The sequence below is a fragment of the Hakea prostrata genome, chromosome 3 (assembly GCF_041222555.1).
Source record: "Hakea prostrata isolate BN-2017 chromosome 3, UWA_Hpros_2, whole genome shotgun sequence".
NCBI classification, from domain to species: domain Eukaryota; kingdom Viridiplantae; phylum Streptophyta; class Magnoliopsida; order Proteales; family Proteaceae; genus Hakea; species Hakea prostrata.
In genome coordinates this window covers 15,729,666-15,859,918 of record NC_142602.1, presented here as the reverse complement: position 1 = coordinate 15,859,918, position 130,253 = coordinate 15,729,666, and the positions used below count along the sequence as shown (strand labels likewise).

The 130,253-nt window shown below is 38.5% G+C and overlaps 7 protein-coding genes and 1 pseudogene across 22 annotated transcripts; 5 read left to right on the top strand and 3 right to left on the bottom strand.

The window, feature by feature from the left end:
* Nucleotides 1-4,585: 4,585 nt before the first annotated feature.
* LOC149021166 (Leucine-rich repeat protein kinase family protein) lies at nt 4,586-23,398 on the top strand. 3 transcript variants are annotated; one of them, XM_089149422.1, is made up of 11 exons: nt 4,586-4,667; nt 6,075-6,251; nt 10,125-10,257; nt 10,441-10,512; nt 11,977-12,120; nt 12,538-12,603; nt 17,843-17,913; nt 17,996-18,139; nt 19,319-19,660; nt 21,798-22,192; nt 22,719-23,398. In XM_089149422.1, exons 1-11 carry the CDS (start codon nt 4,655-4,657, stop codon nt 23,028-23,030), a joined length of 1,869 nt encoding a protein of 622 aa, XP_089005548.1. In that variant the 5' UTR covers nt 4,586-4,654; the 3' UTR covers nt 23,031-23,398. The 3 variants fall into 3 exon arrangements, with proteins under 3 accessions (XP_089005548.1, XP_089005547.1, XP_089005550.1); XM_089149421.1 differs by lacking the exon at nt 4,586-4,667 and adding an exon at nt 4,957-5,081; XM_089149424.1 differs by lacking the exons at nt 4,586-4,667; nt 11,977-12,120 and adding an exon at nt 4,957-5,081.
* LOC149021165 (uncharacterized) lies at nt 4,666-36,910 on the bottom strand. Of its 12 annotated transcripts, none has more exons than XR_016172288.1 (9): nt 36,282-36,910; nt 35,452-35,577; nt 34,429-34,580; nt 34,044-34,200; nt 20,692-20,783; nt 17,393-17,486; nt 5,249-5,360; nt 5,079-5,140; nt 4,666-4,997 (listed from the first exon to the last, which is right to left on the bottom strand). XR_016172288.1 is itself a non-coding variant. In XM_089149426.1 (6 exons), exons 1-5 carry the CDS (start codon nt 36,780-36,782, stop codon nt 20,688-20,690), a joined length of 1,032 nt encoding a protein of 343 aa, XP_089005552.1. In that variant the 5' UTR covers nt 36,783-36,910; the 3' UTR covers nt 17,059-17,486; nt 20,687. The 12 variants fall into 12 exon arrangements, 3 of the variants coding, with proteins under 3 accessions (XP_089005552.1, XP_089005551.1, XP_089005553.1); XR_016172289.1 differs by having other exon boundaries at nt 5,079-5,130; XR_016172286.1 differs by having other exon boundaries at nt 5,079-5,360.
* Nucleotides 36,911-38,060: 1,150 nt separating this feature from the next.
* On the top strand, nt 38,061-42,318 carry LOC149021164 (transmembrane 9 superfamily member 3-like). Its single transcript, XM_089149420.1, is given in 8 exon segments — nt 38,061-38,322; nt 39,417-39,457; nt 39,802-40,387; nt 40,485-40,616; nt 40,972-41,128; nt 41,215-41,411; nt 41,413-41,700; nt 41,856-42,318. Coding segments are annotated over 8 exon segments (1,773 nt in total). The 5' UTR covers nt 38,061-38,167; the 3' UTR covers nt 42,073-42,318.
* Nucleotides 42,319-43,759: 1,441 nt separating this feature from the next.
* LOC149021163 (3-isopropylmalate dehydratase small subunit 1 pseudogene) lies at nt 43,760-46,657 on the top strand (annotated as a pseudogene). Its single transcript, XR_016172281.1, has 2 exons — nt 43,760-44,627; nt 45,926-46,657. The product of XR_016172281.1 is annotated as a 3-isopropylmalate dehydratase small subunit 1 pseudogene (transcript).
* Nucleotides 46,658-47,127: 470 nt separating this feature from the next.
* Nucleotides 47,128-93,040, bottom strand: TIC40 (hydroxyproline-rich glycoprotein family protein). 2 transcript variants are annotated; one of them, XM_089149418.1, is made up of 14 exons: nt 92,677-93,040; nt 89,005-89,119; nt 88,829-88,886; nt 88,668-88,685; nt 87,113-87,371; nt 82,560-82,666; nt 82,405-82,471; nt 81,575-81,653; nt 70,124-70,164; nt 69,844-69,889; nt 50,727-50,821; nt 48,045-48,148; nt 47,907-47,954; nt 47,128-47,604 (listed from the first exon to the last, which is right to left on the bottom strand). In XM_089149418.1, exons 1-14 carry the CDS (start codon nt 92,879-92,881, stop codon nt 47,545-47,547), a joined length of 1,302 nt encoding a protein of 433 aa, XP_089005544.1. In that variant the 5' UTR covers nt 92,882-93,040; the 3' UTR covers nt 47,128-47,544. The 2 variants fall into 2 exon arrangements, with proteins under 2 accessions (XP_089005544.1, XP_089005545.1); XM_089149419.1 differs by having other exon boundaries at nt 81,575-81,650.
* Nucleotides 93,041-99,210: 6,170 nt separating this feature from the next.
* BIGYIN (Tetratricopeptide repeat (TPR)-like superfamily protein) lies at nt 99,211-106,075 on the top strand. Its single transcript, XM_089149417.1, has 5 exons — nt 99,211-99,454; nt 103,694-103,829; nt 103,982-104,103; nt 105,619-105,682; nt 105,770-106,075. Exons 1-5 carry the CDS (start codon nt 99,362-99,364, stop codon nt 105,853-105,855), a joined length of 501 nt encoding a protein of 166 aa, XP_089005543.1. The 5' UTR covers nt 99,211-99,361; the 3' UTR covers nt 105,856-106,075.
* Nucleotides 106,076-109,503: 3,428 nt separating this feature from the next.
* LOC149021160 (annexin D3-like) lies at nt 109,504-112,880 on the bottom strand. Its single transcript, XM_089147061.1, has 6 exons — nt 112,518-112,880; nt 112,275-112,420; nt 110,722-110,949; nt 110,308-110,520; nt 110,138-110,227; nt 109,504-110,019 (listed from the first exon to the last, which is right to left on the bottom strand). Exons 1-6 carry the CDS (start codon nt 112,591-112,593, stop codon nt 109,816-109,818), a joined length of 957 nt encoding a protein of 318 aa, XP_089003187.1. The 5' UTR covers nt 112,594-112,880; the 3' UTR covers nt 109,504-109,815.
* A 9,602-nt stretch (nt 112,881-122,482) lies between these two features.
* PIP5K2 (phosphatidylinositol-4-phosphate 5-kinase 2) lies at nt 122,483-128,340 on the top strand. Its single transcript, XM_089149416.1, has 8 exons — nt 122,483-123,848; nt 123,938-124,102; nt 124,256-124,421; nt 124,615-124,725; nt 124,818-125,011; nt 125,164-125,294; nt 125,423-125,516; nt 126,315-128,340. The coding sequence occupies exons 1-8, from the start codon at nt 122,680-122,682 to the stop codon at nt 126,628-126,630; spliced, it is 2,346 nt and encodes a 781-aa protein (XP_089005542.1). The 5' UTR covers nt 122,483-122,679; the 3' UTR covers nt 126,631-128,340.
* Nucleotides 128,341-130,253: the final 1,913 nt, after the last annotated feature.

Here is a 130,253-nt window from a genome sequence, read left to right as displayed (position 1 = left end):
GGATCACCTTCTGGTCCATCTATGGTTCCAAGTCCAGGTTCTAGTTCTGGTGGTGGTTCAATGTCTGGTTCTGGTTCTACTGGCGGTTCAATGTCAGGAGGTTCTGGTTCTACAGGCGGTTCAATGTCAGGTTCGGTTCTACTGGCGGTTCAATGTCAGGTTCAGGTTCTGGTTCTCGTGGTGGTTCAATGTCAGGTTCTGCTGGTTCTAGTTGGGGTTCAGGGTCTGGTTCTGGTGGTTCAATGTCAGGTTCGGTTAATTTTGGTGGCAATGCCAACTTCTCAGGGATGTATGCATTTGGAGATTCATTTACAGATACAGGAAATGCTGGAATCATGGGAGGTCTCACGGCATTTGCACAAGCACTGGCACCACAGTCACCTTATGGTTCAACCTTCAAACCGCCCTCATTTCGATTCTCCGATGGTCGTGTTCTAATCGACTTTATCTCTGAAGCTCTCAACTTGCCTTACTTGCCACCAGTCAAGAACACCTCTGCTGATTTCTCCAAAGGTTGCAACTTTGCAGTTGGTGGTTCTTCTACTTTTCCTGGAAAGTTCTTCGAAGATCACAACGTTGGTCGCACTTTAATGTGGAAGCAAATTCCTAATTTCTACAAAAACCAACAAGATTGGTTCCAACAGTTCCTTAACAACATCCAATGCAAGGGTTTGGAATCTGCTCAATGCACTGCCAAAATTTCCAAATCAATCTTCTGGGTCGGCGAGTCAGCTTTCAATGACTACCTTCGTAATTTTGGAGCTTCCACAACAATCCAATCTCTCATGGAGAAGCTTGTCGATGTCAAGGTCAGCCTAATAAAGGTAAATGAACAATTGAACTCCTTGTCTTATAGTTTTTCAAATATATATTACAAGTGACTTGCCATTCCATTATGTCATTAACAAAGATTTTCTATTTCTATTTCAGTCAATAGTCGACAAAGGTGGAAAGTTCCTCATAGTACAAGGACTACCACCATTGGGTTGCTTCCCATTGCACATGTCCATGGCTGCTTCGGGAGATAAAGATGAGAATGGTTGTGTGAAGAGTGCAAACTCTATTATCAAGGCACATAACGAACTTCTGAAGAAGAAGATAGGGGAACTAAAGGTCCAGTTTCCAAATTGTTTCATAGCATATGCTGACTTTTTTAACGCATTTCTCAATATATTTAAGAGTGCAAATCAATTAGGGTTTGCGGAGCCACTGAAAGCATGCTGTGGATCTGGAAGTGGATTGTTTCACTTCAACTTACATGGCCTATGTGGTGCTGCTGGTTCAGCTAAATGCCCAAATCCAGCAGCCCACATCAGTTGGGATGGAATACACCTTACAGAAGCCATGCATAAGAAGATAGCTGATTGCTTCATCAATCAAGGTTTCCTTCAGCCTCCATTCAAACAAATGGTCGCTGCAGTATCACAGGCACACTAAGTAATTAGTGGTATCAGATTGGCACATTTCGTCACTGTCGCCGTCGATAAATTCACGAGGCCACCGGAATTGCTGTAATACCCGGTAGAGCTGTATTGAATCACGAGGCCACCGGAGTTGATGTAATACCCGGTAGAGCTGTATTTCTATCCTAATAAAGTTTTTTTTCTTTTCATTTTTCATATATGTAAATTTCTATTCAATTTTGGGAGATAAAAAATAGCTATTAGTAATTATTCTTATGGGTTTGAGTTCCCCCCAACAAATAAAACGGTTCTTGAGGCCACATGAAATGACTTCATTGTTCTTCAGTGTTACAATCCTCTTCAGAAAATCATGTACCATGGCCATAGTTTTGATAAGATTTTCACCATTACTTTTAACTGATATTTAGAGCAAATGCATTGACTACATAGTTCCCTTTTGAATCAAAACATGGCTTTGCTTGTGCTGTTCCCAGCAACAAAATCATCCAAGATCAAATGGCACCCCACATCTCCTTTTGCCTTTTGTGAAAGCTAACTTAGTTAGGCAGGATAGTGCAGTGGTTTGACCCAAAAGCCAGAGTTAAATGGTGAGTACATATGGATTTTTAAAGATATCTTTTACAGATAAAAGGTTAAAATCAATAAATCAACAGATCTCAATTGGGAGATTTGCCTTTGCCAAAGATAAGCAAAGGTGTTTTAAGGTTAAACTTTAATTTTTGCCCGCATAGAAAGGTGAGTAATCAATCAACTATAGGCGTTCAATCTCAAAGCAAGATTCTTTTTTTTTTTTTTTTAAATGGTGATTAATAATATTAAATTCAATTTTAAATAAATTACAATTGTTAGTTGAGGTCAAATGTACCAAAATAGCTTTTCAATAAAAATGACTAGGAAGAATATACAATAAAATTATTTGCTGAACTTTTGACACTGGATTACCTCTTTATGGAATGAGGTTTTTGCTTGAATTCTAAACCCAAAGCCTCAACACTGTAAGGCATGATGGAGTTGTAGTGAAGAAAAATGCCAAAAATTCTTAGGCATGTACCTGGGAGAAAACCAAAAGCTTCACTTCATGATTCTTTGAAGTAAGTCATGGAAACATGATGTGAAGGACATACTAGATCATCCACAAGAGCTTTCAATTTAATTTGTGGTGGACCAAATCACTACGCGGGAAATGCATATTGTATTGGGTAAACCATTGATTATCGGTTCGTATTGAGTCAACCAGAGGTCCAAGTATAACACAAGATTGAGCCATTAGTTACACGGGAATCTAATCATAACCATCGATCTAAAGGTGGGCATCCGACGATGCAAATTAGATCTAATCAGTAAGAAAAATCTATAAATAGGGAGTAAGCATAAGAAAAAGGTAGGACACTTCATTTTCACTAGACTTACAAACCTAGGGTTCTCTCGAACTCTAGTTTGATCTCATCCAATTCTCTACTGACTTGATCATCAGAGACTGATCGCCGATCAAGCTGATCAGCTCTATTTCTAACAGTATCTTTTAGTGAATTTGCATGTGTATGTATATCTGACCAGTTCAAACCAGAACTAATTCGTTTGGTGTGATCTATGATCTACAACCTTGGTAGATTGACACCAACACATATAAAAGTATTTGAGGAGATCAGGGGCTTTATACCAAACCCACTCATGTGTTTGCTCTTTCTAAGGAAGCTTTTTACTTTGACCATAAAAATAATAATAATAATAAAAATAAATAAAAAGGATACTTTTTACCTGAATCGATTAGATATATGTTTTGAAGGAGACTTCTTCAAGTCTACTTGGTTATCTCCGACAAACAGCAGAGAAACAAAATGTTACGAATTTTATTTTAAAAGAAAACCCCAAAACCAAAGAACCCAAGGTTATGAAGAACACTCATTGGTAAGCAAGCTATAAGAAGAGAGGGTAAAAGCACACTTTCCCTACTTTCCTTTTCCTGTTTCTATCATTTTAACAATTTTTCTGCCCAAACTTTCCATTCTATTTTTTTTAATCACCAACCATTTTCATTTTGACCAAAATGTTCTTGTACTTTTTTTTTAATAGGCATATAGAGAATGAGATTGTCCGGCCTTAGTTGTTAAAGTTGGAAGGGTGATTTTGAAATACACTTGAATATTTCTAATAAAAAAAAAGTATTGCATTTGTCGATAATATTAACTGTCTCATTTTGTTCTTTGAGGCTAATGCCTTCAATTTGATTTCTATAATCACAGTTTTGTTTTAATCTTCGATCAAATATGAATTTAGATCCTCATACAAAGCAAAATCAGGAGCTAGCTTTAGCCTGAAGGTCAAGTAAAGCTATGTAGCAAAATTGTCGCCCTAAAATCTACTTGTCTGAACTCTTTTCGCATGGTGTTTGCCCATCATATAGAGGGTCATTGTCGAGTCATGATCACGTATTATGTTGGCTTATTTTATTTGACAAATTAAGAACACAATAAAATATGAGTTAAATTTGATTCTTGCTTAGCTACTATTTTCTTTTTAAAAAAATTTGGAAAGATTGCTTAGAGTACTCCATATGAATATATATATCCATGAAAATAGTAAATATAATATTTAATGAAAAAAATGTCCATTTGGTTCTTCCCACTTCCCCTAGCCCAAAGATAATAAGACACTAAAGTGAAACCCACTTAGATGGTGGCGATTAGTGGTGGAAATACTCTGAAGATGATGTTTCTATTGCAGATTTGGTTGAACTGTGCTTCTCAGAATCTCAATTACAAAGAAAATATTCTCTTCTTCCAAATTCAATTCCCACCATAAAAGCAGTAAAGAGAGTGATAATGGTGAATTACTGGTCCCATGGAATAATTATAATCATGGCTAGAGCCTTTATGAGATAGGATTTGACTGGAGAAGCTTCTTTTGAGTCAGAATTTTAAGATGATTTCAATTATACCTCTTTGCCATTAAAGTTAAAGTAATAGTAATATAATCAACTCAACAAGCCAGGTGGAAGGATGGATAAATTCTCATTCTCTCAACCAAGTAGCAAAAAGCACATTGGCCATTCTGATATTTATTTTTGTTTCTTTTATGTGTGGAGTAGCTTCTGGGCCCAAAGACAATACTTAGAAGAGGTCACAATCGATAGTGACCTAAAGGATTATGAAACCCTTCTGCTCCCTTCTTCTCCCTCTTTCTCTCTTCTTATTGATATCAAATCATACCTTACTGGGTTTGCAACAGCCATGGGTGCTCGGGGTAAGTTTCTTGGAACTCAGATGATTTTTTTTTGGGTTTTGTTTGATTGGAGAAGTTGAAGCTACTTTACTAATCATGACAAATAAATAGTGCTCTTGCTCTTTGCCTTTTATAGCTTTGATTTTCCTTTAGATGGTTTTTTCACAAGAATTATATAAGCTTGCCTGAGTTGATCTTCATGGTGGTTTCTTACTTTAATGGAAGAACTGACTCTCTTTGTCCAGTGAGACAAACTGAAGGATTGTTTAATACAAAATTCCCTGCTCTGCTCTTCTACTTTCTTGTATTCTATCTTATGTTTCCATAATTCATCGGCCCCTGCATACATGTCTATGGGAAATGGTAGATATTTCTTTGGAATTCTTGCTCAGTTTTCAAATCAGGAATTTAAGAGAAGCTCAGAGTTGCTACCTGGTTTTTCTCTTTTCTCTCTTTTTTTCTTCTTTTTCAATGTCTCTGTTTTCTGCAAGCATCTGAGGAATTATTTAATTTACTGATGCTAATCAGGCACTGTTACTTGAGACATGGCAAAGGAAATGTGTCACGTAATGTGAAAACTCCAAACTGTCTAACTTCACTACCTTCAAGAGACAAAGCATCCGTGACTGATATATAGTTTGATCATCAGAATCTCCCTTCTTCCCTCTTTTTCCATAGTTAATTGCTAAGCTAGACCCTCCTGTCATTGAACAGCTTAAACAAGAAAGAACATAGCATAAAGATTAGTTACTCATTAATACCTGTGGATCAAAATTAAGAGCAACAAAGGATAAAGCCTCTTTTTACCTTCATGCCTAAAATTACATTTAACAAGACTTGAATGAATTAGTGCATTCAGTACATTGCTGTTGGTGAAGAGTAACTCAATAAACACAATCTTTGAAGCCAGTGCCATACGCGGGGATGATCATAAACTAAAGGGCAATATTTCCCTTTAATGGTGAAAATATTCCTGGGCCGATGGCCTCTAGATCGAAAGAAGGGAGACAGAAGCTTGGTTCATACATTTGGGTGAGGCGGAGGATGTTTCATCATGTCCCTTTGTTTCTCTTCACCCTTCTACTGTGAATAAGGAGAAACATTTTTCTCAACTAATTTTGGCAAACTTTCCTGTCTTTTTTGTCTTAAACAGTACAATATTTTTTTCAGGGTTAAAATTCTAGGCATAAAATGTCAGCACCATTGGAACTTCTGAATATTTCAGCCAAAAAAATTAAGACTACAATAGGTGCAATGAAAATCTTGCACTTAAGTTGTCAATATCTAGAGACTGGTTAAACAGTAGCTTTTATACTCCAAAATACTGATGGTCTTTTCCTATTGAAAAGAACCCCTAATTTACTAAACCAAAATATCAGTTCTTTTTATCTTAAAAATTTCATTGAAAGAACTCATGCTTTCCTGCAGAGTTATCAAAGAGAGGAGAAAGAAGTACAACTCTGCCAGGAGAATTCTTGGAAGGAAACAGTTTCACATTCCACATCTTTTGCCACTGGCAGATCTTTTTAAAGTTGATCACAGTTTGGATTATACTTCTTCAGTTCTCATCTTTTGGTCATACATATGTGAAACCTGACATTGAAGGTATCAAGATACTGAGACTTGCAGTAATTATTTGGAGCTAGCCTGCTGGAACAGTTGTTTTATTCTATTAGATAGTATGGACCATGCAAAAAAATAGTAATAATAAATAAATAAATATTTGCATATCTAGGTCTGACTTTATTATTCTGGATAACAAATTGTCCTAAAATCATTTAGCTGCATCTTCAATTATCAAGTGGTCTGACTAGTATTAGAGTCTTAGTCATCCTAACTGGAGATGTTTTCTGCCATATCACTGCAGGCTGTGATGTTGGCAGCAGAAGAAAATATTATTGTGGCATGACAAATCCAAAACTTCCATCTTTTAGACGATCAATTGTTGTTGTGTTGGAATACTAGTCTGTTATAAGGTATTGGTAACTTATGGGGCATAGAGAATACATCTGTAATTAAGGGCATCTGAGGACTTTACTTTTAATTACTGGATCAAAAGTGAATCTATATCTATTTTCTATTATTTTCCTCTGAACATTCTTTCTGTTTTCTTCCGTTTCCTTCTTGTACCTTGGAGTTTCATATCAACCAGAACCAGCTGAAATTTGAAAATTTCTAACAGAGAACAGCTGGTTGAGAGTTGATCAAGGGCAGTTTCCCTCTCCTTTTAAACCTCTGAACCCTAGAGTTACTGTGGGGGTATAGAGGAATAACATGACAAAAATTCTCATTTGGGTTCAAAGACTTCACCAGGGACACTAAAGATGGACTAAAGAGCTTGAAAGACGAACTGGAGGATTTGGAATGAGATTGTCAGTGGTTTTGATAGAAAACCCATCTTCCTACAGCTCTGAAGTAGATACACATCCATAAAGTTTTTGTCTTCAAATTGGGACTTTATTTCCAAGGTTTTACCCAGATGGCCTTCCCCTAGTGTTTCACTAGATCCACAACTGCATCTCAATAGCCTGATTCTCAATTTTGGTCAATGGCAGTCCTGAAGGCTATATTGCTTCCGTGATGGGAATTCAGGAAAGATGCTTATCCCAACTCATCTTCGCCCTTGCCATTGAAATTCTCTCTAGGAGCATCAAGTTTTGCATGCATCAGTACATCATTACTTCGATTCTGTAAGTGTAAGGTTCTTAAGTTATCTCACCTGATTTGTTGATGATCTCATGATTTTCCCCCAAAAATCTGTTACCTCTCGTGAGGACCATTATGTCTTTACTTACAACCACAAAAGAATTTTCAGACCTTCAAATCAACCTTGAGAAATCACTTTTCTTTGATGTTGATAGAGTTAGCATGATTGAGAAGACCAAGTTCTCCAAAGGTCACCTGCCAGTCAACTACTTGGGTTTGCCTTTGTTTCCAGTTATGATGTCTACTCACCATTGCACACCTATGTCTAATTGCATCAGGAAGAACCTCCAGCCCTAATAAGACAGGCTTCTCTTGTATGCCTGCCATTTGGTGTTGATTAGATTAGTACTTCAGTCTTACATCTATTGTTCTGATATTTTTGGGTTGCTATTAGATTAGTACTTCAGTCATCTTACACTATTGTTCTGATCATTTTGGGTGCCTCAAGTGGCAGCCTTCCCTAGGAAAGGATCAGGTACCTCCAGGTTTCTTCACCCTATGCTACTACGCCACTGTTTGCCTCCTAAGGATGCAGGTCTTAAAATAAGAAGAATCAAAGAAGTCAACTCTGCTGGTATGATCAACTTTGTCGAGAAGCTTTTGACCAGGAAAAGTAATTGGGTTGATTGGGTTTACTTGGGTCCTCCGTTCTGATTTCACTTGGACTACTCCTTCCATGTCTGATGCTTCTTGGATCCAGTGTAAGACTTGAAGCTTCGTTTGTCCATGGGCCAATACGTCTCATACCACACAAATTGATGATTTTCCCCCCTCCTTCCTTTCAGCTTGATCATTGGCATCCTTTGGGTGCTCTTCTTCATTCTCTTAGCACCACGCCCATACACAGTTCAGGCCTGTACAAGCAGTCTAGAGTGACAACCATCATCTCCCCTATCAGCAGCAGGTGTCAAGGTAGGGGTGATAATGCCGCACCGTATTTGGCCTTTTTGGCTTAAAGTAGCTTGTCTGATCCAGGGGTCCCTCGTCTCTTTTCGTACACTCTTGATTAGTTCAGACTTCAAACACCATATCCCAGGTATAGTTTTACTGTTTGGCAGAACACCATATCCCAGGTATAGTTTTACTGTTTGGCAGACTTTCTCCAACTACTTCAGCATGCTAGTTTTCTTGATTCACTGGTAGATCTCTATCCCCCAACCCCTTCTTGTTGACTATGCTGGAATGTGGGGGAACATATTGATCATCTCTTCTTTGCTTGTCCCTTCTTCCATCTAGAAAAGGGATTAGTTTGGGCTGTGATCCCCTTGAATCCTTCTTGTTCAGTGAGCAGGAATTGGTTTGGGTGGACGTGATTTCTTCATACGTGACTAGGTGCGCAAACTGCCTTTGGTACAGCAATCAACTAAATTTGGATCGAGGGTAATATCAGGATATGGTCCACGAATTTTATATCCTGCCATTAGACATGTGACTCCATTTCATTTGACATTAGAAGCAAATTTAGTCTCTACTAGTTGTACTGATACCCAAGAAACACTTGTATTGTTGTGTCGAAGCAGTTTGGCTCACTTAACTTCGCTGTTGCTTCCACCCTCTCCCCCCCCCCCCCACCTTCTCTTTTGGGGCCATTTGTTAGTTTGTTTCCCTATGCTAAGAATTCTTTATTCACCCAAAAAAACAAAATCACCTCATTAGAAGATGATTTTTATCTGAAACAAAACTGGAGGAGTCAAAGCACAAGCTTTGATGAAGGATTTAGAGGTAAGTATAGCATTGTAACAGAATATCGAAGCTCAATGGACGGGGGGAGTAAATCTTTCTGAAATTGTCTAGGAATTTTGAATCTTCAAACTTTCTCTTCTTTAATATTACTGTTGACTTTATTGTAATCCAAATATTGAAACAAATACTAATACAACCTGAATGATGAATATACCCTTCAAAAGCAATTTATATATCTGCCAATGGTTTGTTAGTTCTGCAATCTATTTAAACCATAACGATATGAAGGTTAATATTACTGAAATTTTCTAGGAATGTTTAGATCTTTCAAACTTTCTGTTCTCTAACTTACACAATGTGTGAGATGAATACATTCTTTAAGAGCAATTTATATCTGTCCATGGTTTGTTAGTCCTGCAATCTATTTGAACCATAAGGGTTTACTTACTACCACAAAAAAAAACAAACAAACCATAAGGGTTTACTTGTATCATTTTTTAAATTCTAGTACAAATGACTTTGAGATCCATTGGTCTGATTTGGAAACAATAACACCATTAGGGGAAAACAAAACCTAATATTATTCTCGGTCAAATTTCTATGATCTTGAATTTTAAGCTTATTTCCAGAATCTACTTAATAACTATTTATGGATTTTAAAGGGCAGCTTCAGTCTCCAAAGATTGGCTCTAGCTTCAAAAATCATCCCTCTGGTTTATGTGAAAATTGACTATAATAAAGATGAAACAATTTGCATCTTACTTTTAAAGTATCAGGCTTCAACATTAGTCCTAAATTGCTACATCTGCTATTCTTTTTACTATAGTCGAGCTATGATGATATGTGAATTCATGATAATATGTCCACTTGAGTTGATGTATTTCATCTTGCTTTTTATGATTCACGAGCAAAAGATCAAATTATCATACTGATAGGTTTATTTTTCAAATATACCTTGTAACTGATTAACTTTACTTTCCGTAATCATCTTTTCTAGAAGATTTAAAGATTCAGCCTGGTCATCATAAAGCTCTATTGTTAAAGGATGCAATCACTGACCTGACACGTAGGTTTATGTTCACATTTTAGGGGAAGCTTTAGTTGAGTTTCTCAAGGCTCTAAATGACACCAATAAAAGAATTACAGATTGGAGTTGGTATTTTGTGTCACCATGCTATAGCTGGTCTCATGTTACATGCAGAAATGGACATGTCGTAACCTTGTAAGTGTTTCTTTTGCTTCTTCACTGATTTATTATTCCTTCTCTGTTCCAGAGGTGAACTGGTGAGCTTTCCAATGTTATCTGTTGTCTTTGTTTGTTTTGATGTTTAATTTGCATTTCTTTCAGGGTTTTCAATTGCTAAATCTTTGACAGTATATTTAGCACGTGAATCTTCTTATGCAGGAGTCTAGCATCAAATGGATTTTCAGGATCCCTTTCACCTTCGATTACCAAACTGAAGTTTCTGGTTAGCTTGTGAGTTCCAATATAATCTCACTTCCTGCATCAGTACTTGTCATCACCAAATCCTTTTTACCATTTAAAGTGATTTTCTGCTTTTCAGTTTCACATGTGGTATGTCTTAAGAGAGAATACTAGTTGTCAAGGAGTCACCTAGGTGTCCAGGCAGATTTTTTGGGTGCAGGCAGCTACCGTCATTCTGGTCTTGAATGCCTTGCCCTTATATGCCAAATATCATTCAGTTAAGATATTTGGAGCATAGTGGTCATGGCGCCAAGGCGACTAAGGTGTTTGAAAGCCTTCCAAAGTGCTTGCACAATTAGGCAGCCACAAGGCATTGCCTGGACAGTCAAGGTGTAACATTTCCAATCTAACTACTATATGTGGTCCAAATATAATATTTAAAGTCATATAATTTATTCTTAGCATGTAAGAATGAAACATGTTGCAGTCTTCATAAAATAAATAAATAAATAAAATCAATAATTAAGTTCATCCTATCAAAATATTCATGACATGAACTGATGAACACAATTATTAACATCAAACATTTGAGCCACATCAAAGTCAAAAACTGCCTTTTAAATTCAGAGTTTTAGTTTAAAAACCATAATATCAAATTTCCCTACTCCTCCATATTAGCATTCAGTACATCAGCCAATAATAACAATTAGGCCACGCCTTACCATCTAAGGCACCTGCCTCTTGAGTAATTAGTTAAGCGATGACCACCCAGCATCATGGAAAACCGCCTGGACACCTAGCATCATGGGCGCTAGGCAATGCCTTGATAACCATGATGTTGGCACCTTGTTGGCTACCAAGACATTTGCCTGGATACCAGTAACCATAGGCATGTGACATATGAGTTGGGTAAGAATGAGAGGAAAATAAAGAATTGTCTACTGAGAGCACAACCATGTTCTATTTATAATAAGATGAGTTTCAGAATTTACAAGTAGGCCCCTATAAGTAAACTAAATAACAAATATACCAAGATTTCCTCCAAAAAAGAAGCAATAACCAGATGTGGACCTGCAGTCATCTGGAGAGCTTACCCAACTCATATGTCACATGCCTATGGTTACTGGTATCCAGGCAAATGTCTTGGTAGCCAACAAGGTGCCAACCCCATGCCTATGGTCGCCTAGTTGCCTTAACAACAGAACTTTATTCCTTGTGAATATAGTCAGTGAGTCCTTCTGAACTCAAAATACTCCACATACGCATATAGAGTACCTTGGTTTTGATTTCCTCTAAAGATATCTTCCATCACATAACCTTTTCAAGGCTTTGTGCTGATGAGAAAACAATTCTGGTGCTTGCATCTATCACTGTATGGTAAGCATGGAAGGTTTCTATGTTCAAAAAAATATAGATTATCTGATACTGTTACTGTCTCAATTCCCTGAGGAAAGAAGCTAGCATGGCAAATAGGGAACATTTAGAGCATAACAACTAACACCTACTTTTGTACAGGGAATTACAAAATAATCATCTATCAGGTGTGTTGCCTGATTACCTTGGCAGAATGGAACAGCTACAGTACCTAAATCTAGGCAATAATAGTTTCACTGGGTCAATACCTGCTACATGGAGTCAGCTTTCCGATCTTAAACATCTGTAAGATTACTTCTCACACAATTCATCTTCTGATGCTTCTCAGATAGTCTTTATCATAGCTACATACTGTACTTGCATGCACTCCAACTTAACCAGATATGGCCATGGTTATTCTGATAATTATGGAAGTCTCCTTTTCTAAGGGAAACAACATTTGACTCAAATGAAAAGATAATCATTAATGTGCTGTTTCAGCCTTCTTACGATCTAAAATGTTCACCACTTTGGAGCAGGATATTAAGTGGAAATAAATTGAGTACACCTGACAGTGCCTCAATCATCAATGTAACAGGATTATTGGAACTGCAAGCACCGAAAATCCTATGATGTTGCCACCTCTTATTGCAACTTTCAGTCTCTCCCCATTATACTTGTAAATAAGGAATTATTTCTAATTATGAATTTTACTGTGTACAGTGATCTTTCATCCAATGGCCTTAGTGGGAGAATTCCACCAGAACTGTTTAAAGTTCCAGAATATAAGTAAGTCACCTACTCAGTCTTCTGATATTGCTTCATTTTCACTAGCCTATGATGTTGTAGACTTGTAGTTTTTTGTTTTTATAATTTTTCTAGTTACGAAGAGTAATAGTTGTATCATCAAGCTAACATTGACTGATTTCTACTTCTTACCTTTACCTGTGCTTTTTAAGCCCATAACTGGGATTGGGTGCATGAGTCCCCATGGGACCCCTAAAATTAAGTGGTCCTTTTCGACTTTTGCTATGTTGTACTTAGTTCCTCATTTGCAATAGAATTCCTCTCTATGACAGTCTTACCAAACCTTTTTATTTTAAGCGACTTCAACTTGGTAAAAAAGTAAATTCTGATTCTTGAGCATTATGCCTAGAAGGAAGCCAAAGCAAAGTAAACCCAAATTTCTTCTAAAGAGAATTTTGTCTCAAGTCAATTGGGCATGGTTGTCAAGGCGGCAAGGCAACCAAAGTGGTTGGGGCTCCGCCTAGGCGATTAGGCGACAAAGTGGCGCTTAGGTGGTAATAAGGCGACCAAAGCGGTTGGGTCAAAAATTTTCGATACAATTACTTTCTATAATAAGCTAAACAAACATTCAATAATCACATTCATCCATTAAAAAGAAAAGCCCTCAAGAACCTTCTTTTTTACCCAACACGGTAAATCAATAGATCTCATTATTCTAATTTCCAAGTCATTGTCCATTTAATGATTCATTGAGTCTCGATGTTGATTATGGCTCATGCTTCACATTCTTTTTCCTGTAGAGGTCCTACAGTCACTTTGGGCCTCGGAGTTCCTTTGCAGTTTGGGCCTCAATTCCAAAATGACTAACTATTAAATTTGAATGACTTTGTAGAATCAATTTTTATTTAAAAATAAAATTAAGAAAAAAATATTATGTACAAAATGCAAAAAAAAATTAGCTGTTTTAGCTTCTAGGCGATAATAAGACTCACAAGGCAACAAAGCGGTAGAGCCTAGGAGAAAAAACGGCAAAAAAACTTCAAGTCAATTAAGCAATTCAAAACCAGCTGGTTAAAAAACCGCCTTTCCACCTAGGCAGACGCTTTGACAACTATGCAATTGGGTCACTCTTCCCTCCTCAAGCAAGACTCCATATGGGCCATCACCCTCTATCCCAAACCCACCTGCAATTGGAGAGCCATTCACTCCCTTCTACCAGCTTGCCATCTCAGCCATCTCCTTCTCGATAGTTGATGGCTCCAAGATCTCCTTTTGGCTACACCTTTAGCATCCACTCAATATTCTCTTTAATGCCGTCAGATCTAGTGCGGTCTACTCTTCTGGTATTTTGAGAGATACCCTTTTCTCCTCCTTTATCACTAACGAAGCCTAAGCTCTCTCCCCTCCCCCCTCCCCCCGGCCCAAGTGATCTTTGACCAGATCTGGTCCCCTCCTTTCCTCTCTCCGAACAGACCCCCCCCTGAGTGACAACCTCCTTTCCAGAAAGGGCTCCATCTCCTCGCCTCTACTTGGAATCCCATCGGCACACCCTCCTCAAATGTCTTTTGGAAAGGCCATATCTCCCACCAAGCCTTCACTACCTAGAGAGCCATGTCCCGCCTCTCCACCGAATCCCTCCTCATCAATTAATCAATCCCCACTTCTTGCATCTTTAGCCCTGAAAGGAGAGACTTCCGTCCTCTTCTTACCTACCTCTTCTCCAAATCCATTTGGAACCATGCTCTTGCCTCCAACTAGGCTAGGTGCAAACATCCCCAACCCTTTGAGACTGAATGTCGCTGACTCACTTCTTCCTCTCAAGGTTCCTCTATCACTAACATTAGGGGAAGTTGTCATTTGGCGTGAGCATTACTCATATTTATGCAGATGGACTACCAAAATACATCTCCTGACAAGATTTGGAAGGCCATCTCTAGTGTATATGTCTGCTCAAACTTTCTTTTCTTGTGCTAAAGCCATTATTAAGACTCCCTAAGGAACATAACTTGTTGTTACCTAGGGCCTTGATTCTTCCTTTTTTCTTTTCTCGGAAGAATGCTTGATTCTTCTTTGTTAACTCTTCCTAGGCACATCTAGCCTAGCTTGGACCACCGCCCAAAAGAAAAAAAAGAAAAAAACTCTACCCCATATACTCTCCCTTTTGGGCTTTTTATTCACCCAGATAAAATGTAAACCCAAATAACATCTATTAAAAACACTTCTCTCTGTGATGAGGTAGAGTCGCCTCAAACAAATGGCAACCTTCAAAGAACCATAGAGGAAATCTTGAGGCTAAATTCATCTGTGATCCACAATGTCTAACAAGGTTCAAGAACTAAGTGCTGAAAACTAGATTCAACTAGACAAAAAATGAGATTTCCAAAGTTTCAATCATATCCTGGTCAAGAGCAAGTGCTTAATCCAGGGACATTCAAAATGTTGCTTTTGAGGCCCAAAAAGTTGTTTGTGGGGCCTTGATTCTTGTTGTCCTACTTATTTTTTGAAACTGCCCCATATGGATAACTCTAAAAAGGATGCAATACTGACTAAAGTGATGATTTAATGATTTTGAACAACTTTCTAGGATGAGATATTCTATATAACCCCAAGTTTTATGCTATGTTACAAGATTTGAGGTTTTGGTGCCATTATCTCATTCATAAGGATTTTTTTTTTTTTCCTTTTACTTTCACGAGGCTTACAAATTCATTAACACTCAAAAGCAGCTGCGCACTAAGTGGATTCCTTACATTCAAGAGTATGACATTGATGTCTCAAATTCAAAAGTGAATTGATAATGGAGAATTTGATGAAGAAGACATATCCAAAGGGCACATACAACAAGCATGAAAATAGGAAGATAGGTCTATACTGCATTCTCAAGAAGTTGGGCCCTAACACTCATAGAGACAGACCTTATGGAATTGATCAAACTTGAATCATACCCTTTTCTAGTGTGGCCAATCTCTATCCTTACGATCATTGAAAAATATTCGAGGGAAACTCAAGTTTCGAACTTGTAAAAATGGGAAATTTATGGAAACCTAGGAAATTCCGTGAAAACTTAGGACTTTTTCCTACCAGTTTCGACATCAAGTTTCAACAAGTTTTAGGGGGTATTTTGGCGTGGGACTCTACATATAAGCTAATTAGAGTTTAGATAACACATTGGCACTTTCATTTTGTTGAAAACGTCTATGTAGACGTGTCATTCAAAACACATAACATCAATGTAGAGTTTTCCAACAAATACACTGTAACTTAAGTACATAACATTCAATAGATGACTTTTAAGTTCAAAACATCAAATACAAAGTAACTGGCAATAAAAGGAAAGTACAAATCAGTGCCAAGAGGAGTGCCTCAGTGGATCCATCCCATAAACCGAGTGGTACTATGCATGTAACATCCTCTCCTCTCCTCTCCTCTAACCAACAAACATAGACATCCCATAAAATGTTATACCTATGGTTGTCAAGGTAATTGATAACTGTAACTCTGTAAGTCTGGTCATCAACAAGGTTGAAACTTGAGCTTCCCTTGACTTTTTTCTCATGAACCAGCTGGTCCAGTAAGGTTGAACCAAGTTTCGATCCAATTGGGGGGAATTTCCTAGTTTCACATGATTTCATCAAAACTTCACATTCGTTCCCTCATGGTTTCATTTTGAGCTCTTGGAAATTGGAGCGCAATTTCAAGGGTTTCGATCGAATTTTGTTCCATGCTTACAATGGAAATTCCAAACAATGAGGGTTTGAACCTTCTACCAACCAAATTTCCTAAAATTTGGATGCTCTTGATTCAATGTCCATTAATATCACATGCAAGCAATATCCTAGTCATTCAAAGAAAAAACTAAATTCAGAAGATACCAAAACTAGCAAGCAAGAGTAAAGAAGCTTGACCATGACACATGAACGATGATAGCCACTTCAAAGTTCAAACTCACGGACAAGTTCTTTTAATGTGGGAATGAATGTTTTTTGTTGAAGACAAATTTTGCTAGTCAAAATGTTTGCAGCTTATTTCAAGGCCTACACATGCCTGGATCACTGAAAAAGAAAAACAGCATTCACCACTGCCAAGTATCCTAATCAGAATTTCAAGCTTTTCGAAATGACTAAATGTGGGCACCAAACTGTTTAGAGGTGTTTCCAGTCATTTTTTGAGCATTTTGGGGCAGGGCATTTTGTCTTTTTCTTGGGCTAGAGGTTTTCACCAGTTTTGTTATGAATACATCTCTCTTGTTTTGAGATGGGAGTAGGAAAATGTCAAGGCTGTATTCATGTTTCTTCATCACCTTCATGGTGAAACCATCATAGAGGAAGAATAGGACTTGACAAGCATTTAATGCCTATCCTTTCATCCAACATGTTCCTAGCCTCTAACGTCTCTCCTCACCTCCTCAACATCTCTGTTTTTTCTTTCACAATATCCACCGCCTCCCTCCTTGAATTACAAACATCATCCCCCCCCCCCCCCCAAAAAAAAAAAAAAAAAAAAGAAGAAGAACCTCTTTGACACTTGAGTTGTGTAGTTTTCTCTAATACTTGCTAAGTTGCTCTTGCACTTGGATATTCATTAGCAATAGAGTTCTTCTCCTCTTTGAATTTCAATGTGCCTTCTCATTTTGAGTGGCATCATCTATATGGCTCAAAGTGCCTATCAAGGCATAAATTTATAGGAAATAATACAGTGAAGATGGTGATAGCATGTACACAGATATGCAATGAGAAAACCAAATTAAATCATAAGAGAAGGAAGCATTGCAATGAAGATCCATCATTAGTCAAGGATGAGGACAGTTTATTCGTAATTTAGACTGCATTACCTTAAAGGAATAAGATGACTGCAGGGTAAAGTAAATAAGTATCCAATCCCTGTATGTGCTGAACCATTCAAATTTCTAATTCCAAAACTGTATTCTGCATGCAAGAAAAAGAAGCACATGACTAAGTTTGGCAGATAATTCAAAAACCATCATATGATTAAATTGTCAAAAGTATCAATGGGTTGTACAGTAAGAGCAGAGATACCAACTAGATTGCAATTTTTTTATTTTGCTGAATATTGCTGAATTGATATTTCTTATTGAAACCCTATGGCATGAGTTATTTCAACTCACTTGTTCAATGCTGCTCAAGGAATTATTTAAATCTAGGATGATTTATCATTCCAAATTCTTATAACCGATATAACATAGAAAAAGACCCAAAATGTTACTTGTTTATCCAATAGTATTTTACATTAGATGGTGTGACTGCAGGAAAGTTGTTCTCAGTTTTGCAGGAACTCGTCTTGAGTGTGGATCTCATTGGAAGCAGCCTTGTGTTTCACAATCTTCTGTTCCTGGTACCCTTTTACCACATTATATCCTTCTTTGTCCCTCATTAGCCAAATGTTTTGCTCCGCTAATGCAATGATATATTGGCAGCTTCAACTAGAAGGTCAAGAGCTGGAGTTTTAGTCATAGCTACAGTTTTTGGGGCAATTTTGCTTTTATCTATTGGAGCAATATTTGCATATCGATACTATCAAATTCGGAAACCTAAAAATGACACGTTTGTTGATGTTTCAGGTAATTTGCATTTGAGTATTGTTCATTGCTTAGCTGGTTATTTGACCTTTTCTACTTGCAATATTTGCATTTTAGTGTTGTCCATCACCATAATCATTTGATATTTTGATCACACTCCAAGTCTCCAACTGAAAATTATGAATGTAACTATGTAAGCGTTCACTGATTCCATCCTGTAAGAATGAAAGTGATCTTGAAGCTCCAATGCCAAAGGAGTGTTTTTCCCAGGAAGCTTGTGCTTAGACCAAGGAACATTGATGAATCATGTTCATTCTCTATTCTAAAGAAAGGACAAACTCATCAGTAGGCATATAGAAGCATCACACAATCTAGGTTCACAGGATTACCACAAGTCGCTATATTACAGATAATTTCTTTATCTTATTTATTGTGATTATGTTATTAGGAACTGAACTCTTAGTCCATTGGTTAGTTTCTGCATTCTTTGAGCGTCCAACAGTTCACTGACTCAGTGAGTGATAACTGACAAACTCTCCAACCTCTGTATTAGTCTAGTTTATATTCTCATCTCTACGATTAAAAATACCAATTTATCTCGTATACTTCTATAAAGACAGTATGAGACAGTTTAAGCCATACCTGGATATTTCACAATATTATTTTGACTACCGACATATTTCATGGTTGTTTACCAGGAAAACTGTTTTTGGGGTACATCTAGTTGTCATTATGCCTAGTGAAGTATAATGCTTCACTATTCGCCACTTGCAAGTAAAAAGGTTTGTCTGTGTAGTTGAGGACCCCATAAACATCACAGTAGGTAAATTCTCGTTCAAAATAAGCAATGACAGTTTCTCAAACTCTGATTTAGAGCATTTGTAACATTACTAAAATGCCATCAAATGGAGATGAATGTAAAATATAACATGTCATTTTCTGTAATTTTGGCCACTTCGTCTATTTATTTTAAGCTGAAATTGTAACAATAAGATGCTGCTTATCTGGTACCTCTATACATGGACTAATGCAAATACTGCAATGTGGAAGAAGTGTTATACTTCCCTAGGCATGCTGACACATAAGAAACCTCCTACTACTGCAGATGATCATTCTAAATTTGAAAAGGCAAAAGCTGAATCCGAATCCCCTTTGTTTTTCTTTACCAATAAATATCCTGGAGTCCTCTTGGGCTGAAGATCTTGCATTTATTTAATTTAGGTGAAGATGAGTGCAAATTTTCCTTTGGACAATTGAGAAGATTTTCATGGCGTGAACTCCAACTTGCAACTGACAATTTCAGTGAAGGCAACATCATTGGACAGGGGGGCTTTGGAAAAGTTTATAAAGGTGTTCTCTTGGACAACACAAAGGTTGCTGTGAAACGACTGACAGATTATCATAATCCCGGTGGAGAGGCTGCATTTCAAAGGGAAGTAGAGCTGATAAGTGTAGCAGTCCACCGAAATCTTCTACGTTTGATTGGATTTTGTACAACCTCCTCAGAGAGAATTCTTGTATATCCATTCATGCAAAATCTCAGCGTTGCATATCGTTTAAGAGGTATCCCCTTAATGGATTACAATATGTGCTTGATTAAGAATTAATTCTAATTTCTTTTAAGTTATGTTTTGATAGTGGAAGATTATTATCTCTATGATCAAATTCAATCATAATGTTGGCTGGATTATGTTTCAGTTTCAGTTCCAGAAGGATATTCTTTTCAGAAAATAAATTCAGCAATCATGGCCTATTAACTTCTATGTGGATGAGGTTTAGGATGCACCACAAAATTTTCAGGAAACATTAAAAACACAAACAAAACTCACTCATTGAAACAAAGTGAAATGTTATATATTATTGGTGACATAAAAATTGAAAATATACTAATAATTTACTCTGGATACTCTGAAGAAGGGTGTGCACAGAAATGCGTCTAAGGGACACATGGTCTAAACCTCATTCTATCATTTATCAGTAATGATGTTGCATAAATTATCAGTCGAGGTTCTCATTGCATAAATTATCAAAGTTCTCAAGTCATAGGAAAAAGCACAATTCCTGTATAGACACCTAACAACTTGTAATGTCATGGGTAAGGTTTCAAGTAATTTATATTATCAGTCCAAAACAATCTATCTTTGCCCTTACTGACACCATAGAGAACAAATACATTAAAAAAAAAGTTCCCATGGAAGTATAGAGTATTGTATAGGAACTAACACAATGGGCAATTAAAAGAAGGGACCACATTCTAGATACACATGCTATAGAGGTGTCATGTAGACCCAACCTGACATAAAATTATCATTGTTATTTTTTTCAGTACACAAAAAATTATCATCGTTATATTAAACTTTAGTATTGGACTGCATGCCTAGGTGTTGTCAGGTCGGTGCCTTTCAATAGGTGGCCCTTCAATGCTTTGTGAGTCTTGACAACTATAACAGGGACCTGAATATCAAAAGGAACTAAAGAGGATAAGACTGACTCCTAGACACTTGCCGAGCTCAGAAGCTTTACACTATCAGGGAGATAGACTTGCAACTAGGGACTATGTTGTAGTCTAGTAAACAACAACTGCCCTACCCTACCCAGTGATGCCAATGAAGTGGAGAAGCACCATTAGACGTAACAGACTATCCTTCTCATGCCCTTTATTAATCATCTTTTCTGTCTTGAGATCCTGAAACACACAACAGGAAGGATGAAAAAGTAAGAATTGTTAAAAAGTTGCATAATTTGACTGAAAATGAAATGTTAAATGTTAATTGAGAAACAGAAAACACATGAGGTAATAAAAGAAAGAATTAGAACCATTAGTAGAAGAACAATCTGCAAGAATAACTAGAGATGGACAATTAGAGACTTCTGAGACGGAGAAAACATGCTCAGCTTGTGAACCATGTGAGAGGAAGCAACTGAATCAATGACAACTCACTCCTCACAGAGGAGTGGTAGATGAGGAAGCCAAACATGCGAGTATACTCGAGTGTGCCAATGAACCCTTAGATGTGGATGCAGATGTCTCAAGCTGCTAGATACAATTGAGTAGCTGATTAACAGACTCATTCCCAGTGAAGAACCCTGATTGGTGTTTGAGATGCTCACACCAAGTAGATACTCCCCTTGGCCACTGAGGTATTATCAAACTGTTGTACCCACTAAAGCATCCCATTATTCAACCAATACTTCAATTGTGTGATTAGTACGGTCACTAAGTGTACAATGTTGGACAGACTGATATCAATTAGTTTTGTCACAACTCACAAGTATCTTCCTACTTTGACTTTGCCTAGATTTTCCATAATAGGAAATTACTTTTCAAATTCTAAAACCTCCTTTATCTTTCTACCATAAAATTTAGTCTCAAGGAGTAAATTGGTTTTCTTCACTTGAATAAAACTCCCCACGTTTGATGTTAACTGCATAGGAATTTATGGACTTTCTCAAGGCTGAATATGCTCTAAACAATCTCAAACAAATAGTTTTCCATTATACCAGAAAATTGTATTACTGCTGACATGCTTTCTGGAAAGATGTCTGCTGATGCATAGCATCAGTGAATTCCAAAGTTCTATTCTTTTCTTTCTTGACACAACACAGCACAAGGAAATGATACAAAGGCCCTATTTTCATGATTGTAATGGGAATATCCCCGTAATTTAGAACTAAACTTTTGTTTTGGTACTTGCTACAGATTTAAAGCCTGGGGAAAAAGGCTTGGACTGGCAGACAAGAAAACGTGTGGCTTTTGGTGCAGCTCATGGCTTGGAATATCTGCATGAGCACTGTAGTCCTAAGATTATACATCGAGATCTGAAGGCTGCAAACATCCTTTTGGATGATAACTTTGAACCAGTTCTCTGTGATTTTGGACTAGCAAAACTTGTTGATCCAAGATTGACTCATGTTACAACACATGTTCGTGGAACCATGGGACATATTGCACCAGAGTATCTCTCCACGGGAAAATCATCAGAGAAAACTGATGTATTTGGATATGGTATAACACTTTTGGAACTTGTCACTGGCCAACGTGCAATAGATTTCTCTCGGCTTGAAGAGGAAGAGGATGTTCTGCTACTTGATCATGTAAGACTTCTCAAATTTATTTTCTCCATCAACTTAATAATAAGAAATAACCCCCCTGGTCATTCATGAGTTTTCAAAGAAAATTCACAACTTTCTTTAGTAAAATTAACCTAAATCATAAAGTAACCCGCTTTCTCAGAAAACCATCTCCCTTGTTTAAGTATTCTTTCTACCTTGTTCTGTAAAATTGTTGTCCTACTCCATGTTACGTTAATGACTGCTTGGTCAACTAATCAACAAAATCCATCATAAAGTAATTTCACATCAATTTGTGCATGAACAAGAGTTGACATGGAGAAATGTTGAACCTAATTCACAAAAGTAGCAACTTTTGCTGCTGACAATTCATATCCCAAAAATTATATAAGTTTAAATTAGTTTACACTCCATCTCCAATCTTACTGTAAAGTTTTTAGTGAATTTAAATAGATATATTCAGTGGAAACTTTATGGTGAAGATTGTATGGTTTAAAAAAATTCTGCCAACCACTTGTCATTGATCTGATCTAAGTTTTCACACTGGCAGATCAAGAAGTTACTGAGGGAGAAAAGGCTCCATGATATTGTGGACGGCAGCTTGAAGAGTTATTATGACCCCAAAGAAGTTGAGATTATTGTTGAAGTGGCACTACTATGCACTCAGGGCTCGCCAGAAGACCGTCCAAAGATGGCAGAAGTGGTAAACATGCTACAAGGAGTGGGACTGGCTGAGAGATGGGCAGAATGGGAGCAACGGGAAGTGATCCATAATCAAGAGTACTCTGTTATTTACCAGTTTGCTTGGGCTGAAGATTCAACACATGATGCGCAGGCCATCCAGTTGTCTGCAGCACGATAAGAAGGGGTTGCCAATCACAAGACCAAAGTATAAAACTAGCGTTATTCTTCAACAGACCGAATAAAAACCATATCATCAAAGAGGAAGTGCATATCTTCTTTTTATTTATTGCTTTCCCTCTTGTAATCTGATGCATGTCCCACACAGAAGTGAGAAAAATGTCCAGACTGTTAACCTGTCAACAATTTCATTCAGTTGCATATACTTTTAAATATCTAAGGGCAAACACAGGTTTGTCGAAGTCCTTGTCTTAAGCAAGTGTCATCCTTCCCAAGTAAGGAGCTTTAGAGTTATGCATATTATCCAAGAACAACACAAAAAGCAGACAACTCGAAGCGTAAACTGTTCAAATTTCTCCTCACCCACAATGAAGTCTTTTTTGTATAGAATATGTGCAAGTACAGTAACACCCCAAAGGGTATGGATACAACAAAAGTATATTGTACACACCCAAAAAAAAAAACCAGGTAGAGTCCTTTTTTTTATTAGAACCCCTCAAACCGATGTTGGGTGGACAGCATAAGTTTGCAAACAAGATGCTATGACTAGCCTAGGACAGAACTTTCGTTAAAATTTCAGCAGTCTAACAAGCAGAGGCCATATAGGGAAGAGAAGTGAGGTCAGACTCAAGTGAAAATCAACCTCTACGTTCTATGTACTCGTGAAACATGTGATTTGAGGCAATGCAAAGATGCTAGTATTATCAGCAAAGAGAGGTGTCGACTTTGAAGAGGGAAAAAGGACAGATAAAGGCATCAAATAAGTCATGAACCAAGAGATCTTGTAGAAGGTTGAGGACAGTAAACGAAATTCAACCTCAGCAGAGGACTTGGAAGGTATATGTTGTTTCTTACACTTCCAATAAAAGAGGGGATCATCAAGATACGTACAGCCTATAGTAGATTGTTGAGTGTCCAAACAATCAGGCCAATCAGCAAGTGAAGGAAGAAGAGTAAGAGACAAATAAACCTTGGAAGAGGGTACTTCGCAAACAACTAACAATATGATGAACATCAGTAAGGTGCAAGCAGGAAAGGGAGGAGACAAACTACCACCTAATGTGGAAAACATAGACCATATCAGGATGGATCATAATGAGATTAATGAAGCTTCCAACAAACTGAGGATATGCAAGTAGGACCAGTAAGATGGTCTCCTGCTTGCGGAGAATGTTTTGAGACTTAACTTCCATAGCATATGCACCTTCAAGTCATCTCACTCAAGTGAATCTGCTTAATCAAATCCTCAGTATATTTGTGTGGGTTACCAATTAACAGAAAACAATGAGCAACGTAGTTACCCCTGAGACCTAGAAAGTATGTCAAGGACCAAAATCCTTCATCTTAAGTTTTAAACTGAAAAGGGATTTCAGAGTAGTTATTGTATCTATCTCACCTTTCTGGTGAATAGTATACTTTCTTTTGGATGAAGCAACACTAAAACAATGTAGACCTGAACCGTACAGTATTATTGGTCATACAAGTTTATGCATCATTCTTAGTTTAGCACACACAGACCACAGTGTTGATTGAAATAGACATATCACGCTGTATATGAAAATTCTAACAGTTAAAGACTGAACAATTTGAAGACACAGATACACACACATTTGCATAACAGAGGAATCGAAAATTGAGGATTACAGTCACTGTGAAGAAAGATAAGTATTGAAATTTATAGTTCAGTCATATATAGTTAATGAACGTCGACGGCATTCCAAACCTTAACTTGGTGATCAATGTCTTCAGGAATCTGCGCGAGCTGGATTCTATGGTGCTTCGGCCATCAACCGGTTAGGGCAAGATTAATGAAACCAGTGCTGCAACTTGAAAGCAACTGACATGGTTTCTTCTCATCCAGCAACTCCCTTATGCAAGTGGCTTGCAACTGGGTTTTACTCTTTTGAGTCTTACGAAACCCACTCGAGTCAAGTCCAGATGTTGTATGCAAAGCCAAGCTCACTCCCATTGTGGCTTGGTAATCCCCATGTCCCAGGTTCAAATCCCCTCAGTTCTTCTTTTCTCGCATTGGGCAGTTGTGTGCTCTTCGACTCACTGCCGGCTTCCATGGACTATAATAGGCCTTCATTGGGGCTACACTAATGAGGCCATTGCTTGCACTGGTAGTTCACAAGGCTAATGCTTGCATGTTTCGAACTCGAAAGTCCAAACGTTGCACAACGAAAGACGCAAAGTAGTGCCTACTGCATCCCCTCTTTATTAGTTTAAAAAAAATAAAAAATAAAAATAAAAAGATGTTGCATACAGGTTTTTTTTTGTGTAATCAAGTACACTAACACTCCAACAGTCAACGACATGGAACCCAAGGCATTGGGAAAATAATCACTCCCTTGTGGGCTCCAATTAATCCAATGTGATTGACTTTTTTTTTTTTGGTTATGGAAATTCACTAATCAAAAGAAAACCGTGATACAGTCGAGGTTACAGCACGCACCAGTGCTTGGAGCCAAGGAACGGAATTAAGCCAAACCATCACGCACGGAAGCGATAGGGCCCTCCTAGCAAGAGCGTCTGCAACTACATTAATTACTTTTGGAATATAGCAAAACGAGCAAGATAAAAAAGTGGAACTTAGCTATCTTATATTTTCTACCAGAGAAACTAAGTGAAAGGGGGGGGGGGGGTTGTTCACATTTTGAATATGTTGCACAACAGATTTGCAATCTAACTCAACTATACGGTGGTTGAAATCTTCTGATAAGCAAACCACAAACCCGCTCTCATTGCCAGCACCTCATCTTCTTCCATAGATGAGCATGAAACTGGTTCCGAGACTGCCTCCAGAATCTCCCCTTGCCGTCCTTGAAGTGTGAAGCCAATTCCTCCCTTTGTTTCTTTGCTTAACGAGAGATATGAATTCAGTTTAAGTCTACCTATAGGAGGAGGTTCCCACTATGCATGAGCTTCCTGATTTTGATCTTGAGTCCTCTCCTCCCTATCTCCCACCTTTCGTGCCTCCTCAAATTATGCATGTGCTCTTTGTGTTCCCTCAATTATCTCCATTGGGGAACCTTGTTGTTTCTTAAATATTCTATCATTTCTCGCAATCCACAGATGCCAAGCTATAAAGGAACAAAGGCTAAGAGTAGCTCTACTTATTGTTTTTCCTCTTTCCTTTATCTTACGCCAACTCTTAATCCAATCAACTACTGAGGATGATTCCACGGGAGGGATATAAGTGAGATGGCAGTCAAACCATATCGCCCTCGCAATCGGACATTCAAATAAAACGTGGTCCATTGTTTTGAGGCTACATCCACAATGAGAACATAAGGGGTCAATCTGAATTTGTCTGAATACAAGTTCCTCTCATGTTGTTGCTCCTCTTGCACACACCCTCCAAAGGAAATTTTGAATCTTTTGTAATGTGTGGCAACTCCATATGTTCTTCCATACCTCCTCTTCAACATGTCTTCTTCTTCTAAATGTTGCTCGGTTGTGCTCCCATTTTCTCGTCTTCGAGGTTGTTGAGGAGATGATACACAGACTTAGTTGAGAAGGTACCTTCTCGCTGTCCCCCATAAAAGTTGGTCTCCTCTTTGGTAGATACTCAGCCGAATCCCTTGTATTGTTTTGCTGACCTCAGGAGGAAAAAGTGAATCTATTAGATTTGCTTTCCCACATCTTTGCTCCTGATCAATCAGATCTGATCAAAATTCAAGTGTGCATCCCTCTGGCCTCTCAAGATCCATGGTTACACGTCCCCCATTTGTTGGTATCCACAAATCTTCCCACAATCTAATTTTAGATCCAATCCCCACCCTCCATCGCAGACCTTTCAATAGAGCAACCCTTGCTTTAATTATTCCCCTCCACGCCCAGGAGGGATTTGAACCCAACCGAGCAAATAGGAAAGTTGAGGTGTGGTAGTATATCCCTATCATCAGTTGTGCCCATTGTAAGTCTGGGTTTTGTAGCAGTTTCTAAGCAAGTTTCATTAGTAGTGCCATGTTCTGTAGCCTTGGATTTCTAAACCCCAGTCCCACTTTCTCCTTGGATTTACTCAACCTCTGCCAACTTATCCAATGTAATTTGTTCTTCCCCTCTCGCTCTCCCCAAAAGAAATTTGCAGCAGCTTTATGTGCTCGTTTGTGAAATGACCCTTCCATCCCTATATCTTGTTGGATAAGTTTTCCTGTATTTCCTGAAAAGCATGTGTCTTGTCTTGCCCAAGTAGAGTAGGAAGGCCCAAATACTTCATGGGTGGAGAACCATATTTTATCTTCAACACTCAAGAAAACCATAGCCTAAACCACATTGGGGTATTGGAACTAAAATCATTGAAGACTTGGATAAGTTTATTTATTGGCCACTTGCAACACAATATTTCTCTAGGGTTCCTTTAGACTGAACAGTGCATCCAGTTTTGATTTCGATAACATAAGACAATCATCAACAAAAAGCATGCGTGTCAATGCCATGCCGCAATTTCTAATTTTCATGCCCTCAATTAGGCCTTCCTCTTCGGCTACTCAGATTGTAGCTAATAGAGCATGTGTGCATAAAATCAGGGGCAGAAATTTTTTTTTTTTTTTTTTGGGGGGGGGGGGGGAATAATGAGTCCAAATCACTACCCCAGCGGACGAGCATTAAGCCACCACCACACATATTGTGTGGGCTCATATAGACCCCTTTTAGATTATTTTATCATATTTTAGTTCAATTATTTCAATAATTTTATTTTTATTTTCAATAAAACAATTACTTCAATAATTAGTTATCTTCAGAATTAGGCAAATATAGGTCTCATTCATTGGTGGATGAATTTTCCTTGAGCTGAATACATTTTTGACAAAATTGCACAAGTCAACCTAGATCACTAGATAAGGGACCAATACCTTTGAAAAAACCCTAGAGGGGAGCCATCTGGGCCTTGAGATTTTGATGGTTTTATTGCAAAGAGAGCCCGCTTTATCTCTGTAGCATCTGGCATTTTCATCAATTCTGCATTGATTCCATCTATTACTGTTGGTTGAATGCATTGTAGCACCTATTGTAGTGCTTGTTCATCAATTCCTTCCGATGAGAAAGCATGCCCATAGTGTTTTAGAACCTATTTTGCAATCTCATCTTCCAACTGTGTCCATCCCCCTTCGTCTTTTTGCAACCCGAATATTTTATTACAACTTCTTCTCTGTAATGTTGTAGAGAGGAAAAAACTGGTATTCGTATCACTTACTTGAAGCCATTGTACTCGGGACTTCTGCAGCCACAACATTTCTTCCCAATCTAACTCTTCTTCCAGCTCAACTGAGATGGCCTTTCTTCTATTTTCCACAAAATCTGAAGGAGATAAATCGTTTAAGAGATCCAGTTCAGCAATTAGGCATGCAATATTTGACTGCACCTTTCCAAAGACTTCTATATTCCATTTCCTAAGAGTTTCCTTGCAGTTCTCCTATATAGCCTCAATCACATCTGTTGGTTCTCCTGGAATCCTCTACCCCCAAGCCTCCTGGACTATATCCGCACACATAGATGTCTCATCCACATGTTTTCGAATCGGAATGGAAGTGTTCTTGCCCTTGTTGCACCTACAGAATCTATAATCAGTGGTAAGTGATTAGAGCCAATCGCTGACCTTACTGTAACAGATAGCATTCTCATGGTTTGTTTGCCATTCTGGGTTTGCAAATGCTCGATCCAGTCTCGATCGAACTAAGTCCTTGCCTTTTCGATTATTCCTCCAAGTGAAAACAGGGTCTTTTGCACCCAGATCCAGTAGTGAGCAATCGTCAATAACCTCCTGAAACGATCTGACATCCCTTTCCCCCAATTGGCTTCCGCCCTCTTTTTTCTTGCCAAGACAACACTGCGTTGAAGTCTCCTATGCAGACCCATTCTTCCTGCCTCTAGGAACTTTCGCAATTTATCCCAAACTAGGTGCCTCTGGTGTTTGATGGGATCGTCAAATAAACCTGTGAATAAGAATTTCTCCCCTATTCTTGCCCTCGAACAGCAATCAATTATATCCTTGTTACAGATAGAATTTCCACTTTGATTCCCTAATTCCACAATAGGCATAGGTCCCCAGATAAGCCCCTTGAATCAACTAAAAAATCCTTGTCCATCTTCAACTTCCTTTTAAGAAACTCAACCTTCTTTGCTGCACATTTTGATTCCATTAAGAACGAGATATCAAGTCTCTAGGCTTTGAGTTTTTTCAGAGAACGAAATGTACGGGCACTTCCCAAGCCCTGACAATTCCATGTAACCGATCTTCATTGTGACCCGTGAAGGTCTCTGACCTCCACGGGGGTAACTTGTAAAAAATGATCTGCCTAAACCTTCTCATTGTGATTGACTTTTAAGCCATCGTGTATCCCAATACATTGAGAATCCTCCACCTCTACCTTATCTGAGAAGAATCGAGCAGTACACGTCAAACAAAAACATTTGGCATGACTTTTCTTTCAAAACATATTATACACGGATGCATGATTGGATTTTGCTCTAAAATGCTGGCATATAGGACTATTCCTCAATGTCAAATCTAACAGAGCAAACCTAATGCCAAGAGCTACAAATAAATTTTGTTATTAAAATTGTTTCGATACTTTGACCTCAAACTAAAGCTATGATTAAATATCCTAAACTGATATGATTTTTATTTCAAAATTAAATTAATTTATTAAAATAAACCAATAAATTAAAAAACAAATTTGGTTGCAAACATTGAATTTGTCAACCCCTAACTTCTTAAAAATAAATTTTATCTTTGAATGTGTACGACAGAGACGCTAGGTGGGACGGAAGAAGACTCATCAGAATGTAGCTTGTTAAATCTTGAAGTATCTGAAAAGGAGCTCAAGGAGTTGACCAATTATGGTTCTCTGATGCATGCTAGGCTGGTTGTGTCAACAATAATAAGCCTACGACAGGATATTGTACCTTTGTTAGAGGAAACCTTATCATCTGGCATAGTAAGAGGCAAACAACTGTGGCTAGGCCCAGAGCTGAAGCTTAGGATCACCATAGTTCATGTGTCAGCTGAACTTATCTGGTTTAGTTCACTACTTCAAGAGTTGGGATTTCCAATAACCTCTTCCACAGTATCCTATGATAAACTACTTTGTACATTGCTACAAATCAAATTTTCCACAAAAGAACCAAGCACATTGAAGTTAATTGTCAGTTTGTAAGGAATAAACTTATCAAGAAACCAATTGTAACTCTATCTGTTGCTAATCTGCTTAACTTGTATGTCTTGAGGTTCCAAGATGGGCTTGGGTAATTTATATACTCCAACTTGAAAGGAAGTATTAAACCATGCGGTGTGGTCTATGTACACCACAACAGGGGGAGTCCCGCTGTCATGGATTATCTTTGCTTCTTTTGTTTATTCCCTCCTAGTTGTATTAGGATTTAGGAATACATGTCTAGTTGTTTATTATTTGTTTACATAGTAATCCTCCATTTTGCTTTGAAATCTACCAATGTTATCAGCTACTTTGAACATGATAGTGAAGGGGAAAGCTGGCTATCAGTAGTTGTGGAAAATCTTAGAATCATAACATAATATTTTATTAGTATCTTTAATCTAAGTAGATCAGATTGTAATATTCTATTACAGGTATTTTTCTTATTATTGCAATCTTCTATTCTAGGTAGATTACTCATTGATTGTAATCTTCTATTCTAGGTAGATTTCTCATTGATTGTAATCTTCTATTCTAAGTAGATTTCTCATTGATTGTAATCTTCTATTCTAGGTAGATTTCTCATTGATTGTAATCTTCTATTCTAGGTAGATTTCTTATTTATTCTAATCTTCTAGGTAGGATATTCTTTCCTATTTCATAAATAGCAGTTGTGTATATATTGATTGTAAAGTTCTGAATAAGATACTGAAGAATAAAACATTGCAATTCCTATTTCGTCAGTAGTTATTCCTAGCAAACTCCCATTTTCTCTCAATCTCTTCTTCCCTTTTTTCCTCTCTTTGATTACTGGTTCTATAATTTAAAGTTGTCACATCATCTATTCCTCAAATACTGAAATCAATTTAGATAACCAGACTGTGTTAACAGTCTCTTGATGTTCCCAGAAAGGGAAGATCCCTTCCCTTCTTTTCAACTCATACTGTCTTACATGGCTCTTCCTCTTGTCTATTATTAATAAAACAGATTCCTGAACACAGACTACAAATTTTTCCAGTACCCAGAAAAGTAATTGATTTTGGTGGGAGAGCACTACCAAAAATGAATTCTTGACACGAGATGTTCAAACAGGCAACCTTTTAGGGCCTGTTTGGTTACATGAATCCAGAGATTTCAAATCTCTGGATTCATGAATCTGAGAATTATACCTGTTTGGTTGTAAAAATCTCTAAATTCATGAAATCTAGAGATTCACCTTTTAACACTAAAAACGTGAATCTATAGATTTATGGGTAAGGGATGAAATCCAGAGATTTCAAAAAAGCTATACATTTGCACATTCACAAAAATAACGTCGATCAAATAATTTTTTAGGATGAATCTACAGATTTCATTCCACAACCAAACATTTAATTTTAAAAATCATAACTCCATAGATTTGAAATCTCTAGATATTTGAAATCTCCAGACTCATGTAACCAAACAGACCCTTAAAAAACTAGAGACTGAAATCTGTAGTCTGTAACACTCACATATGTACGTAGAGAAAATTGCAGCTCTGTAAAACCAGTGCTTGATACATGATATTACACTCTCATTAGCTACCTTATGCTTTGTTTCATATCTTGGTAAACAATAGTTCTTTGATAAAACAAATTTCCACCTTGTTCATAGATGTACACCCTGGGTTCTAGAAAATAAAGAAAATATACTTATGAAATGTTACCAGATGGTTTTCAACTGTTGGAATTTTTTCGGGCTCTCATGATGCTTAATTTACTTTAATTGTAATCACTCATCAGTCCACTAAGCAGGGGGAAAATGTATGAAGAATCCATTAGAAACACTTTCGGCATCAACATGTTTTTGTGATGCTGAGAATAAGATTAAAATTATTTCTAACTGCGTGGAACTATGAAGTTTGATTACATGTTAGAGTAAGCAAAAATTACTTAGAATTCCAGCCTCAACTATAGCCAAGTCTTAGCAACATTTCTCACCATTTTTAAAAGATGGCATTCATTTTGATTTGCCAATGGTGGTGATAGAACATCTCATTGACGTACCCTCACTGCCCATTTTCCCATGTCTTCTCTCACTTCCCATATTCTGCTCTCCCTTTCCCAGTCCCATACTTCCTTTACTGAGCTCCTGCAGCATTGTTTCTGAGAATCCCCCAGCTCCTACAAAACAAGTCAGGGGTATCCCTGGATAACTTTACACTGTGTGATGGTCAAGAAAAACAAATTAAATATGTAACTTACCTGAACATATGAACCATACGCAATTAAGCAATGTCTAAAACAGTCTAGGATATAATAAAGAGTCATTATAGGTTTAGTTATAAGAGTCCTAATTTCACAAGGACTTCTTATGTAAGGCTATAAATAAAGCCCTGGGCATGTAACGGATTACAGATTTGAGACTACAATTAATAAAGAGAGTGTTGCTGTCTAAGAGCAAGGTGTTAGTAGAGCTTCTTATTAGTAACTAAGGGACCTCCATGTGATTGGGTAAGCAACCTAGGGTTTATACTTGAAGGATTCTCCTTTGGCAATGCTTGTAACCTGCCCCAACTTCTTTCCATCTCAATCACACCCCATTACGAGGCTTTTGTTATAGCCTACACGTAAGTAACAAGTCAGCACCTAATTCCATTACCCTTCTCATAACACCCTCTTTTTTATTTTCTTGAATTGTCTTGAATTTTGTCCGTTTTAGATACCCAAAATTCCAAGTGAGATCTACGCCAATCTAACCATTAGGTCTGTCCCAAACTTTGGAACCTCATCCCCCGAACCTTAGTGACATTTCATCCCAATTTCAGCCCCATCAGACCAACCAAACCCTAGCTTTACCCTTCCTTGTTATCAATTACCCTATTTTCCCTCCAAAATCAAGAAACCTAATATCTCCCAAACCACCCATCCAAAATCATTAAAACTTGAAAAGATTATTCTAAGGATCAAAATATAAATCCCTTTCAGGTCTTATTCCACTCCCCTAAGTTTTGATACCATCTCAAATGTACCCACATCAATGAATTTATCAACCTCCCATGTGATGGGTTAAAGTATCCTTCATAACCTAAATATCCCTATACCATTATCCATCTATATCCCATCAAACAAATCAAAACCCAAGCAAGGAATTAGAACACAATTGTTAGGAATCACTTGGGGAACAACCACACAGACACCTAACTGCAAAATTTCAAGGAACCCTTTCTTGGTCCCACATGAGTTTGTTCTCTTCAAAAATCCTGGAAGAACTAGCCCTTATTCACTTGAGACTACATCATCTTCCCATTATCTTTTTACTGATTTTATAATCATATGTGATATCCCTTTATTTTAAGATATCCACTGTTTATCCAGAGTTGAGCTGGAAGTCAAGGATCTGGTCTTCCTACGAGATTTTTTTTTTCTTTGTTTTCTAATGAACTTCAAATCTGGATCAATATCACCAAGGAATGTAGAAATGATTATAGAAACATCTTCAAAATTTGCATAACCAACCACCAGTACTTCTCCTGTAAATAAAAATGGAACCATTGCCTAAGGCTTGTGGTTGGAGGTATAGACTGGTCAGTTAGCAATCAAGCCCAAAGGTCCAGTCATGGTGGGAAACTTGAAGAATCAAAAGGTTTGTGAAATAACAAAATGCAACACAAAATCTGACATGAGACATAGACACCAATGTGAGGCATTCATACACATCAAGTATTCATTTTACAAACATTTTTGTGCAGACCATTGAAATCTCCCACAGCATGAACACATTTCAAGCATATACCATTGGTCTCAAGGATTGGATACACCAAAACCTAACTGAAAGCAATTGCCTAATTTGCATAATGACACAAAAAGCATGATAAGAAGAAGAATACATACCCCATCAGCAAAGGACAAGGAGTGCAGTAATCCCTCTGTACATTCTGGTCCAACACATAAATGAAGAGGTTGATTCACAGTGACAAGAGCAGTATCAATATCAAGATATCCCGCTTCCACCATCTTCCTCAATGCTCTAGCTTGAGAGGCCTTTCCTCTTTGTATTAAAGTTTAGAAAAGGAATAGACAATAGAAGATAGAATTTTAGGGAGCTCGTACATGCAAATTACATACCAGGAAGGAAGCTGTCTTTGGAGTAAGAAATGAGAAGGAAAAGTCATAATTCTCAGCACCCACCAAGAGAAAGAGGAGAAGAAACAGAAGAGAACAAAAGGCTTAATTTTTTGACAATACTAATACGAAAGAAACGTCACTAGTTGCATACCTGCTTGGGCTCCTGAGTGGCGATCGAAACTCAGGTGCAGGTATAATTCCAGCAAGCATTGCAGACTCCCCCAAAGTAAGAAGGGATGTGTGCTTCCCGAAATAAAAAATAGCTGCTGAGTCAATTCCATAAATACCATGTCCCCAGTATATCTGCAGGACAATGTCACCTGTTAGATCTCCAACAAATGAAATATACTAACCATAAAATCTTGAAAAGATGAAAAGCATCTGGAAAATGGAATTGGTAAAACAAATATCAATTTGGATCAAAATAAAATGCTCAAAGTACATGAAATTATCTGCAGGGAGACTCAAGTGAATTAGAAATGGACACTTATACAAGACTAACTCGAATATATTATAATTGGAAACAACGGTAGCTTGATATACTAGATTGGATACTACAAAAAATTCAATTCTCCAGCAGGGTTAGCCTAATTAACTAACAGAATATAGCTCCTCCGGGTATGCAACTTGGGGTTTACTAGCTGGATGCAGGACCAATAAATTGAGAAAAATAGAAAGTAAAAGATTATTTAATGGAAGTAATCCAGTGAGACTAAATACAACTTGTAAACGATCCTAGAATCTGTAACCAGTATCAGTAAAGAAGAAGAAAAAGATGATAATGGAAGAATATGGCTGGGAGACAGAACATGTTTTCTATCATACCAACCAAGACATTTATTTATGATAAACCAAAAAAGAATTACAAAAGAAATATAATTAGAAAATAACTCTTACGTAATTGAGCCTAAAGCTTGATAGGAAACTCACAAAGACTGACATCATCAAGTAAAGACCTAAAAAAAAAAACATGACAGAGGGGACTCCCCCATCATGTTACATACATAATACATCAAATCGCTAACAGAACTCAAAACAAGATATAGAAGCTAGACGATGACAATAAAAGCATTTGAAAGTTCAAATTCGAGTGATATGTGTATGCTGTCTCTCCCTCTCTAAAGCTTTGAATTTAGCAAAAGGACAGAACCAAAAGCAGGAGAAGAGGAATTACCTTATTTAAATAGGTGTTCAGTATTTTCCATTTTGACATTGTCATTTCCAATATCACTGCAAGCACCATCTCAGTGATTTTTCTTGAGAGTGTACGTTCAGTAGTCAAAAATGCATTCTTCACAAGCTGCCGGGTGAAACCAAGAGAACAACATTTAGCATCAGAAATTCAGAATGGTACTGTACTATGTTAACAAAAAGGGAGAACCAAACGAAATTGGTTATGATTTTAAATCAAATGATGCCAATTAAAAATTTGAAAATCAAAAGAAATTGATTATGGATTTACTTCATTATTGATTTTTATACTTTTACTATCAAGAAGTATGAGACAAATACTTCCAGTGCAATCAACAAAAAACATATCCTTGATATTGAAAAAAGCATATGATGTTTCTGAAGAATATTGTTCTCTTCAATCATGCCCACTCCGTAGGCTCTACCACATTCTACTAAATATAAATACCCACCTACGATAAGCTCCCAACGAAACCATATAAATGACAAACTATTGAAGTACATTATTCTACTATGGATAAACCACTCATGATAAGCCTCCCAACTAAATCATATAAATGACAAACTATTGAAGTTATAACAATTCTGTGACCTCTTAATTGACATAAAGAAGCCAAAACTCGGAAGGAACAGTTCTATCTTCGGAAATGCCATATTGGCTCCTCCTTTTTTTTCCGTTTGAATTGGCTTGAGAAGAAATGTCAATAAATGATTTAAATTCATTCTGAAATTGTTTCAAAAAAACACAGGCATGTTAACAATCAGCTCTAACAGAAAAAATCAACATCCTTATCAAACATAAATCCAATAAACCTGCTGAGTAATGGTACTTCCACCTCCCCGAGCTGACAAATAAAACACCGCGCGAGCTATGCCAACAGGATCAATCCCAAAATGCCGAAAGAACCGACGGTCTTCAGAAGCCACAATAGCCTGCCATAAATGGGAAGGATAACACTTAGCTCTGTGGTCTGCTTCCTCTGCAGAAACCAAGAGCCGACGCCATCGCTGATGGAAATCGGACGGAAGAAGAGTAAAGAGTATACGAATGTAGATAAGGATAGCAAAGAGCAAGAACAGAGATACTGCTTCGAGGTTCAATCGTTTTCTCAACGGTTTCTGGGCCGAGCTCCATGGATTGAACGAGTAAACTCGGCGCTTTACCCAGATCCGACCCCTGGAATCGTTTGATGAGAACACGAGTGAAAATCTAGGGTTTGGCGATCGAATTCGACTAGTTTCTCTGTTAGGGTGTTTTGGTAAGCTGTAGTGAATAACGTAGAGGCCTAGAGAATTGGCGGCAATTAAAGCCATTACTTAAGAATCCCCGTTGTGTCGAAAACAAATGAAAGGAAATGAAATTGGCGGCAAATAATGCTACCGACGGCCATTTCAAAACGGAAAAGTGCAGAATCTGATTCGTTCTCGACTCATAAAAGGGCGAGTCCATAATCTGCTACCACAGGGCGGGCCAGGGTTGATAATCTTAGGGCCGTAGTTAGACCGAAACTGAGGCCTCCGGTTGAACCCGCCCAACCGACCCATTTTATAATCTGCAAGATTGCTTTGAAAATTCTATACAATTGATATAAACCTCCTTTTTCTTTTTTCCTTTTTGTTTTTTTTTTGGGGGGGGGAGGGGGTGGTTGGGTTTAAAAATACAAACCTCCTTTTAGTGAAGGATATCATATGTGTAATACTATTGTATGAACGAAATCCTCCCTCTAATGGATGCTTCTTCTACATGCACTCAATGGACTATTGAATAGTTGTTCAGCTAGTGATAATTAGCACATGTTTATCAAGGTAGACTGACATCTCTTGGTGATGAAACCACAAGTTTGATGCTCCTTATGTTATGTTTTAGAAGCTCCCAAATATAAAGTTATCAATTCACACACACACACGCGCATAAAAATAAATAAAAAAAACACTGAAGGGTCTAACTACACATCTAGATGTTTGTCATGCCAACCCAAATTATTTTGTGATTTTTTATGATACCTTACCCCTGGGGGCAAAAACTACAAGGCGCACAAAAGTGAAAATTCTCAATTATGGCAAATATGTCAATATGTAGGGTATGATTAGCCTATTGCAAACCCCTATACAATCGTACTAGTGCTCAAGAATCTCCAACCCAAATCATACTCTATTTAGGTTCTTCTAAGCCCTATTCACCTTGGTTTACTCTGAAAGGGTTATGTAAAAACAAATTACCTGGTTTACCTTAATTATAAACTTGATTTTTATATATTCTTTGCTGATAAAATACATTACGTCTTCAACTAAATACAAAACAACAAGTACACCCTACCATCTTAATTATTTTTTTATTAAAATTAATTATTGACATATCAATTTCATAGAAGAATAAGAGATACTAATCGATTAGATTATTAAAATTTCTCATCTTAACTTACATTGAAATTTTAACCTTCCAATGCTTTCCCCCAACCCAAAAAAAATCAAAATAAAAAAAATAAATAAAATAAATTTAGAAAAATTATTGCAAGTCATTGAAATAAATCTTATCTAAGATCTCATTAAAAATGAGCCGAACTTCGACCGGGCTCAATGAGGGTTTGGAGCGGTTCTGTCGATGGTTTCAAAAGCATGAGAACCCCTCACCAGTCACTACTCTACAAGAGAAGTATCTCCTCACTGTTTCTCGTTGCTCCGCCTACAGCTAAGCTAAAATGTTTCAACTCACTCGATTCCTTCTCTTCCCGATCTTCAATTTTCTCTTAATATCATACCAACCTGCAAGATCTACGCCGGAGAATCACCGCTACAGTGTCGGAGATGTTGTTCCATTGTTCGTCAACAAAGTTGGCCCCTTGAATAATCCGAGGTACATTTTCCCCCAATTCTCCACTTGGGTTTTCTTATCTGTGATAGCTCTTTGACTTCAAAGACCCTCTTACCTTGAGTTCCCAGTGGGTTTTCTATTATTCTAGATCTTTAGTTCCATTGACTTACATTATCGGACAAAACCTAATTAATTATTGGTTTTGAATCTTAAAAGTATTTCTGGCCATTAAGAACAGATAAATCTCGCTAGTTGTATAGTTTCATGCCTCGTAGCTTTCTTTTAGGATCTTCTGGGATCATTTTCTGTTGGTTTTTCTACTAATTACTGACATATTTCTGCATATTGAGTACGGTAGTTTGCATTAAGTTCTCAATATCAAATCATCAAGTTTATGAGAAGTTCTATTTCAAATTCATGTCTTAATTGGAGAAACTAGGCCTTGCTTGCTTGTATATCACGCCTGGCATGGCTCAAGCTTCATGAGGTTTACTCTTTCAAGTTTTAGTTCTACAGGTGTTGGGTTGAGGGGTTGTTTCAGATCTTTCTTTTTTTGCAGAACCATGCTGGGTTTTTCCATCATGCAATCAATATGATCAATGGATTTTCATTTAGGCAGGAAAGAGTCTTCACATTGAGTAGCAACATCTTGCATATGAGCACAATGTATTAACTACGGTTGATATGAAATGGTTTTAGTGTTCCACTGAATTGTACGATGCCTTCATTATCATCATTAAGAGCAATATTATGCATATAGAAGTTACTAGAATTTGTCCCATGCCTGCTGGTACTGTTCAATACTTTGTGTTATTTTCCTTCTTTTTTAAGTTATCAGGATTTCTAGACTTTATAAACCCTTTAGACCCGCTTCAGAAAATCCATGGAATAATAATTTTATTCTTATATTTCTTTCTTGTGTGGTTAATATTGCGTAGATCTAAATGAAATTGATATTGATCGAACTGAAGGCCAGTTAAATGAGAATGGTGTGTGTGTGTATATATATATATATATCATCCTTTTTTTTTCAATTGACAGCAAGAACATTGGGATCTCATAATATTTTTATGATGTTGTAGAAAATGCTTTTTCATCTTAGTCTTTATATCATTTTAATTGGTTTTGTCTTGCAGTGAGACATATCACTACTATGACCTGCCATTCTGTCTCCCAGGTTGGCCCTTCAATGCTACAATAACTTATGTATAAACACTTGAGGAACAATTTTGTGAATAGTACAGATGATAGCAGTATTGAAGTTCCAGATCAGAGATTGCCTGTTGGATGGATGTCTTATCTCAAAAGTTAATGAACTAAGATGGTTAGATCATCCATTCTCTATTCTTTGGAGTTGTACACCATCCAAGAGGTAATTTCTGGTCAATCCTCATTTTGATTATTTATGTTGAGAATTATATGTACATGTTCCTATATATTTTGTAAAGGTATAAGTTTCCAGTGAGTAGTCTGAACGTATGAGGCCTTTGGTGAAGGGGTTTACAATTTCATGCATTGCAGATCAGGTAATTGAGAAGAAGGAATCACTTGGTGAAATTTTGAATGGTGACCGTTTGACCAATGCTTTGTATGAGTTGAAATTCAGAGAGAACAAAATTGTAGAAACCCTTTGCAAGAAGCAGCTGACAAGTATTGAAGTCACAAAGTTCAGGGATGCCATCAAGAATGATTTTTACTTTCAGATGTATTATGATGATCTTCCTTTATGGGGGTTTGTTGGGAAGGTTGAAGAGACAAGCTTCCTTAATGAGATCAAGTCTCGGTATTATCTCTTCAAACATGTTCAATTTGATGCTCTTTACAACGAGGACCAAATTGTTGGCATTCATGCTTTTAGCGACCCTACCGGTGCAGTGGATATAACTGAAGATCATGAAATTATTGTCAGTTTCACATATTCAGTCCTTTGGAATGAGAGCTCAACTCAGTTTGAGAACCGGATGAGCAAATATTCAAGATCCTCTAGACTGCCACAGCATCTAAGGGTTCATTGGTTTTCAATCATCAACTCACTTGTCATTGTTTTGTTGATGGTGGGGGTGCTTGCTGCTTTGTTTGTGCGTAACCTCAAGAATGACCTAACGAAGTAATTCCATTATGTAATTTCATTCACTTTGGAAACAATAATTCAAAATAACTGCTGGCATTCTTTCTGCACAATATAAAGCTAATGCATACTTCAGGTATTCTCATGGTGACGAAGAAGACAAGGAAGAGGTGGGCTGGAAGCATATTAGTGGTGATGTATTCAGATGTCCTCCATTCATGTCCCTATTATGTGCTGTCCTGGGCTGTGGTACCCAGCTCTTGTCTCTGTAAGCTATTAATCCTTAGCATGAAAGAATTTGGTACTTATTTCTACACTATATGCCTATGGATATTGTTATGCATCATTTCAGTATTTACCTCACACATGCTGCAAGATATGATCTGCAAACTTGCACAAGATCCTGACAGCGTTGTATGATTATATTAACTATTTAGTAAGGTTTAAGACAAAGAGATTGTATTAATATGGCCCATCGGTTATGGGTTCCTGCGTGCTTTCAGATGTCTGCATCAAAAGCAAAGTCATCCAGAAATGCTGTTTATAATTTTCTCCTTTTCAAATATTATGCCTTTTAAAGTATTTATATAACTTACAACTTTACAAGTGGACCTTTCTTCCAGGGTTTTCTTCTTATTTGTACTGGCACTTATGGGTGTGCTTTATCCTTTCAACCGTGGAGCTCTTTTATCCTCTCTTGTTGTTGTTTATGCTCTTACTTCTGCAATTGCTGGCTATGTTGCTTCTTCATTCCATTGTCAGTTTCTTGGTAGGGGATGGGTAAGAATTCTGTGGTTATCTTTAATGGATCATCTTGTACATATTTTATCCTTTGCTCGACAATGAAACAATGCTTTCCTGTGCAGGAAAAAAGTGTTCTTCTGGCTGGGGTTCTCTACTTTGGTCCTCTTTTCGTGACATTTGGTGTCCTCAATACAGTTTCAATCTATTATAGGACCACAGCTGCTCTTCCATTTGGCACGATTGTTTTGCTGCTTCTTGTATGGGCACTGGTCAACATCCCATTGCTTGCATTGGGTGGAATATTTCGTTACAGGTTCAGGTCAGAATTTTCAGCACCCCTATGCCACCAAAAGGTTGCCAACTGAGATTCAGCCACTAGCTTGGTATAGGAAGACCCCTGCACAGATGTTTCTTGGGGGCCTTGTACCATTTAGTGCAATATTCATAGAGTTGCACTACATGTACAGAAGCATATGGAGTCACAAGATCTACACAGGGTGTGGCATTCTTCTAATTGGGTTTATCGTGCTGCTCATGGTCACTATAATGCTGAGTATAGGGTTGACTTACTTACAGCTGACTGTAGAAGACCATGAATGGTGGTGGAGGTATATATCTTTTCTGAGTCAATTTTTACATATGGTTTTTGGATGCCACAACTTTCCCAGCCTCTTGTCTTTCAATGTCATTTAAACTAAAGGTTCCATTTCTATTTTATTAGTTTATCACTTGCTTTATGCAGTTCACTTTGTATCTGATGCAGGTCTCTGTTACGGGCAGCCTCAACTTCCATTTTCATGTATGGCTATTCTATCTTCTATTACAGTCGATCAAGCATGACTGGTGTCCTGCAGTTATTGTTCTTTTTTGGGTATAATGCATTGATCTGTTATGGTTTCTTTCTTATGCTTGGGGCCATTGGCTTCATTGCTTCTTTGCTATTTATTCGCTATATCTACCACAATATCAAGTCTGAATAAACAATCATGTGTTACATAATTGCATGTTTGATGAATGATGTGCTTATATACCCATTATGTTTCCTCATGTTTATAGCAGCTCCATCTCATCAAGTCCTCCGACTGATACTGCAGTTTATGACTAGTTTCCCTTTAAACCTTTAAAAGATGGAAACTAAAATGTCATACATAAACCGCCCAAACCGATGTCAAAAGTCATTTTCATCTAAAACCAAGTCGGAATTTATCATAGATTACCCCCCAAAAAAAAAAGGTCGGAATTTATTATTATTATTTTTAGTACAATGAGTACTTTTTTTATATATAGGAGAAGAGATATTATATATATGATCAACCAGAGGTAAATTTACAATTTCTTCATTAAGAGATGTTGGTTATTATCAACTGAACAATCTTGTGGTTTTTAAAAAAAAAAAATATATATTTTATGATGGCATGCTGGGATTTATAGGACACCAACTAGGATTTCTGATGGTAAGGGGATCTATGGGACACCAACTTGGAATTGGCTTGTTGGCGCTCAACCTAAAATACCTCTCTCTCTTGGCCATTTCTATTGGTGAGGGGAACCTCAGATTACAAAAATTTATTATGTGGTGTCGTAAATAGAGGAGGAGAGCATTAGTGAATTATTCCAATCGAGACGAGGATAGAAGATAGTATCACTCAAACATCTTCATCATACATTCAAGAGACGGATCCACCAGCATACTAACAATATCAAACTTCCGCTTCCCAAAACATTCTTGCAGTTGTTAACAACCCCTGACGCCCCCAACAACAACAACAACAAAATTCTTACGGTTTTAACAAGTGTGTGGAGGCATTAAATATGTAGATCATTTCTTCCTACAACATTTTTTTTTGGGGGGGGGGGGGGACAAAGAATGAAATTCTAGATAACTTTCCCGTTGGGAAAGCACTGAAGTTATTTTTACTACACATTGTATGGGCCTTTATAAGATTCATTGGAAGTCTTATTTCTAAATTATTTAATTATATTAAGGTATATGCCCACATATATTTTGTGGGGCCACACATATTGTTGAAAAAAATAGATAAATTATTGATAATGAACTTTTAGAATATAATATAGGTAAATTAATAAAAAAAAATACACATGACTTGATCCGTACAAAGTTAGATGCAAACCAAAATTTTCTTTGGTACTAGATACAAATCAATTTTTTTTTTGGGGTTAGAAATGCAGATCAATGATTATTATTATAAACATTTCCTTTACAATATAAAATTAAATAGAAATTTGCAAAATAAAAAAAAGTAGAGATATAAAATCAAATAAAAAGAAGAAAAAAAATTGAGAAAGATAAAGACTTATCTAATTGTGGATGATATTTTTTTTCAAAATTTTCATAACCCACGCTTATAAAAGGAAAGAGGATAAATAGGAAGAAAAGAGGAGAATAAATAGGAATGACATTTTGAATATTAAAATTTTTTTTTCAAATTTTTTTCTTAATCTATATTTACAGAAAGAGAAGAGAATAATAGGAGGAAAGAATGATATTTTGTGTACTAAGATTTTTTTTATTTTTATTATTATTATTTTTAATTTCCTTAACCCATATCTATAGAAAGGAAAAAAAAAATGTGAGAGAGAAAAATGGGGAGAATAAATAGGGAAAGAGGTTTGAAGAGTTACTGAGTTAGTTTTTAATTACGAAATAACATTTATACCCATTACCTATCCCTTAAAAATTTGTTTTCAATATTGTTCACTGCTACGATCAAAGCTTTTGGTCATGGCAGCGGCGACGGCAGCAGCTGCGACGACCCGAAGTCTGTTATCTTTACAATACCAATCTTCTTCTATCCCTTCTCGTCAAACTGTATGTTTCCCTCAAAATCTCGCAACCCCCATCACCTGTTTGATGAATAGCCCCTGCAAACACCTCTCTACATATTCATCTCGTGATTCTCTTATCACCCCTTTATCCGCCACCACTACTAGTTCAGCAGACACATCTCCTACAACCACTACCAGCTTCCACGGCCTCTGCTACGTGGTGGGCGACAACATCGACACCGATCAGATCATCCCCGCTGAGTATCTCACTCTCGTCCCCTCCAAGCCTGACGAATACCGAAAGCTCGGCTCTTATGCCCTCATAGGCCTTCCCTCTACGTACCCAATTCGTTTCGTGGAGCCAGGAGAGTTCCAGTCTAAGTATTCGATTATTATTGCCGGCGACAATTTTGGATGTGGATCGTCACGAGAGCACGCCCCTGTAGCGCTTGGGGCTGCTGGGATAAAAGCTGTTGTGGCAGAGTCATATGCGAGGATATTCTTTAGGAATTCGGTTGCTACGGGGGAGATTTATCCATTGGATTCAGAGGGTAGGTTGTGTGAGGAATGTTCAACTGGTGATGTTGTCACCATTGAACTTGCTGAGTCTCGTTTAATTAATCACACGACTGGGAAGGAGTACAAGTTGAAGCCTATTGGAGATGCTGGACCTGTTATTGAAGCTGGAGGAATTTTTGCTTATGCAAGAAAGACTGGGATGATCTCGTCCATCTAGGCATGGCATCTGGTAAATGCTTTCTTATGTCAGCCATACTTTGTCCCTCTTGTTTGGCTAGTTTTGTCTAGTTTTGCTTTTAATCCTCTCTTTGGTATGTGTTATCTTATCTCCGAGTTATGTTATATTATGGGCATTCCTTAAGACACATCATACATCAGTGCTCATATTAAAGATGCCTAAGGTTTAATGAGGGTCAGACTAGTTGTCCCACTCCCTGCATTCTTGTTTACCACTGTTGCAACTATAGTTCCTGTCCTTTTCCTAAGAAGCAGCTTCACATATAGTATTCCCAACCAGTGAAAAGATTTTGCATCTTAGCACAGATACCAGAGGTCATGCCCTCTGCTATGGCATTTCAGGTCTATCTACTAGGTCATAAAAATATATCATTGATCTTCTAGTGAACATTTGCACACTAAGTATTCCAAATCCATCCCCCAGAACCTGGGGGCAGTAAACTTTTGGTGGTAATATTGGTGAAAGAGTAGTTTTTGTGGTTGATTCCAAGACAATTGGCTGGCCCTGGAATGACCCTGATATGGTCAGTGGTTTTGGGATGAACTATGAACAAAGGATTAAGATTTTGAGGCCAATGCTGCTTCATACCTTACCCGGTTTGTTAGCACAGCTTCATTCAGTTCCATGGAACTACCAAGGAAGAATAGGAGATTCTGCTCAGCTCAGCTCTCCGAAAACAACGTTTGACTTGCATGTGTGGCATCGACTCAAACTCTCCTCGACTGAAAGAATTCATCGTACATGGTTGGCTAAAACAGATCTGAGAGTGGCTCTTTAATCCTAGTTCATACTCACAATATTCAGCTTGGAATGGAATGACAGATTACCACTACACTTGTTTCTTACTTTGCGTCGCTTCCACATCCACCTCTTTTTAAATATGACCAAAAGAAAAAAGAAAGGTTTTTGAGGGAAGTTGGCTTTTGGTGTCTAGTTGAAAACCCATCCTAGGAACCAACACTAAACTATTGACCTAACTTCCCTATCCAACAGTAATTATTTTAAATGTTATCAATGATTTCTTCTGATTTACTTGCATTGACAAGTGGAAGATCATGCATATAGCACTACAGATATATATATCAAGAACATTTGCTGATAAAATAAATGGCTAATCATGTTACGTCTCACGTTAGGCTAAGCATCAGGAATATCATTCTTGTATGATTCTTATAGGAGTTGACAGTGTTGATTCGGTATGAAAATTCGCTCCTACATGACTTCTTGCTTTGGTTTTTATATTCTTTTATTTTCTTTCTGTTTATTTGGATTCAATTGTTTGTTGGCAGGGTCTGGAATTCCAGCAGACTCAGATTCGTGAATATTCAAGTTCCTCTCTTTCAAAACCCTGGGTTGAGAGACTTTCCTTGACAGCCTTTTATTTGAAGTAAACCGGAGTGTTCAGCTTCTATAATACTGTGTTTTACTAGTTCATGTGTGGAACTTCAAGTTTTAGATGTGTCAGCTTAATTCGGGATAGTGAACACAGGAGCTGGAATTTTCTTTTCCTCAATGAGTTATTGGATTTGAATTCCTATGGTGGTTTATTTGAAGAACTAAAGATAGACCTAAGATAGTCTTAAGAGAAGTGGTGAGAAATGATATACATAGTTTAGGCCTTCTATCTAGCATGGCCTCAAACAAAACTGATTGGAAGGTAAAAATCCATGTAGTCGATCCCATTTAGTTGGGACAAGGTTTATTGTTGTTGTTGTTGTTGTTGTTGTTTTATAGTGATTTAAATTCTTCAGTAATGTGGTCTTCAGAAATAAGTATTATGATGCCTATTATTGTAGTTTATTCATGTTTCAAAATGCATCAAATTTTGTACATGTAGCAACACCACTTGTGGGAGATTCCTGTGATAATAGTGAATGTTAAATGTAAAAGGATGTGGTGGACATGAATTTATGTTTTGACATACATCAATGCATAAGAGACTTCACAGGTGAATCACAACTTTGTAAGCAAGCATTAAACAAAGAAATCTTTTACAGACTGGCTTCACAGGTAAAATAACTCAGTATATCTAAATGGAACCACTCAAAAAGTATTAATTTTCCATTTGCAGGAAGAGCAACCCCTTTTTACTACAGATGGGCTTGGATAAACATATTTTCTTGTATCTCATTGTAATAGAATGGTTTATGCTTACTAAAACATGGTGAAATTGGAGCATTCCCTGCAGATTCCTCTCTTGGTGCCTGGTCTCAGGGGACTATGAGATTTTACAAAGCTCTATCTAATACGAGATGAACCAAAGTTCCTGAAGAACCACCCCAAAGGACTTCTTAATCCGTCTCCATCCACTAAAAAAGTCATGACCATTGGTTAATTCAAGTTTCTTTTCTTCTGCAGTGAACACTGGATCATCAAATAGTTGAAATTCTCAGGATACACAACCTCCAGTGTAATCCTCTCATTAATCAGGGATTGCTTTAATGATTAGAGGACCATTTGTGTAAAATAAAATTTGACCTGGGGAAGATAATTTCATATAAAAGAACGACACTACATTATTGGCCAACAAGGCAATCAATCAGACAAACAACACTTCAGTCATGGAAAAAAAACTAATTCATGGATCAAAGTAGGAATTACATCTATAAAAATTTTACAGCCTACGACAGTAAAGATGAATGCATCTGTTTGACTAGCAAACAAAACACACACCACACCTCTAGCACTGCTACCAGGTGATGCGTTCAACTGCACAGCCAAGACTTGAAGCAGAAATACAGTTTCAAAACTAGCGACAATCAAGAAATGAAGAAGCCGCCTCCATCAGATAACAGAATCCGTATTAATGTGTGCACTTCTTTTGCACCTCGTGTCATAAGAGACAAATGCACCTCAGAAAATGGTCAGGCGAGAATAGGGAACATGTACCCCTTGATGAACTGGGGAATCAAGGTGTACCAGACACCCCAGGGAAGAGTTCTGAAATCTTGTTGAAAACATCCATAACCTGATGCAAAAGAATATCAGAACCAATTACTCCAACTTGGAAAGTTTCAGCCGTTGATTGAAGTCATGCAAAGAAACCTTAGCTCTGGCAGTAACAATATTATAGCTACACCATCAATAGAAATTCCAGAAGTAAACCAGCAATTGAGTTTTTCTATAAAATAGTACCATAAATCATATAATTTACCACGTTTGACAGTAATAACACTTAGAATAACAAAAAATACTTGCTGTGAACAAAGTTAGATACTTGCCATAAACAAAAAGTTAAACATTTTCAAAAGCAAGAGCTAAACTGCTCACCTCCTTGTCATTTTGATATTTAGCAATACTAAGAGGATTCTGTGAACACTGCAAAAGTACATGATGGTCAGCAAGAGAGAGCTCTAGAGGGGGGGGGGGGTGTTGAACAATCTAAAGTAATCTTCGGTGGTTACATACATCCATGATGGCAGCTTGGACTCTTGGATTTTGAAATGCCATAGCAACATCGGGGTTGGCCATAATTTTTGAGATGACTTCTTCAGGTGTGAGCCCAATTTGGTCTGCAGAATAGTACATGAATATCAAGGAAAAGGCCATCTGAGTCATTGATTAAACTCTAGAAAGGAAAAAGAAAGCACTGCAGATTCATGATAATACACTGTCACCAAACATAATAGATTAGCACATAAATAATACACTAAGAACTTCTGATAACAAATCGTACTAAAATGTCATAAATAATACACTAAGAACTTCTGAGAACAAATCGTACTAAATAATTGTCGAAGTTCCAGCTTTGTCCAAGACCAATGCTGAGTCAAGTAGAGACAATATTGTCACGTGACTTTATACCACATATTGTGGGATAGCTATATATAAATAAACAACTAAAAGAGTGAATACGAAAGTTCAAAGAGTAAGAATACATATCCAATTGGCTCAAACTTTTTAGGTTTTCAAGACTCTTATTTAAAAACTATTACTTGGGGAAATTCCTTCATTCATTAAGAGTTTATTTCAGACGCTTGTGACACAGAATGTGTCATTTCAAAAAAAAACATTAACAGGAGTCCTTGTGTCTCAGAACTTGGGTTCTATCTTGCAATAGTCCAACATGATTGAATCATCCAAAAACAAGTCTAACACGATTGAATCATCCAAAAATAATCAAAGATTTAAAAACAAATTTAACCATCAAAGTTAACTGGACCATGAAGCCAGTATTCAAAACGGGCATTTTTTTTCAGGTGGTACATTAGATTCCGAAGAAAACTGAACATTTTGAGGCTGATTGATTAAGGATCACTTTTCTCACCATAAGGAAAACTTAGCTCACTTGGGGGAACAAAAAATCACATTATCACTCCTTGTAGTAATGAAACCACCGCCTTGAACTCACCAAGCAAATATTTGATTAGTGTAAAATTAAGGTTTGCATTCAAAAATAGATTGGAACACATGTTGCAATCTATTCTCATAAAGCATAGGCATGCCAAAGGATTTGAGAGTTTCAAGGGAAGCAGTGAAGCACACAGAAGATGTTATTCCCCATAATATTCCCAAAGAATTACTGAAATACACTTTCACCAACTTTTAACTTCAGTATAATTGAGCTATTGCTGTGCATGAGATCTGTCAGATAAATCCAATCCCAGCAGCTTCCCCATGCATGGTTGCAAAAACTGTTCCTATATCTAACATATCCATTACCCTTCAAAACCTCCACTACCCATTCGTTGTAAGCAATTCTAAATTCAGGCACTGATAAAAAGAATTTCCATGCACATTCCATTTGTAGCATTGAGACATCATATCAAACTTGCAAGATGGAATCTACTCTTCTATGCCAATAGCAAGTTGGAAACCAGGGCCGTTCATATTTAACACTCACAGAAATGTGTTTCCTGGTGCTCTCAACAATGGGTCATCCATGTTGAGACTGATCAAAATCTGTCAACTGAAATTTCTCAGGAGACCACGATAATAAATCAACAAAACATCTTCCTATAGGTTTTCCTTAACATGCAATGGAATACATATTTGTGAGAACGAACTTACATATAGAGCTTACTGGAACTCATCTTCTACAGATTTTGAATTTCAAGGATGATTGATGATAACGTATCAAAATCTTGTTGAAATTGAAAGCACCGATACTGCATGTGGCTACCAGAGGCGAAACTGAAGCATCAGTCACTCAGTTTAACCCATGTAGTTAAGTGACCTAAACGCATAAACAGAATCTGATAGAGCAACTTCCTCATCACCAAAACAACACCCCACTAGTTAAAAAAAAAGAGGGAGGGGGGACGTGGGGTGTGGAGAGAACCTTGGTCTACCTCAACAAGAAAACCTTACATATAAAATACAATCAAAATAAATTTTATCAATAAGAAAAATAAAGCTCTTTGACTCATAACCATCAAAAGCGTATCCAAACCCTTTATCCCCGACATCAGGGTCAAACTTATCTTCAGATACACAGGCATGAACATAATCTAAAAATCCTACTCCAAATCCCATAAACAGTAGCAGATCATTAGTATCACCTGCCACCAATATTTCTCTAAAACCTATCGTTCTAAAGAGAAATTTTCGAGTTCTATGTATAGTCTCTTATAATTTGCTACACCGAACAGAATATTGGATCAAAGACAATGTCCAAGCCACTACACTAGTAGTTGCATTCTAATAACTACCATTCATCATTTACTAAGTGTAGCTACTACTGTTCAGTAGATTCATTTATTTACTTTTTGGCAGAATATAGTCGATTCTTCTAACGCCACTACTTAGCATCTCACCCAAAACATTAAAAACCAAACAAGAGCCAGCTAGCTGAACTGGTTATACTGGAAGAGCCCCTCTTAATTTTTGGTTTTCCTTGTTTCCTTTTTTATAAGTTGGAGCTAATGAGAACCAGACCACTTCATAATTTCATGTCTGGTCTGGTTTTAGAACTTTGTAGCCAGATTCAAAATAGATAACCAGAGTATCTTGTTCGATCAACTCAGAATCAAACAGAGCTCACTGGAAAGCATAAAAGTGCAGCTTTAAGTACCATTATTATTATTTTTCTTCTTTGGGGTTTGGGAGAAAGCTGGGGGATGGGTTAAAGATAACTACTTTCAGACTCACCGAATTGTTGCTTGACCTCCGGACTGCTAAGATCAAAATTTTTCAAGGAATCCATCATCCGGTTGTCCCATTCATCGCTCCCTCCCATATTGTTTCTGCAAAAAAATGCAAAGAGCATTGGAGTATCTATTTATGTCCCAATGAACAATGATCTACCATCCAAAAGTAAAAGGCTAGGTGAATGCTTAAGTATCGCAGTCAAAACTGCAGCAACTGGATAAGACCGAAATGTAACATAGAAAGGGAAAGAAAACCAAAATACAGAAGCAAACTGAATCTAATTTCAGGAGGGATTGTGATTAAAAGGCTCCTAGCAGTATTTGAAATGAATGTAACTGCAGAAAAATTTTCCAACTCAATAATAAACCAAGCTTTGCGATTTTGGAAAGCAGTCTCAAAACTAAACAGGGGACAACTCCACAGGCATACCAGATTTAAACTGAAAGTTCAAGATTTTGACCAAAACTCTTGTCATTTTGACTCACTGTGGCAAATTTTTTGCTTTGTTCCCTCTTCACCTGAGAATTCCAAAACTACAACAGAACCATATTTTTTTGGCCAATGTACAAGATTTTGCTACTTCATTGGACAATTATGGAGCATTCACTACAGCTTTGGCTAGATTTGGAGCATTATTTGGCCAAAATTTTCTACTTATGGGGCTGTTGTGATGGACTTTGGGGGTATTTTTCCAATCTAATGCTTCAAGAAAATGTAAACACCCAAAATAAATAAATAAAAGCATATTATCAGAATCCATCCTAGTTGCCTATGATGACACATTTTGACATTGCTGTACTATTCAATGGTCTTTCTTTGTTCTTGATGCATATTTCATCTCTTCTGGGGCAAAAAGATAATATAAGGAGTGAGGTTCCATATATCGTTACGAACCAAACAGAATGGAAGAACCGTAGACCAAAAAAGTCAGCTTCTTACAAGTGGTTAATCAACAGTCGGGTTGAAATCCCAGATTACAAAATCTTTGACTTTAGCTTAAAAATAAACCAGTGAAACTGCTCCAGAACTGCCCTCACGATAGATATTTCTCCCCTTGGTTTTACATAACCTAGAGCCACTAAACAAGATCAGTCAATACTCACCTTAACATAGTTGATTGGAGGAGGCAACCAAGAGTCACAAACAGAATGATGTAAAATTGGGTTCCCAAGAGAAGAAGAAGCATAATCATCCTTAGCAAAGCACTGGATTTGACATACCACATTCACAGACCTTCTAAGCATGAAGCATCATTGAAGGCAAGCCATATAAGCCAAATGAGACTCCAGATAGAAGTTTTGGATGCAAATATGTAATTTTCTTCATATACAGTGGGACTATTGATAGAACACCCAATATTCAAGTGCCTCAACCTGGATCCATACGCACATTAGATGGCCATGCCCCATTGTTGGAGACGACTGCTTTTATGAGAGGGCTGATCTAGATTTATATGGGCTTTAAAGCCACAGGAATCTATCTAACAGCAGGTTCAAAGCCTTATATATGAGACCAACACAAGGGGTCATGATCATAGAACAAAATTCCATCGAAACTTGGGAAATTTCGGTCATTTTGGGAACCTCAAAATGAAAAACTAGGGGACCGAAAAAAAAATCCCAAGTTTTGATCGAAACTGTTGAAATTTCGTCCAAACTTGTCAAAACCTCTAAACCTGGTTCAACCCAGTTGGTTCGTGAGAAGAAAAAAAACTCCCAAATTTCGTGAGAAACATGGGAAATTTCGTGGAAACTTGGGACTTTTCCTTGCAAATTTCGTAACTTTTCCATATTTTCAAACAAAATTTGTTTCTTTCATGTTTCCCCAAATACCCCCTCCATCAGGACTTCCCTATCCAAATTGCATATTCCCTCACACTGGTTGTCTTAGGCATGTTGATGACCAAACTTATAAAGTTATAGTTGTCGATTACTTTAACAACCATAAGTGATACGAAGAAAATTGCACCGAACCCATCGGTCCCGGTTCGAACCTTTTGTCCCGGTTAGACCGCTATCAAGACCCACTTTAACCTAATCTAAACGATCGTGAGAGCGCCGCACTTTTGTTAGCAGTCACGAACGACCTCCCGAATCTTGCGGTAGGCAAAATTAACTTATAGGAAGCAACTATCGTCAAGACGAAGAGGGGATCGTGCTAAGAACGGTAACTACCTGCACCCCCGAATACCTAGGGCAAAACCCTATGATCGGATGGTCATCTAAAGAGATCAAGAATTCACTCAATGGTCGAGAATTAGAGGTAAAGTCTATATAAAACAGGTGATCTACTCACTCTAGAGGTACCTGAATCGTTTCCCAACTATTCGTATTCATTTTTAGACTCTGCATTCAGCCAGAGCGTTGTGATCAGTTCAGCGACTGACTTAAGCTTCGGAGGTGGCCTCCCAACCCCAGCGGTTGGGCCACATCTAACCCTGTTTTGCAGATTATCTAACAGATCCGGAGGCTTAACAATTTCTGGACGTATCATTTGGCGCCGTTTGTGGGAAACGCTTCAAGAAGTCATGGTAACCAGATTAGTAGCAGCCGCGGCGGCTCAGCAAGAATTGAATCTCCGCCCTCCTGATAGGAATGATCCGTTGGATATTCCTGAAGGAAGTCGAGCTCAAGAAGTTCGCGAAGATGAAACAACAAACACGAAAACCATCCGAATCTTCTTCAACAACAATTGGATCAAATGCAGGTTCAGTTCTTAGAGATGCAACATATGCTCTGTACGTTGGTTAGGCAAGTAGTCACTCCTCAGGCTCCTGATTAGTTGGAGGCCAGAAGACGTGCAGGAGAAGCAGATGGGCATATACCTCTTGCACGAGCGCCCACCAACGAAGGAGACAGACAATCGGCCGAAGGCCAAAATTTTGGCCCGAACGGTCAGAGGGATCCACGAAGGCGAGCCCGAGAATTGAGAACTAGGGAACTACCCAGGAGAGACGATCAGCACGACAGACCGCAAGCTAGCTGAACTGAATCCATAACGAGATCGCCGAAAGGAGTTCGCACTCACTCCCCAACATCCAGACGTTCGGGTCAAGAAACCATTCGGGCTAACGATAGACGATCATTGCATATTGGTCGAGAGCTGGCTGACATAAATCAAAGACTAGGGCAGCTTTCTCGAGGGAGGATGGATGACATCTATTCGGTCATTAGAAAAACTCCATTCGTGGAGGCCAATGCCGGGTACGAATTTCAACACAATTTTCGACTCCCCACGTTCACTTCGTTTGACGGTTCGGGAGATCCCATTGCCCATATTAGTTCTACCAGCAAACTATGGCGGTAACAGGAAACTCTGATGAAATTCTATGCAGAGTGTTTGGTTCCTCCCTAACCGGGGCAGCACAAAAGTGGTTCTCAAACCTTCCTTCGGGAAGGATTGTCGATTTTAAGGAATTGTCCCAAAAGTTTATCGGTCGTTTCAAAGTGGCATTAAAATTAAGAAGACGGAGGAAACCCTATTTACGATCAAGCAGGGGAAGAATGAATCGATTCGGGAATACCTGAAGAGATTTAACAAAGTCACCATGGAGATTGAAAATTTGGACGAATAAGTGGCCAAAACTGCTTTGTTTACTGGATTCACAAATCGAAAGTTATTGGAGTTACTATTTCAAGGCATGCCCACCACCTACTCAGAATTGGTACAACGGTGTCAACAACAAGCAGAAGCGACAGAGATACTTGACACACGTCAAGGAGAGCCAAAAGCGCTCGCAAAGAGCAGAAGGCTCCCGAACAGAGCCAGAAACAGAAGCAGCCCATCCACGATCGGGCCAGAAAGCCACAATCGACTTGGAGACGGCACTCTCCCGATCAAGATGATTATACACCCCTGAAATGGCCATAAAAAATAATAGCAAAAACGAGAGAAAAGAATATGGAGAAATACTGTCGTTTTCACAAGGATTACGGGCACTACACAAATGAGTGTAGACACCTGAAGGCTGATATCGAGAGATTAATAAACCAGGGACACCTCGCCAGCTTTGTTAGAGGTCAAGAAAACGAGCAGAGGACGACCGTTGAGAAGAGGGACCGTTCGGGAAGCAGAGAGCGCCGGGTTGAAGCTCCAAAATCAAAAAAGGGGAAAGAGGCAGTCGGGCCTGGCCGGTCCCCTATTCTTACGATATTCGAAGGAACCAAACCTGAATCCCTAAGGAAGCTAAAGGCAAAGTCCAAGTTTGTGGGAATAGGAGAATCCTATAAACGAAAGAAATTGGGGTTATGCCTACCTCATGACGATGCAATAGTAACCAAAGTGGAAATTGGGCGATGAGAGGTGCACAGAGTCCTAGTTGACACATGATCTTTGGCCGAACTCCTGTCTTACAAAGCTTATCAGAAGCTAAGGGTTGAGCAAGACCTAATGAAGCCATCATGCACTCATCTTTACGGATTCGCTGGTTTGTCAGCCGTAGCCGAAGGGTCGATTCAGTTGGACCTTTCGGTGGGGAATTTCCCGAAAGAATCCACTATTCGGGTAAATTTCCTGGTCGTTCGGGACCTCCCTGCTTACAATGTCATCCTCGGCAAGCCTTCACTAACAAAGCTAGGCGCGATAGTTTCACCTAGGCATATGAAGATAAAGTTCCCGACTGAAAAGGGAATTGGTCAAGTAACATCGGATCAGAGGCTTTCCCGACAGTGTTATGTAGCATATCTCAAAGATAAGGTTGGACCTGAAAAAGCCACAGCTTTACCAATCGAGGTAAGAGAAGATCGGGATGAAGACGCCATGTAGAGACCCGAACCCGTGGAAAAGTTAGAACGAATCCTGTTGCAGCCAGGAGACGAAGCAAAAGCTACACATATTGGGTTTGAGCAACCAGATAGCTTCAAAGAAGAATTAATGGCTTTCCTTCGAGAAAGCATAGATGTGTTTGCATGGTCAGCCGACGATATGCCAGGTATCGACCGAGCGGTGGCCGAACATAAGCTCTGGATCAACTCAAACGTCAAACCAGTAATTCAGAAAAGACGAAACTTCTCGATTGAAAAGCATGAGACAATCAGGGGAGAGGTCGAGAGGGTGAAGAGTTCGGGTTTTATTGAAGCCATAGAGTGCCCAACATGGCTGGCCAATGTCATGATGGTGAAAAAATCGAACGGGAAGTGGAGAATGTGTACTAATTACACAGATCTTAACAAGGCGTGTGATGCAGAATTGAAGACATATTTACGAAAGAAGAAGCTCATTGGGTTAGGCCCATCAAAGGCCTAAAGTTGTCACCCGAACCAGCCCATGGCTTTTATGGGCTAGGGCTGTTTTAGTGGGTTAAAGTTAGCACACATATGTTGAACTTCATAGTCTAGACCTAAGCCTAAGTCTAGTTTTTAGAAAGTCAATAAAAGGGGCTTTAGTTTGAAAATAAGAGAACTCATTGTCAAAAGAGTTCTTCTTTGTCAAGAGTTAGGTAGTAGTTGAGTCATTAATAGGTAGGTGGTGTTAGCTAGTGGTTGGATGTTGCCATTAATATTTATGTCTCTTTAGAATGCTATATAAAGAGACTTATGTAAGTGGTGAAAAAACAACTTATGAATTGAAATCAAATTGCTTGCTAGCATTCCTCCTCTTTGGAGAACCCTTGTGTTTGATCAAGGTAGGTTGGTGTTCGATCCAATCGATCCACCTTGCGGTGTGAAGCCCGGGTGTTACTTTGTTGTCCTTATTGTTCTCTTAATTCTCTTATATTGTTCCATCCATTCTTCTTTATAGCATACTGCTGTTTTGAAGACCTAGTTAGTCCTTGTTCTTAAACCAATATCCTTGTTCTACCACTTCGGTTTTCAGCCTTCCATTATATCTGAATTTTATCTACCTTAAGTCCATCAATTTTGCAATTGTCTCCCTGTGAAAAGGTCTTATTTGGCTACTGTTTTGATCTTTCAAATACAGCACTACATTAGCGTGTCCAAAGGACTATTATCTACTCCCCTGAATAGATCTTCTGATCGATGCAACTACAGGTTACGAAACGCTAAGTTTCATGGATGCTTATTCTGAATACAATCAAATCCTGATGAAAAAAAGAAGATGAGAGATTCATGGCATTTAGGACCTATCGGGAAAGTTATTTCTACAAAGTCATGCCATTCGGGTTGAAAAATGCTGGGGCTAACTGCCAAAGGGTTGTGAACAAGATCTTTAGTAATCTGATCGGAAAAAATATGGAAGCATATGTAGATGATATGCTGGTAAAAAGTCTCCAGAGAGGACACATTGCAGATCTTAAGGAAAACAGAAAATACCAAATGAAGCTGAACTCGGAGAAATGCGCCTTCGGAGTATCTTCGGGAAAATTCCTAGGGTTTATGGTTTCCCAAAGAGGAATCGAAGCAAACCCTGTCAAGATACAAGCCCTGATCAACATGAAACCTCCAAAGACTGTTCGGGATGTGCAATGCCTACCGGGACAGATAACAGCTTTAAACCGATTCATTTCACAGTCGAGAGAAAAATGCTTACCTTTCTTCAAAGCCCTGAAAGATTTAAAGGGAAGTAAAGAGGCTCGATGGACAGACGAATGTCAAAAGGCATTCGAGGAACTAAAGACCAAGCTCGGGCAGCCACCTTTGCTCTCTCGACCTGAGAAGGGAGAAACCTTACAAGTATATCTAGCTACTTCACAATCAGCCGTAAGCGCATCCTCATTCGGGAAAAGGAAAAGAAGCAATGGCCTATATATTATGTCAGTCACGTACTCTTGGACGCAAAAACAAGATATTCGGCGATCGAGAAGCAAGCTCTGGCGCTTATGATAGCGACCCGAAAGCTAAAGACCATACTTCCAAGCTCATGTGATTGAGGTATTGACTAATTTCCCTCTCAAAAAGGTTTTATTTAAACATGATTTATCTAGAAGAATGGTGGCATGGTCGGTAGAGCTGGGAGAATTTCAGGTGGACATTAAACCCCAGACCGCTATTAAAGCACAAGCCTTGGCCAATTTTATAGTAGAGTCAACAACCCCGATCGAGAAAGAAAACCAACAAACACTCTCGAACATGTGGCATATTTATGTCGACGGTTCAAGCAACAAATACGGATCAGGGGCAGGCGTCTTATTAAAGAGTCCAGGGGGATTTCTTATTCGATACGCTTTGAGGTTCAGATTCGAGGCAAGTAACAACGAAGTAGAATACGAGGCTTTCATTACGGGGCTTCAACTCGCTAAAGCTCTAGTAGTAGTGGAAATGATTATATATAGTGATTTCCAACTTATAGTCAACCAAGTAGAAGGAGAGTATGGAATAAAAGAGTATCGATTACAGCAGTACCAAGAGTTGATTCAAACTCTCCAAAAAGAATTCCGAGATGTTAAGGTATGTCAGATACCTTGGAATGAGAACACTATAGCGGATGAACTTTCAAGGTTGGCCAACGCTAAGGAAAAGACCCTAGGACCATCAGTCTATATCGAGGAATTGTGCTTCTCGAGTGCTAGGGCGAACGAGGTATCCTATATAGAAAGCAAAAGATCTTGGATGGACCTGATCGTGGAGTACATTCGAGATAACAAACTTCCCGAAGATTCAAAAGAAGCTCGGTCCATTAGAGTTCGGGCGGCAAGATACATCATTCAGAATGGGAGGCTCTACTGAAGGTCCTTCGCTGGACCATTACTTAGGTGTATTGGACCAGAAGGAGCCGAAACTGCCTTGGGAGAGGTCCACGAAGGAATTTGTGGAGCGCGAATGGGCGGTCGAGCGTTAGCACATAAGATACTCCGGCATGGGTTATATTGGCCCAAGATACAAGAAGATGCCATGAGATACGTTCGGTTCTGCAATCAACGTCAAGTACATTTGAACGTGCCAAAGCTACCCGCCACGATCTTAACATCAATTCTTAACCCAATTCCATTTGCAATATGGGGAATCGACTTAGTGGGAAAATTCCCGAAAGCATCAGGAGGAAGAGAATTCCTAATAGTTGCAATCGATTATTTCACCAAGTGAGTAGAAGCAGCTCCTTTGGCCACAATCACAGAAGGAAAGATGGAGAAATTTGTGTTAGAATCAATCATCCACTGGTTCAGGATACCAAAAGCACTTGTCACTGATCAGGGAACGCAATTCGATAATCCCCAGTTCGAACTCTTCTGCAACACTTGCATAATCCAGCACCGGATGTCGTCAGTAGCGTATCCTCAGAGTAACGGCCAAGTGGAGGTGACGAATCGAACATTGCTCGACGGAATCAAGAAAAGGCTCGAAGCCAATAGGACCTTATGGGTGGAAGAATTACCAAATGTTCTCTGGGCATACCGAACTACTGTTTGGACACCCACTGGAGAGACTCCATTCAAATTAACGTATGGTTCAGAAGCATTAGGACCAGTCGAGGTAATGGCAAGAACCCTTCGGGAGAGGGAGTTTGAAGAAAAGGCAAACGAATAAGGTCTATTAGATAGCCTCGAATTATTAAATGAAGTTCGATAAAAGGCAGTCACTCGAACTCAGCAATACCATCGAAAAATAGCGTCTCATTACAACACTCGAGTAAAGCATCGACAATTCCGAGCAGGAGATTTGGTTGTAAGGAACACTCTAGCATCAAACCTGCACTACCAAAGAAAGTTGGACCCCGCATGGGAAGGACCATATATGATTATAAAGTAAGTAGGTTCGGGAGCTTATAAATTGAAGCATTTGGCAACAGAACGCGAGCTTGACCGATCGTGGAACGCGAGACATTTGAAGAAATATTTTTCTTAGCTGGTTCAAATTTATTCAATTTTAATGTAGAAGATTAATAGTTATTCAATGCAAATTCTGGATTTCAACTACCAAATCTTTTGAATGGGGGCAACACAACATAAGAAATGATATATAGAATCAAAAGGCTTTGGGTAACACCGATGAGACCTTCAAACGCCTCGAAAATTTCCAAGAATTTTTCAGGTAAAAGGCTTCGGGTAGCACCAAATGAGACCTTCGAACACCTAGAAAAATTCTGAGTAATTTGCTAGGTCCAAGGCATCGGGTAACACCGAATGGGACCTTTGAACACCTTGAAGAAAAAAAAGGTAAAGGGCATCGGTCAATACCTAACAGAACCTTACAACGCTAAGGAATTTTGTAGGTAAAAGGCTTCGGGTAACACCGAATGAGTCCTTCGAACGCTTGCAAAATTAAAGGAATTTTCTAGGTAAAAGGCTTCGGGTAACACCGAGTGAGTCCTTCTAACACTTCAAAAAATTCCAAGGAATTGTTATTACGTTGGAAAACCAATAATAAAGTTCGGCCAGATTGACCCTCGAAGGTTGAAATACAACAGTCACAAGGGGCAATATCAAGACAAAAATGAAAGTTCTTTAATAAGTTATTTTTCATTTATAGAAGGGCCAACAAGGGCCAACCTTTACAAGACTAAGGATATTTTTGTATCTCAATTACAAACTGCTTCTAATGCAAAGACGAATGTCAACAAGTTAGCCTCTTCAGTCGGTACAAGGAGCTTCTGATGCAAAGACGAATGTTGTTAAAGATCCTTCGTTCGGGCGAAGATAGTATCTGGAAGGAGGAACATTTCTCTAACAGGAACAAGAGCTTGACCAACAACTGGGAGGAGTAATTCCATACCCTTTATCTAGCTTTTCTAGACCTCAAGCCCTTCGTTTGGTGGAAGAACTTCATCTTCGGTCGCTGCGAAGAGTTCCGTAAGCTCCCACCAACTAAAGGTAAGAAGAATGAAGAACGAGCCAAATGAGGAGTCCTAGATCTTGTCTCCTGTAGCCTCTCTGATCGTTGTGGAAGAAAGATTGGCGCCCGTGGGATTGGCATTCGGGACACTTTCTTCTTAATCTTCTCATGCAATATCTTCTATATCAGAGTCACAGGAGGAGAATCGTCAAGAAAGAGCGTTATATCCGGGATCGGGAACGGGAGGATCTACAATGTCTTCGGCCCAATCGGGAAGAGGAAGCTGTAATTTGGAGAAGACTTCGAGATGACAATGTTTCTAATGAGGAGCCGTATCAAAGTTCGGGTCCCTCCTCAGAATTGATTTGAATACCTCATTCGCACCATCTCGATAAGCCTGATTATTGAATATGTCCAACAAGTCATAGAAAAGCTTACTGTCCAAATACTTATGAATGACAGCCTTCCGGGTCTCGGCAAGAATACACTCAAGATCGGGAGGAGCTATTTGATTCCGCAGTTCGGCAACCCTTGCTTCGGAATCATTTAGTTCCCCTGAAAGCCTCAAGATCCTTCGATCGAAGCCACGGATGCTCCCCTTAGCAACATCCAAATCCTTGGAAAGACGCTCGATCTCAATATTCCTTACCTTGACCTCCTCCCAAAGTCTGTCTCGAAGATGCTCAATCTCCCGATCCTTGGCCGAAGACTCTACCCGAAGCCTCGAAAGATCGGAATGCATTCTCCCGATCCGATAGGCCACCTCCACCTATTTGTGGAAGTTATCAACGGTACTTCTACAACATCGAGAGGTTCGTTCGGGAATCAGAAGGGCATAGAAAAAATAAAAGTGACTTCAAGTCAAAAAACTTACATTACTAACGATTTCACGAATGCATTGTCGGGAACAGAATCAAAGGTCTTGCTTTCGGCTGGCGTTTGGGTGAGAGTGCACCATTCTAGTGCTCTGTCAAAACTGTCCATCATGCAATCAAACCTTCTCAACTTCCAGGAAGGCCTGTAAATTTTCTCGCCAGTGTGTGGAGGCCTTTTTGGTACGAAGGAAGCTGACACCTTAGAAGGGGAAGCTTCTTTAGGAATGCTCGACTGAACATCTTCTGGAACACGCTTTGAAGACACTGCAACATAAGCAAAAACATCAGACAGGCTCACTATCAAAAGAAGTTTTCTGACCTAAGAAGTTTTCCTGACCGACAAAGTTAGTTTGAAGAAAAATGAAAGAACCATAGGAAAAGGAAGAAAAGCGATAGTACTTCTTCAAGAACGCCAAGAAAACAATCATAGAAGAATAGACTTACTTGTTTAGTTAGTAAGCAGCAAGTCTTCTGTAATTCTTCAAGCCCTCAGTCGCTGATGTACAGAAGCTCTGAACTTCGAACGACTATAAAGTTCCAAGCATGAAGAAATGAGCAAACGAAGAGAGAAGGAGGGTTTAAATAGCCTTAAAGGGAAAATGAAAAGACTCACACAAGGCAAATTGAGGGTGGAGGATCAGTGACGGTCAGAATTCAGATGTTGAGAGATCAACGGTGGTCAGTGGGCAACCCTTCGAATTTTGAAAAAAGGATCTGAACCTGCCAAATCCACCCATGTGGTGATTACGGCACTGGTTACAAAGATAGCTTAATCGAGAAATGAACCGCCAGTCAGAGCAATTAATGCGAGGCAATGATTAAACTTCGCAGCAAAGATTACGCATATAGGACGTTCGGAAGAGCAAGGGTTCGGAAATATCGACCGCAAAATGCCCGAACGATACAACAAGGAACGAGAAAATTCAATCATTGGGAAGGGATCGGGAACCTTAAAGGAACTCGAACTCTTACCACATTAGGAGGGCTAGAGCCCGAATCCCTCTGAAGACTGAAAGCTGAATTTAGGTTCCTTCGTGAGAAGGGCCATAGGTGATAGTCAACCTAGATGGTTTAGGTGTGCATTAGCAGAAGAGCTTCGTGAATTAAACCAATTGTGGAACGCAAGACATCTCAAAAAGCTCCAAAGCCAATTATCTTTTGAACGAGGGACTATATAAAGGGTATAACATTACAACAATCAATTCAAAAGGCTTCGGCTTTGGCCGATTAAGCCTTAAGGAGGTGCACGCCCGAATTAGGACCCGAAAAGCTTATGGTTAATTTCCCGAAGGAAGCTTACGGTTAAGCCGATTATTACAAGCAATGTCAGAAGGAAAAAGTTTTCATTAAGATTAAAGACCCAAAAGGGGGAGGGCCTACCGTTACAAAAAAAAAAGAAAAAGGGAGAGAAAATACAAGAATTATTGATTACAAATCTGAGAGAGGATCAAGGACTTGGTCAACAACAGCTTCAGGAATCAGATCTTTGGGAGCTTGATTCTGGACGTTCAGCTGGGCATTGTTTTCCGCCACACCTTCCCATTCGGGAGACATATCAGGCTCATCGCTCAAATATCCTTCAACGGTCGGATTAGCAGGCGGGAGTTTGTTCTTCTTCGCAACCCAACTTGGGGTAGGCTGCTGCAACTCCTCGAAGACCTCTTCATAGATGAGATCTTTATGCTCTTCGATCGGGAAAGAAGGATCCGTCATCAAAATACTTTTCTAGACATCATTAGACCTATAAATGGATAGCCGAAATCCGCCTCCGAATTTGTATTCGTATTCGTTTAAGGGTATCCGTATCCGGAATTTTTCTTACCGGAAAATATCTGTATCCGTCCGCTAAGCAACCGGATTCGGCTAATTGCTTATCGGATCGGATAATATCCGGATAAAAAATTATCCGGATAGAGTAAAGTATTTAACATTCTTTCTTTAAAAATGGATGATAATCGGATTCGGATACCGGTAATCGAATTCGGATACCGGTAACCGAATTCGGATACCGGTATTCGGAAATTAAAAACTTATAATAAAAAAATATAAAAAAGTGACAATTATCAATCAATAATCAGATAGTTTATCGGGTCGGATTATTATCGGATATCCGATAAAGTTTCGGATTCAAATTCGGATGCCTTCTCTAAATTTTTTTCCGGATTCAGATAGCGGATTTGCTAATCAGATTCGGATTCAAATACAGGTGTATCCGATCCGTTTACAGGTCTAGACATCATTGACGCCAGCTTGATAAGCTACCACGTTATATAGGTTGAGCATGTCGCCGAACGGCTGATTGTTCAGATATTTGTGGACACAAGCCTTCCGAACCTCCAGTACCCCATCTTCGGGACACTTGGGCATAACAGCAGCCCCCAGTTTTTCCTCTAGCTCTTACCTCTCCCGAACGAGATCCCCGATCTTGGACTCTGAGGTTAAGACAATATTCCTCAGCTGTCCTAGCTCCCTATCCATCTCCTCCATTCGGGACTTGGCTATCACAAGTTCCCCAGCAGAAAAACACAGTCGAGTAGTCTCCTCTTTCAGCTTTGAGACTTCCCCTAGCCTTTTCTCAGCGATATCATTACTGCGTTTAGCTCGAGCGCTCAGCCGGCCAACCCTCAAATTTGCTTCCATCTCACGATGGAAGTTCTCGACAAGAACTCTGCTTCAAAGAAATATTCGGGAATAAGCCAGCAAAAAAAAAGAAAAAAAAAAACAAAGTGATTTCGTGGCCGAAAGAAAAGATCGGGATGTACCTGATATTGGAATTCACAAACTCATCATCAGACACTTCGTTCAGAGCCTTCCGATCGCTCGGCACCCGGGTGTTGACAGCCCAGTCAATTTACGCATTTGTGTCCAGGAGAATCGGGTCCAGAAGGTTCACTTTCCATTTGGGGACATAAATTTCCCCATCAATTTTGCTTCTTTTAGAAGCAGCATCATCGATCACCTCTCGTCTCCTCTTGACGAGAGCAGCATCATCGCGGGTGGACTCCTCGACTTCCACCATTTCTTTTCCTTTGGCAACATGATCCTGCCTAGTCCTCAGAAGCCCCTTCAAGGCAGCAACAGAAGAAGCCCCCTTCGGGGAAGGGGCACTCTCGGGAGCATCCCTTTTTTTCCCTTTCAGGGAACCCTCTCCTCAGCAACGGCAAACTTCTGTTGAGCCAGCGATCTAATGGCATTACGGTTGAACTTGGGAGGCACTGCAAGATCAACAAGAGATTAGACTTTTATCATAAGTGCGATAAGGAAATACAGAACAAAGAAAATAAAAGCTTCGGGCACTCACCATGGCTCAGGGCCCTAGTAGCGGAGAATCGCTTCATATTCCATGGCATATCCATGTTCTTCCAAACGCCAAGGGAAGGCTTTGATGGCCCGAACCACTTATTTCTCGCGGTTGGAAAGAAAAGAGGGACAATTGATTTGAGTGAAGGAGTCCGGGGTGCTCCATCCAAGCGGGAATTTAGATTTGATTCGGGAACCCTACAGAAAACAAATCTGTTCCGCCATCCCTTATAATTGGAAGGGCAGGTAACTTCGATGAGGATTCCCCCTTGCCACTTTAAGTCGTTCTTCGGGCGCTTGGAAAAGAACACCCACTCGAGAGGATTCGACTTACTCAAATTATAGAAATGACAAAAAACACCTAAGGAGGGGGTTAACCCGAGTTCGTGACAGAGTCCCAAGTAACCATGATATGCCTCCAGCTATTCGGGAGGAGCATACCGAGGCAAATATCCCAATGGTCGAGGATTTCGGCGATAACAGAAGAATATAAAGGAAGTCGAACCCCACTCTTGAAGGAATCAACGTAAATGGAGAACTCCCCTGGGGGATTGGAGTTGACTCTCTCATCCGAATCTGGGGCATGAAGAACATAGGAAGGCGGAATTGAATAATCATAATAAAGACCCTTGAGGTCTGCTAGACGAACCTCAGATACATAGTCTGAGGGGCTAGTAGAAGGTCTCTTTGACAGTCGAGAACTCCCAACCATCGGTTTCTTAGAAGCTTTCCTCTTCTTTGAGGAAGTCCTTTGAATTTCAGGGGCATTGCCAGGAGGATCTCTAGGGCTAGCAGGGGCAGATTGTAACCAGTGTTCGGTGACCCTATGGTCCCGATCACCAGAAATTTTAAACAGAAACCGTAGGAGTTCTCTGTTCGGCAGATTCCTCACCCTCAATCATACGGTCAATAGAATCATCATCCAAAGTCCTACCACTACCCATTTTCACAAAGAAAAAGTACTGAACAAGAGGGATTTGGAGCGAAAAAGGAAAAAGGCTAGCAAAAGCAAAGTAGATTGTCCGAATGCAAAGAGAAAACAAGAAAGAAGATGTAAGAAAAGAAAGGAGAGTGAATTCGTGATCTCAAGAAAACTAGAAGAACGAAGCTTGAATCGGGGAGGCCAAAACTGGAAACTTGTAACAACACAAGCAGGAAAGCTTTAGAGCGAGAGTAATTTCTGGAGCGAAAGCGAAGACAAGGAGAAGTGGAAAGCATAAATGAGGCATAAGGAGTCCTTTTATAGATTCAAAATCCAAATGAACACATGAGATTGAATTTAATCACCGGACGAGATTGTGCGTCGATTCGAAGTAGAGCAAACGAACAACCCAGATCAAGATCATCAACGGTCTTTAATCAAAGACGGTTCGAAAATTTTAGCAATGATGATAAAAGCCTGAGACACGACGGTTCGAACGACAAGACGCAATGTTTGCACCTCCCCAATTGCCATGTGGCGCACTGTGCACAAGGAGCGAGGCGTTAGAACGACTCGACAGCACCTTGCTGAAGTAGGTGTCAGGAGCATTAAATGCGAAGATATCATAACATGAAAAGACTTCTCGTCTTCACTCATGTTCAATAAAAATGCAAAAACAGACCAAACATTCCACGGCGTTGCTCGAACACTCGGTCTGCGGGGCAAATGATACAAAGAAAATTGCACCGAAACCATCGATTCGGGTTTGAACCTTCTGTCCCGGTTAGACCGCTATCAGAACCCACTTTAACCTAATCTAAACGATCATGAGGGCGCCGCACTTTTGTTAGCAGTCACGAACGACCTCCCGAATCTTGCGGTAGGCAAAGCTAATGTATAGGAAGCAACTATCGTCAAGACGGAGAGGGCATCGTGCTCCTGCACCCCCGAATACCTAGGGCAAAACCCTATGATCGGACGGTCATCTAAAGAGATCGAGAATTCACTCAACGGTCGAGAATTAAAGGTAAAGTCTATATAAACGGGTGATCTACTCACTCTAGAGGTATCTGAAACGTTTCCCAACTATTCATATTCATTTTTAGACTATGCATTCAGCCAGAGCATTGTGATCAGTTCAGCGACTGACTTAAGCTTCGGAGGTGGCCTCCTGACCCCAGCGGTCGGGCCACGTCTAACCATGTTTTGCAGATTATCTAACAGATCCGGAGGCTTAACAATTTATGGACGTATCAATAGGTATAAAATGTCATGAGATGTCTATGTTCATTGATTGGAGGAGAGGATATCACAAGCATAGTACTACTTGGCTCACAGGATGGATCCATCGAGGCACTCCTCTTGGCATTGAATTGTACTTTCCTTTTATTGTCAGTTACTTTGTACTTAATGTTTTGAAGTTAGAAATTATATATTGAATGTAATGTACTTAAGTAGTTAAGTTTATCGTGTACTTCTCAAACAATTCTACATTGATGTTATATTGTTATGTACACCAAATGACATATCTACATTGATTTTTTTAGCAAAATACATTCAATGTGTTCTTTATACTCTAATTAGCTTAAATTCAGAGTCCCACCCTAAAATAATCCCTAAAACCTCGAAACTTGCACAAAAAAATCCTAAGTTTCCTCGAAATTTCCCAGTTTCCCACCTAGGTTTCCCATTTTCACCTAGTCGAAACTTGAGTTTCCCTCGAATTTTTTTCTATGGTCATGATGCCAACCAGCTAGCTAGCCTCCCACTATCAGCATTGCATTTGTCTGGTCTCTCAAAACCTGAATCACGGGGAAACTTTTGTGACTATAATATGCTATTCCCCCAGCAAATTACAATATTCTAAAAGATGTTTATTTCCTTTGAGTTTCAGCAGCTTTGATTCTATTCTTACAAAACAATATTGTCCTCGTAATAGTTGTCTACTAACAACCAAGTTACAGCTACTTAGGCAGCAAGTTATTATTCTTCATTATGTTTAGACTTTTCGTAATATATATTACGGTAAGCGGAAGTGTCACCCACGACTTTGAATGAAGAAGAGACCTTATGTTATTGTCTGGAGAGAAGCCTTGAGGGTGAGATGCCCAAGCTGAGATAGCCATCTATCTCCATCCCCTTTCCTGCTATTTGATCCCTCTTCTTCCTCCTCCTTTGTTTGCTTTCTGAGATTAAAAACAGACTAACCAAGCCTTCATAGGGAGCTACTGGTCATCCCTAAAGTCCTTCCAAGTACTGAAATTGAGTTCAGGTTCAAAGACTGAAACTCCTCAACAGAAGGGCCGCACCATCTGTATTTGTGGATCCACATATTTGAGAACTGTTAATGTTTTCCATCACTGCTGCTGATTGTCTTGTTCTTCAAAACATGGCTGCTGCAACTTCTACATCTAGCCAGCAGAATGCACTAATTTCTGAATACAAATCCCATTCAATATCCTCTGCAATCAAACCAAAACTGGAATTGATCTGCTGGCCAGTTTGGCATTTATTCACTGAACTTCTAATTTCAGTGACCTTATAGATATCTCTGCATCCAACAGTCAGTTTGATCTATGATTTTTTGGGATTCCTTAGTTATAGTGGTCTAAAATTTTAAGATCCATCCAGTGACCGCATCCACTATTCCAAAGGTTGCTAATCTTCTTGTCATTAGTAAAAAAATTCTTACCAGCGGCACCCTTGACACTGCTGCTATTTGTGGATCTTTTGTGTAATAACTAGGGCTTCATTGTGGGCCTTTTTTGTGTTTGGGTTTGTCTTATACCTAGTCCCCCAACAATCATCAAGGTAAGGCCTATTAATTGAATCAGGAGGCCCAGTTCTTCCCAAATCTTCAATTAATCAACCAATTCAGTGCCAGACCTGCATCACCTCACAACCTAACTAAGGCAGTGGTGGCTTAACATTTGTACACTATGCTAAATCTCTAATACAATGGCCTTGAAGTGTGGATTGTTCACCTTGTGCGCCTGTAGAGCTTGGAACCATCTGGAGATTTCTCCCTCCTTTTCTTTTTATTCAATGTCTTCAGTTAAATACTCTCTTTTATCCTCTCTTGGTCTTCATCCCCCTCTGTAGGCAGCAAGGTCCATGCCAAGGATGTCCGAGCTCTTATTTCTCTTACCCTGTCACCTCTAAGCAAACCAATCAAACATTCCCAATATGTTGTATGCATAGTTGTCAAGGCATAGCCTAACTTCATATGGTTTTCTCAATGATTCAAAGCCCCAAATCAAATAATTGAAAGTTAGAAGGTGGGAGAAACTCAGTTTTGAAGTTTACTGCCGGTAATTCTTTTTCATCTTTGGTGGTATTTGGTTGATAGTCTATTGCATCTACCTATTGAATGTAATAATGTATTAACCAAAACAGGTAAATATGGTTTGATACATTTCTTTAAAAAAAAAATACCCACTGATATGTATCAATACAGTATAATATGCACCAACACCTATCCTTGCCAAGACCAACATTGAATTAGTCAATAGGATTCTACATGATCTTTTGGTAGTAATTTATCCCTCTGCTAGTAGCTGCAGTATTGGAGGCACAAATTGTAGAAGGTAGTGTAGAACAGTATTTCCCAAAAAAAGAAGTGTAGAACAGACAAAAATTGTCATCAAGTGGGTCAGAAGAAAAGAGAACTCTGCAGATCACCACAAGTACAAACATCAAAAACACTAGGGGTAGGTACAGACATTGAAAGCACTAGGGGAAGGAACCTTCAAAGGGAAGTGTTCTACCCAAGAACAAATTCATCTACAGGCCCCCAATTAAAGAAATGCCAAAAAGCTTTCAGTGAGTAGACATCCACTTATTTGACTTCACAATAAGAAAAGGATACATGCTACCATCATGAGAGACGAGGGTCAATTTGGATAAGATATCAGACTATAAATCCTGTAACAGATGAAGATCTTACGACAATATAGGGAAAACTCTTTTTCCTCTATGAACTTAGTTTGAATATCTTTTTTTCTCACTCCAATGTTACAAGGAGCAGCTATATTGCAAATAAAATGAAGTAATTATCCAATAAAAGAATTAAAAAGAAAACCAATTTAAAGCTTATTTCTTCAGCATTTAATACCATCAGGGTCCTGGAAGTTGTGGGAAGGGAGATGAGAGAAAAAATAAATATCACCAAGAAAAATAGATTATTAGATTCCAATATATTTGAGATAAAAAAAAAAAAAAAAAAAAAAAAAAAAAAAAAAAAAAGGACACACAGAGATACTGATGGAAAAGGAAAACCAAGAAATGAAGAAATACAGCTGCATGAACATAATCAACATATCTATCATGAACAAATAAATTTATAAACTCACAGCATATCTTGCAACTGCTGACGGTATTGTGGATTCTGAAGCATCCCTGTCAAATAATATGCATTACAGCTCAGTCAATTTAGCTTGATGTCCTTCATCAAAAATTTCTTACATTGATTCCACGAGATTTTATTGACCAGTAAGGAGAAGCAATCCTTAAACATTGAATGATTTATTTGCAAAATGATTACAGTAGGGATCTGACCCAAAGTTTCAGCAGGAAATAGAGAAAATAGAAAGAACAAAGGGAGAAAGGATTGGCATTTAACAAAGAACTTACATTTGAAGGTAGTAGGGTTCCTCATCTCTTCAGGTAAATAGCTGCAGTAATATAAAAATGAATTAGCAACCCTTTATGAATGGAAGAAATCAAATGACTTATGAGGTCACCCATTTTTATTTTTATTTTTTTTGGGGGGGGGATTGAGGGGATGTTTAGGGGCTGAGGGAATCTAGTATCATTTGAACTGGATGCTATTAAAATGAGAATATGACATCCATATTTAAATCACCAATTTCTATCATAGTTGTCAGTTGTCACAGCAATAACATGAAAAAAGGTGGTGTTCAGGCACTTAGGCACCATCTCAACCACCTAGAGGTGCTGCAGGCATATACAAAAGCAAGGGGCTAGATGTAAAATATAAAACTCTATTCCTTTAGGGTTCTGTTACTAACACTCATATGGGGTTGCATGCAAGATAAGTGCAGGAGAAATCAATGGCCCGAACTTTGTAGTGCAGGAGAGATCAACAACCCTAACTTTGTAAAGAAAGAAGCATCACGTTCATCTTCTTCAATCTTCATTCATACATAACAATTAGGAAAGATGAAACTCAACGTCCCTACCACTCTTCACAAAAACCGAGATTCCAGCTATTCCAGTGGGTACCAGACTTGATTCAGGTATGACCCTTTTTTCTCCTCCTTTCTGCAACTCCCGCAGCCACATACTACTGCAAGTCCATTCTTATTTATTTTCTCTCCCTCCTCCCCCCCCCCCCTAATTCCCTTCTCCAACAGGATTTTGGGCCTGCATGTGATGCAACCCAGGGTTTAGGGTTGGATGTCCGGGACCCTCTTTCATAAGAACCAGCACTGGTTAGGGTGTCTAGGTGTTTAGGTTAGGGGTTTTATAGGTTCTAACACTGCCCAGGTATGCCGAATTTGAAGTCCCATATCTGAAATTATATAGGAGTTGAAACTCAGACTTGAAAAATTAAATCCTAGATCAGGTAGGACTGGGATTAGGGTTTTGGCCAGAGGGGAAAGGAGGGCTAGGGCTGCTGGTTCTGCAAGGCAGAGAGGTTGTGATGAATATTTTAGGGTTCAGAACTGGTTTAGGAAAGAAGGGATGAGGTTTAAGATGTTTCAGAAATTATCTGGAATTTTTGAAATTCTGCAACTTGCACTTGAAGAAGACAAAGTTCAGAAAAGTCAAAAACCTAGAAAACATGGCTGCTTTGGGAAACCTATGGTTAGAAATTGGTTTTCTAGGGTATTGCAAATTTGCAACCCTAATGGGGGTGGGAAGGGTCAGAACTGATCAAGGGAAGGGGGAATCCTATTTGGGCTAGGACTGAAAACATGGGAAGAAGAAAAGGAAGGGGAAGGGGTGAGTCGCGATGGGGATGGAGCTGTTTCTAAAGTCTGAGATTGAGGGGAAAAGGCTGGGGTTGCAGACAAAAATAGAGAAGGCTGGGTTTGGGGATGGGGTCTTCTACTTACTTGAGGGTGAGGATCTTGAGAGCTTGAATGCTGGACTGGACGCTTGGAAGCTTAAAGATGCTTGATTACTTGAATTAATGCTGTTGGAATGCTTTGAAGAACATGAAGTTGCTGCTGGAATTTCTAAATTTGAGAATTACTGTCCGGCCCAGGCCATAAGGGTTTCCATCCCCACAGCACAAGCCTCTATTTAACTCAAATCAACCAATCTGCTTTATTCAGAATTAAAAGGCTATTTATAGCCTTAATACAAGATTCTTTGACTCGACTTAGGATTCCTTAAGTGATAAGTATCCCACTGTTGACTAACTATTGAACTTGGACTCTAACTAATAGGGAATTGGACTCAAGGTGGATTTCCTTAATAGTTTAGGATACTACCACCTTACATAGACTCTTACTTAAATTAAACTCTAGCTAATTTAAACAAAACATGGACTCAACTAAAATAGAACTACTTTAAGATAAGGTTTCCGAAAATTAAGGAACCCTATCCTAAAAACTCAACACAAACTTTAATGGACTATTAACTCTTAGCTGACTCATTGGAATTATATATATATATTTATATATATATATATATGATACCATATAAGTGCGTGGGTGACATAGCGTGTATGCGAGAGCCACACACGGGCGGGAGCGAACGAATCGTTTAGTCTCCCCACCGCAGACCTCGTGATTTTTTAAGCATATAAGTGTGTGGGTGACATAGCGCGTATGCGAATGCGAGAGCCACACACAGGCGGGAGCGAACGAATCGTTTAGTCTCCTCACCGTAGACCTCGTGATTTTTTATTTTTATTTTTTACCAGTGTGTGTGTGTGTGTGTGTGTGTGTTTGAAGATTCCTTCGGTGATTAACAGAACTGGGTTCTGCCTGAAGGATGTTAGGGTCAAGTGACCAAAGACTTTTGAATAAAATTATCAAGTTGAATTTATCAAATCGTCCGATTTGATTGAAACTTATGTTACTCAAAATCCTTCAGTGGCACCATCACACGGCTTTTTTATTCTAATTTATGAGCTTAACAAAGATCAGAGGCCCAGTCCTCACCTAACAATGCCCTAACGCACATAGCAAGCGGGTCTTACAATCAAGTCTTTTGGACTAGTATCTGATCCTTAGATTGCTCAAGAATTGGCCAGTACTCAGGTCTTACTGGAGGAATTTAACTCAGGAGGAGTTTATGCCCAGATTTATCCTTATAACAGAAATTAAAATTACATCATTAGATTTTCAAAAAAAAATTTAACTTAATAAAAACAAAATGAAGCCAGACATAATTACAAGAACTGGAATCTACATATGCAGTTCTAAGAATGATGCATGAAATGCGAAAATTATTGAGGGGCCTAGGAGATGAAGGAAGCACGACTGTAGGCTATCCATCTCAAATCCTTCCTCGAAGAAATTAAAGAACAAAATAAAAAGAGAGAGAAACTTGAGAGTTTTTATTTTCTTGGAACTTAAATATATATATATATATATAAAAGACCATATTGGACCTCAAAGAGGGGCTTGAAAAATGACCAGAATACCCCTGGAGTATTCGCCAGCCTTAGGTGCACTTTTTGGGTCTGGTTTTGACCCAGTTTTTTTTTCCTTTTGGGGAGGGGGGTACCAACCCAGGACACACACGCACACACACACACACACACTATATATATCAATTTGGTCAGCCTTATCGTCACAATGCCTGATCATCTTACGATGAAAAGCACATATATTCCGTGGTAAACCACAACGAATAAGCGAGATAGGGTGAGGAAAAGCCTCAGACCGGTCAAAAGACCCTCCGTAATACCTCATCAGACAGGTTGCAGAAGCTTTAATATAAAATATTCGCAATTCTTGGTGAAACCAGAATAATACGTCTGAATGTAAGCTTGGGATGTGTTAGAAAAGGGCAATTTAGGAAAGGATTGATCCATCGAGAGTTAGTGCTTTGCGCTAACTCTCGATAGGAAATAGTGGTAGGAATGAAGAGTTTTATACCAATTGAAATTGGTTTATGCTTTCCTATATAGAATAGACTTGTAAATTAACCTATAAATAGTAAAGTTACTTTGAGGAGTGCTGATAAGAAAAATCAGAGCCTCCACAATAAGTCGTGGCTTCCATCCTCTCCTCTCCCTCATTCCTCACCCTATTCTTTCTCAAATTAACATGGTATCAGAGCAAACAGTTGATTCTATAGAAAGGAAAGAAATTGTACCTGGTGTGAGAATCGTTTCCAGCAATTAAAGGGATGCAACACCTTACGCCGCACTTGCAGCTTGTCTTCGTTGAAGATCTTGCCCACAATTGATGTCGAATCTGCATTTTTCAGGTACGAATAAACTTTGATTTACTGAGATCTTTTCGTTTTTATGATTTGAGGCTGAGAATGTCTATCAGAGCTGCTGGTTCTTGCTGTGGGTGGGAAACAAGTTGAAGTTCAGAAAGAGAGAGTGAGAGAGATCGATCGAGTGAGAGAAATCGATCCTAAGTTCAGAAAGAGAGAGTGAGAGAGATCGATCAAGTGAGAGAAATCGATCCTACCTGCGATCGATTGTCTTAGAAAGAGAAAGTGAGAGAGATCGATCGAGTGAGAGAAAGTCAATCGCAGTACTTGTTGTGGGTTGAAGTTCAGAAAGAGAAAGTGAGAGAGATCGATCGAGAGAGAGTGAGAGAGATCGATCGAGAGAGAGTGAGAGAGATCGATCGAGAGAAAGCAGCGTCTTCTACCGTCTGAGAGCAGCAATCGATAGAAGAGAGAGAGCAGCGATCGATCTTTTATGAATCGGTTCACTGGTTTGGTTTGACTTTAAGTTGGTTCAAGTGGTCCAACTGGTTTATTTATGTTTATGAGAATATTCTGATTCTGGTTCTTTGATTCTGGTTTCTAGTTCTTTGATTCGGGTTCTTTGATTCAGGTTTCTGATTTCTGATTCTGATTTCTGGGATTTGATTTTAAAATTGTTTGGATATGGGAGAAACTTCAAGTAAAAATACTATGACTGAAATTATTTCTTCATCTTCTCATCGGTTAACTGAGAAGAAATTGGAGGGTGGATCAAATTTCCACCAATGGAGGGCTATAGTTAAAATTGTTCTTACTGGACGGGGACAGATAGATCATTTGACTAAGACTGTACCCATAGATGATGATACCAAAGTTCGAAATGTCGACCCAGGGCGACACGGCGACATGGGCGACATATCGCCGAAAGTCGACCGACTTTTGGTAGAGGTTCGATGAAAAATCGAACTCCTGTTCCGAAGGGTATTTCAGGTCATTTTGACATGAAATTTGACGTGTAACCTAATTTGAGGCCAATAAACACATTGGGAGTGTTATTTTGACCTAAAACATCACCTAACCTAAAGTTTATAATTGGCACATGTCCGGCTATATGCGGGCAAAACTGGAAGTTTGGAAAATTCATATAAACTAATGTAAATATGCAAAGAGAACACAATTAGTAAAGACTAAAGAGATGTACTAAAGTTTACAATTCATTATACAATTATGTTGAGTATGGCTCATGCTTCACATATTGTTGCCGACGGGCGGGGGTCCGGGGAGGCCGCCCAGGCGGGGGTGTGGGGGCAGCGCCCTCGGAGCTTTTAGAGGCCCTATGTCACCTTGGCAAAAAACGAACGAAAAATCGGCGAAAAACAAACAAAATACAGTTATATATGGCAAATTTAGCGATATATCGCCGACTTTTCGGCGATATATCGCCAACAGTCGATATATCGCCGACATATGGTAAATGTCGTGTCGCTGGGGGGAGTCGTGTCGCCCCCCAGCCACAGGGCGATATATCGCCGACACATTGAACCCTGGATGATACTTGGGCAATTGTTGATGCACGAATACTTGGGCAGATGTTTAATTCATTGGCCGATAATATTATAGATTTGGTTACTCACTTACAAACTGTGAAGGAATTATGGGAGTATTTGAATGTGTTGTATTCTGGTCAGAATAATCTGGCTAGAATCTATGAATTGTCCCAGGAATTTTATCGAGTAGATAGAAAAGGCAGAGATATTACCCAATATTTTGTAGATTTTAAAAGAATGTATGAAGAACTAAACTCTATTCTACCTATCTCCTCTGATGTCAAAACTATGCAAAATCAATGAGAACAATTAGCTGTTATGGGTTTCTTGGGAGGTCTTGGAAAAGAGTTTGAGGCAGTTAGAGCACAGATTCTTGGTAGTGATCATGTACCCACGTTAGCTGACACATTTTCAAGAGTTCTTCGTGTTGCAAGGGAGAGTACCAATAACTCTACAGAAAATTCAGCTTTGGCAACCGTTTCTCGAGGCACTTATGGTGGACAGAATATAGGACGAACTAGAGGAAATAATACTGGAAAAAATCCAAGTTCACACAACTCTACTGACCACCAGGACAAGTTAAGACTTGTCATCATTGTGGTCGTCCAGGACATATTCAACGATATTGTTGGAAGCTTCATGGGAAGCCCCCACACATGGCAAATGCAATTATCACTTCTGAATCAGCGTCTACAACTACTAAAGTTAATCCTGAGAGTAAGACCGTAAAGATGACTGAGGAAGATTATATTCGTTTCACTCAGTTTCAGGCCACTCAACCACAATCAGCCGCTGCCACCCTTGTTCAGACAGGTAATGCTACTGGTTGCCTTTCAACCACATCTCGCCCATGGATCATTGATTAAGGAGCTTCTGATCATATGACCGGGGCTACAGGTATATTTTCCTCTTTTGTTCCATCATCCTCTTTGGTTACACTTGCTGATGGCTTTCATATCAATGTTAAAGGAGTGGGTACAGTTCAACTCACTCCATCCATTACCCTACCCTCAGTTCTTTACGTACCTAATTTGCCATTTAACCTATCATCTGTTCATAAATTTACTTCCATTAATAACTGTTTGGTGAAATTCTTTCCTGGATATTGTTTATTTTAGGATCTTACGACGAAGAAGATGCTTGGTAGAGGCCGTATGTCTGAGGGGTTGTATCTATTCGAGGAGATATCCTCTACTGCTTGTTCTAGTATTTCCATCCCCCATCAAATACATTGTCGGTTGGGGCATCCCTCTCTGGAAACCCTAAAATTGGTAGATAAAAGTTTTCATTCTCTATCAAAGTTGGATTGTGAGTCTTGTCAATTTGGAAAACTTCATCGTGTGAGTTTTCCTCCTTGTATAAATACCAGATCAGACCACCCTTTCTCTCTAGTTCATTCTGATGTGTGGGGACCCTGTCCTGTTAGTTCTACTTCGAGTTCCGAGATACTTTGTTACATTTGTGGATGATTTTTCAAGAGTCACTTGGCTTTATTTAATGAAAAATCGTTCAGAATTATTTGACATATTTTGCAATTTTGTTATTGAAATTCGTACTCAATTTGGTGTTCCTATTCGTACTTTTCGTAGTGATAATGCCAAAGAATATTTCTCTGATCCTTTTTGTAAATTTATGGCTTCTAATGGGATTCTTCACCAATCCTCATGTGTTGACACTCCTCAACAAAATGGGGTTGCAGATAGAAAAAATAGACACTTATTGGAGGTCACCCGTTCTCTCTTATTTGAGATGAAGGTTCCTAAATCCTTTTGGGCTGATGCAGTTTCAACTACTTGTTATCTTATTAACAGGATGGCTTCATCTGTCTTAAAAGGTGGCATTCCTCATTCTATCTTATTTCCTTCATCTCCCTTATTTACTTTACCTCCTCGCGTATTTGGTTGTGTGTGTTACATTCGTAATCATTGCCCAAGGATCTCTAAACTTGATCCTCATGCACTGAAGTGTATTTTTGTGGGGTACTCTCGCTCTCAAAAGGGATATTGTTGTTATTCTTCTGACTTACGAAGATATTTTGTTACTGCAGATGTGTCATTTTTTGAGTCAACTTCTTTTTCCACTGACTCTCATAGTTTAACTGACCTAAATGATGATCTATGTATTTTTCAAAGTGTGTCTCCACAGGGTATAGTTCCTTCCCCTCCACCTCTGCCAGACATCACCAAAGTGTACATGCGCCGGCCAAAACCATCAGCTCCCCCCTCTGCACCTACGGACTCTACCTCTGTGCTGACTTCGTCTGTTGATCCTGCGGACGTTCCTGCCAAATCTGACCTTGATATTCCCATTGCTCTTCGGAAGGGTACTCGTTCTTGTGTTCAACATCCCATCTCTAACTTTATTTCATATTCTACTTTATCACCTGGGTTCTCTATTGCTCTATCTACTATCGAGACTTATCCTATTCCTAAGAATGTTCTTGAAGCCTTGTCTAATCCTGGGTGGGTCAGTGCAATGAACGAAGAATTACAAGCCTTATAAGACAATCAAACTTGGGATCTTGTGCCTTTACCCTCAGGAAAGACAATTTATTGGTTGTAGGTGGATATTCACTGTGAAAGTTAATCCTGATGGTTCTTTAGCTCGCCTGAAAGCTCGTCTCGTTGCCAAGGGCTATGCTCAAGTTTATGGCATAGATTATGTTGATACTTTTTCGCCTGTTGCCAAGCTTACTTCCATCCGTATTTTAATCTCTCTTGCCGCTACATACAAATGGCCCTTGTTTCAGTTGGATGTGAAGAATGCCTTCCTTCATGGAGATTTACATGAGAAAGTGTATATGGAGCAACCACCTGGGTTTGTTGCAACCACCTGGGTTTGTTGCTCAGGGGGAGAAGAATAAGGTTTGTCGCCTCCGCAAATCATTATATGGTCTCAAGCAATCACCTCGAGCATGGTTTGGATGATTCACTACTGTTGTAATAGAATTTGGGATGACTCGTTGTGAAAGTGATCACTCTGTATTCTTTAAAAACTCTGATGCAGGCAAGATCTTTCTTGTAGTTTATGTTGATGATATTGTCATTACAGGAGATGACAATTCAGGAATTGATAGGTTAAAGACCTATTTACAAGAGAAATTTCAGACCAAAGACTTGGGCAAGTTAAAGTATTTTCTAGGAGTTGAAGTTGCCCAATCAACAAAGGGCATCTTCTTATCTCAACGGAAGTATGTACTAGATTTGCTTTTTGAAACAGGAATGTTGGGATCAAAACCCATAGACACTCCCATGGAATGTAACTTAAAGTTAATGCCAGAAGATGGAACCATTCTTGATGATCCAGAGAAGTACAAAAGGCTTGTTGGGAAGCTGAATTATCTGACTGTGACTAGACCTGACATTGCCTTTCCTATCAGTGTTGTGAGTCAATTTTTGTCTGCCCCACGAACATCACACTGGGATGCAGTTATACAAATTCTGAGGTATCTTAAGAAAGCACCAGGACAAGGGCTTCTTTACACTAATCATGGACATAGAAATGTAGAAGGATTCTCTGATGCGGATTGGGCTGGATCACCTATTGATAGAAGATCAACTACAGGCTACTGCACATTCATTGGAGGAAATCTTGTATCATGGAAGAGTAAGAAACAAACTGTGGTAGCAAGATCAAGCACAGAATCTGAGTATCGTGCTATGGCCCAGGTAACATGCGAGATGGTAATGGATAAAACAATTACTCCAGGAATTAGGAATTATTGATAACACACCAATGAAGTTATGGTGTGATAATCAAGCTGCGGTTCATATAGCATCAAATCCAGTCTTTCATGAACGTACCAAGCATATTGAAGTAGATTGCCACTTTGTTCGTGAGAAGTTACTACAAGGCATAATATCCCCCAAGCATGTGAGGACTGGAGAACAACTCGCAGATTTGTTCACCAAAGCTCTAGGGAATACAAGGGTTACCTATATTTGTAACAAGCTGGGCATGAGTAATATATATGCTCCAGCTTGAGGGGGAGTGTTAGAAAAGGGCAATTTAGGAAAGGATTGGTCCATTGAGAGTTAGTGCTTTGCGCTAACTCTCGATAGGAAATAGTGGTAGGAATGAAGAGTTTTATACCAATTGAAATTGGTTTATGCTTTCCTATATAGAATAGACTTGTAAATTAACCTATAAATAGTAAAGTTACTTTGAGGAGTGCAGATAAGAAAAATCAGAGCCTCCACAATAAGTCGTGGCTTCCATCCTCTCCTCTCCCTCATTCCTCACCCTATTCTTTCTCAAATTAACAGGATGTAAGCTACCAAATTGGATTGGTCAGATGAAGAAAGCACCAAGGCGGTCTCCACAAATTTACTTTTTGGTACTACATTTTCCACAAATTAGAAACACATTTAATGACATTTACTACAAATCCCTCCACAATGGCATCCACCCATCCCTGCTCACCAAGAACCCAATTCCAATCCTTCTTGAGTTATTACCTCTTCTACTGATGGAACCTCCATTACAAATGAGCCCTGAAAAAGCTCAACCACCTTGCCATCCCATTATCATATCACATCTCCAATCCTGCAGAGCCCTGAATTACCAAGAAGACTGATGCAGATTGAAATATGAAGAAGGAAAGACCAGAACATTGCTCACATAGTCACATGAACACTGTCATAGCCCATGTTTGCCTTGTGTGGTGAGGCTTCTTAGAACATCCACTGGACCCATCAAGTGGAGAAGGATTATATCAAAATGCTGCCATAGTTTGTTACTACTTTGCTTTTAGGAGTTTGACATGTGGCAGCTAGATTTATCGGAAGTTCATATTATGGTTGTAAGCAAATTCATGGCAAGCACTTTCTGTTTTATTGTTTCTAATTCCGTTTTTGTTATTCATTGCTAGGAACTATGCTGGTGTTAAGTTTGGGAGTATTCCTTTAAAGATATGTAATAGGGAGAACGACAAAATGTTGTATCTGCACTATTCTGATGAACTAATAGTTTTGTTGATTTTTTCCTATAAAGTTTTCTTTTGCACAAAAAAGCGGGGGGGGGGGGGGGGGCCTTTAGTTTATATACTATAATGCCCTTAGAGGCCTCCAAAATTGAATGAACATTACTGTTTCGCAATGCACTATCCTAAGAGACACTGAGAAGTTTGATGTTCCCAGGCTGAGATAGCCAAGATCATTGTTTCTACACCCCCCCCCCCCCCCCACACACACACACACACAAAAATCTAAGAGAGGCTGAGATAGCCAAGATCATTGTTTCAACATGTTGAGATAGCAGTGTGAGAGATTTGAAATATCTCAGTTTCAAATTTCAATAGAAAATGAAAAACGGGTAGAAATTTGAAACTTCAATAGCCAAGATCATTGTTTCAGTTGAGACATTACGGTGAAATTTTGCATTCGTACCCCCATCTTCTTCTACCTTCTTATTATTTTTTTTATTTTTCAATCAATTAAGTGTTTGGACTTCTGCTGCAACCTATCATCAATCTTACTGTAGGGCCGCTCTTACTTGAAGTCACTACTACATTTAAGGCACCCATCATGGAGCTTGAACATATCCTCAAAGGGAGGTTGCCAAAAGTTTTTCCTTATTTCTAAGTCCAACACCAGCTCTGAATGACTAATAGAACGTCTTTAAACAACTCATCAGCTTGGGTCTATTTAACAATGAGCAACTGCAGATGTGAATCTTTCAACCTCCCAAGAAAGACACCCCAACAGTGGGACTGCTTGATACTTACACTATGGAAGAGAACTTCTTATACTTTGCCTCTTTGTATGATAAATATAACTACATTATACAAGAGAAAGGTAAGTCAATAGCAATTAAAACTAATAGCAACACTATTGAATGATGATGCATGCTAGATAAGAGTCAAGGGAGCACAAGAAATCTAAGAGACGAAGAAAAGTTGGACCACAGTGATTTTAGATTGTACTCAATAGATACAGGGTAGTGTTCAAATAAGTGTCTAGGCGTCACATGAAATATGAACGTGCAAGAATATACACGGAAAACACATACTGACACATCATTTGGTACTACACAATATACAAATGGAAGGATTATAACTTCACATCCTACAATACATGCTATGGAAATTCATATTGGTCTACAACTACAAGCATCAGAAAATACAAAACTATATAGTTGGAACAAAAACAAATGTTACAAAGCTACTTACGGATAGACCATCTTTTGCACTGTTGGATCGTCCATCATTTTCTCTAAAGCTTCCACTGACAACATAGGACCTGATTCTTCTGTTCATAAATGCATTACTTAGTTGGGATGTGGAAGCAAATGTTATTCAGAAAGCAAAACGTCCAAAACAGACAGTAGGGGTTGGGGGGAATAAGACCACACAAGAAAAGTATGCTACTTTGAAAAACCAAAGTAGACCTGAGAACACAGCTATCAAATAAGTCATACAACCTGTTGCAAGGAAATATAACAATTCATGCCAATCCAAATGCTAGATCACGTACAGGAACCAAGATAAAAGAACATTCCATATGCACTGTTGGCACAATTCAAGTCTCCAAAATCTAGTCTACTTAAGGAGAAGAGCAGTGATCACCCATTTTTATCAATTTCACCATTTAGTTTTCTACCTCTACCTTCCTAAGGTGTTAGTTATTTCATTCTTTGATCTACTAGCCACGAGGGTTTATTCCCCAGAAATCAGATTGCTCTTCACTATGGTTTTGCTCCTACTGTATCAAGACTTTGTTAATTTTCTTATTTTCCTGCTACTAACCACAAACATGTACTTAAGTTTCTTTAGATAGTTGTCTCTCCCTATTCATAAAATTTCAATAAGATATTACCTGGAAAGGATAATATATATTATAGATAAAGACCAGGGAAAGGATACGACTCATGGATACAGAATAAGTGTCACATTTGAAGATCATATATGCATACAGAAATTAGTCCAATGTAGAACTTCCTATGAAAATCCAAATGCATGCCCATGCTGAAAAAAGCAGTTATAGTTGGGCCTTAACTCACTAGTAGATTTAGGTTGCTCACTAAAAGCACCCATGTCCTGCTTGGTAGAAGCACCATTTAGAGGGGCCTTCAAGAAGTATTCAAAACAAACTACATTAGAATTTCCCATCAGAGCATTCAAGTCCCTACAGAATAACTCAATTACCAGAACTTACTTCCACAGCAGACTGAACATCCTTGAAAGAACTCATCTCTTCTGATTCTTCGGAGCTTTCAAATGGAGATTTTTGTACCAATTCATCTGGGGAAACATCTACAAAGGCTGCATAAAGAAGAGCAATCAGAATCTCCAACAGGTAGTAGTTTTAAAATTAGATTAAGTTATGAGGTATATAGTAACAACTTGGGCGAACAATACATTAAAACATAGTTATCATGCCTAGGAGTCCAAGAGTTACTTGGGCACCTAACCACCCTGTTGGTGTTGCCTTAGTTTCTTGGCCCTCTCCAGCACCATGGCTGACTTTCTGCCGATAACTATGCATTGAAATACGACAGCAAGGCCTAATATTTAAATTGGTTATATAAAAAAGAAAAGGATAACAACAAACTAATAAATGACATCAATTATAGTGCTTCCTTAGTAAATTTTGTAATGCTATAGAAAAAAATACACCCCATTATAGCCATTGATGTTTTAAAACAAGGGTCCGGAGACTAAGTCAAAGAAGCCTGTAAACCCTAGCAGACAACAATGTCGATGTTCCTTGGGAATCTTGCACCGTACAAGGATAAACAAGAGTAACTTAGAGCTAGCATTGGACAAGATGCCTTTACAAATCATATGAAACAACCAAGAATTGGAGGTCCGTCTCTGAAGAATTCACTCCATCAAAAGGTGAGAGATAGCCATGCAAAAATATAAAGCTTCTCAGCGCTGTCACAAGGAGAGCTACCTGAGAAAGTCATGTCAATCCAAAGCTACTCCATAGAGAAAAGGAAGTGGTCTTCTGAGGCAGGACCAGAAGAAGCCAAGTGCCTTATCTTTGGTGGAAATCACCCAGTCATTTTACAAACAACCATCCAACCTTTTCTTTCTTAGGATCGCAACCAAACCTAGGATTATGCACGCACCCAATCTTTTAACTCAGGCAGGAGTTCTTGGGTTCAAACTAAAGGAATATAAGCCTTTTGACTACACAGATATGCAATATACAACACAAATATAAAAGCTGTCAAAACCCTAAAGTGAATTTACAAGATAAAGATCAACTTCGGTAAATAGTACAAGAACTAGTTGAGAATTGAGATCTCAGTAATATCTCTTTTTTCAGCCAACTGAATATATCAAAGAAAGTACATAGGTACATAATTGAGATCCTACACTACCAAATGTAGGGTTTGAAACCAAACTGCCATTTCCCTGTGGCTGTGGCTGTGTATGTTTATATGATGTAAGGGTTCCATTGAACCTTGCACCTTGCTACTGATTTAAAGACTATAAATAAAATATTAGCATAGTGGGGGGATATGTATGATGGTTCAGTGACAAGTGTAAGAATAGTGGGGGGACAAAGCAATGAATTCCCAATTACAATTGGGCTACATCAATGATCAACTATAAGCCCACATTTATTTGCACTTGTAATGGATAAATTAACCAAAGACATTCAAGACGAGGTCCTTTGGTGTATGTTTTTTGCTAATGATATTGTGCTAATAGATGAGACTCAAGTGGGGATTAATACCAAGTTAGAATCATGGAGAGCAGCTTTGGAATCAAGAAAGAGGCTTTAAATTAAGCAGAACAAAGACAAAATATCTAATTTGTAACTTTAGTCATGATCAGGCAGACAATGAAGTGGTGAAACTTGACGATAAGGAGATTCCTCAGAGTGATTCTTTTAGGTACTTAGGTTCAATCTTTAACAAACAAGGTGATATAGAGGATGATGTTTCCCAAATAATTAAAATAGGGTGGATGAAGTGAAGAGGTGCGTCCAAGGTCTTGTGTAATCGACGTATTCCATTAAAACTTAAAAGAAAATTCTATAGGACCGTCGTTCAACCAGCTATAATGTACGGTGCGAGTGTTGAGCTGTTAAAAAGAATCATATAGATAAATTCAATATAGCAGAAATGAGGATGCTAAAATGGATGAATGGCAAAACTAGGAAGGACTAGATAAGGAATAATCATATTAGAGTTAGTCTGGGAGTTGCTCCCATAAGTGATAAGCTTCGGAAAAGTCGTTTGAGGTGGCACGGCCATGTTCAACGAAGACCTATTAATGCCCCTGTACGGAGAAGTGATATAATCCAAATTGAATGAACTAGAAGAGCTAGGGATAGACCTAAGATAACCTTTAAAAGAAGTGGTGAGAAAGGATATGCATAGCTTAGGCCTTGTCTCTAGCATGGCCTCAAACTAAACTGATTGGAAGGCAAGAATCCATGTAGCCGACCCCACTTAGTTGGGACAAGGCTTACTATTGTTGTTGTTGTTGTAAATAAAATATTAGCATGACCCAATATTTTAATAGCCATTTAATTTAGTAGAAGCTTAAAGAAATTGGTTAAATTCTTTTGACTGCTCGACAACTCCCCAGGGACAGAGAAAAAATAATTAAAAAATAAAAACATCACAATCATGAGGTTTAAAATCAATAATTGTTTGTTGTAGTTCATCTTATAATTGAGAATGGGGAAAACCTTTAGATGGCAAACAACCTATCGTCTTATTATGAAACGTATGGCATGATATAAGAGCCTCAAACTTGCGAAACAGTTACTTGTCCTAACATTTGCAATTTGGCTAAATACTATGGCTCCCAAAAAGGGAGAAAACAGCCGAGAAATAAAGGAAGAAAGAAATCATGGTTGATGTAACCCAAACTCTAGGGTTTGATATCAAAGACTAAAATTGGGTCACTACAGTATCCTCTCTCTGAGAACCAGCAATCTTATGGGATTCTATTGAAAGAAATTAGAGTGTTATTACCCAGACAATACCCAAAATGGGATGTGGGTATAAATGCTAGGCCAAATAATATGACCGATGGCAATATTTCTAGGATTAGAAATTTAGTGGATATGGGGTTCCTTTGTGATAAGGGTTGTGAAGAAAATATTTCCTAAGGGATCGGTTAAGTTAATGTTTTATAGTCAAGAGAACATGCAAATCAATCCCATGGAAGATATGGGATAAATTCCTTAAGATGGAAAATTTTAGTTATACGTGTTAGAATAGGCTGACACTTGGAGGGAATGTAGGTGATAATATAGGAAGAGAGAGATCAAGGTTCTTGTTTTAGCGGTCTTGGGCAATACGAAAATTCAAGAAAATAATTATACCCTGAAATCGAACAATTTTAATAGGGTTAAATTAGGATCTAAGGTCACTAGGGTTGGCGGATGCGGCTCCTAAAGTTTTGGATGGACCCAATTATTAGATTGGTGTAGATCTGACCTTGGAATTTGGGTCTCAAGAAAAGTTCAAAAATTCAAGAAATTAAAAAGAAAGGTGGGCCAAATGGGAGAAGAAGAGGGAAGGCTATGGAAGGCTATGGATGGGGTTGGGAATAATGTTCACTTATTTGGAGATGGAAAAAGATTGTTGGTATTGTTGAACTGTTGTAGAAGATTCAAGAACTTGAAGAAGCTTGAAGAAGATGACCTCAAAATACCTACTGTGGCCCTCCCGATAAACCACGACTGAATTGCCGTCACAACTCAAATTTTTGTATTCAATTCAATGTGCCTTTACAATGAGTAAGGTGGCTATTTATAGCCTTACACAAGGAGGGAAATACTTAAGACCCTAACTAGGAAATAAAGACTGACTTAACTGGGGTTTCCTTTATAGACTAGGATCCCCCTTACAACTAAGTAAACAACAGCCACACAAATTAAAGAATTTCACTTGCAGTATAAGCATTAGAAGACCTAATTATCCAAAAGGAAGCTTAATTTAAAATATATTCCCAGTGGCACTAGAACTCACCTAACTGACTCAAACAAGGAATTCAAAACAGATTTGAACTCCAAAAATTAAAATAATTAACTAAGAGAGGGAAATGACCAAATTGCCCCTAAAGGGGTTCAGTCAGCTCCTAGTTGCGCCATCTTGATTGGACCTTGGGGCTCAAATCAGGGTTTCGGCCAGTGGGGAATTTGGTGCCTACATCAATGGTTCAAAAGAGAAGAAATATAGAGTAACAGCATTTTTTTTTTCTTTTGTAACCAACGCAACTACTTTGATGACTCTTCACTAATCACAATTACAATTAAAGTTACTTAAATGTTTAAAATTTTATAAACAAATAATTATACCAATAAGCAACTGATTTAAATCATTAATTTACATACATGATTGTGCCCAGACTACACAATTGAACATTTGTTTGGATGGTTGGTAACTAGTTAGGGTAAAATTTGCAGAACCAGAGACAACTGCAAAAACAATATTTTATCCATATGCTGCCTCTAGCAGAGGTTCAACTACAATAATAGTATAATATCTTCCAAACTATTAGCTTCAGGAGCTGGACATCAAAACCAGACAAAAGAAATTTGCAACTGTCAGTAGAAAATGTCAATCAACAGCAGCATACAAGCACACTGAATAGCAGAAAGCAATTTCAAATGTAATCAGAAGAACAAAATACATTTTTATTTTTAGAAACGCAAATTTAACAAATTTCAAATCATCAAAAAAAGCTCTATAAAAATTAAACAATAACTTCACAGCTAGCAATATTCTCAAATACCATATTTTTTGGATTCCTTCTTTACTTCTGGGTCACCTACGGCTTCTTTTTCTTCTACTGCTTCTACTTTAGTTGCAGGGAGATCTACAGTAACTGCAGCTTTGGAAGAAACAGGGAAAGGTGATGCAGCCGGTGCTGATGCAGTAGGTGTCGGAAATGGGAATGGTGATCCTGGAGGGTAGGCAGCATTGCTGAATTGGTTATTATCTGTGGACATCTGACCCATCATTGTTTTGAAAGCTTGCTGCATAGCATATTTCTGACAGAATAACCAACTACAGTTAGCCCAAAAAACGTAGATTGCAACTCAGTTTTTTATAATAATGGCACTGAACTAGAGGAACATAAACTCTAGTTGCCAGTCAAACAAAGTTAAAATAAACTTGCAATAAGAGATGCACTATAAGAATTGTGACTTCATATGAATAACAAGTAGACCATTAACAGTAATGAGCTTAGCATATAATTTCTTGGAGGCTTCAATTAAGTATGGAATGTGAAAATAATTAAACCTGAGAAGCCACCACAAAAACAACAAAAAATGCTAAATGACTCTGCTAATAAAATCAATAGAGATGAAAATAAATACCGTTTTTAACTAGAATATATAATCAGCTTAATGCCCTGCCAAACAACAACCATCACAGAAACTGATACCACTGTGTTTTACATGGCTTGTTCTCTCTTACCCTTCCTTGCTGTCCTCAAGAAAATAGCAGTATTGTGGTTTACAACAGATTATATGACTGCCAATAAAGGGAAAGCATTAGAAAGGCTCTTCCCCCCAAGCAAATTTTGGTTCAGATATGACATAAGAAATGAGAGTAGAGTAGAGAGTTTCGAAGGACCTCTAGCAGGGGTGGAATCCAACATGGAGGATTCTTGTTCAAGACTCAATAACAATATCATCAAATATAAACAACTGGAAGTGGGTTTTATTAGTCAAATTAGTGTGTATTTGCAGTATGGTTCAAAGTTCAGGATCAAAATCACCAAAATTTCATAACAAGAAGAAAACAATGAGCACTGAAATCACAGGGTTGAAAAACTTGAATGGACCAACAATTGCAAAATAGACCAAAATGTCACTGCAGTATCTCGGTTTAGATAGAAAATCAAAAGGGGGTTGAAATCTGAAAGTTCAAACCTTGATTAGAAGGTGGATATCAATGCAAATAGATAGTCTTTGGGAGATCTTCATGTTGTCTGTTCCAATGAGCATGAGGACAACAGTATTTAAATTTTGAATCCTTATATCCATGGCTCTTTTACTATTTAACTATCAAGCAGCATTCCTGATATGGAGCCATAAAATTCATAGCACATGACAAATGGAATATAATAATGCTTGTATCTACAATAAAGGATGTGCTCTTTAAGATTCTAAAAAAAATATGAGGCAACAAGCTACAAATGAAAGCAATATCATTAATTGTGTTAAAAATCCTAACTGTTAACTATCCTCAGATGGACACCAAAAAAATTCAGGGATCGACAATAAAACTCACCAGGACACATGCATACCTTACGAGGTTAAAGGAATAATCACACTCACCTTTAAGTTTGCTGCAGCCTGGTACATAGCATTCCGATTTGTTAAAATTAGCCCAAAAGAAGCGACAAAATTCAATAGATGCAATGAGATAAAATTTTACATCTAAAGATAATTAATGATATAGAACCAAAGGAATACAACTGATCATTAAAACTTCTCACCCATGAAAATAAAGCTGAAAGTCCGACACCCACTCCAATCCAGAAGAGAGGAGATCCACTAGAAAGTAGAAACATCATCAAGAAATTGTTTGATCCATGTTAACAACCATGATATCAGGGGATGAAGAGAACTGTGCACCTGCACTATTAATAAGATAACTAGAGCAAAAACTTACAAAGAAGATGATGAAGGTGGCACAGAAAGCTGAGGATTGACACCAACTGAAGATGATGTTCCACTGCTGCTTGAAGAAATGCTTGCAAAAGCGTCCACACCAAGTCTCTCCGAAACTGGAGAATAACTTTTTGTATGAAATGGCACACAAGCAGAAAAACAATTATATGTGCAATGTGTGTGCAACCCATGCAACGCACTTGTGCAAATCAAAAAACATTGGGGTAGCCTCTAAGGACTTGCAGTGCACATGATCCTCTTCACAGAAAAGTCACTAATAAGTGATCCTTAGGAAAACATAGTTTCCAATTGAAGATGATGTAGCCTCAAGTGAATGAGGGCCAGTTCTTCCATGAATATCAAAACCAACCTTAGCTTGAGGTCAAACCAGGGTTTAAATGGTTTTTGGCCAGAACTGGTTCAGGAATTAGTTTAGGGCCAAACTGAATTATAAATCAGGTCTGACTTATGAGATTGGGAGCCTGCTTCTGAATATTTCAGGTACCTGAAAACTAGACTGTCTCCTCTTTGATTTCTGAAATTAGGGTCAGATGATAACACCCATCTTCAGATTACAGCTTGTAAGGGCTAGGGTTATAGAGTAAGGGTTAAGAGTATTAGGGCTCTAGAAGGGAAAATTTGGTAGTTATGGAACTAGGGTTTAGGATAGGGTTGGGAATTTAGGGTAGCAAAGGAACTAGGGTTTATGGGGGAGGGGGGGGGAATAGATGAGCTGAAAGGGGTAGGGTCTGCAAAACAAAAATTTAAACAGTCGAAGGGGAATGGAATAAGTTTAGACTTGTTAAATCAATTTCTGTCAAGATGTCTACATTTTTCAAAAACGAAATGAAATTCCAATTATTTCGGAAAAGCGTCAAATTTCGACCAAAATTTCGAAGCTTTCGACCGAAATTTCGACCGTTTCAATATTCCAACTTGATTTTCCTTAGTTTTTCTTGATTTCTATCCCATTTTCACCTAATTTCCACAACTCTTTTGCTCATTTTTTTGCCTCCAAACACCTCCTAAGCCACAACAACTACAAAGGAAACTCCGGCAACAATAGAATGTGAAGCATGAGCCATACCCAACAGTTCCGAACTTCCCCTTTTTTTATTTTTGTTTTGTTAATGCCTTAAATGATCTTGTATTGCCTTGAAATTAATATATGTTTAGCCTAGGACTATGATCTATGATTGTGTTTTGTTAAACTTATCTTTTTATTATTTGCTACCATTTTTTCATTTTCTTATTTAATAATTATTTTCTAAAATTATGTATTTTTATTTTATGTATATATGATAAATAGGCTTCAACTTAATATATGTGAGACACCATCACTTGATCTAGTCGGTCATTTTATTTTGTTGACTTGTTGTATATGTAACCATTCTACCAAACAATTCATGTATGTTGATGATTCTATGACTGTATGCAATACGGTTTGCACTTGTCGAAACCAGCCATTTGTTAGTATACTTGATACTTGAATGATAAATTTTCAATGATTTTGTTTTTTTTTTTTTTTTTTTCTTTTTTTTGTGGTGCAAAATACTAGTTTCATTGTGTTTAATATGCTTGAAATAGGTAGTACGCAAGAATCTAAATCATTTTGAGTCCATATGAGGCCCGAAATTGAAGTTCCAATTTCCAGAAAAAAAGGTCCAGTTTCGACCGAAATTTTGGCCTTTTGCAAAGTCAAAATTCATGTTTCGGTCGAATTGTCTTCGTTGACCCTAGGTTGCTTATTTGATCACATGGAGATCCCTAACCACTGATGTGAAGCTCAACTAACACGTTGCTCCTAGGCAGCAACACTCACTTTATTAGTTGTATTCTGAAATATGTAATCTATTACATGCTCAAGGCTTTCTAGTGAAATTAGGACTTAAAAACTGACTTTTCTAGTTGTACTCAACATATTATCCAAATTCAAATAGGATTCTTGTAACTAAAAGCTTAACGGACTCTTTATCATATCCTAGACTGACTCAAACATTTCTTAAACTAAAACCCAAACATAAAAAGACTGTTCTGCCCTTATAACTTAAGTTGGGCAGAATTTACATAACTAGACCAATTGAACTAAAATTTTCTGACTTGACCTAAAAGCTAAACTTATGGGCCCGTAGAGTACGCCGGTGACCGCATAAACCTACTAAACAAAGGCCCAACACCCATATCTATTACCCCTAAGTTGGTTTCAAGGGAAGTTGGCCAATTTGGTGCCAAACCATCAGAAAAATAATAAAATAGCTATTCATGTAGCTTCCTTGCTTAGTTAATAATTTATTAGGTTTGGCTTTTGACTGATAGAAGCTAAAATTAGATGCTGAAGTATAAATTCTGATAAGCAGGTTTTGTATCTGAATTATAAATTCTTATAAGCAGGTTTTGTATCTCTTCCATATAAAATCATTCAGTCAAAATAGGTTACCTGAGATAGAGTTCAAGTCAGGACCATGGGTTATTATGTCAAATTATCTATATATTTTGCATAAATAAAAGCTGAAAGAACTAAATTTAATTGAAGGTTGAGGGGAATTCTAGGCCATGGACGGTAGTTTGAGCTTCCTTCTTACATGAAGAAAAAGCATCTTTTACGCTATGTATGTGTAATCCACTATAGTCTGGCACGGTATTCTATCAAGCAATTGTTGTTTTCATCTATCAAAGTCAACCAGTTGACACTATGATTCCATTACAGACTGAGATTCCAGTTGAGTTTGTTCACGGAGTTTCAATAAGAATGGTAATCAAAATGCATGGGAGCTTCAAGATTTCCTAAATCTCCATTACTTTAAAGTTGCAGACTAGAGTTTTCAACAATTGTGGCAGCTGCAGGAGCAGCGCAGCCAGCTCAAGCCTCGAAACTTGTCAAATCATCACCATTATTCCTATTTTACTCTGGATAATAAAAGCTTGTCCATCAGCCCGGAATTAGGTGCAATTTTTACTTTAACTCAGTCAACTCTTCAAGAAGACCAAGATCCTGTAAATTAAGCCTTTTGATAAAGATAAACTCAATTCAGTACGACAGTCAGCATCATGTCTCAGATTTCATAGGATTTTCTCTTGGGCAGCTTACACAAATATTTAATATAACTTCATTCTTGTTGTTCATTTAAATAAACAACCACTGAAGTTGCTAAATCTATAATTGCTCCCAAAAAAGTAAGCTCACTTCATGCATCACAAAATCAGAAAGCAGACCAATTCAAAACGAAACTCGGTGCACCCCCTCCAAAACCAAAACCCTACGGATACACCCTCTACTCTTCACACCGTCAGTTGCCTGTTAGCCATTAAACTGAGTTCAACATTTTATCCTCACTCATTAAAAGAATTAGAAAACCATTATCAATGTCTAAGACCCTTTTTCATTCTCAACCATTATGAACTCGTTTAATTCCTGGAAATGACATCTGACTCATCTCGATAATATCAACCAAACATGGAAAATAATAGAACAATCACATTGTTTCACATAACATCGAATCTTGAATGTACTTTCCAGCAATACTCGGTAGAACTCGAGATGGGTCCATTCTGAATCATCTCGATTTGCATACAATTTATATTTAAATTCAGATAGAAGCCATTTATCGACAAAGACAATGAATAAACTAGACCAGATCAATCATATATCCAGAGATGTTGAGAGAAGAGGTACCAATTTTGGGAAGTCTTCGGGTTGAGCCATCAAAACTGCCCTGATTGAGAGCTGAGACAACATTTCTGGTTTTGGGTTGGCCTTCTCTTCTATTCTTTCTCGATGGATGGGGGAGGGCGAAGAAGCGTTTGTTCGAAAAACCACTGGGATTTGGAGAAGAGCCTAATAAGAGATAATTTGAGGGAGACAGGGAGAGACTTTCCATGTTTTGTTAAAGACAGAAGAGCAAACGACGTGAGCAAACGAAAGAGGAAGATCTATCGCGCCACAAAAGTGTTTTTCAGCATTTGTTGCTCTTTTCGAGGCTTAAAAGGCAGGCGTAGTAGTCGCTTGAGCAACAGAGACGAGTCACGAGTGCAATATTTCTTCGTCTCGTCAAAAACCCTTCATATTTTAGTTTAATGTTTAATTTTCTGCGAAAAACACCATTAATCTCATTTAATTTTTTATTATTAATTCTCAATATTACCTTCTTTTTTTTTTTTTTATCAAAAAGAGGGGAATTCTCAATATTACCTTAGGGCCTGTTTGGTTACATGAATTCAGAGATTTGAATTTGAGAATTATACCCGTTTGGTTGTAAAAATCTCTAGATTCATGAAATCTAAAGATTCACCTTTTTACACTAAAAACATTAATCTGTAGATTTATGGGTAAGGGGTGAAATCCAGAGATTTTAAAAAAGCTATACATTTGCACATTCACAAAAATCACGTCGATCAAATAGTTTTTTAGGATGAATCCACAGATTTCATTCCACAACCAAACATCTAATTTTATAAATTATAACTCCATAGATTTGAAATCTCCAGACTCATGTAACCAAACAGGCCCTTACATCATAATTTTAATAACACTATCGATGAACCATATCTTCTCTTAGAGACAATTTACAATTGGGTGAGAAAGAAATCACATATGTCAAATGAAGATGAAGAAACAAGGTTTCATTCAAGCTTATTATTGTTTATTTTTTTCTTTTCCTATAAGTTTAACTTGCTTACAATATCATTTAAGTGTGATTTCCTAATAGTAAAGGGGTGTCATTGTTATATTTTCATCCTATAAAGGAGTTTGACTGATAATATTAAATAATTCAAGAGGTGACATTAAGTTTAGTAGGTAACTCAGGTAGCACTGTAAAAAAAAATTTGTATTTTTCCTTTGATCCAATTCATTTGTTTTTGGCAAGCTATATTTCATTGTTGATACCCTATCTATAAAGTCATACTATAATTTACCATCAAAAAATAAATAATTTTTTATGTATGAGTGATTCGTGGCAATCCACTCCGTTGATTGAGGACATTTTGTGGCCATGAAACTACAAGTTGTCTCTTGCATACTCCTTGATGAATCAATTCTCATAAAATTAGGGTTTCCTTTTTTTCTTTATTTTTGGGTAACCCAGTCTTCTATTCAAAACAAGACGAAGAGGAAGATGAACGTGCCTCAATCAACAACTTAGTGGTTCAGACCCGAAACCGAAAGGGTCTTCCTAGCTAAGAGATCTACTATAGTGTTAGATCTCCTATGAATATAATAAGGGATACAACATTCTAATTTTTGAGAAAACAAAAAAAAAAAAGGACATCCTCAATAAGCAGCTCCAAGCTTGATGACGGTTTTAACTCTCCCTTGATGTACTTCAGTATTTGTTTGCAATCTGATTCAATAAGAATTGAGTCCAACCCACATGCCAAATGCATCTAGTAGCTATTTCTGAATGCTACCACCTCTCCTTCTGTTGAATTAAAATTACTTGGATACGATGATGCCCACAAGGGTTTCCCCTCATTGTCTCAAATAATTATTCCTACACCTCCTTTTTTCTTTGACTTCTCAATCCAAGATGCCTCAATATTTACTTTCACTATGTTGTCTGAAGGAGGTTTTCAACTAATCTATTGTTCTTCCTCTTCTTGGCCAATAGTACTAGAAGCCGATTTTCCATGTTTCTGGAACATCCAATATTCATTGACTACTATAGTTGTTGCCTCAGTTACCTATTGTGGTTTCCAAATTCTTTCTCCTTTCCATATCCACCATGCTATATAGGAACTCAAGCTTTTCAATCTTCCAACTTGTAAATTATCCACTTTCTTGAATTCCTTCAAAGTATATATCATTGAACTAAGGAGATGCAATTATCCTATGAGACCTTCCACTATAGGGGGCTGCCAAACCACACTTTCTTCGCAAATGGATAGTGGAGCAATACATGAATGGTTGATTCCTTTTGCTAGCCGCATTCACCACATATTGGTCCAACCTTTACTCTGCAACAATTCAAGTTGGCTCCCGTAGCAATAGAATCATTACATGCCCTCCAAAAAAAATTATTAACATTGGGTAAGTAAAGTATTGACTTTCATATTCATTCCAATGTTCACCTTCCATCTCTTCCCAATTATAAATTCTTGATGATGAGGATTTATTCAATCTTCCCACGCTCTTTGCTTAACCTAAATTTTGTAGGCATCCTTAACGAAACACTTTCCTGATTTGCTTCCTCCCCACACAAGTGCATATGTTGAGGGAAGCAAAGGCCATTTTACACAAAGCCAATTGTATGCTTAAAATGGCCTTTTCTTCTTTCAAGGTAAACCACCTTGAAATTTCTTAGCTTCTCCACATCTGAGAGTGTTGACATATAAGATCCTCCACTTCATAAATCCCATAATTATATAGGTTCTTCGATTTAATCTTGAAATTTCTTAATCCCATGACCCAAGGATACTTCCAAGCATCTATTTGATCTCTAATACCTAATTTTCCAAATCAATCACTTTTCCATGCCTGGGTTTTTCTAGCACCTCCCCTCCTTCCAAGCCATTTTGCATGACTTTTCCATGCCTATGATGTGAGTTAACAATCCGGGGGGGTTGAGGTTGCAACCGGACAACCCCCCGCGGGGGGGGGGTTGATTCCCAAGTTTTGCTTCAAGGAATGCACCCACTACCAAGGGTTCTTCGCACCACAACCCTCCAAGATAAAGCAACCTCCAACTAAAAGGTAGTTCTTCCCTAATAACTTAGACAAATTCAAGGAGCCCAGTGTCTCAATTGCCCTTGTTGAAAACAACCGGGAGATCTCCAAGCCATTTTGATTACCCACGCCCCCCACTCTGGTAATGGCCATGTGGTCATGAGTTGAAGAGAAGAGGTCAAGAGTTAGAATTTGAGTAATCCACCATTCAATAGACCCACACGAGAGACTGCAGGACCCATTCATGATCGCCTTTAAGCCACCAATAGAGGCCCAACCAGTGGGGCCTCTTTTACTCATGGTGCCTCATTACCACCCTTACCTCATGGGTCCCACACACAAACAAAATAATTAAATAAAAGACATCCAAAAAAATTAAAAAAAAAAAAAAAAAAAATATAGATTTAAAAAAAAAAATAAAATGGGGGTTTTAAAATATTAATTCTCTTCTGGTGGTTTGTTGGGGGACATAAACGGCAGACAAATATACAATTACCTTTTATGTAGTATCACCCAAAAGAATCTTGCAGCGCTAACCTTGACTTTGTTGTGCATAGATTTGGGATTTTAAAATGAGAGTAACATAGTTAGTTGAAGGTAATGCCACCGCCTTGAGTAGGACTTCTCTACTGGCATGATTCAATAATTTATTTGTCCACCCTTGAAATTTGATCTTTAGTTTATCACTTAATGAGTGAATGAGATCTACCTTATAAACTCCAAACTCAGTTGATAATTTAAGGTATTTTGAAGGGCCTTCCATGTAGGACACCTTGAGAATTTTTAGAAAACCACATTTTCACCATTTGCAAAGTGTTTGGGCTGAAGCATAAGCATGATTTTGTATAATTGATAGCTTGTCCAAATGCTCCGCAATACTTATGCACACTTTCCTTTCATGAATAGACACTCTTCAATCTTGCCTCTGAGAAAAGTACACAATCATCTGCAAACATCAAACGTGTCAGTGGGGTAGTTCTCCTTCTTTTTTATAATGCCTTTGATCTCCTATGCTCTCTCCCCTTTATCAATTATGTTGGTGGGACATTGTGAGCATATTACAACCAAAGCAAGAGGGAGGGGATCTCCTTGTCTGAGACCTCTCTCAGGTGTCACAAAAAACTTTTCTGATCCATTGATAATAAATGAATTTTACACATATGATGAAATATTCAATATCATATTAACACATTTCAAACCAAAAAGCCAAGTCGGGATAAGATGGCTGCAAATACCTCAATTCCATTCTATTATATGCTCTCTTCATATTAAGTTGAATAGCCAAAATATCTTCTTTCTTTTCATCAAGCCCAAACTTCTAACTTCCTAACTTCTCTTTTATCTTTTCCACCTTATAAAATTTGACCATGATCTCCATAAGAAATAGCACATTTGATAAGGTCCACACATGTTGAAAACAATTGTTATAAAATTGATAGAACCTAAAATGGATGAAACACCAGATAGACAAGGACTATAAATTGCTAAATCAATTGCTCCTTCATAATGGCTGGTAATACCACTTAAGGGTTGATAGAGTGTCCACCCAGTGTGGCTACCGACTTCTACTAAGGTTGGGCTTAATAGGAGCAAGAGACTTGGTGGCAACAACCAAAATGAAACATTATTTGATTATGGAAATGCCATGTTAGGTGCACCTACCAGAATCGGAACAGAACAATTACCAGATCCACCTATCATGCCATTTTTTAGAGAGACTTCTTAGTGCCCAAATTGTAGAGGGGCTCCCCATACCTCTGCAATTCCACGATACGAGAATTATGGCAACCCGTGTTGCTGGTCTCCACCTTGCACCACGAGGCATGCTGATAAAAAATGCTCCTCTTCATATTCCAATTTAGCCTGTTGTTGTTCCCTCTCAGCCAATTCACATTTCCTCTTCTTGTGTGAAGGATTCTAGTCGGTCGCCCCCCCAAGGATGCAACCAAGCATGCTTGATTTCAAACTCCTCTCAAATCCAATCACTTGGGGGGGGGGGGAGGTTGGGACTTCAATGGGATACTAGTATTGTCTCGAAAACACATTTAAATCACCACAATTAATTATAAATAAAAAAAAAACCCCAAATTGGTTATCAGAGAGTCATCTATAGGGATCTTAGATAGGTTCATGGGTGAAATGAGACCAATAAACATTCAAAGAAGTTGGAAAACACAAAGGGGGACTTAAGAAAGTATTCAACTCTAACCAACTACTTTAACTACCTCCATTATTGCAACTTCTCAATATAAATGCTTAAAAAGAAAGGTTACAAAGAGGATTTTATAGGTTTTCCTATCTCAACATGCAATTATCCTTGTATTTCATGATTCGACACCACCAAATCAGCAAGAATCCTTCAAATCATCAAGGTCTCCTTCTCTTCCACGTTCTCATCCTCCCTATAGCATAAACAATTAATTTATGAGGTGAAAGAACCATAAAATAGGATTTTAAAGACAAAATTACCCCTATTCTAGGTTGGGGGCGATTGATCAAACCATGCAACCGACCCTCTAACTTCTTCCTACGAAGGCCGATTTCGACGGGCTTCGGAGGGTAGAAACATCTAAATATTTTCCAATCAATGATATAATTTACATTTGCATTTGAGTCTCTTCTAGCATTGATTTTCATGCATGCCAAAATCTTTTTTTTATGCATTTTGGAATGACTTTCTCTCTTTTCTTGAACTCAATTAGGGTGGACGGGTCTTCTTCTCATTTATCTAACTCCATAGGTTCATTTTTTAACTTTCGAGCTCAACTTGAATTCCAAAGTTGCCTTCTACTAGAACTTCGGGTTCGTGGACCTGAAACGATGGATTATCAGCTTAAGATTTTAGGGGATTTCATAAGAAATATGCTAAATTGATAATTACCCCTTTATATGTGGTTAGATAAAATGATAAATATATCCCCAATACCTTCAATAGACACCCATGAAACTCTACTATTCGCATGCTCTTGTCGCTTAATCTTTTTATCTCGAGTCCATCTCCCATGCTTGTTCAAAGCTTGTCTCATATTGGCGTTGCTTTCAATAGCTATGGGTAGAAGAAGAAAAATGGAGGGCCTTGTAGTCGCTCATGCAAGCTGTGAACTTGTTTTTCTCTAGGGTTTTCTTGGATGAAATTTTTTCTAGCTTTTTGGGGGCATTAAGGTTCTGTCACAACGGTTCAGATTATATTTTTGAAAATTTAAAATGAAAAGAAAATTGATTAAACAGAAAAGATTAACAGACCGTAGTACTATGTAATTTTAAATGACATTTCAAAATGTCCATGTCAATTTGGCATACATTTGGGGGTAATTGTCAATCTCATCACACATCCTAGGGCTTCTATGAAAATTTCCCAATATAAAGTGGTTGTCCCTCTTATGTAAAGACAGCGGTTTCCAAAACCACAGTTGCAAAAGACCGTTCAGTCCCGGGCAAATCGAAAATTCTCAAGTTCGGACCTCACTAGTCATTCGCCAACCTAATAATCCTTAACCTGCAAGAAAGTGTATTTTACCAAAAAACCTGAAAGCGAGTAAGTCTTTTTCGGTTTTAAAATTTATAGAAGGTTTTTGGCTTTTTGCAAACCAGGTCTCCATATTTCTCAGCCATCCAAAACCTGTGAAATTCGAGTTTCTTCTCTGTATCGGGAACCAAATCGAAAAAGCGGTTCTTCATCCCTACTCCAGTGGTAACCATGGATGCTAAGATCGGGAAATTCTTCGATTCTGTTGGTGCTTTCTTCAGTGGCGGAGATCAGATCCCTTGGTGTGATCGAGACATTATCGCTGTAAGTTATGTTTTATTGAATTGAATAAGTGTTCTTCCCATTTTCGTATATTCATCAATCTTTTTCGTGCTCAGGAGTGAGGACGAGTTAAATTGTCTCATCTAACTCAGGGTTTTCGCGGTTCTATCTATGCGCCTTTTTCTTTATTTTATTCGTTTTATTAAGTTTGATTTATGGTCGGAGTTAGAGGTGATCCCGAAATGATTGCATGAATGATTATTATCTGTCTGTACAAGATAAGTTGTAATTTCAACCACCAAAAGGATTCAATTATGTTGGGTGTCGTCGTGTTTCTTGTTCTCATATCGACAGCAACGTGTATGAATAATGGAATCATACCACATGAGTTTTTAATCCATTTAATGGTTATCAGGAATTGCTGTATTAGATTTTCTGCTTCATATCAACAAAAAGCCAGCATACAGAGATAGATGGATCATTAGACATTAATATTTGTATAGAGTCGATGGCTTTAGTGGAGAGTTATCTTTTCCTTTGGCTGCTTCCTGTGCAAGGAAATTTCAATGTCAGAATTGGAAACTAAGTCATATAGTATTGTCATGCGGCAGATTTGGTATATGAGACTATCAGTGATGTTTAGTGAGTCTTGACAATACTAATGTCTTTGTTTGGTTGGTCTTACAGGTCTAGGTATATGTTTAATTCTTCTACAGGTCTAGGTATATGTTTAATTCTTCTACAGGTCTAGATTGTAGTGCTAATTTTTGTATATGGCGGTGGATCCATATTCACTTTCAATGGGAGAAATATTGACTTTTACTCTTTTAGGCTGAACAAATCATGTACATAATCACAACACTCCCTGCTCCACAGCTGGCACCACCATGAGCATTCAGTATTTGAGTGAATGTGTGCTAACCCAATGCAAGCATTCATCACATTCAATATCCTGGCTATCAAAGTTAATGTGGATGTCTGATTCATGATTGCAGAATTTCTGATGGTCATTTTATTTTGAGTGCTTATTGAAATTGAAGGTCTTAGGTTTGAAAGTGGCTAGTCAATTCTTATACATGTCTCAAAAGGGAGGAAGCTTTTTCTCTTATTGTCTTATTTGCAACGGACATGCTAATCTATTTTAATTTATACATAGGGTGATCCAGTGCCTTCTTCTGGAGTTTTGTGCACTGAAAGGTGCATTGGGTTCTCTAATGGTGCAGCCAGTATGTATGCCCATTAAGAAATGGGCAACTGTTTCTTTGGGCATGGAAAAGACTGATGGCATAGCTATCATGGCAACTAGGAAATCTAAGGTGTTGGAACAGTCGCTGGGACATATCCCGCCATTTATTACCATGTAACATGGAAACGATAGTTTTCATATATTGTGCTTCTACGTAGAGTCATATCTGCAGTAAGAAATAATTATGGTAGGAATGACTGGGTAGGATATCATTCAGAATATTAAAGAGGAAAAAACAAAAATAGCATAATCTTGTGAAGTGTCAACTAGGTGTGTACTCTCTTTGGACCCAAGAAAGAGTCTGGCCGCCTAGGTGATGCTTTGCATCTATTACTGATGGCATGTTTGTACCATCTCATTACTCTATTTCTTTTCCAAAAGCCACCTTCTAGGAGAAGTGGTTGATACAAATTTCTATTAATCTTAATGCAATTGAGTTATTTTGATTGTTTTCAACTACTGAGTGACATGACAAAGCTTTTTGTTATTCTATTCCTCTCAAAGCCTCATCCATTCCTACCTTATAGGTTGTGCTCATCAAAGTCTGATGGCACTCATAAAATTTTGCTATCACCTTTTATATTTGATTAGGACAACTGCCCAAGGACAAATTAATAGGTATATTTCCCTATGCTATTGTTCTGCGAATGAATAATTAATGTGAGCCAAAATTTGGCCCCTAGCCGGAACCTGGAGTGGGCCCCCAAGGCCACTTCAAAGTGGTGCTCATAGGGCTGGCCGAACCGTCTTAGAGGGGTAGTTGGGTCAAATCCTGCACTAATTAGTTACTAATTTTAAATTTTAAATTTTAGAATTTTCCTTTTATTTTATAGGACTCTTGATCAGTTAGTAATCTAGTTTGAGTTAAAGATAAGTTCTTGAGTCTTTGGGGTTCTTCCTTAAAGATAGACCCTTATCAGTCTTCTTTTACAAGAAGAGTTCCTTTAGTGTTTAAGCCTTAGGGGGAATTTATTTTCAAGGAAATTCTATCAGACCTTTAATTTATTATTTGGAGGGTTGAGATCAATTGAGATAGACCCACTTAGGTCTAGAGTCTTTTTGTAGGCTATAAAGAAGTCTATTCTTTCTTTTTAAGTTTCTCAAGTCTGATTATTTGAACAAGAATGTTTGAGTTGAGGACCGTGGTTCCTGTTCCTGTTAAAGGGGGCCACAGCAGATTTAAAATAAGCTTCTTCATCAAAGATCAGCAACAAACTCTGTCTAGACCTCTTCTTCCAGAAATTCCAGCAAGGTTAAAGTAAGTAAACAACTGTCAGCCCCCACTTCTTTGCTCCCTTACCATTGCAGGCCATCCACCCCCCTCTTTTTTCTCCTTCCATCACAGCATTCCCAGACCCCTTCCCCATCTCCCCAAGCCCCCGCAAGATCCCCCCAACCTACCCAGTTCTGTGCAACTCCTGAACCCCCTACCCCTTGCTGCCTCACCTTGGCACCAGCTTCCCTAGGCCCCCACGACTTCCCTAACCCCCTCCTCTTCTAACCCTCTCAGCCTCCTCTCTGTTCCCTCTTCCTTGTGGCAATCCAGAAACAGAAAATCAGAAAAAGAAAAGAAAGAAGAAAGAAAAGAAAAGAAAGAAAAAGAAAAGAAAAGAAAGAAAAAGTGAAGAAAGAAAGAAAAAGAAAAGAGAAAGGAAGAACTAGAAGAAGTCCTCTTCCCAAGACCCATTCTCAAATCCAATTCCATTTTGAAACCCTAAATTTCCCAGATTCCACAACCCATAACATCCCAAATTCATCCTGGCCCTTCCCATACCCTACTGCTGGTGTCCTTGGCGTCTTTGACACATCCCATATTGATAGCCTATTATCAAACAAACCATCCCATCATAGGTTTCCTTAAAACCCTACCATTCCCATATTTACTTGTTGACCAAATTCTTCAACCCAAATTTAACCATAAAATCCATCGGATTGCTGGAGGATTCTGGGGCAAACCCTTAATTTTGGGGAATCATCAAAGAAATCCTAACCCTAAAATTGGGTTTTACATAAAAAAAAATAAAAATACAGTATGTTGAATTATTACTAGCATCATTCTTGCTTTCCTTATGAGTATTTTTGGGTGTTAGGATAATATGCTCTACTGCTCAGAATCATCTTTGTCATACCTCCAAGTTGTTCAACATTGCAATTTATTTTGGCAGGAAGTCAAGTAGTCTAACTAGGAAGCTTTGATATACAAATTATATAGACAATACTCATCACCTGAACTATCGTTGAAGCATTTCAGGAGACATCGGAAGCATGTGTTTGATCCAAAACAAGTACAGAGAAGCGCCATTAGGATCATTTTGTGGCAAGTAGCCAAGTAGTTCCTGCCTTCAAAACCCTTCTTCTTGTATCCGCAATCACTAAATGCCACGCTTTGCATGATTCACAAAATATCAGTTTTATATGAAGAATGATAAAATAAACTGGCACAAAAAATTGGCAGGGTGCCTGTGCAAAATGGAAAATTTACACCCACAGTTCCTGTTCATTTGACCAGGAAACTAACAAATTGCACCCCAAATGGTTTTCCCATAATTTGAAGATTCGGCATGTGAAGACTTCGGATGTCTGTCTCAGAAAGCAGGTATTGGTGGAAATCTTCAACCAATAAAAAATCATGGTCAATTAGATTAAAAAAAGTAATAATGCATATAATTTTTGAGTCTGAGTCTGAAATAGTTAAAGAGTAAGTTATGGAGTGAAACTGAGTCCATCAACATAACTGCTAAGTTTATGCTCAGACATGAAATTCAACTTCAAAACATCTGTTACACCACGTAGTGTAACCCTCATAGTTGAGCATGTGAAATTGTGCTTTAAAGTATTTCCGTCAAGTATCTCCTATTGTCTACAGGTCTAGCACTTTCAGCTCTTCCAACTGTTAGCTGTATCTTTTGAATATGCCTGCTTTTCATTTCCATCTCTTTGGCAAATATTGAAGGTCATAGAACATGTATCCTAGATATGTTATGTATTGTTGTTATCCCATCTACTTATATCATATGATTTTGATGCATATTTAGGGTTGTGAAAGAGAAATTGCAGATGCCAATGGTGTCTCAAAAGAGCAAATGAATGAGAGCATCATGCGGTTATCATGGGCTCTTGTACACTCAAAACAACCAGAGGATGTGCAGCGTGGAATTGCCATGCTTGAAGGTGGAACTTGTCAATCCATTTATTTTTCCTTTTTGTTATATCCATCAGCTTCTTATATTACAAAGTTGAAAATTAACCTGCAGTTCCCTTCTTGGTTCTGTCATCATTTTGCAACTGTCATCTATATGTTACCTATTAACTTTCTGTTGCAGCTTCTGTGGCTAGTTCTACTGTTCCTCTGGAGAAGAGAGAGAAGATTTATCTTCTTGCTGTTGGATATTACAGAAGTGGTGACTATTCAAGGAGCAGGCAGCTTATTGAACAATGCCTGGAGGTTTGGTCTTTGTTTCTTTCACTGATTTTATGAATAATTTCAAATAAATTCAGTACTCAGAAGAGGCAGCTCCAATATCTATGATCTGGCACTCTTGAACATTCAAATGAAATAATTTAGTACCCAGAAGAGGTTGTCCAGTATCTTTGATCTGGCAACATGAACCTTCAAGTGGGGTATTTGACATTGTAACATGGTTGGGATCATTCTCGGATGAGTTGGGACTTTGGTTTTTTTTTGTTTTTTGGGGTGGGAGGGGTTTGTTATTGTAGAGCTTCTTCTCAAAACTCCAAAAGATAAAAAAGGTTGAAATTCCCCTATTCATTGTGTTCTCTTTTGCAATTTTTTCTTTTTGCACCCATCCATCTTCAGGTCCTTATTTTCTGATCATGAGTTACAAGGCAGGTTATGGCCCCCCAGACCGTTTGCTTGGGGTCCTGCGAGCCATAACCAAGTTGCTTCCTCCCTGAAATACCTAAACCACAACCTCATGTTAGTTTATGAGCAGCTAGTATTGATTGATTATTTTCCTGTGGTTGTCGTTAACAAGAGCTTTAGACAAGCCAGCCTGTTGACGGCAATCTGTAAGAGGTTGTTTATGCCCAATTATGTTACTTCATAATCCAAAACTCAGTACTGCATCCTTTGGTTTTCTTTTCTCATAGTAGGAATTGTTTTATCTTTCAGAGATAGCTGACTCACTTTGTTGACAAAGCTAGTAGGTCATTGTATGTATCTTCTCCCAAGAAGCATCTTTCAGGATCTTAACCATGTTTGAGATTTTGCTTATTTTCTGACCTTTTAGAGGTATAGTTTCTAGTCTGCAACTAGTCCTGATTTTCATCTGTCTGTCAATATGCAATGCTAGTTTTGTCAGCACCAAATCAATGTGGGACTTGGATGTTCAGCTTCCTTTTTAGATTCGTACTATGGTCTCTTAAATTTGATCAGCATTGATGTGTGTCTCTGTCTGTGTGTGTGTGTGTGTTTTTTTGGGGGGGGGGGGGTTTGTTTTGGGTGTTCTTTAAAAATTAACTCAAGTTAACTTCTTGTGACAAAATGTGTTAGGTCAGTCACAAGTAAAACCCATTTCACGTTTTCCTCCTTGATATTATATTCTGTGTTGGGTATGAATGTGACAGTCCTTCCATATTTGGTTGCATGTCAGAAGATTGGTGGACTATCATTTGCCATCTTACTTGTATTTTGTTTTTGTCAAAATGCTTTTTATTTCCTTTGGTTTCTGGCCGTGGTACAGTAACCTGGAAACCTGGCGCAAGACAGTTTGCATTGCACACCACCGCCATTAACTGATCATGATATCATGGGACCTTTGGCGTCTGAACCTCATAGTTCATATCGATTCACTCTTCCATAACCGACGCATTTTCTGGTTTATGTCATACTGCTTTATATTTTCTGGCATAAACCTCATACTTCATATTACTTTACATATTGGCTCAGTCTTCCATAATCAATACATTACCAGTACTTCATATTGCATCTTTTCTGTAGATTGCACCGGACTGGAGGCAGGCATTGACTCTGAAGAAAGCAGTCGAAGATCGTATTGCTAAAGGTAAATAAATGTTGGTTTAATTGCAAAATTATTGACTTCTTGATAGCATAAGTTGAAGTATGTCCCAACATTTGGGTGCAACTGCAGATGGTGTGATTGGCATAGGCATTGCAGCAACTGCCGTTGGACTTGTGGCTGGTGGCCTCGCTGCTGTGTTGGCTCGTAAGAAGTGAGAGAACCCCTAATCAAAATATGTACAAAAGCACTTGGAACACCAACGCATTGCATGATGCAACTTACTTTTGTTCAATCTTGATGTTTGTGGTAGTTTTTTTTCTAATACCTTAAGGTGTAGTCTGAATGAAACTTGGCCTGAATATTGAATTTTGCTCTAGTTTTTCCTATACATTTCCATGTCGCTTATTTTATTTTTCATTTTTTTAAAAAAAGAATTTAAAAAGAAGTTTTGTTTCAGTTTTCTGAGTGGTTCTTTATGCCTACTTGGCTGATCTATATTTGGTTACTAGATTTTCTTTTCTTCAATTAGATGCAGAGAGACATGCAGATCGTTATAGTTTACAGAGTGCCAGTGTGGCTCATTGGCTTAGGGATAGTACACTTCACATATCTGTTTCATGCAGATTCCAGTCATGGGTATTATAAAATTGTGTTTGGTTGTGCAATGTAATTTGTGGTTCATCCTAAAATTTTGTCAACGGATTTTTTTGAGTCTATGGCTTTTTAGAAATCTCGTGCACCCACAGCAAGATTACTCTGTTGCTACTTAGTTCTTGTGGAGTTTGAGTCAATGAAACAGCCTCTTGCGTGGGTTAAAAGTTTAATTTCATACCCTTAGATAAGACTTCCTATCTTTTTGCAACCATTATTATTGGTTTCACGTTTTAATCCGCCACCAGAATTGTAGAAGGTGCCAGCTTACTTGTTGCACTAGTTCTGTGGGGTGGTCATGACGTGCGGGTTAAAGTTTAATTTCATACCCTGTGAATTTATGAATTATTATCGTTTCCGAACGCCACCGTGTTTCACTCCTTTCCCTCCCTCCCTCTCCCTCTCTTTTTCAGGCTGTGGCATTTATTTTACCATAATAAATTAGAGTAAATTGTGCCGATACCTTAAAATGGAGGCCTTAAAGCACTGACATTCCATTTTATGTTTGAAAAACATGAAGACTCCAAAATTGGATTTTTTGTAGACACATTAGTTCAATTTATAACTAAAAATTGTTAAATTATTGTTTATTTTCTTTCAATTCAAAAAATATTCTTACAATAAACAGTGATCTAACGGTTTTCAGTGATAAATTAGACTAAAGCTAAAGTGTCCAGATAAATTAGACTAAAGCTAGAGTGTAGCTGGAGATTAGGCATTGTTAAATTTTAAGTAAATTTAGTATTCTTTTCACTCAAAACAATATATTACAAAATTTGGATATTCACCGTCAGATTTGTTAAATCAAATCCGAATCGTCCAATAACATTCTTATTTTTCCTCCCATTATTTATGGGTTAGTTAAGTTTAACCTAATATCACCGGTTGTCTTAGCGGTAACATCTCTTTCTTCTTCCTCTGTTTCTTCTACAGGTTCAACACTTTCTTCTTTCTCTGTTTCTTCTCTAATATAGTTTTTCTACAGGCTCAACACAATTGATTTTTTGGAGAGACTTAGAGGAAAAATGCTGATTTTTGTGGGAGATTTATTAAACGTAGATGAAAGAATTTTCTAGAGCCAATGGAGATGGAGAGGGAACAAAGGAAGAAATAAAGAAGGAAATGAATAAGAAATTTAATTGTTACTTTAACCAGCGAGAATCGAGCGTTGTTTTTTTCTTTTTTGAAAATTTAACCTAGAGGGTTATTTTAATTAACCAATAAGAAAAGAAATAGAAATTTTATCGAACGATTTAGATTTAATCAACAGATCTGACGGTAGAAATTTCATTGTCTCAAATATATATATATATATATATATTTTATTTTTTTTGGGTAATAAAACATGTCTGCCCTTTTAAACACTACAATCATATACACGCACGTTTTTTTAATCTTAATTTCTTTGAAATATAAAAACAAAGTCAAACGATAGCAATAAAACTTTTCTTTCGAGATGGTAGATCATGTTTTTGTACAAAGGACTCAAAGGTGCTTCGGAAAAAAAAGAAAAAGAAAGAAAAAAAAAAAGCCCTCTGCTATACTCATCCGTTCGTACAGAATCCATCATATCGTTCCTCGTAAAAGAACATGATTTAAATTCCTGTATGACAGACTTTCGAGCTGATACCCCTCCAAAGGGATAATCTTTTTACACATGAATAGAGCGTAAGAAGACAAACCTCTCCTTAAAAAAATATCTAGCGCACTAATCATAAGTAAAGTTTGACATGTCGGTGAAATGTCGCGTGTCGCTGGCTACTGACAAACATCTCCTTAAAACAATATCTAGTGCACTACTTATAACTTATAAGAAAGGTTTAACATGTCGCGTGTCGCTGGTTGTCTAGTGTCGACAATGAGCGATAAGCGACATTTCTCCGATTCGGCGACTTTTGGTTGGGTGTCGACGAAAATTCGACCCTCGGTTTCAAGGCCTAATTTGAGTCCAATAAACACATTAAAAACATTATTTTGGCCTAAAACATTACTTAATCTAAAGTTTCTAATTGCCATATGCCCGGCTACATGCGGGCAAAACTGAAAGTTTAGAAAATTCATATAAATTTATTATTATATTTTTTTGGGTTCATATAAATTCATTTAAACATGCAAAGAGAGCACAAGTATACAACTAGTGAAGAGAAGTATTAAAGTCTACAATTCATTATACAATTATATTGAAGTATTACTCTTGCTTCACATTTTGTTGCCAACGGACAAGGGTCCTGCTCCCCGGTGAGCAGGTGGGGGTCTTGGGAGGCCGCCTTGGCGGGGGGGTGTGGGGGCAATGCCCCCGGAGCCTATAGAAGTTTTACGTCACTTTGGCAAAAATCGAATGAAAAATCGGTGAAAAATCGAACGAAATTTTGCTAAATATTGTGCATTTGGCAATATATCGCCAAAAAATCGAGGCGGCCTCCCTGGATTTTTCGGTTATATATGAGCAATTTTTGGAAAAGTCGATGTCGCTCATCATTTCATGTCACTTACCATTAACACGGTGATGTATTGCTAACACCTTGTACCTTGCTTATAAGAGAAGTGTGTAGAATATGATGCCATAATGTTGGGATATGAGGCCATGGCTAGTTATTTTATAATTAAATCTTTAAAAAAAGACAAGAATAACCTTGAATAAAACCCATTTTCAACTAGTTTTTTTGTTTCCCCTCTATCTACGACTCTCTCCTCTCCTAATAATAGATCTTCACAAAATTTGGGAGATATAAGTCATGGATAGTGTTTTTTAAACTTAAGATGTAGACGTAATATTGAAAATGAATAAGTAAAAACTAACTGAAATTGACGGTGAGAGCAACAAGGGTTCTAATTGATAAATGGGTGGCATTAATATTAAGGAGTAACTCACGGAGTGGTGCTCAAAATTTTCGTTTTATTTATATAAATTTATTGTAAAAACTAATTAGAGCTGATTGGAAGACAAGAATCCATGTAAGTGATTCCATTTAATTGGGACAAGGCTTGTTGTAAAAACCAAATATGGGATGTGCAAGAAAATATCTTTTAACAGGAAAGAAAGATTTCGAACATAAATAAGTGCTAACAATGCCAATGATGCATCCAGAGTATTGACCCAAATCAAGCTTTAAGAGAGCAGAGCTTCTTCCCCTTTTTCACTTGTGAGTTGTGACTGAATCAGATTAGAACTGGGTTCAGGGAGTTGATGGGGGGGGGGGGGGGGGCAGAAGAAGCTTGCAGATCAATAAACCAAAACAAACTTGGAAATGTTCCTCTTGCCTAAGTTGAAATTGATAGGTGAGGGAAAATTTGCTTGAGGAGGATCTCTCGGAGACAATAGATGACAAAGTCATATGTTGGGATTAAGATCCATGACATAATCAATTTCTGAAGTTTTCAATTTTCAATTAGCTGCAGAGGTTTCCATGGATGGCTGGTGTAGTGAATCCAGTTCTGTTGAAACTTCATTGGAGCCTATCTACAAGCGAGCAGTAAAAAGGAATAGCAAACTGGTGACCAAGTTTACAGGCCACAAGTGAACATCAGAATCTTCCTCCAAGCAAAGTGACTAAGAAATTTTTGTAGTCTCCAGATGTATCACCAATGACTGCCTTCTCAAGGCTAGTTTTGTACATTTTTGAGTACTCTTCTTTAATCTTCATCGCATCGACTTCAGCACGAGTGACCACGACTCTAGTTAGTGAATTCTCATGTGTTCCAACCCCACTAACTGATTTTTTCACAACCTAATGACAGTTCAGGGAATGAGAGAGAAATTAATAGTCACAAAAAGCTGCATCTAATGAATCATCAATAAGAAGAACCATAGCTAATAGAAAGCCAAGAAAGTTGTGTTTTACGCACCTCTGCAAAGTGTTTCTCAGGGGTGTCTATGCAGCAAATTAACATTCTTAAGATGTACAACAAATCACTAGTGCCACTTTCTTTAATGTCCTATTAATTTATAATCATCGGTATTAGTTGAAATGTATACAAGAATGAAAACTACATAGATGTAGGTCCTGATGGAATACCTGGTCTATGGGATTCCCATACTTGTGTTTGTAACACTCAAATGTTGCTCTGAGTTGAAACATATTCCTGGTGCTTAGTACCCATACCACATCATCTTGATCCAACTGCTTCTTTTTGATGGCATCATGAAGCACAGAAGCCTCTGAATCTGCAACAGTGGCATCCACTACTTCTCTGTCATGCCTGTAGGAACTCACTAGCCCCAAAAGAAGCTGCAAATTTCACATATCAATTCAGATTAATAGAGTGCTGTACCCTACCAGACTGATCAGTTACTTAGACTATAGTTATTTACTTGTATCTGTAAGCAATCAATCTTTTTACTGCAGTTGATCAAAATAAGAAATAACTGCAGAAAAGTTAGCTGGTTTAAATGGAGTGCTTGCAGAATGCATAATGAGTGATAGGTTTACCTTTCGGAGGGGTGGGGTTACAGTGGTAGTGATGTGTTCTTCAAGTGAGCAATCGAAGGTGGAACAGTAGGCTTGTCTCACAGCCATCAGATGATCTGGGGATGATGCACATGAAATTTCTATGATCATTTGGAGATATTTAATTCCCTTCTCCATTTTCTGTAAGGCTTCATTAGCCAATTTCGCATCCCTTTCTGGAGGATCCAATGTCCATAAGATGATCGCTTTCTGTTCTCATCAGGAGGTCAGTGTTGCATTCAAGAGAACACCACCTCACATATGTAAATTCATAAACCAGAATTTATCAGTAATCAGATATTCACAAGCATGTTAGATAGGCATGAGCTTTATGCCCCAACTGTGGCAGGCGACGGGAACTTATTTTTCCAGTAGACAGAAGGATAAGATCATGATGGGATTTTTAATTGGTTTTACTTAATGTTTCAAAACAGTGATTTCCTTTTATGAAGGTTTGCAAGAGGGGTTATATATGTTTTTCCCCTAAAAAGTGTGACTATCAGAAGAATTGTTTGAGTGGCCAACAAACATGTCTTATGGGAAAATACATGGTTTATGAACATGTCTTTCTCTTTCGAGGAGGCAACCCTGAGTGGCTTTACTCTACTTGCTCAAACAGTTAAGAGGATCCCAAATTCAGCTTTTGCTTTCTCCACCATTGTTTTCTGTTTTAGTGTACACATCTCTGAACTGGTAAGTGAGTGGAACGACTAGTAGAGGATCTACGAGGTTGTCTTATCTAGAGTCTAATTTGCAAGAAAATGGATTGCACCATGTATTGGAAATAATCATTCAAATCATACATGATAACACAGGCAATAGAGGGGGCTAGACTACAGGAATCAATGATAAAGTTGTTCCACAGATATCTCCTTCATATTGATGAACACATCTTATAGTGAAAACCAGGTTAGAATCTCTAATTTTAAAACTTAGAAGTCCAAACGGCAATGACGGGTTTTTGTCATCTCATTGAATTGATTACTTGTTAAGAAAACCAACAACAACAACAAGAAGCCTTGTCCCAATCAAATGAGGTCGGCTACATGGATTATTGGTTTCCAATCAGCTCTGTTTGAGGTCATGCTAGATTCAAGACCCAAGCTATGCATATCCTTTCTCATCACTTCTCTAAAGATTATCTTAGATTTGCCCTCAGCTCTTCTAATTCATTTGATCTGGATTATATCACTTCTCTGAAGAAGGGCATTTATTTATTTTCATGAGTACAACGAAAGTTATACAAAACATTATGTACATTCATTGAAGAGGGGACATTTATAGGCCTCCGTTGAACGTGGCCGTGCGACCTCTAAGTAAATGGCAATTACATGTTATGGCTTATTTAGTTCATCAACAAAAACATACTCTTTGCCTAGCCAAACGAATAGAGAAAGCATGTTCAAGTCATTTCCTTGAGATACAGTTGCAACCTCAATGGAATTTGGGTTTTTCAATTATTAAATCATAAAATATAATGAGAAATTGATATAACATGAAATAGTAGTAAAGGGGATTGCTAGAGAAGAACAAACCCTAAAATCGCCAGAAACCTCAGAATGGAGTCGATCAATGAGGGATTCTTTATAGAGCTGCTCGTATGTCTCTCTGATCTTCTTCCTCTGGCTTGCATTTCTGTGACCCAGAACCCATATCACTCCTTCTTCATCTGCTCCCCATCCTGCATCATTCATCATCATCATCATCATGAACAAAATTTCGTAGTAAATCACGAAAAAAACCCAGAAAGGATAGTAAAACAACAAAATTAAAGGAACCTTTGAAAGCCTTTTTGAGTCTCTCACTGTCTTGGGTTGGAGTAGGAACCACGTTGGGTACTCTCAATGAAGCCATTTCCTTTTTCCTTAGTTCAGATCACCTAAATCAAATGAAACTGAAGATAATTCTGAACCACAAAGAGATAAAATGGAGTGTCTATAACTTCTCATCATCTCACTCTCATCTCTGATGCCTCCAACGAATTCCATGGATTTCGCTAATGAGAAATGATTTTATCTTGTAAATTTAGTACTCTTGTCCAATTGAAAAACTCGTAAAACTTTTAATAAATCATAATAAAGCTTGAAAACCCAAAAAGAGTTAGAGACTAAAAATAGCAACGACTATACCTGATGATAACCTTCTGGTTCTCCCAGTGTTACATTAATGCAAATTTCTTATAAAAGAAAAAAAATTGGGGGCGTTGGGGGTCTCCCCTCTCCCCCCCCCCCCGAAGAAATCCAAACCTGAGAGGTGATTGGAAAAAAAAGGGAACTTCAAAAACTACATCAAAAATTGAGGACTTATATTGATTTAAAATCAACAAATTATGAATTATGAGCCAAAATTATATGTCGAAAGACAAATTCACTCTAAAAGATTTCCTCCTAAGCAGAGTTCAGTTTCTCTATGTAGCTTTACCCCCAACAACTATTATTATTAAGACACTATTTGGATGCCTTGACCTTCAAGGCCTCCAAACACAATTGAGATTTTATTGATTGTTGCACCAAGTAAACCCCTCCACGAAATTATATATTATTGAATTTTAAAAAAAACCTCATAATGGAGAGAACTTTTGATTAGGTTCAAAGCTTCCATCATTATTGGATTAGTTTGAGAGATATTTAAAAAAAAAAATCTAGGTATATTTTTTTCTTCTTTAATGAATGTATAAATTCATTGAACCAAAGCCCAAGCACGGGGATAAAAGAAATACATAAAACGCTAAAAGAGTACGTAAAGGACATTTACACGTTCTCATATAGCTTGTAGGTTCCATGATGTTGTTCTATGAAAATTTATTAATGTGAAATCTAGATTCCTTAATGTTATATTAGAAAATTTTTCATGAACAAAGGTGAGGGGAAACAACCCAAAAAATTTTAAAAAAAACCCCCTTTTTTTTTTTTTTATTTTTTTTTTTTTTTTTTTAATAAAAAAAAAAAAAAAAAAAAAAAAAAAAAAAAAAAAAAAAAAAAAAAAAAAAAAAAAACTATGCTTGTGAGCCTAATAATAATTTCATATAGAGTAATCATTAAATAAACTATTGGTGAGAAAAGGCCTTTTAATGGTCTTAAATATTGGATTTAAGAATTTAACTGAATTAAAAAAAAATTGGATTTAAGAAACGGTCTGAAAAATCACTCACTTGCTTCCGTAGTTGCAGCTAGCTGTTACCTTTGCCTAGAGATTTTTAATCTCGAATTTGTTGAAATTAGGAACCAGAGAAATCGAAAAAGGAAGAAGAATGGCTCTACCAGTACCGCAAGAAGAAATTGATGCTCTCACGAAATCTTTCTCAGGTTCGCTTCTCATTAATCTGTCTTTACTCCTTTCAATTTCATACCAATCTTGTCTTGTATCTCTAGAATTTGATCTCAACATTTCTTAATTTCGTGTAGGATTTGGAGTTGATGAGGAATCGATTATTAGGGTATTAGGGAAATGGAAAACGGAAGAGAAGAAAATTTTCAGGAAGGATTGCCCTTTTTTCTTCACACAAGATGATGATCGTCCGTTTGAAAAGTGGAATGCTGATCACATTGCCGATTCTCGAACGTGAATTCTCTCGTTTCAGGGTAAAATTCTTAACAATTTCAGATTTTTTTCTCTCTCTCTCATGTTTAATTTAAGCGGACTAAGATTGCACCAAGGGGTTCATTTTTCTGTTGGTGGGCTCCTGGGCTTAGTAAATTTGAACTCCTAGCCCAAGAGCTTCGCTCTGGTAAAAGACTAACACCTCATAAGTAGCAAGTCAAGAATTCAAATCTCCTTGAGTTGTGATGATTTCGACTTACCCCATATATCAAGCTAACCCCTGAAGACTAGGCGAGAGTGCACACAAGTTGACCCGAATACTTTAGTTTCACAAAAAAAAAGAGAGAGGAGAAATTAGAAATCCGGATCATCACCCCATCAGGGGAGCGGCTTTACCACCACAAATCTGGGGGGCGGGGGGGGAAAAAAAAAAAAAAAAAATAAAAAAATAAAAAAAAGAAAGAAAAAGAACCCATCACCCAAATCTTGTGGGTTCTTTTTTTTGGGTGATGCATATTATAGAGTCCAGATCTTTTATCCTTACGGACTAGAAGAGTTTGCTCCTCTCACACATTTTCACGACACTAGAAGGAGTCCGGTTCGTCTCCTTGACTGTTGCACAAATTACAGTGGGCCCACAAGATTAGGTGATGTGATTTATTATTATTTTTTACTTGTGGGCCCCACGTAATTTATGGTTGTAAAGCCGTCAAGAGATGATCCACGCTTGACTAGAAGTAGGTCTCCTTCGTAAATATGTGGTTGAGAAGTTTGAGGGAAGCACAATTCTTTACTTGATTTCATTCTCTAATTATAGCATTGAAATAAATAGATACTTATTTTTCTTAATTCTTAAATGATTTTTTTTTTCAGAAAAAGAAAATGATAATAAAGCTTGGGCTCAAATGTGCAGAATGCTGTGGTGATATGGACAATGCACCCTTGGGAAAGGGATGCTCGAATGGCAAAAGAAGCTTTGACTAAGGAGAACTCTTCGTATGATGTTATTATTGAGATCAGTTGCAGCAGATCATCTGAAGAGCTGTTGGGTGTAAGGAAGGGTTATCAGTCCCTCTTTGATCACTCCATTGAGGAAGATGTTGCTTCACATCTCCATGGGAGGAGCAGCAACCGCAATGTGAGTATCTAACCCATTTGGTGTACCTCAAGCCCATTAATAGCCCATTAGTCCCAATGTAAGGTTACAGTTTCTTGAATCACCATTCACCACCACCCTACTTTGGTTGCAACTTCATACTTCTGCTGCTGCTGCTGCTGCTGCTAATGCAATGAGTTTTGTTTCTGGACAGCTCTTAGTAGCACTAGTGAGTGCTTACAGGTATGAAGGTTCGAAAGTGAACGACGAGGTTGCGAAATCAGAGGCCAAAATGTTTTGTAATGCCATCAAGAATGCCGATAAAAAGAACCCAGTTGAGGATGAAGAGGTGGTAAGGATATTATCAACCAGAAGCAAGCCCCATCTCAAAGCAATCTATAAAAACTACAAGGAACTGTGTGGAAAGGCACTTGATGAGGTAAACTACTAATGGTGAAACTTTGAAATTGATAACTTCTGTGCACAAAGATTTGTATAGGACTAAAACTAGAGCCATTTTGCTAGGATTTGGAGGTTGGATCAAGCTTGAAAGAAGCAGTTCAATGCCTTTGCTCTCCTGTAGCATATTTTTGTAAGGTGAGAAGTTAGAGCCTCGACACTAAACTGTGAATACACTTAGATTATAATGATGGAATCTGGTTATTGTTTTTGTTTCTCATTCGGGGTCCCCCTGTTCCGGGTCGGCGCCGCCCCGTGGAGGGGGGGGGGGGGGGAAGAAAACCCGCCCCCCCCCCCCCAATAAATTCTACACCCACCCGCCCCCCCCCACCCCCCCCCCCCCCCCCCCCCCCTGGTAAATATTCATGGGCCACACATGGGAGCCCAACTAGAAAAACACAATGGGACACGCCCACATCGAGGGAGGGAGAGAGGAACACACATAAAGTATCGCCAGAAATATCAGAAATATCTAGACCACAGAATATTCCAACCAAGAAGACACGCAAACACAACCATTCAGTATCCACCCACCTATAAATAGGGGAGGGACCATGACAAAGCATAAACAAGTGAGCAATACGAGTCCCAAGGTTCTCTTTGAGCTCTAAGTTTCTTCTACCTCTCTAGCTGGGTTTTAGGCTGACTTAGTGCAAGAAAGGCAAGGCGGCACGGGGCAGTCAAAACAAGGCCGGACATTTGGGTACGAGCTCGGTGGGGGCAGCGGGGGAAAACACGAGACGAGCGAGCCGAGACGCAATGGGCACAAGAGGAGCTAAACCGTGGGAGGGAGACCCACACCACCAAGGATAGGCGCAAGGGCAAGGAGAAGCGGAGAGGCAACAGGAGCCACGCTAACGCGGGGGAGTTGGCGAGGCCGAGGCAAGGGAACGCCGACGTTGGGGAGCAAAGGACCGATGAGCTCGATGGCCGGATGGACGAGCTCAAGGAGTTCCTATTGGGTGCTCTCAACACCATGGAGCACAAACAACAACAACGACTTGATGCTCTTCAAACCCAAGTGGTGGAAAGGATCGCCGCGGTGGAAGCTCGTATGCATGAGTTGAGTAGAGAGGTAGCAACGGCGGGAGAACCACGATTGGTGGGAATGTGTGGCGTGAAGCACCAAGGGTGGAGGTGCCAAAGCCTAAGGCATCGAGGGAACAAGAGATGCTCGGGAGGTGACAACTTCCTATGGCACATGGAGCGGTATTTCGAGGCTACGCGATGGAGGACGAGTCTACCAAGATCAAGACCGGCAACTCTACCCACCGAAACCGCAGCTCTATGGTGGAGACGAAGGTACAACGACATGCAAAGAGGTACGTGCACCATAGACACATGGGAAGACTTTAAGAAAGAGCTTAAGAAACAATTTTATCCGGAGAATGCTGCATTCTTGGCCCGAAAGAACATCAAGAGGCTAAAGCACACGGGGTCGATTCGAGACTACGTGAAGGAGTTCTCAACACTCATGTTGGAGGTCCAGTATGACCGAAGAGGAACTTCTCTTCGACTTCATGGATGGGCTCCAAAATTGGGCCTCGCAAGAGCTACAACGCGAGGTGTACAAGATCTTGCTACGGCTATAGCGGCGGCGGAGTCCTTAATAGAGTTTCGAAGGGACGAGTCTAAGGCCAAGAAGAGCAATAATGGCAAAGGTGGGGGAGAGAAGGGGTCAAAGACCGACCACACAAGGGAAGGCACAAACAAGTTCTCTTCGAACAAGGAGGGTGGCAAGCAAGAAAAGAAGAAGAAATTCCAGCCCAAAGACAAGTGCTTCCTTTGTGATGGACCACATTGGGCTAGGGATTGCCCAAAACGGAAGGCCCTAAGTGCACTCCTCGAAGACACGGATGAAGAGGAGGTGCACATGGGATCATTGCAGCGGCTTGGTGCTATCAAGGCCAAGGAAGACAAAGCCCCTACATCAACAAAGGGGTTGATGTACGAGAGGTGCGTATCAACGGCAAAATGGCAAGGGCCATGGTTGATACGGGGGCAACACACAACTTTGTCTCAACGGAGGAGGCAAGCGTTTGGGGCTCAAAACGAGCAAGGAAAGAGGGAGCCTTAAAGCGGCCAACTCGAAGGCACGCCCTATCGAGGGAGTTGCCAAGGAGTCGAGATGACAATTGGGGCTGGAAAGGCACCGTGGACTTGTCGGTCGTGACAATGGACGACTCGACTTGGTGCTTGGCATGGAATTCTTGACACGGGTCAAGGTCGTACCTATGCCATTCTTAAACAAGGTGTGCATTATGGAGGAAGGAGCACCTTGTATGGTCCCAACGATACAAGGGACTAAGGAGGGGCCGAAGCTTCTTTCGGCCATGCAATTGAAGAAGGGAGCCGAAGAGGGGCAAGTCACACATTTGGCGCACTCTTGGAAGACAAGGAGGATGTCCCCAAGGCGCCGGACCGAAGGAGGTCAAGAGAACTCTAGAGGAGTTCAAGGACGTGATGCCCCCGAGTTGCCCGAAGCCTACAACCAAGGCGAAAAGGTGGATGTGGCTAAGCAACAGACAAAGCCACAAAGAAGATGAAGAAGGGGCCACAAGGAAGACGACCCGCAAACGCAAGGGGAATGGTCAGGGAAGTACACCCCAACAACAAGTCCGCGAAAGGGCACAAAGGACGGCGCGGATGAAGGCCCGTCAAAATCGTGAAGAAAGTGGGTAAGGTCCACCAACAGACCTCCCACCAAAGCCAAGATCCATCGCTCCATGCAAGAAGTATGTTGAAGCCACCAAGGAGATGCGGAGGATCCTAGTCGGGGACCACAAGGGCACCACAAGCAAACAACATCCAGACAAGGAGGCGGAACAATAAGGCGGACGAGAAGCGCAAACGGGGGGCCTCCGAGCGAGAGTATTGGTGAAGTGGAAGGGATGCCCGAGAGCGAAGCAAGGGGAACAAACGAGTGGCGCCAAGAACAAAAGGAGGTTCCACGATGAAAACAGAGAGGACGGACGGAAAGGGGGGGAGAAGACACAACCCAAACAAGGCCCAATGGATAATATCATGGCCACACATGGGCTAGCCCAACAGAAATAAACAAGGGCACACAGCCCACATCTAGAAGGGAGGGAGATTCTAGAGGAATCTACATCTAAAAGATCTGCCAGAAAATCCCAGAAAACAGACCCACAGAAACCAACCAAGATTCAGACACAAAACAAACCACAGACCACCCACCAAAAAGGGAGGGACTCATTGTACAAAGCATAAACAAGGAGCAAAGAGCTCAAGGCGAGCCAAGTTCACCCAGCTGGGTTTAGGCTGACTAGTGCAAGAAAGTCTAAGTGCCGCACGGTTGGCTATCAAGGAAAAGACTTTTTGCTCAAATTGATTGAAAGGGGAGAGTAATTTAATGAAAAGAAATCACTCCAAATTACAAGAAGGCCAAGCATGAATTAGATGTCATGTCTCTTTCTTTACTTTAATTCTCCCCATCTCTTCAAAACTTTACTTTTCTTCTATTGGATCTATAAATATCATGTTTGCTAGTAAATTGAACTTTTGAAACATATCCAACAAAAAAACCCAAACTTTTGAAACATATTGGTAGGTTCTTTAGAGTGTTTCATCTAAGTATTTTCTTGAACAAAAAAAAAAAAACATATTATAGGTTCCTACCAATGTTGATCTTAGACTCCTTCAGTTTTAGAAACACCAAAATCTGTTGGGTATTCATTTCTTTTAACATCATATATCAAGCAATTTCCAATAAAGTTAAGTTCTGCCCAACTGAATTTTTTCTCCCCTTTAGGTTCTTTTGCGATGGTTGTTCCTTAATTGGTGTTCTCACTTGTAGGGCTACATCAGGGACAGGAGGGTACTCAGGCTTTTCAAAATCCATTTTCAACCTTGTATGTTCTTAGCTAAGCTTATTCTTATCCTAACACCGATTCAAGGCTTAAAATTCTTGTTTTTGACCCTAAACCTTAACAAGCCAAGCTAAGTCCAATCTTACTTTGATTCTCTTTGGTTGGACCATGTTGGGATATTTTGGCCCAATCTCTGTCCCTGATTGGCCATGTTCCTTGTCTAGCCTTAAAGAAATCTAAGTTATTGATCAATTGTTTATACCTAGAAGAAAATACCCATTTAAGTAACACTAACTCTACAAGAAAGTAAGTTGGCAATGTCTCCTTTCTTAGTCTCTTTGTATGCTGATCTTATGTTTGTTGGGATCAGGGCCATAATTATGGTAAAAAAATCAGGGATTAACCATGACAGATTGTGCAGGACAGACACTAACCCTAAGCCTAACCCTTCATCTTGATTCAACACATAATATTTTGGCCCTGATCCACCTTTATGGTCAAATCTTTAACCCAATGCCCTATTTGGGCAGGGCTTAGGGTAGGTTAAGGCCACCAGGGCCAAATTTTAAGCTCTACTCACTTGTGTAATCAATTTAGTTTCATTAGTGCATAACCTGACAAGTTTTTTTAGATGAATTCTTGTGATTCTACCTCTACTGCATTTTTTTTTTTTTTGTTTTGAATTGTCGTTGAGGCTTCACGTAAGACCCTAGTCATGAGAATGATAGGCTCCTTCATTGAATAATTGATTATATTGTCATAACCACACTAAGAAAAAAATTTGATAATGCTGGCTTTTGGTCTTCAACATATGTGAAAGCTATAAATAGTGATGAATGACAAATTTCAACTCACTTGAAGACAGTTAAGCATTAAGATTAAAAGCATCAGTGGGCCACACATTGGATTTATTTAAGGACAAAATGAGATATAGATCAATAAAGGAGAAACACCTCCCACTTTGTTTAATTTCTAACCAAAGAATCCTAAAGTGGTTTCTGTTTTAGGTAAACTTCTGAAGTGATATCTACTGTCACTGATTTTCCACTCACCTACTATGAAGCCCACTTAAGCTCCCTGTGTTGTCTAGGTGGACACAAGATTTAAAGTATCCCACGATACCATGCGATACTAGTCGATATGTATCCATATTTGACCAAACTAATACGATACATCTCGATACGACTCTCTATTGAATTATTCTAAAATATATTAGCTAGAGCGATACAATATTTGTTATAGGACGATACGTCTCTTAAAATCATCTAACCAATACGATACTCGATACCGATACTTTAAACCTTGGGTGAACACTTACAAAGCTTTGATTCGGCTAGTATTTTCTTTCTTCTTTTTAGATATGAGGTACATCCAAACCAATTTATACATACTTTAACTACATTTATTGGATAATTTTTTAAATATAAAGTCAAACTTCGCCGTTGGCCACCAGAAGATTTGACTTCTTGACCTTCGACCATGAGACGTTGGTTTTCTACCAACAGAGTGAGCCCCTTGAGGTTATTGGGCTAATATTTTCATGTCTGATTGATTCATGTAATTATCTCGATATCCTTTAAAATGAATATTTTATGACAGAGCATGGTAGATGCATCATGTATAATGGCACTAAGCAATTGTTATTACTTTGTGTAGAGGGAAGTCTTTTTACTCTTTATGTGCTTTGAGTCTCTAGAGTATAGACATGTATTGGCTAATGGGAGTTTACCCAAGAATTGGCATTAGTGGGATTATTATTTAATGCGGGCAATGTCATACTTTTACACTATCAAAATGTGAGAATGACACATTCAACATGACCATATATCATCCTCTTTTAATTTTTAGGGTTGATGTATTGTATTTCAACACCAGCTATGATAAAATAAACATAAGGACAATATTTCCACCAATACGAGGCAAGCTAATCATTTTGCCCATGCCAATGTGTCTAGATACAACCCATGCTCGGATTCAAATCATTAATGTCTTGAAGCCCTGTGTTTCTTATCCTTTCGGGCGCTAGATGAAGGCCATGTGGATTGTTTAAATTCACACCCTCAGAATTTTCATACATGCATAAAATCACAACTTAAAGTCTTTAAATCAAGGGCAAATTGCACTGGTACCTCAAAATGGAAGCCTTAAAGCAATGACACCCTACTTTATGTTTAAAAAACACAAAAGCCTCCAGTATAACCCTGTGTTTTCATTATTTTTGGAACTAAAACAAAATAAACATTAATTTAACGGTTGTCATTGAAACCTGGATTCTAACCGTTAGAGTAAGGGACTCTTTGAAAACTATCAATGACTATAGGGTTATACTTCATTTAGCTACAATTTAGCCAATTGAGAAACATTTCTCAAGTTCTCAAAGGAATCTTCAAACCTTGGATGCATTAATTTACCGAACCACTGTCCCTTCAAAGTCTAAAGAATCCAAACATACCTTTGGCCCCACAGTGCTGCAAATCATCACGGAGTGGCATTTTCGTAATGTCAATTCACTTTCCATTCAAGGGTAATTCTGTCTCTTTAACAATTTCCCTTACAATTTTTTCTTTTAGGGGTTGTTTGGTTGGCAGATCCCTCGAAAAATTACATTTTGAAAGAAACAGATACTTTTTTGTCTTATTGTAATTTTCAGGGATTGAAATTGAACGGTGGAACCAGAAAAAAGCGACAAATCGATGGAGTTGGCATTTCAGTAAATGTACAAGGGTATTTCCGTCCAAATACGGCCCGCCCGGCCCATCGGTCCATTAAACCAATTTTTATTCTCACTTATTTCATTCTTTTTTCTGTTTCTGTTTCCTTTTACTTCTTCGCTGGCTGTGTTCTCGGCTTTCTCACGTCTGCTGCTGTTGCTGTTGTTCGAGACAACACCAAAAAGCAGAGATTATCTGATTGAGAACCAACGAACAAACCCAGTTCAGAATCGCCGTGAAAATGCTGCAGAAGCTGCAGACTCCGGTGACATTCCGGCGAATTTGACTGGGTTGTAGATCGAAAATGCGTGAAACAGTGTTCTGTGATGAGGAAGACAACATCGGAAACGGTGGTTACAAGAAGAAGAAGTCAGAGGGAGACAACAATAAGGAAGCAGCAGAGGCAGAAGAAGAAGAAGTTCTGGTGCTACCTTCACCGTTTATCGTTGGCAGGAGCCGATCTCAGGCTGTAAACACCCGTAGAGTAACCCCAACCATCTCTGCAACCAACGATATCGGTGTTGATACCCCAACTATTCTTGAGAAAATCCTCCCCAACGGTGATCTCTATACTGGAGGCTTCGTTGGTAACGTTCCTCACGGTACTGGGAAGTATCTCTGGAGAGACGGGTGTATGTATGAAGGTCAGTGGCGAAGAGGTAAAGCTTCTGGCAAAGGCAAGTTTTCTTGGCCCTCTGGTGCTACCTACGAAGGAGAATTCAAAGCTGGGAGAATGGACGGTGTTGGTACTTTCATCGGTGCTGATGGCGACACTTACCGTGGATCTTGGTGCGCCGACCGGAAACAAGGATTTGGTCAGAAAAACTACGCTAATGGAGATTACTATGAAGGAACATGGAGGCGTAATTTGCAGGAAGGCCAAGGAAGGTATGCCTGGAATAATGGGAACGAGTATGTTGGTGAGTGGAAGAACGGTGTGATCTCTGGTAGAGGTGTTTTGATTTGGGCTAATGGAAATCGTTATGATGGGCAATGGGAGAATGGAGTTCCAAAAGGGAGTGGTGTTTTTACTTGGCCTGATGGGAGTTGCTATGTGGGTTCTTGGAATAAGGATCTTAAGCATCAACAACATGTTAATGGAACTTTTTATGCGAGTAAGAACCTAAAGGATCGGAATGATTTGCAGAGGAGTCCTTTGGCTGAGGAGAACTTTATGTTGTCGACCAGGAAAAGATCTTCGGTAGATGGTGGAAGACGAAGCTTGGCGGAGAGGAATTTCCCACGGATTTGCATTTGGGAATCTGATGGCGAAGCTGGGGATATCACTTGCGATATCATTGATAATGTGGAAGCATCGATGCTTTATCGTGATGGAACTGGTTTGGATCGGGGTCTCGATTTGCAGAGACGAAGTCCGTGTTATTTTGCTGGAGAGGTTAAGAAACCAGGACACCCGATATCTAAGGGGCATAAGAACTACGATTTGATGCTGAATCTTCAACTTGGTATCAGGTATTGAATGGAGTGATGGTTTCGTAGGGTTTTTCTGAGCATTGTTCATTTTTAATCTCTGTTAGTAAGTCTTCTGGTTTCACTCGTAGGTATTCTGTAGGCAAGCCTGCTTCGACATTGCGGGACCTTAAACCGTCGGATTTCGATCCAAGAGAGAAGTTCTGGACGAGGTTTCCAACGGAGGGATCTAAAATTACACCCCCTCACCAGTCGGTGGAGTTCCGATGGAAGGATTACTGTCCCATGGTGTTCAGGTATTGATTCCTTGATTCACCCATTTGGGGTTTTCAATTTCTTTCAAATTTGTGATTGGAGCATTGGCGGTTTGCACTTCCGTTGTGTTTTTCCCCTCTTTTTCGAGGGCTATTAGCTTACTGTAATGAATATTAAATTTATCCTTTGTTCAGATATCTGAGGAAGTTGTTCAATATTGATCCTGCGGATTACATGCTAGCCATTTGCGGAAATGACGCGCTGAGAGAATTTTCTTCTCCAGGGAAGAGTGGAAGCTTCTTTTACCTTACACAAGATGATCGGTTCATGATAAAAACCGTGAAGAAATCTGAAGTCAAGGTCAGTTACCTATCCCTCTTCCCGAGTCTGTTAGGTTCCTTAAAACACAAGATTCCTTCAGACTCTAGGTATGTAAATTGGTGATGGATTGTGAATTTTTTTCTGTTCGGTTGTATCTTCAAGAAGACTAGATGACAAAATTTGAACCCAAATTCTTTTTCATATCTGATTGTTCTTATTTTTCCATACTCAGGTGCTTCTTAGGATGCTTCCAAGTTACTATCAACATGTGTGTCGGTATGAGAACTCCCTGGTTACAAAATTCTTCGGAGTGCACTGTGTCAAACCAGTTGGTGGTCAGAAGGTATGTTTTGGATGTTATATGCATTTTTTGGGTATTGAGGTTCAGTGTAAGCAATTGATTTTCTGATAATTATGCTTGTGTCTGGAAATTAGACCCGGTTCATTGTGATGGGCAATTTGTTCTGCTCGGATTACCGAATCCACAGACGGTTTGACCTTAAAGGATCCTCCCATGGCCGTACAACTGACAAACCTGAGGGGGAGATTGATGAGACGACCACGCTGAAGGACCTTGATCTCAATTTTGTGTTTCGCCTGCAAAGATCTTGGTTTGAAGAACTAATGAGGTTGAGTTTTGGTGGCACACCTTTAATTTTATGAAGATTAAGACTAATAAATAATCCAAGACAATGGAAATTTTGTTTCATTAAATTTTCAATATTATCTTGGTATTCATTGCAATTGGTGATTGATTAGATTGTGGTCCATTTGTTTTCAGACAAATCGATCGTGACTGTGAATTTTTGGAAGCTGAGAGGATAATGGATTACAGCCTCTTGGTGGGTCTTCACTTCCGTGATACTTATACAGGCGATAAATTGGGGTTGTCGCCACTAATTGTGGCTTCAGGTAAAAGAATCATTTCTGCAGTTTGTTGCTTTTGTTTGTCTTCGTATCTTCTGCTATGTGAAAGTTGGGGAAGACATGGCCCATAGGGATGCTGAAAAGCTAAAACACGTACCTTAACGTTTCCTCAGGCAACAGGGAAACATGTCAAGATCATAAAGGTAGAAGTGGGTGTCGTTTCTTTGGTGCGGAGTTGCAGGATATGGATCGTCTTGTGGCTGGCAGGTATTCTTATCTACTTGTGACTTACTCCAAGTTTTAGATGAACTATGTTGGTGTTATTTGAACCAACCATTTGAGACAGCTTGTTCATCTCATAATTATGGAAAAAAGGCTTTTGTTGGTTTCCATTCTGACCTTGAAATTTCAATAATCTTACATCATTGGCTTTGCTATTGTGGAAGAATATTTCTTATTGCCAACAACAATAGGAAATACGAATATGTAGTAGTCCAAGTTTTCCTCTCTCTCTCTCTCTCTCTCTCTCTCATTGGAAGGAATAAGCTCTTCATTTGTTCTCTAAATCTGAAATTTGTTGATTGGAATAAGTGGAAGTGGTCTTGTTTATCATGGTGAATTTGAGGATAAATCTTTTGACAGCACTTATAGGTGGGTGCGTGGGGTATAGCCAGCATGGGTCATTTATGCTTTCCTTGGATAAAAACAAGGGAGTTTGTTTTTTCCTTTTGTTATGGTTGGTAACATTTGCTTACATATGAAAAACGAAAGATCAGTTTTGTTTGTCACTGGGGACACTTAACAACATTTGGGCTGCAGAAAGGACCTGTAATCTAATTGGGTCATAGTGTTTGGTTAGCTAGGAAATTAGACTTTGGAACTTTGGTTATTCTAATTTATCTATATGGGATCTAAACTATAAGAAAATATTCAAACATTAAATTATCAAGAGATGGTTGTGCATGATCAATTGACTTTTGTATTTTATTATATATGTCTAAGAAATTCAATTACGAGTTATTTATACTTGTTGAGTTTCTTATTGACTTGTTCAATACCAATCAGGAGACCATTTGTCCAATTAGGAGCAAACATGCCTGCAAGAGCAGAGCAGGTGATGAGGAGGAGTGATTTTGAACCATTCAACCCAATTGGAGGAGGAGATTTAACTCCACTGCGTGGTGGTTGTGGTGAGATCTATGAAGTAATTCTATACTTTGGAATCATTGACATCCTCCAAGACTATGATATCAGCAAAAAATTAGAGCATGCATACAAGTCCCTGCAGGCTGATCCGACATCCATCTCTGCTGTTGATCCAAAGCTCTACTCGAAGAGATTTCGGGACTTTATACACAGGATTTTTATCGAGGATAAGTGATGAAGAAGGATCAGAAAATCAAAGGCATACATTGAATTGATCAGACTACTGATCAGAATCATTGGCCGCATGCCTCGGAAAATATGATGCAGGGATCTGTAGTCCCTTTTTGAGCAATGGCCGGCCAGCAGTATGACACGAGGACTTTTGGGTGTGGCATGGGGGAGGATTGGTCATGGCTGAGTTTTGCTGATCAGCCATGTTGGAATATGGTGTGTCAAAGCCATGTTTGTGAGTGGGGTTGAAGAGGGTGGGGTGAGAGGAGGGGGAAGGGAGGGGGGTGTAAACTGTAAATGTGGGGGGTAAAGAGGGGTGTTGGAATTGGATTCTGATTTTTATTTTTATTTTTATTTTTTTCCCCCTGTTCTTTTGGTAACCATGAAATGTGAAGAAGATTCGGAAGATAGATACAGGAAAGAGAGGAAAGCTTCCGAGAGATTCAAAATGAGGACTGGAATAATGAATTGTACATATAAAAAGGAGAATAGATTATGGAAAATGATTATAGATTTCCCCACCCTGTTCCTTGTCTTTTGAGCTTTGTGGGTATCTGTGGATGATAATTTTGTAGTTTAGTTTCCCAAGCTTTCCCTTTAGGTACAAGAAAGAAACCTTCTGATGGGTCCACTCTGGCCATGATCTCTCTCTCGCTCTCTCTCTGTATCATATGGGTTTTTGTTGCTTTTTGCAGATGGAAGAGAAGAGAGAGGAAGGCAACAGTAGACGACATGAAAAGGAGTGACCAAGCACAAGAAAGATGCGTTGGTATGTGTTTCTGCTGCCTTTGTTTCCTCTCCTTTTAATTAAACAAACCGAGAAATTTTGTTACAGCAGAAAAATTCAAAAACTGAGAGAACCCTTTAAGGATCTTTTTGTGGGTGGAAGTGATATTAAAGAAGAAGGAAAAGAAAAGAAACAGGGCAAACTGGCAAAGCAGATGGAGTGTTTGGACCGCGGAGGGAACAACAGAGAGTGAGAGAGAGAGAGAGAGAAAGAGAAGCATTGACCAAACATCTCTGATCCACTACTCTTGGACCTGGGAAGGGTTTGTTTAAATATTAAAGCCACGTGGACGTGTGCAATTCGTCGGTCCACTTTTTAGTGTGGGCGCAGCATAGAGGAAATAGAGTGGGGGGGGGTAATTTGGTCTTTTGGGAGGTACTAAGGGTTTCTAGATTGTCGAGCCCCGGTCTCAAAAGAGGGTCAAAGTCTGGCAATTTGACAGACAGTAGCGGGGCCCACAAGGTACCTCTGGGCTTTGGGTTCCCACCATTTTATCCGTAATTTCTTTTTTATTATTATTTCTTTGGGGAATTAAAAAATCGTGATCCAAAGTTCGAAAGATACGAGAGAGAGAGAGAGTCATACGTGGCAGTCTCGAAAGAACAGGGAGATCCATCCAAATCTCCCTACCTATCACATCATGGGATCCGTGTTTCAACGGTCAAGATTAGAATATTCGTCTTCAATTAACGTGTGATTGTGGCTTGGCTTATGATATGGTTCGTAAGATACGATTACGTACGAATGAGGATACCGTAGCCTGGTAGGCCTCACAATAAGGGTTAGGACGTTAGGTAGGTAGGGGCCGTCGTTGATTCTCTTTGTCGGTTGTATTGCATACCAAAATTCCCTGCCGGAGGATTGGCTGAGTTGGCAATGACATATTTGACATGTCGAATTAGAATCTTCTACACATTCGAGCATTACGGCTCCGACGTAGACCTTCTTCTTAATTGTGAGATGAAGGAGTGTGAGGCAAGCATAATCCCTTATACGTCTTTATTAAGAGTAGAGGATCTAAATCGCATTGATGTAGAAAAAGTACAAGCACAAACTGATTTAAAACAAGGATTAGCTATATATGTAATAGTCTTCATTTGGACTTAGCTTATTTGTATTTCGATTACATCTTTGGTAGAATTTCATTATTGACCCGGTAGAGATTCAAATTCTTAACATTGTGTTATTTTTTTTTTTATATGCTTATTAATTTTATACTGTGGGTGTTGGTCTTTTGTCAGCTGAGTCATCTTAAAGTTTGTAAATATAAATAACTTCCTATAAAAAATTTGATTGGGATAAGACTATAGGAACAATGGTCTCTTGGACTTATGCTTATGCAAAAACCTTTGACACCGAATTTGCCTTTTTGAAAAAAAAGAAAAAATGATAATTGGGTTGGATAGAGATAAATTACCCACTAGCTATGATTTTTTTTCTTCTCATTTTCATTAGAAATAAATGGACATATATCCGGTAATTATTACTATATTGAAAACTTTGAAGAGTTGAAGAAGAATTTATTGCATAACACGCGTGGACATCTGTTTGGTTGTGGTTGCAGAAGAGTAAAGTCTCCATTTAAATCACAATAACTTTGAATTTACTGTTTTCGTTGGTGGAATGTCCTGTACTCTCTCCTGTAGTCTTTCCTGTGTGGATTCCCATCCAACTTTCACAACTTAATTTGATTTCTCCAACCGACCACTTGTTGCTAACTTGTGTTTGCAGTTATTTTTATCATTTAGAGAATTCAAAATGTACCTCAGAGATTATTCCAAGGCAAGGCAAGGCAAGGCAATGCCTTTGGCTGTTCTCACCTACTGCTTCTTCTTGCTATCAATCTCAAGAAGGAGAAAGAAAGACTGAAAAGATTTGTGAAGCATGGGCACTTAAGTTTAAGTGTGAGTCACCTTCCACCTCCACTCCATTCCACCTTCTTTTTGTTTAGGTTGGTAGGGTGTGTGTTTGTGCTACTAAATCTGCCATGCTATAGTCACATCATGCTTTTACTCATTTGGATTACTTATTCACCCACCTATTATTAGGTCCCCCCACCTCAATATTTTCCTTAAGATTTTTATAAAATATAAAATATAATTATAAAATTAAGTAATATATATATATATATATATATATATATATGATCATGATGATGCAATATTTAATATAACTAGTATTTGTTTTTTTATCATCTTGAATCCAAATCTATTTCATTTGTCTTTTTCAGCTTAGATGACACCAAAAGATTAGTGTAGAGTAACACAAGATTCTTTGACCAATACTAATTCTAACATGGTAAGCTAAATAGGCCTCTTTATAGAGTCTTCCTTTTTTAATTTCAGGGTCATTAATAAATAGACCTCTTTATAAAGTCTTTTTTATTTTATTTTAATATTTCATGGTCATTAATAAAATCCTATCAGCTTGAACTAACCTAACTCTATCATAAGTTCAACTTGATTTCTCAACTAGAAGGATGAGTTTGCGTTACAAAATAGTTAGCCTGGCAGTTCCGATAGGATTTGGTTTAGTTATTAGCCCAATCTGACCTAACCCACTAAATTTTGTGTTTTGGATGTGACTAATGAACATGTGTCCTTCATCCATAAGAAAATGAATGGCCCAGATGTGATAAAATTCCTCCTAATAAAATCTTTGCACTTGAAGTTCCCCTCTTAAGTGACATGACCTTTTATATTAACCCTAAAGTATCCACACTTATCTTAATGGTTAAAACCCTAAAATATCACTCATTTGGGTGGGTGAAAAAAAAATTCTCCCTTCACCCCTGGTCTTCTTTTTCTTAACTTGTAGCCTTGTAGGAACATTTCTTCAAA

Coding starts and splice junctions, on each gene's coding strand:
- LOC149021166 (XM_089149421.1), top strand. CDS start 4,994: ATGTCTATGGGAAATGGTAGATATTTCTTTGGAATTCTTGCTCAGTTT. Junction 5,082..6,074: donor AAGCTCAGAGTTGCTACCTG/GTTTTTCTCTTT, acceptor GCTTTCCTGCAG/AGTTATCAAAGAGAGGAGAA. Junction 6,252..10,124: donor TGTGAAACCTGACATTGAAG/GTATCAAGATAC, acceptor TTCACATTTTAG/GGGAAGCTTTAGTTGAGTTT.
- LOC149021165 (XM_089149425.1), bottom strand. CDS start 36,782: ATGGCTTTAATTGCCGCCAATTCTCTAGGCCTCTACGTTATTCACTAC. Junction 35,578..36,281: donor GAAGTACCATTACTCAGCAG/GTTTATTGGATT, acceptor TTCACCCGGCAG/CTTGTGAAGAATGCATTTTT. Junction 34,581..35,451: donor TGAACACCTATTTAAATAAG/GTAATTCCTCTT, acceptor ATTGTCCTGCAG/ATATACTGGGGACATGGTAT.
- TIC40 (XM_089149418.1), bottom strand. CDS start 92,881: ATGGAAAGTCTCTCCCTGTCTCCCTCAAATTATCTCTTATTAGGCTCT. Junction 82,667..87,112: donor GAAGGAATCCAAAAAATATG/GTATTTGAGAAT, acceptor TTCTTTATGCAG/CCTTTGTAGATGTTTCCCCA. Junction 70,165..81,574: donor GTGCAAAAGATGGTCTATCC/GTAAGTAGCTTT, acceptor ATATTACTGCAG/CTATTTACCTGAAGAGATGA.
- BIGYIN (XM_089149417.1), top strand. CDS start 99,362: ATGGATGCTAAGATCGGGAAATTCTTCGATTCTGTTGGTGCTTTCTTC. Junction 103,830..103,981: donor TGGAATTGCCATGCTTGAAG/GTGGAACTTGTC, acceptor TTTCTGTTGCAG/CTTCTGTGGCTAGTTCTACT. Junction 104,104..105,618: donor TTATTGAACAATGCCTGGAG/GTTTGGTCTTTG, acceptor TCTTTTCTGTAG/ATTGCACCGGACTGGAGGCA.
- LOC149021160 (XM_089147061.1), bottom strand. CDS start 112,593: ATGGCTTCATTGAGAGTACCCAACGTGGTTCCTACTCCAACCCAAGAC. Junction 112,421..112,517: donor ACTCAAAAAGGCTTTCAAAG/GTTCCTTTAATT, acceptor TGAATGATGCAG/GATGGGGAGCAGATGAAGAA. Junction 110,020..110,137: donor CTGAGAAACACTTTGCAGAG/GTGCGTAAAACA, acceptor AACTGTCATTAG/GTTGTGAAAAAATCAGTTAG.
- PIP5K2 (XM_089149416.1), top strand. CDS start 122,680: ATGCGTGAAACAGTGTTCTGTGATGAGGAAGACAACATCGGAAACGGT. Junction 124,422..124,614: donor TGAAGAAATCTGAAGTCAAG/GTCAGTTACCTA, acceptor TTCCATACTCAG/GTGCTTCTTAGGATGCTTCC. Junction 125,517..126,314: donor GATCGTCTTGTGGCTGGCAG/GTATTCTTATCT, acceptor AATACCAATCAG/GAGACCATTTGTCCAATTAG.